Raw genomic sequence first — 144,179 nt, forward strand, 5'->3', positions numbered from 1 at the left:
GCTGTGTGGTGTGTGATCTGGTGTAGTAGAGTCACTGTCATCCACTGTAGCTGTGTCACCATCCTGTGCAGTGATTTCTTCCCGTTCCAAATCACTGTTTGTGTGCGGGGTCACCTCTAATTTGTCCTCCTCAGGATCAGGTGGTAGGCTATCTTCAGTTCTTTGGTAAGGGAAAAGCACAAAATTAGTTTGTGTAATAGTGCCCATTGATGTAAAAGCAAATATAAAATCACAATGCTATAGATGTTTCCTTGCCAAACAATAGCAGCTGCCTGTCTATTTCTGATAGATTTTTTGGACATAGCTTTTAGGCACAGCCCCTGAACAAGCATGGAGAAAAGCTGCACTGAGTAAACTTGGAATGGCTTAGCTAGATGTGTTTCAGGTGTGTGATGCAGACACTACTGCCGCCAAACATATCAACAGGACTGTCAGGCAACTGGTATGTTGGGTAATGAACAGTCCATATTCCTGTCATTTAAGATTCAGTTTAAAAAGTCCCTATTCCTTTAGAGGGTGTGGAATGGAGGGAACGATATTGCATGTCTTTTGGGACTGCCCCAGAGCACAGCGGTTCTGGGACTCATGGAAAACCATGATTCGGGAGGTGTTTGGCTTTCCGGTTTCGTTATCCGCCTCCCAGGCCCTGTTATATACCTTCAATGATGATGTGCCAGGTAGATTTAGGCCTTTATATAGATATATGCTACTAGCCGCTCAGTGGTCAATAGCCTTCAAATGGAAATCCACAGATCTAGAGTTATCACTAGTTACCCAACGTCTAGACCTAATGATGATAATTTTTATAGTATTGAGAATATGACAAGATTTGATCTCATTTGGGAACCCTGGAAAACATTTAGGAGTTCTTAACCTCCCTTGGACATATGTAATCATTTATTATAGAATGATATACAGGATTGGAATTATTCAGGACTCCGGTAACCAGATACCATATGCAGGAATGTATCTCGATAGCTTGTTCTTTCCTTTTTCTGTTTTCTGTCTCTTGTTTTTATGTATGTTTTTTTTAGTTCTATGTATGTGTCAGAGGGAGCAATATAATCATACATCAAGGGCGGATAGGACGGACTGACCCTTGGGATCTCAGAAGGAGGTACTAGATACCCCATTTCCCAGGCCGGACGGCCCAACTATCCCAGCTATGTCCTTCATATGCTCCCCCTTAATTTCTTGATGTTTAGTTGGTATGTTAATACCTTGTGTTTTATTTGTTCTGCTTTCAAAAGCTTTGTACATCTGTTGATCTGCTCAATAAAGCTGTTTAATACAAAAAAAAGTCCCTATTCCATTGTCAAATTAAGCTATGTCCTCCAATACATTCGCTTGTCTGATTGCAGATTATGCGTGACACACTAATTCAATGCATTGTGGGGCTAGTACTTCCTTCACTGTTGTCAAGGACAATTTTGACAACAGTGCAATAGGTTCACATTTGCGCCATACTTACTCAGCAGGTTCATGATGTTTTCGTAGAAATTCTAAGATGCCACAATATTTATATCTGGTCCTTTGTGAACTTCCAGACCCACTCTTGGATTCATTATATTGCTTTTCAAGCTCCTTTTTGTAACTATCTCTCACCGACTTCCATCTTATCCGCAGGAGGCCAACTAGGAATACAAATAAACATACATATTTTTTCTATTGTTTTGCAGATTTCTGGCAACATTGCATTCATATGCAGCACTTCATTACCAATTCCTCATGGGAAGAACTACAATCAGATACATAGTTTTGGACACCTGCAAATTGATCTGGAAAGTACTGCAGCCAGGATTTATGCCAAATCCTGATGTACTTATGTGGGAGGCTAACATGCAGCTTTTTTTGGCAGAAACATGATTTCCCTAACTGCCTTGGAGCAGTGGATGGGAAACATGTTCGACTGGTTATGCCTGCATTCACTGGCAGTCTGTATTACAATTATAAGAAATTTTTCTCACTTGTGCTCATGGCTGTGGTGGATCCCAATTTGAAATTTATATATGTGGATGTTGGCGCTTACGGTAGTTCCCATGATTCGTCAGTATTCCAGCACAGTCAATTTGGCTTGAAGCTTCGCACGGGCCAGATGACTTTACCACCACCATGCCCCTGGCCTGACACCTAAGAACCACCTTACCCGTGTGTTTTGTGGCTGATGAGGTTTTTGCACTGTCTGAACATGTAATGAGACCTTATGCACAAAGAGATCTGTCTGATAAAAAAAACTTGTCTTTAATAACCGCCTGACCAAAGCCAGACAAGTAGTAGAATGTGCTTTTGGAATTCTGGCTAACAAATGGCAGATTTATCACACTGCCCTAAAAATGCAACCACAGTATGCTATAACAGTTGTGAAGGCAACATGTATGTTGCATAATTATGTGAGAACACTAGATGGCATGACCATGGAGGAGGAGGAGATTACAAACAGTGCTCTGCAAAATTTACCACCTGCTACTTTACGTGGTCCGATTTCTGCCATTCAAAACAGAGACAAACTAGCAGATTATTTTGTGCCATAACATTATTCAATGACAAACCTGCAGGGTGCTATTTACTTTCATTACCTGATGATCATTATTGTAAAAATAAACATTAGTTGAACCTGGTTGTATGTCTATATCATTGATTCGACTCTTAACTTTAATATAGCACCCTATTTCATAATACATGTGCATACATACACACACATGTACCTGCTATTTCTAATGAGAGATAGCTATAGAGAGAACAACATTGCAACAGAGGCCTCAATTCACGGAGCATTATCAAACGTTTATCAAACACTTTATCAAACGTTTGATAATTTACCTCATGGGTAAAATCTCATTTTGAATTCACTAAGGTGTTATATATTTGTTGAACGTTTTATCGGTAAAACATTCGATAAATATATAACACCTTAGTGAATTTAAAATGAGATTTTACCCATGAGGTAAATTATCAAACGTTTGATAAAGTGTTTGATAAACGTTTGATAATGTTCCGTGAATTGAGGCCAGACATGTGATAATGACACTTCTAATTGGCAAATTAGTCATTTAGGGGAGAGGTGCTCACATACTGGCTATCATTAATGAAAGTGCTGTCGGTATGGAGCATCAGTGTGGGAAAAAAACGCTGGCGGTGTTTTAGACTTCTGGGTGGGCCTTTATAAAAAAGTATCCATGTGCGGTAGCAGTGCGGAGATTCCCTGAACTAGGCTGGCGGTAGGCTTGCGGAGACACGGAAGCTGCTGAGTTGATACATTTCTCCGTGTTCTGCTCTGCTGCAGCTGCCTGGGAGGTCTGAGTGTCTCCATTCACTTACATTGGTATTGCCACATCAGAGGGAGCGGTACTTCCTGACCTCACACCGCTTGCGGTGATCTTTTTGAATTAACATTTTGCTACATTTGTTCCGATAATCACCGCACAAGGCGTTGATTTATCACTGCTCGGTAGTGTCATTTTTTCATGCGGAGCCTTTATGAATGCTGACTTTGCTAAGTGGTCGGTAAAGTCAGCTGTTTTAAGCATTTCCGCATGCGGAAATGCTTTATGAATGATAGCCATTGTAGGCAGAGTGCAGGAATACAGAACTTAAAACACATACCATACAAATATACTTACTTTTTGAATCCTTGCCCTTTTGGCTCAAACTATTCAATTTTTCCCCCAGAAATTCTTTGGCAATGTTGTTCCAGATTTCATGAAGCCTTTGGTGGTCTTTATATCCAGGCAAAGTCTTGTCATAAAGTTCTGGGTTGTTTTGTATCTTAATTAAGTTTTCTGTGGTAAACCACCTTGCTGCCATCTTCCACCAGCGCTCTCTGCAATCCCTCATGCAAATCTGCCACACAGGAAGTACACTTTGACCTGGAAGTGCGCATTACTCTAAAAAAAATGCATCCACCTCAAAAACCGCTATATCAAGCGGTTTTACAGGCGTTTTGCATTTTTCCTATACTTAACGCATCCGAAATCCAAAAAATGCCTCACCCCGGGAGTATGCGTTTCAGCAAAACGCCTCCCGCTCTGGTGTGAACCACCCTATTGAGATACATTGACCAAACCGATCCGCAGCCGCAAGCGGATCTGAAAACGCTCAAAAAGCCGCTCGGTGTGCACCAGCCCTGAATAATCGCAAATACCTTGTTTTAAGAAGGCAATATTCTGTATATGTGCTGGCAGTGACCTGTGAGTCTGAGCAGCGGGTGACTACAGGTTACTAGAAAAGCGTTTAACCACTTGAGGACCCACCCTTTACCCCCCCTTAAGGACCAGCGCTGTTTGTTTGGATCTGTGCTGGGTGGGCTCTGCAGCCCCCAGCACAGATCCGCGGCCACACAGAGCGATCAGATCGCCCCCCTTTTTTCCCCCCTATGGGGATGATGTGCAGGGGGGGTCTGATCGCTCCTACTTGCAGGCATTTTGCGGGGGGGGCACCTCAAAGCCCCCCTCCGCGGCGACATTCTCCCCCCTCCCTCTCCTACCTTCTCCCCCGGGAGATCTGGGCTGCACAGGACGCTATCCGTCCTGTGCAGCCAGTGACAGGACGTCCCCTGTCACATGGCGGCGATCCCCGGCCGCTGATTGGCCGGGGATCGCCGATCTGCCTTACGGCGCTGCTGCGCAGCAGCGCCGTACAAATGTAAACAAAGCGGATTATTTCCGCTTGTGTTTACATTTAGCTTGCGAGCCGCCATCGGCGGCCCGCAGGCTATTCACGGAGCCCCCCGCCGTGATTTGACAGGAAGCAGCCGCTCGCACGAGCGGCTGCTTCCTGATTAATCAGCCTGCAGCTGGCGACGCAGTACTGCGTCGCTGGTCCTGCAGCTGCCACTTTGCCGACGCACGGTATAAGCGTGCGGTCGGCAAGTGGTTAAAGTAAACCCGATTTGAGAGTGATATGGAGGCTGACACATTGATTTCTTTTTAAGGCTAAACCCATGGCACACGGGAACAAGCATGCAGCAGATCAGGCATTTTTGATAATATTGTCAGAACTGACAAGATTAGCTGCATGCTTCTTTCTCGTTTCTGGTGTTATTCAGACACTACTGCAGCCAAATAGATCAGCAGGATTGCCAGGCAACTAGTGTTGTTAAATACGGGAGCCTCCATATCACTCTCCCCTCAGTTTCAATTTAAAGATAGAAAGCGCTGAGGAATTGCTGAACTGTGCACATGTGGAATTGAGATCCTCTGGCAGCAACTTTTTTTTTATTTATTTTTTTATGAATACCAGATTCACTTTGCTGAATAGGCCTAAGTTTCAGATTGTTACACAAAATGGCTGCTCCTGCTGTGTGGTAAAGGCTGCACGGGGCTCTTGTTCATTTCAGGCTTGCAAAATACAAAGAAGGAAGGGAGTGACAAATCCTGACATTGCTGCCTTCCAGAAAAGAACTGTAGTTTGCTTTGCCTCACCATCGACCTTTACACTGCCACCATCCAGGATATTTACCTACTCAGAATGTGGTATTTTTATAACAAGAAAAAGAATACCACCTTTAACACGTGAGCAATGAAAGCAGCCATCTTGGTTATGAAATAATGTATATCCCTTCACTTATGGTCATGGTGGTACGAAGGTTCTGCAGTGAACTACATGCTAATAATTGTTATTCATTTATATAGCACCATCATCTTCCATAGCACTGTACAATAGTATTACAAGTCAGGCTGCATGAGACAAAGGGAATACCAATTACAATCCAAAATGTTCTACAATATAAAAACAGCATATACAATAAACAGTAGGGGATAGAACCCTGCCCTTCCAAGCTTGCATTTCCCCTCTACATTTTTTGCACTGTATACACAGGGCCTGGTGAAAATCTGCCCTGCTTTTGGCAGATTGGATTCTGACACATAGGAGTCAGCACAACAGAGTTTGGGGTAATCTTCCCAATGGGGACACACACGATAAGTTGTCAGACCCTTTCCTACTTTATCCAAAAGTACTATTTTACTAAGAATGCATTCCTCCACAAACATTACTCCAGATATTTCTACTAGAATCTAGCTGTATTAAAGGGAATCTTAATTGAGGGCGGGGGGTTGGGGGAAAAGAGTTAAGCTGGGAATACACGGTACGTTTTTGAGCCATTAAGATGGCTTGATTGATAATTTCTGACATGTCTGATCTCCCAGAAACAACAAGTAGATTCCCAATTTAGAGAATATAGATATATAAAATATAACTTTTATTAGTTTGTCCTAAAAACACATTTAGTATATTTCCTATATGTACTCAATGAGGTAGGTGTATTTATATTAGTAATCAATGGATGACCTGCAGGTCCATATACTGTTTGATTCCACCTAGTCCTCAACAAAGATTGCTTAAAGTGCTATTTACAATTCCCCCCACCACAATCCAACATGTTTCAACCCCCTCTAATGGGGCCGTCGTCAGGGACAAAAGTGCTAAGTGCTAGGGTATAAGGTGCATAAGAATATCACATTGCAATCATTATATACAGAAAATAAAAAATGAGAGCTGTGCTCCCAAGCTCAGTCAAGCATCATGCTCTTCCTTGTTCACGCTCCCGTCAACTCCCTGCGCAGTACTAGATTTCTTGTACTGCGCATGCACAGGACGGTGATGGAAGCGTGAACAAGGATGCCTGCGGACAGGGCCACCAACTGGCCAGAAACTAAACTAGCTTGCTGTGGGGGACTGGAGGATAAGTATGCTCCGGCATGGAATTCCCAGGTATGTTAAGCCCCCCCCCCCAGTTAAATGGGAACTTCAGCCTAAACAAACATACTGTCATTAAGTTACATTAGTTATGTTAATTAGAATAAATAGGTAATATAATCTCTTACCCACCCTGTTTTAAAAGAACAGGCAAATGTTTATGATTCATGGGGGCTGCCATCTTTGTCATGGGGCAGCCATCTTTTTGGTTGAAAGGAGGTGACAGGGAGCAGGAGACACAGTTCCAACTGACCTGTGTCCTGATCACCCCTCCCAGCTGCACACGCTAGGCTTCAAATGTCAAATTCAAAATGTAAAAAAAAAAAAAAAAATTGCACCAAAACAGCAGAACGAGAACAACATCATCAGAAATCCCATCATGCTTTGCACAGCATTAGGGGAAAAATGCCTGGGCATTTTTTTTTGTGCAGCTAAAAATGAGGCTTGTATAAGAGAAAAAAAAGGTCTGATGCTGTGAAACAGTTAAAGAAACACCAGGCCTTTCCAGTGCTGCTGAGTCAATTTTTAGTCTGGAGGTTCACTTTAAGGTTCCCTTTAATAAGCTAGGCTCTTAGCAACACACACTATGCATAGAAAATGTCTGACATTGTTTAACTTATACTACAAAGTGCTGCCTAGCATAATCACTATACAAAAGATCTATCATACCCGATATACCTGCAAAATAACTGCCACCACTGCTTTCATCATGTTACAAATAGGTCACTGCACTCTGCTAAATCCCTCTTGTACTCATTAAATATCTAAAATAACTGTAATCAAACAGATCTACCACAAATAATCCGGTTTACTCAGGCTTGGTTCACACATTAAAAAAAAAAAGTGTCTGGTCCAGCCCTGTCAGTTTGTATGCGTATACTCAGTATGGCCTGCTGCACACCAGAGGAGTTTTTCTGAGCGTTTTGAGTTTTTGAAACCTCCTGCTAATGTTATTGTCACAGGAGCCCTAGTGGTCAGACCGCGAAATGCCTTCCAAACGGTGCCAGCGCACGGATCGTGCGAACTCTGGTCGCAGTCAATGTGTAGGAACCGTTGGGAATTGGCCGCAAACAAACCAGAAGGGAGCCTGTGAGGTACGGTAATAACAACTTTACACAGGGTTTTTCAGGGTATCTGCCACCACCTCTGTTTTCTGAGACAGGGGAACTCACTAACTGGCTATTTCTCGACCTGCAAATAAAACGGTTAAAACACGCTGTATTCTGTCTAGCTAGCAACAATACAATAGTAGCGTCTCTTCAGAGATCTGAGTTCAGTTCCTGTGTATGCTGAATAATAGGGCAGCTGGAACAACAACTGACTATAGCGTCGGTTCATCGAAAGCAATATAAATAATTAATATATACAGAAAATTATTAAAATCAACAATTATTGAGACATGAGATAACACAGTATGAAAATAAAGGGGAGAAAAAAATACTTAGTTTCATGGAAAATGTCCTTTTGTGGGAAAATCATCAAGTCCTTGAGTTCAAGTTCCGCAGAGTTCTTTGTTTCAGCTAAGTTCAATCAAAATGGCCACCACTTGTTCCTCACGGTGGCCGTGTGTTCATGAAGGTGGAAAAATGGAGGAATAATTAGCCCGGGCAGCTCATGTACTTTTAATGGAGCTGCTTTCAGAGGCGGGCTTCCAGAGTCGGCCCCCGGGCCAGACTATGGTAATCACATCTGGGCAGGGGCTTTCACAAGCCCCATAAACCTGACATTTCCTTAGACTGACCTACGCGGCCGGCACACAAATAATAATTACATATTCTCGATCCCCAAAACCTACCGATTAATATGATACCTTGGATGCGGGTGTTAGGGCGTATGGTTACCGAGGGGTCCATAATTCCTTAACCGAACGAGGTATGATCATGATTTGTATACCGAGACGTTGGTCCAATTTCAACGAATCCGAATACACTCCTCCCACCTCTGGGTGATACTCGGTTTTTCTTTAATAAGCAGAAACCATACATCACATGCATCACCATTTTAAACCATGGAGACAGTTTGGCTGGGTAGTCTGATCTCCTGCTGTGAGCTCATCCTGTCTTTTCCCAAAAGGCAGAGTGAGCTCTTTGCTGGCTCCTGGGGGAAGCTTCCTTCTAGCTGAAAAAACTTTTGGTGTTTTACACCTCTGGCTAATTAACATCTAGGTGTCACCTGGTTCCCAGAACAGAAAAGGGAATTCATGCCTCCATGTTATTCTGCCTTCCACAGGGAATATAAAAGAGAGATACCGAGAGCCCGATATGGTGTAGTACGTATTGGAAACAAGGAGGAATAGTGATAGTAAGTAATATACTCACAAACATGGGTTACCACTCAGGCAACCACTGTATATGCAGGTGGGGAGATTAGACCTGTCCCCACTCAGGAATAAGATGTCGCTCTCTGAAGAAGGAAAGGAGGGTGTATCACCCTTCCACCAGGGGTGGATATCTTGACGAATGGATGTACAGAGGCGCCAAAAGGATAAAAGTATGCTAAACAGTTTAAAATATTCGGGTGGCGGTGGTGGGCCGACCACTCCCAAATAAACACGATGCCATCGTTTGAATTAAAGACAATTTATTCACATACTCCCAGAACAATGTCGCAACGCGTTTCACAGGCACAATCCCGCTTCATCAGGCATTAAACAAACGGAGTATCACAGCTAGTGGTCCAGTATACGCTTGGCACCTCTGTGTATGTGAATAAATTGTCTTTAATTCAAACGACAGCATTGTGTTTATTTGGGAGTGGTCGGCCCACCACCGCCACCCGAATATTTTAAACTGTTTAGCATACTTTTATCCTTTTGGCGCCTCTGTACATCCATTCGTCCACAGGGAATATGTCCAAGCTAATTAACACCTCCCCCCAGGCTTTTACAGGGATTCTCTCTGCTGAGAAAAGACTGTAGATGCTCCTACACAATCAATCCAGATTCTATTGATCTGAAGCGCAATCGATGCAGAGAATCGAGTGCGATCACTTTTTCTTCACGGGCGGTTCCAGGACGCGTCTGCGGCCTTGCAACCGTCCGTGACAGTTATACTATGTGTCTATGCACACTGGATCGATGAGGTTTTGTTAAAAAAAAAAAACAAAAAAAAATACCATAACATTACATTGGGAAGAGCTTTTGAAACCTCTAGCGTTTGGGGAGCTTTTCTGGTGCGTCTCAGCCCTATATGAGCATTCCACAACCTGTGATACATTTCAGAATGTGAATCGGAGTGAGGAAATTTTTTGCAATGGGCAAACACTAACTAAATAATTTATACTTTAATAATAAAATGGCTTTCTTCCCATTGCCTTTATATAAAAAGAAAGCTATCATTATGAAGCAAAATCCTTTGCCCTTGGGGAATGTCATTGTGTCTCATAAGCTGAGTGCCAGTTTCAGTGCCTCTTAAAGAGATTCTGAAGCGAGAATAAAACTCGCTTCAGAGCTTATATTCAGAGCTTATATTCAGCAGGAGCATGTGTGCCCCTGCTAAAACGCCGCTATCCCGCGGCTGAACTGGGGTCCTTTACATCCCAAATCCCCCCTTGCATAAACTACGACCAACTTGGTCATAGATTTTGCTGCTGCTGGAGGCAGGGCTAACGGCTGCAGCCCTGCCTCTCAATGCGTCTATCAGCGGCGCATCGCCGCCTCTCCCCCACCCCACTCAGCGAAGGAAGACAGAGGGGCGGGCGAGAGGCGGAGATACGCGCTGACAGACGCGTGTAAGGCAGGGCTGCGGCTGTTAGCCCTGCCTCACCAGGAAGACATCCCCGCAAAGAACGGAGGGGATTTGGGAGGTAAGGGACCCCCGTTCAGCCGCAGGATAGCGGCGTTTTAGCAGGGGCACACATGGTCCTGCTGAATATAAGAGCTGAAGCGAGTTTTATTCTCACTTCAGACTCTCTTTAAAAGGAATCATCAGGGAAAAATAAAGGAAATCTGATTTACTTACCTGGGGCTTTCTCCAGCCCCTCGCAGCTGTCTGTCCGTCACAGAAAGCTCCGCTCTCCGCCGCCGGCCCAGGGTCCCCGCACGGTGCAGAGGATGACCTTGAGGTCGTCCTTACTGCGCCTGCGTGAATCGCCGCTGTCAATCAAGCCCACATTGTCCGTGCCTGCAAACAATGTGGGCTTGATTGACAGCGGTGCTTCACGCAGCCGCAGTAAAGACGTGCTCTGCACCGTGCGGGAACCCTGGGCCAGAGGCTGCGAACAGAGCTGTCAGCGTGGGACAGACAGCTGCGAGGGGCTGAAGAAAGCCCCAGGTAAGTAATTCAGATTTCCCTTATTTTTTTTCCTGATCATTCCTTTAAGCATTACTGTAGATTGACTGACTTGGAACAATTGTGCAGTTTATAAGTAGGCCAAGCTATCTCATCAACAGACTATTACCTTAAAGTGGACCCAAATTAAAAATACCTGATTTCAGAAATAAAATCTATTTTCTAACTTATTATAATAAATAGCAGCCTTTTTTCAGCTGCATGATGACAAATATAAAATATTTTACATTTATTGGAGGAACCCCTCCCTTCCTTTCATATTGCCGGGACAGATTCCGGCAGACTGGTGGAGGAGATAAAAACAAAAACACAGGCTGCTACTGATGGTGTCACAGGGGAGGTGATCTCAGCTTGCGTGAGATTTCACATAGACGACGCCCCTGTGAGGGAGGGTAGCTGATGACAAACACACCCATGATCTAAAACCTCCTACTAAGCTCAGAAGTAATCGCCTGTATAACCCTAGTTATGAAAAAGAGAAGGGTGAAAAGCATGCACTGAAATGCTCATAGGCTTAAAGGAGTGTTTATCTTTGTATGCGACAGAGTGGTGCAACTAAATATTTTGAATTAAAAAAAAAAAAAAAAAAGTTTGGTTTGGGTCCGCTTTAACCCAGGTTCACAGTGGTGAGTTGCAGCATAACAGCCGCATCCCAACCCACTGCATGCAGTGCATTACCGCAAATTGCACATGTTAAAGAGACACTGAAGCGAAAAAACAATGATGATATTATGATTTGTATGTGTAGTACAGCTAAGAAAAAAAACATTAAGATCAGATACATCAGTCTAATTGTTTCCAGTGCAGGAAGAGTTGAGAAACTCCAGTTGTTATCTCTATGCAAAAAAGCTATTAAGCTCTCCGACCAGTGGAGAGGGCTGTTATCTGACTTTTATTATCTGAACTGTAATTGAACTGTTTACTTTTCCTCTAGCAGAGAAGAGTTTATTACTTCACAGACTGCTCTGAAAGACTCATTTTGAATGCTGAGTGTTGTGTAATCTGGACATATTATAGAGTGATGCAATGTTAGAAAAAACACTATATACCTTAAAATAAAAATATGAGAATATTTTCTTTGCTGCTAATCTTCTAGTAATTATTCATAGTACACAACCAATTCATTATATCATATATTTTTTTTCGCTTCAGTGTCTCTTTAACTGACAGTAAAGCATACTTTTCATTGACTGTGTGCTTCACTGTATGCAACACAACACATGGATAATGTGCAGCCCTGCTTTCCCATTCCGTGGCATGCCTGCTGTTACAGGGAATGCAATGACTACTGCGGACCTAGCTTCAGGCTACATTCAGTGGTGCACTGCACACACTGCATTTAGTATGTTACCACAAAACACGCATGGTAACAGCATACTTTTCATTGACTACATGCTTCACTGCACCTGAAGCAACACGTGGATAACGTAGGGTGCCACTTTTCCATTCCCGCTTTTAAAGGGAACACAATGCAACTCACACTTTGACCCTAGCCTTAGATTGCAACCAACTTCTGCCTGTCAAAAACTTTGTTCGCCTGCCACAAGAATCTTTAGGCATTTCAGGCATTAGGCAAATTCACATCCATACGTCGCGGACAGGCATATCTTCCAAAGTTGTTTTGTCTGCAATGTATGTAGGTGAACATTTCTAAACGTTTCAAGACTAGTATGCAAAAAGAAAAAAAAATCTGGCACATGCATAAAGCTATTATACAATGAGTTGCAGTGTACAGGTTAATAAGCGTGAAAAAAATAAGGAAGTAATTGTCTGAATGAGTGTACTAAGCAATGCATACTCAAAAAGCAACAGCTGTACAATAGACTTTGTGACAGACTTCCTTAAAGAGAATCTGTATTGTTAAAATCGCACAAAAGTAAACATACCAGTGCATTAGGGGACATCTATTACCCTCTGTCACAATTTCGCTGCTTCCTGCCGCATTAAAAGTGGTTAAAACAGTTTTAAAAAGTTTGTTTATAAACAAACAAAATGGCCACCAAAACAGGAAGTAGGTTGATGTACAGTATGTCCACACATAGAAAATACATCCATACACAAGCAGCCTGTATACAGCCTTCCTTTTTAATCTCAAGAGATTATTTGTGTGTTTCTTTCCCCCTGCAGCTATCATCCACTGAAGTGTCAGGCTGTTTCTTCCTACAAAGTGCAGACAGCTCTGCCTGTATGTAATTCATCAGTATGTGAAAGCCCAGCCAGCTCAGAGGAGGATTTATCCAGCTTGTAAAAGATAATAGAGCAGAGAGAATATGCCATAATCTAAATAATACACAGGCAGTGTGCAGAGAGGGGCCTGGAGGGGGGAGATGCATCACAGAACCACAACACTGAAGAACTTGGCAGCCTTCCAGACACAGGCCGACAAGTCTGACAGGGGAAAGATACATTGATTTATTACAGAGACTGTGATAGTGGAAAGTGCTGCAGTAAGCCAGAACACATTAGAATAGCTTTTGGAACTTGTAGGATGATAAAAAACAGGATGCAATTTTTGTTACGGAGTCTCTTTAAATGAGGCAATAACTTTTCCAGTGAGAAGCCACAGCATGAAAATAGTTATAGTCCATAGAAACCAACTACAACTCCTTTGTTGTAATAAGAACAATAGTTGGTGTAGACTTGTGTAGTTGTTTTGGGGGTACAGTGCCCTCATTAAGCCATTATTTAGTTGATACATGAGGGAAAAATACATTTCAAATAGGTTTTGTAGTTAATTTATTGCATAGAAAATGAACACAGTAAACCATTCTTAATATTTCATTTTTTTTTCTTCCGGTGGTTGATTTTAAGGGATTTTGGCAGTATGCATTTGACCTACATATATACACCTTTCACATCTGAAGTCACTAAATCTCTAGATGTTATGCTTGTCCATGCTTTTCCCCAGTTAACCCCGTCATAGCAGGCATACACTGTGCATGGTGTGCAAACTTTCATAGAAAATCATATTGAAGTTATTTTCCTAGACAAGAGAAGAACAAGTGAAATTCAGACTTCTGCATGAAAAACAGAAATAATTTACAGCGATAGGTTGCCTGTAATGCAGGACCAACAGATTGGTAGAAGCAAAAATGACAACACTGTATGCGCAGACAGGAACCACCACAGTCCTTCATGTTTCAGCTGTGCAACATAGCCCCAGCGGACTTCACACACAGATACTACAAGCCTTTCTGTTCTTAAGATGCAGACACTTGGTTCAGAGGCTCCTCCAGGTAATTGACTAAGGCTTGGGCCTAGCAAGGGAGAAAAGAGGAATACACTTACAAATCACATCTAACATCTGGCTACATGTATATAAAAATGTTTTGCTTAATATCTTGTAAATCGGATGCAAAAATTATTTTACATACTTAAAAGCACATTTTCAGGATTTGTTTTTATAACGCCGTTCTAAATAAACTACGTTAAATGAAAATCACTAAAAAAATCAGTGCTCAGCAAAACTTTCTGTAATTAAATATCTTGTGGTTTCAGGTGTTAGCCAGCTGTACATTTTCTAAAATGGACAGAAGCTGAAACTACTGTTCTGCAAGCCTGGAATCTGTAAGCTCTATGTGGCGTATGGACTACCTAGAAACTCCCCATCTTGCTGCATGAATTAGCTCATAGCTATGGGAGTTGTTAGTAATTTTCCATGCCTGGAGTAATCCCCTCAGTGGCTGCAGACGTAAAGGGGCACTATGGCGAAAAAATTGTAAAATTTAAAAATTAGACTAATTAGTACGTTTTTTCCAGAGTAAAATGTGCCATAAATTACTTTTCTCCTATGTTGCTGTCACAGTAGGGAGTAGAAATCTGACAGAAGCCACAGGTTTTGGACTAGTCCATCTCTTCATAGGGGATTCTCAGCAAGGCTTTTCAATGAATTTGATGCCTGGAACCCACTACAAATCGCTATCGTTAGCGTTTTTAATGAGCGTTTTGTAAGTGATTTCATGAGTGTTTTCTGGTGATTTTGGTAGCGATTTTAAAAAGTGTAAGCGTTTTGCCAGCGATTGTGTAGCTATTAGCGTTCTTAATTCTAATTGGCTCTTTCAATTAATTTTTTTTGTTTGCAGCAATTTAAAACCGCTAGCAAAATCGCTTTGTATAGCGATTATGCATGCCAACATTTATATACTTTACATTGCAGAAACGCTAATACTCAAGTGCTGCATGTTCTGCGTTTGCAATTTTGCTAATCGCAATCGCTCCAGTGGAATTTGGCCTATTCATTAACATTGGCTGAGCATTTAGGGAAATCGCTAGCGTTTTTAATCGCTCCCTAAATGCTCAAAAAAACAAAACAACAAAAAAAAAAACTGGTGGGTTCCATCCCTAATCCATTTTGGAAAAAGGCTGTAGCATATCAAAATGTGGAAAAAGAATGCGCTGTGAATACTTAAAGGAGCACTATGCCGAAAAATTTAAAATATGTACAAACATATACAAAGAAGTAAAAAAATTTTCCAGAGTAAAATGAGCCATAAATTATTTTTCTCCTATGTTGCTGTCACTTACAGTAGGTAGTAGATATCTTGACAGAAGTGACACGTTTTGGACTAGTTCATCTCTTCATAGGGGATTCTCAGGGATTTATTTATTTTCAAAAGCACTTAGTGAATGGCAGTGAATGGCAGTTGCTCTGTCCAACTGCCAAAAAAACTGTAGCGAGCAGGGAAGCTGGCCAGCATCATTGTTTAAATCCTTTTAAAGGTAATGTCTTTATAAAGAATAAAAGTCTTGCTGAGAATCCCCTATGAAGAGATGGACTAGTCCAAAATCTGTCACTTCACTACGTAAGTGACAGCAACATAGGCGAAAAATAATTTATGTCTCATTTTACTCTGGAAAAAAAAAAACGTACTTCTTATTTGTCTACGTTTGCACATATTTAACATTTTTCGCCATAGTACCCCTTTAATAATTTGTGCTCTCCATTAATGTATGCAAAAGGTGAATATACAGTACATCACATGTGAACTGTAATTTAAATAACATTTAATAGGCCAATTAGGAGTAAAAATTACCAGTAGAGGAGTTAAAATTACCAGTGTCATCCATGATCATGGTGCAACAGCGACATCTACTGGACCAGCATTTCAATAAGGTTGATATTGTGTACTAGTGAGGACCGTAATTTGCCATGTATGATTACGCAAAATTTCACGTAAATTTCCGCAATTACAGCCATACTTAATTACATTTGGAAAATTCAATTGTTTTCGTGTAATCCATTCGTAATTTTCAAGTTATTTCATGCCGACTAACAGTTAAAGGGAACCTTAACAGAGGGATATGGGTATTTCCTTTTAAACGATACCAGTTGTCTGGCAGTCCTGCTGATGTCTTTGGCTGCAATAGTGGCTGAATCACAGACCTGAAACAAGCATGCAGCTAATCCAGTCTGACTTCAGTCAGAGCACCTGATCTGCATGCTTGTTCAGGGGCTGTGGCTAAAAGTATTAGAGGCACAGGATCAGCAGGAGAGTCAGGCAACTGGTATTATTTTAAAAGGAAAAAATTTTAAGGAGAATAGTGGGAATAAGTCAAATAAGAATTTTTCAAAAACTACAAAAAGGAAAAGTTTTTTTTAAACTGTCATTTTTGATTTTGCATTTTTTAAAATAGTTTCTCAAAAACTACAAGGTCTTTTTGAGAAATTCTTTTGACTTGTTCCCAGGCTGGGAACACACTAGGCAGCGTGGGAAATGTAGTGTTTTGCTGCATACGCGTTTGTTTTTCCCCTGCACATGCATTTTAATGCGTATGCGGTACACATATATAAAAATCACATATGCTTTTTTTTTTATTTATGCGCTTTATGAAAATCACTATGAAGTCAACAGGAAGTGGAAATACATCAAACTTGTTTTGAAAAAACACAAAAAAACAAACTCATAAAAACGCATGCAGAACGCATACAAAAATGAATGCGGCCCATTGACTTACATTATGTGTGTTTTCCAAAACGCCAACGTTTCTGCCTAGTGTGTTCCCTGCCCAACTCTTCTACATTCATAGCAATTTTGGTGACAATAGCAGGCTATTAACCGCTAAAGTCAGCGCCAAAATTACGGTTCCTTGAATAAGTTTACAAACAAAATAGGCTTTTTTGCCCAAAATTTTGCATCATAATTGCAAATTACAATGCATAATTACAATTATGCCAAATTTGTGCTCATCACTAGTTATTGGTCGACTCAACTGAATGTTATCTAGCGTGTGCACAAGACTTATGCTGCGTACACACTGGCGACTATGGTCGTTTGAAACAGCTAATTAACGATCGTTCCGCCGACAATCGGGGAAAAAAAAAAACTTTACCCAACGATCATTAACACGAACGACAAAAGAACGACATCGGGAAGATGGAAATATCCAACCTGACGGATCGTATCTACCGACAATCGTTACAAAACTATAGTGTGTACAGACATCGGCCGAGAACGATCGTTACAAGGGCCAATGCGCCTGCGTTGAATTCTGCCCAGCTTCCGTACTTCCTTTGTAGCGTGGCCGTAAAGATTGTTACATTGCTCATTTCAATTAAACTTTGTTTTCAAGATAACAATCATATTTGTATGTATTGTAACTCCCATGTTAGTGTTTTTTTTTTTTTTATTTTAAATAAATATGTATGCAACATTTCCTTCTGATCGTTCTTTTCTGCGAGAACAATCGTTAAAATGTGTAGGACGATCGCTGCATCCCATTGTTGCACTCCAATCGTTGCCGTATCGTTCGTCTTTCAATTATCGTTCTTTGCGAACGATCATTATCGCAAGTGTGTACGTAGAATTAGTATGTCAATTTACATAACATACCCGATTAGCCCAAGGTTGTATTTCTCAGTATTCAACTGAATTAACGCCCATATGTGTGTTATGCCGTGCATCTCCGCTCGTCCGCACGGATCGATTGCCGCTCGTCCCCGCCGGCGCTTCCTTATCACCGCTCGATTCCCTGCCATTGTCCGCCAGCGGGAATCGAGCGGGCACGGGTCGAGTGGCATGATCGGGCCAGCTGAATATTATCAGCTGGCCGGATCAGCTGGTCGATACACTGTACAGAAACGTAATGTGTATCCCCAGCATTACACCCAGAACCCAGTCTTGCCACTTTGGTCTATGGCTGGCCAATGTGCGAGTGGCTTGGCAATACACAAAGAACTTAAAGCGGACCTAAACTCAGAACTTCCTTTTTGCTCTAAAAAGATACACAACAGCAGAATAACCTTTAAACAAAAAGATTTGTTACAGCCGATACAAATCCTGCAATAAATCTGCAGTGTTTCTACTTCCTGATTCATGGAAACAGACATATTGTTAACAATCCTGTGCTTTCAAATGGGCTTATCTGCCATCTCTGCCGTGGCAGTCATCTGAGAAAGGGGAAAGATCAAATTACATCTCAAATTACATCTCGTGATTAGAGGGGGAATTAAACAGGCTAAACTCTCTAAATGCATACAGGGTGCATTTCTCCATATTTTCCTTCTGTCCTGTGCTAGAGTTCAGATCCACTTTAAGTTTGACTCTTTTTTTGCACTTTGGCCAGCCAGAATGCAAAAATGACAGGACCTGACCAGCCAAGTCCAGAAGAAGGCTTTTCCAGGGCCCAGCTTATGGTGAGAGTGACAGCAAGTGGAAGCCCCACCCTAAACCTTTCTTGGAGCAGCAGGCAAACAGAAAGCAAGCCAACTGTGAGAAGACCCAAAGAAGTAATAGCAAGCAGACTGCGGAGGGGAACAGAGACACCCAGAGCAGAGGGAAACGCATGACATGGGGAGCTGGAGGGGGAGAATGATTGAGGCTTTGTTCACATCTAAAATTGAAATCGCTGTTGGCAGCGATTTTCAATTTGATCTCCCCCCCCCTTCCGGCGCTCCACTGTGCGGTACCATTTTGTGCAGAGCACTTTTGCAAGCGTTTTTGCAGAGCGATTCCGTTTTTTCACTTCATGACGTGAGTCAGGAAGTGAAAGCTTTGACCCGGAAAAAATACATACAATGTAAACGCTGGATAAAAAGAAAATTAAAAAAAAAAAAAAAAAAAAAAGCGTTGTGTTTTTCCTATACCTTCCATTGTAGCAAAATTGCCCCGAAAATAGTACATGTAGCGCTTTTGTTAACGGAAAGCACACGAAACGCGCTGATATGACCTATCCCATAAAGATTCATTGCACAAGGTATTTTAGGGCGTTTTTCAAAGTCGCTGGCGCTCCAAAAAAGCGCAAAAACGTCCCAGGTGTGAACAAGCCCTAAACCTGTCGCTCCAGGAAAGCCTTCTTTCGGCTGACTAAAGTCTGAAAAAGTCATCATCGTTGACAAATTGGCCACTCAGCTACTTCATACATTGGTCATCCAAATTCTGAAGTGGCCAACTGGGCCTTAAGAATGGAATTTTTTATTCACCATGAAACCTGTTGCTTCCTAATATGAACTGTTATATACCTACTAAATGACTAAGTAAGATTCCATGACGATACACCCTTAAAGGATACCCGAAGTGACATGTGACATGATGAGATAGACATGGGTATGTACAGTGCCTAGCACACAAATAACTATGCTGTGTTCCTTTTCTTTCTCTGTCTGAAAGAGTTAAATATCAGGTATGTAAGTGGCTGACTCAGACAGGAAGTGACTACAGTGTGACCCTCACTGATAACAAATTCCAACTATAAAACACTTAACTAGCAGAAAATGGCTTCTGAGAGAAAGAAAAAGATAAAAAGGAGAATTTCTTATCAGTGAGGGTAACAAGCAGCCTGAGCAGTGAAGAAAAACAGAGCAGGGTAGGCATTTTCTCTAATGTTCCCACTGGGTAAATGGTATGGTAAAATACATGAGGGTGCTTCATCTCTGGTTCACTTTAACTCTGCCTGCTCCCTTCCATTCTGATTTTGATTCTCTGGTGCTCACTCCTAAAATTAGATCCACATTTTCAGTACATAAGACTGGAAAGAGATATTCCCACTGCCGCAGTCCTGGGCTGACTGAAATTTTGTTATTTAAAATGGAGAACAAAGATGTGGCAATCTTCATACACAGGCCCAAAACTATAATTTTACAAAACATACCTGAATACCTCTGTGCGGTGTATCTATTGCTAAAAAACAACAACAACAACAAAAAACAAAAAAAAAAAAAGTATTCTTTTGTAACTAAGAGCCCAACTTAGTTGTAGGGAAAGCAGTTGTTCCTGTATGATTTATTTTTATTAAAGCATTTGCATGTGAGTGTGCAAAGAGTGTGCCGCTATAGCCATAGTTCCTATTACGGTCTATGGTGGCGCCGCCCAAATCTCCTGCGCGGTTATTACATCGCTCGCTATTTGACAACCTTTTTTTCTAATCAAAGGCTGTCCTGGATTTAAAGAGAGTCTGAAGCGAGAATAAATCTCGCTTCAGACCTCATGGATAGCAGGGGCATGTGTGCCCCTGCTAAACCGCTGCCATCGCGCGGCTAAACGGGGGTCCCTTCACCCCCAAATCCCCTCGGTGCAGCGCTTCCTGGTTGGGGCAGGGCTAACCGCCGCAGCCCTGCCCCACACGCGTCTGTCAGCGCGTATCTCCGCCTCTCCACCGCCCCTCTCAGTCTTCCTTCACTGAGAGGGGCGGGGGAGAGGCGGCGATGCGCCGCTGATAGACGCGATTGGAGGCAGGGCTGCAGCCGTTAGCCCTGCCTCCAGGAAAAGAAAACTCACGACCAAGTTTGCGACCAATGCTTGCAGGGGTGGGTTTGGGGGTGAAGGGACCCCCGTTTAGCCGCGCGATAGCAGCGTTTTAGCAGGGGCACACATGCCCCTGCTAACTATGAGCTCTGAAGCGAGATTTAAATCTCGCTTCAGAGTCTCTTTAATAAAGCAAAGTTCTTGCTGTGGGAGCGAGCATATGACTGAAAGTATATAAACTCATAGCTCACTAATCTTTACCTAATCCTCACTAAATTCTAATATGAAACGGCAAACATTTGCTACCCAACATTCATAATTTATACCTTCAAAACAGTCCAGGTTAACTTTTACATTTTTCCCTCCAACCTTAGTGAATTACAAATATTGTTTTTTCGTTGTTGTGGAACCTCAGTGTTCGCATAACATTATTCTGGTTTGGCAGTGTGTAGCTGTTCAAAAAACTGCCCATACAATAACACTTTATACAGATGAGTCATGTGTTAGCAGTGGCCTACCTTTGCCTTCAGCATGCCAAATCCAACAGTCTCTTTGGCATACATGCACAGCAACAAGTTGGACACTCTTGTAATCGCAACACGGCCTTCCTGCAGAGGGCAGCAACACACAGCTTATTAAAGAAGAATAATTAACTTCCAACTAACATGGTCTTAGTGATGCTCAAGGGAAATAAATTAATATTAGACAGGAATTCTTAACACCTACATTGTACCAGCTTCCTTTACAAAAAAGAACTTTCAACTGAAAAACCTAAAGCTCATTGTTGATATAAATTAAAAGCAAAACAAAAAAGTGTGCCCCCTGTAAGCTAGCCACACCCCCAGAACCACTGGAATGCAATGATGTGTCAGCTTGTTAATTGTACAGAGCCACAATAACAAAACATGCATACAGACTGTTTCGAATTAATTGATCCTCATCAGTGCATGACATAGATTAATTTGGCTCTATGAAGAAAGACTTGAAACACCCAGAGTTACAGACTACCCAGCAAGCTCATGGTGAACCAGAACTCATCAGAGTGCTTAACATTTTAGTAAGAGGGCTTTTTGGCTCTTTGTAGCTCCTTACACACTCCAATGAGTTCAGGTTTACGAAAGTAAAAGGCTTCTGACATTAAAGTGGATCTGATATAAACTTTTACTCAACGCATAATTGTGTTTCTTTCATATAGTTTATAGGGCATTCCTCAAGCCAAATACTTTTTTTGTTTTGTTTTAATACTCTAATTCCCTATAAACTAAACAAGCCCCACCCACAGCTTTTTCAGAGAGTCTTGGCATTGTAGCAAGGGCTTATGGGAGATCAGTCTGGGCAGGAGGAGGAGGAGGAGTTTACTAGCCAGAGATTTCAGAGGCAGAGGGGAGTAGGAGGAAGGAAGAGAGCAGAGTGAATTTGTCACAGGCAGAGAGCTGGAGATGCTATCAGCTTTGCCTGTGTGTAATGTTTACAAACAACATGGCTGCTCTCATATCACAGGAAGAAATAACCATATTCTGTTGAAGCTGTTTGCAGCTAGATTTGCTGTGTAAACTATCTAAACTTTAGATAAGATATATAGACAAGTTACTTGTTATAGTTAGTTTTCCATCTCGGATACGCTTTAAATATAACCAAAATACAGTATAATCTTGATATAGTAAACTCGAAGGGACCAGGAAAACTGGTTTACTATATCAGAAATTGTCCTAGAAATTACCCAGCATGCCCTGGTACATTTTCTGCTGCAAAGGATAACTTTGTCCTCCCATTGGAGGTACAGCACAAGCACTAGCATATTTGGTGGACTACAAGGTTAAGTATACCTTAGGGCTGCATAGCCAGGCTGGACAAATCACTGGTACAGTATCCAGGGCTCAAAAATTGCAACTGTCACTGACTAGAGGCAACCACTCGCTTCCGGTGAGTGGCTTTAATACCTCTGTGGGTGAGACTTGCAGTACGTGTCCTGCAAAACTTTCTCCTCACCCTTGAGCCAATCATGCAGCCTCTCTTCAAAATGCATCCAATCATGATAACCACTTGCATCAGTATTGTGAGTGGCTCCGATACCTCCGCGGGCGGGACAAAGCACTCTCCTCTACACTCTCCTTAGTTTTGCACATAGTAGCCCCACTCTGATCTGCATTAAGTGAAAGTAGCCTGTACTGTGCTCCACATGCTACCAGAAGTGTCATCGCTAACAAGGGAAGAGATACCCAGGAGTGCGTACAATCCCATGGGAGGACTGTGACGATACTTTAATCGGCGATTGCAAAGTGGAAGTGGTAAAGCTGCATCCTCTTGTTTATGTTCATGTTATTCCTCACTTTCCCTAGGCTGCTTATTTGTACAGTACTGTATATCAAGCACATGGAGCTTTGGGTGATAGTTTTCCAATAAGGCAGCACATGGTGGTACAGGGAGGAAGGTGATAGAGAGGACCAATAAAACGTATGTGGTACGTGTGTTTAAAGGGGAACTGAAGAGAGAGGTATATGGAGACTGCCATGTTTATTTCCTTTTATTCAATACCAGTTGCCTGGCAGCCCTGCTGATCCTCTGCCTCTAACACTATTAGCCATAGCCCCTGAACAAGCATGCAGTAGATCAGGTGTTTCAGACTTTAAAGTCATATCTGACAAGACTAGCTGCATGCTTGTTTCTGGTGTTATTCCGATACTACTGCAGAGAAACAGACCAGCAGGGCTGCCAGGCAACTGGTATTGATTAAAAGGAAATAAATATGGAAGCCTCCGTATACCTCTTACTTCAGTTCCCCTGTAAGTATAAGTGAGTGAGTGTGTGTATGAGCTGGTAACTGTCCCAAGGTGCTCCTGGACACCTCTCTAGCATTTAGCCCCATAATGGTGGCGGCCAGGAAAAAGATCAAAATCGGTATGCCAGTCATTACGGGCATGCCGCCCAGGAGATTTCCTGACCTATAGGTGCACCTAGTATAGGTTATCAAGGTATAGGTGCCTTAGAATATATGTCCCCCACCCCCTGATCCTTCCCCCAATCTCCGAAGCTGTTACTTACTGTGCCTCTCTCCAGCAATCGCAGCACAGCTCAGGTCTTCTCCGTGCGGAGGATCATGACCCGGCTTCAAGAAGTCACCAACGTCGGGTCCTGATCCTCTATGTAGAGATGACCTGAGCTATGTGGCGGAGTGCACAACACATATACTAAGGTACCTATACCTTGTTAGCCTATACTGGGTGCAGCACTCCTGTACCTGGCTTCCTACACTGGGGAACACCTAAACCTGGCTACCTATACTGGCCACGCCTGTACCTGGCTTCCTATACTGAGGAACACCTATACCTGGCTTCATCAGCATCAACAACTGGTGGCAAACTAATTTATTTTCTGTACTGAATTCAACACAATAACCTGCGGGGGATTCCGAAGACAGATGGGCAACGCACAGTGGGTGACACAGGACAGGTAATATATAAATGCACACACGGGGGAGAGATTTGTCTCTTGGTCGAATCTGCCCATCATCACTAGATGTATGGCTACTTTTACATTTGTATTAGTGCAGGTTGAGCAGCTGCACCTCCGAAGTGTAAATGTTCAGAGATGTATTTTAGGGAGTGACAGTCATTTTGAAATTTAGTTTTGATTTGATTTTATGTTCAAGCTTTAATTATACTCAAAATGTATATTAGACCCTTACTTGACACGGTTTGGTAAGTTACAGGAAAAATGGTTATGAAAATATCTAAAACACTTTTTGCACAGAAATACAGGGAAAAAAACGTAAGCCAAGGAGGTTAACTCAGGGTCTCACAACAGCGGCGAGTTTACCCCTGTGAAAGGCCGAGCTACTTACTGGTAGTAGTGTTTCGGCGAATCCTCCAGGACAGCTCCTCCTGAGATTATCATTGATCCCCTCCCCTATGGAAACACATGCAAATGTCAATTAAACAAATTAGCTCCCACTACATAGCCAGTTACCTCCTGTGCTTCCCCAGTTCTAAAAAGAGTACTTAGCTCATCCCTTATTCTCATAGCATGTTATTATATTCATTTAAACATATACAACTCTTAAGTGGAAATAGGGCTGGGAACTAAGGCAGCTGTCCTGGAGGATTCGCCGAAACACTACTACCAGTAAGTAGCTCGGCCTTTCTCTCATCATCCTCCAGGACAGCTCACCTGAGACCAGCGAGAAACCGTTACCTTAGGGTGGGATAACTTCCTGGAGCACTTTGTGACCAAATGCCTGATCCTGGCTGGAGAGTAATTCGACTCAGTAATGCTTCACAAATGTTGAGTGTCCTGACCATGTTGCCACTTTACATATCTGGTCTAGTGAAGCTCCCGATCTCTCTGCCCAAGAGGTTGCCAAGGATCTAGTCGAGTGTGCTCTAATATCTGAGGATGTATTACTGCCTACTGAGTTCTTTTAACGTAATCACCTCCCTAATCCATCTAGCTATTAAGTTCTTGGAAGCATGTAGGCCCTTCCAACTCCCTGCAAAATAGCTGAAAAAGATGGCTTGACCTTCTCCAGTGTCGAGTGCTCTCTAGATGTGTGATAACTGCTTGTCTTACATCTAGTCTGGCCAATCTTTTCTCTCCCTCGTTCTTAGGGTTAGTGGAAAAGAATGGTAGAATGATTTCCTGAGACCTATGGAAAGCTGTATACCTTGAGTAATATGTGGGATCAGGTTTGAAGACTATTCAATCTGGATGGATGATCATATAGGGGTCCTCCATGGACAGTGCCTGTATATCCCCCACCCTTCTAGCCGTTGTAATGGCTAACAGGAAAGCTACCTTTAGGCTGGTTTCACAGTGGGACGTTACAGGCGCACGTTAGAGCAGCCTGTAACGCAGCCCACCGCACAGTAATGAAAAATCAATGGCGCTGTTCACAGTGCGGACGTTGCGTTACATTGTAACGCTGCGTCACAAGACAACGTACTGCATGCAGTACTTTGGACGCGGCTGAGCCGCGTTAGACTGCTTGCACATGCTCAGTAATGTTGGGGAGGAGCGGAGAGCGGCCAGGCACATGGCTAATTAATATGCACTGCACGTTATGACATGCAGTGTTTACTTCCTGGAGCAGCCGCTCTGTGCGGCGATTGGCCGGCGGGACCACGTGATGCCGCATGCGCACAAGAGTGCGCATCACGGCATCACTGACACCAGAGTGAGCTGCACAACGTGGCTCACTCTGACGTCCAGATCCAGCACCACCAGGCGTTCCGTTAGGGGGACGTTATGCGACCTTAACGCCCCCTCTAACGCAACGTCCTGGTGTGAAATTAGCCTTAAGGTCAAAAAGCTTAATCAGCATTTCCTCTGCTGGTTCAAAAAAAAAAAAAAATAAAAAAATGTGACATCAGAACATCTAGGACTAGTGACAAATCCCACGGTGGAGCAACCCTGCTGGAAACCGGCTGGGATCTGGCCATAGATTTAATTTTTTATTCTTTTTTACCCATGCAGTTCAGTAGATAATTGTCTATTCAAAAAACTGATGATGCTGAACCCTGCATGCGCAGGGTGCTGACTGCTAAACCTAGAACTACGCCATCCTACAAAAATTCCAAAATAAATTGAATATCATTTGAAACAATATTCTCCCTTTCTTTCCATAAGCAAAAAGTTTTCCCGACCTGGTTATAAATCTTTCTAGTATTCTCCTTTCTACATTTCAGCAAGGTAGCTATGACTGTCTGGAAATCCTATATTACTTAACCACCTTAGCGGCATTACCGCCAGAGGGTGCCGCTCAGGCCCTGCTGGGCCGATTTGGATCAAATAAAGAGCAGCACACACAGCCGGCACTTTGCCAGCCGCGTGTGCTGCCCGATCGCCGCCGCTCTGCGGCGATCCGCCGCGAGCAGCGGCGAAAGAGGGTCCCCCAGCCGCCTGAGCCCTGCGCAGCCGGAACAAATAGTTCCGGCCAGCGCTAAGGGCTGGATCGGAGGCGGCTGACGTCAGGACGTCGGCTGACGTCCATGACGTCACTCCGCTCGTAGCCATGGCTACAGGAGAAGCTGCTCATTGCGGCCTTCCGTGTTACTTTTGGCCGCCGGAGGCGATCAGAAGAACGCCTCCGGAGCACCATCTAGTGGGCTTTCATGCAGCCAACTTTCAGTTGGCTGCATGAAATAGTTCTTTTTTTATTTACAAAAAACCCTCATGCAGCCGCCCTGGCGATCTTAATAGAACGCCAGGGTGGTTAAGGGTTGCCCCTCAGGATCTAGGCTGTAAGATTGAGAAAGCCTGGGTCTGGATGGACCAGGTCGCCCTGCGTTAGTAGGTCGGTTCCCATATTTGCATGAGCAATGCCTCGTGATCAGCCAATTAGGTCAAACCCGCAAAGCCAGACATGACAGGTTTAACTTGGTGTTTGATGCACACACTGTAGAAAATACTCTGTATATTGCCCAAGCTACAGTTGGGATACAGGATGAACATCTTCCCAGGAGCCACATATCTTGTCTTACCGTGACAGATTTTACTCCCAGCAGTGTATGTGTACCTTCGATTTGAGAATCCATATTCTTTATCGGCAACAAGAGATCTGTCGAGTCACAACTAGTGACCTACCCAGAAAACTATTTCAGATATCTGCAGATTCAGAATCTTCCTTAACCAGCTGAGCGGTTTGGACGAGCTCAGCTCGTCCAACACCGCCAGCGGCTGCCGCTCAGGCCCTGCTGGGCCGATTTTAATGAAATAAAAAGCAGCACACGCAGCCGGCACTTTGCCAGCCGCGTGTGCTGCCTGATCGCCGCCGCTCTGCGGCGATTCGCCGCGAGCAGCGGCGAAAGAGGGTCCCCCCAGCCGCCTGAGCCCAGCGTAGCCGGAACAAAAAGTTCCGGCCAGCGCTAAGGGCTGGATCGGAGGCGGCTGACGTCAGGACGTCGGCTGACGTCGATGACGTCACTCCGCTCGTCGCTATGGCGACGATATAAGCAAAACAAGGAAGGCCGCTCATTGCGGCCTTCCTTGTTTATTCTGGGCGCCGGAGGCGATCGGAAGATCGCCTCCGGAGCGCCCTCTAGTGGGCTTTCATGCAGCCAACTTTCAGTTGGCTGCATGAAATAGTTTTTTTTTTATTTAAAAAAAAACCTCCCGCAGCCACCCTGGCGATTTAATCAGAACGCCAGGGTGGTTAAAGTGCTTCAGCGTTGTAAGACAAACTGAATATGATCTTAGGAGCTTCCTTCCTTTTTGCAGCTTATCAAAAGATTGTCTAGAAAATAGCTAGAAAAATACAAAAAATAAATAAAATCTTCGGTATTGATAGAAAAGGCTGCTATTTTTATCATGAACTTTCATACAGATCCTGGGAACACTAGGTAACCCATAAGGGCTCCTTCACAGTGCGACGCTAAGGTTGCACGTTATAAAAAGTAATAACGCAGACTAAGGCCCATTCACACTGCCCGCGTTTCCAGCTGCGTTTTGGAAACGCATGCAGGAGGCAGACACGCACGACAGACAGTGCATAGAGTGCACTGTCTGATGTTCACACTGCATGCGTTCCGGACCTGTGCGGTCTGGGAACGCCTGCTGCACACGGTCTTGGCAAAAAATGCGCGGCTGTCCCATTCCCTTTTCAGTGCTGGGATCAGCCATGCAACGCCTACAAACGTGGATGGCGTGCGTTCGCATGTGTTGCGCTCCGTATGCGTGGCCGTCCGCGTTTGTAATGTGAACGGCCCCAACGTATGTGTGACATTCACAGTGCTCATGTTGCGTTGTTTGTAACGTGCAGCAACATTTAGAAAGTGCTACATGATGTGCGTTCTTTTGGTTACTAGTTCCACTGGACTATTTGCACATGCTCAGTAATGTTTCTTAATTTTTTTATTTTTTTTTTATTTTTTTCTATTTATATAAATGTGATGCATGCGCCATTTTCGTTCTACCAGTATGCAACGAAAACGGCTCACCGCAAGACACATAACGCAGTGCAATATAACGCATCAAACGCAAAGTCCTCGTGTGGAAGAGCCCTAAAGGAAATGCTTTAGACTGCAGCTAAAGCTGCTTAAACTTTTTTAATGCGCTCTTGTCCAGCCAGATTCAAGGCATCCGAGCTGCAACCATTAGGGCATGCTCATTAGGCAGTAGCAACCTTAGGGAGTCTTGCCCTAAGAACTACTTCTACAATAGGTGCAGGCTCTCTGAACAGGAAGAGCTGAGGTGTAAACCCTAGTTACCAACATCAGAGGCAAAGCCTTTATCACCATACTAGCTACAGCCCCTTTTCCGGAAAAGCAAACTTGCTATTAGAAATGCCTATGCATAAGCTTTGCATATAAGTATCTGAAAAAGCAGTATTGCAATCAATGTGCATAATCACTGCACCTAATCTTATCTGTGATGCACTCCTGTGTCAGAAAATCTATGCATATAATCATTGCATACGATTAGCATTGCAAACAAATTATGCGTATAAAACTGAAAAGCAAACTAGCTGACCGACCTGCCAGGAATACAGGATTAATAAAGCCTTGTACTGTGACCAGTACTTCAGTAGGAAACTCTGTAGTCAAAGTTGAAATACATTGAGTAATAATTTCCATTGAGGAACCACTTACCTGCTATAAAGGTTCCTGTATCCTCCAAGGGATACCTCATTTTAGAAAAGATTTAAAGACATTGGCCTCAATTCACTAAGATCATGCTAGAGATACTAAGGCAAGAGAAAACTTACCTCCACACGTGAGAGAGTTATCTTACCTCTTCATTCCTTAAAGGATACCACAACTGACATGTGGCATAATGAGATAGACATGGGTATGTACAGTGCCAAGCACACAAATAACTATGCTGTGTTCCTTTTTTTCTTCCTCTGCCTGAAAGAGGTAAATATCAGGTATGTAAGTGGCTGACTCAGTCCTGATTCAGACAGGAAGTGACTACAGTGTGACCTTCACTGATAAGAAATTCCAACTATAAAACACTTTCCTAGAAGAAAATGGCTTCTGAGAGCAAGAAAGAGATAAAAAAAGGGGGGAAATTCTTATCAGTGAGGGTCACACTGTAGTCACTTCCTGTCTGAGTCAGGACTGAGTCAGCCACTTACATACCTGATATTTACCTCTTTCAGGCAGAGAAAGAAAAAAAGGAACACAGCATAGTTATTTGTGTGCTTGGCACTGTACATACCCATGTCTATCTCATTATGCCACATGTCAGTTGTGGTATCCTTTAAGTTACCTCTCCTGTAGTTAATTTACCTCCTCTGTAGTTAATTTACCTCTTCTGTAGTTATTTTCACATGCAGCTAATTAACAGCCTGTCTTTAACTCTGGAGTTATTTTAAGGATTGGAGAGTTAATTTAAAGACAGAAGAGTTAACTTTAGGCTTGCCTAAGGTAAAATGTTTCCTGAATACTACATGCTTTATCACCATGGTAACAACTCTAGAAGAGTTATTAAAGACAGGAGATAAGTTTAGTGAATTGAGGCCATTATCTGGTAAAGTACTTTATACTCATTTCCAATGAAGTTAATCATGTATTTATGGTCCATGCAACCCAATAAATCGAATCAAACTGCATCGCACAAAAAAAAACAAAAAAACAAAAAACTGTGCAGCGCAGATGGGGCCCAAACCAGCAATCTCAAAATTGACTGTTTGTTCCAAATGCATTACATGCAATCCTTTAGCAAAGCTATAGGGAGTGCCCATCCCCCAGCCTCTGTTTCCCCTCAAGGAGGAATCTGAAACCATTGGATGATGAAACACCTGAGGTCTCTCAGCCCGATTAGACTGGATTACCTCTAATGGACGCTTTTTAACAAAATAAATACTTCCCAGAAAGTGGTCATTGAAAATTGGACAAACATTGAACTGGTTATCACCTTCATGCTTTACCCCTGACAAGTATAAGCATTACATCAAGGTTTCAGATAGGGTACTGCAAAGCAAATCCCACCAGTCTAGACTCAGATCTATCAGGATAGAAGGCCTGTAGCTCTGGCTTGTACTGGCTTGTGCGGCTGGGCTCACACCCTGAGAGGAGGAAAGCTCCATGATGGCAGAGGGAGCAGCAGATCCTGGAGCAGTGTCAGCCTGGGGCTGCTAGTAGCTGCTGCTGCCTCTCGGTATGTCTATTGGAATAGACGCCGCACAGCCAGCGGAAGTTACAGAGTAGCGACTTCCACCGGGAGCTCCCATGGAACGCACGCCCCCATGAGTTTGCATCAGTGCAATCATTTCAAGGCGGATGAACTTCCGCAACCACCGAGGTGGAGTGGAGCTCCGCCAGGAGACCTGCTGCCTGACAGCTGAGACGGTCGCCTGGGATCCCCCCTGAGAGGGATGCTCCTGATCTTACTGTTTAAAAGGGAACCTTCTTTTAAAAGCTACGCTGCATAACACATAGTGCAGCTTAGAAATCCTGTTCATCACAACCATAATACACATCTGTGTAAGAGACAGGAGATAAAGAGGTACCTGTAGCTGAGTGCTTGCTTACTCAGGGTCTGCAGCCTGTACCTTATCGCTGTCCGCAGTAGAGGAATCAGACTGCTTCATCTCCATCTGCTTCTGACAGCCTCTGGTGCCCCACATGTGCTCAACGGCTTAAAATGCCGTCCTCGTGTGCTCAGCGCCGCCCCTACGGTCAAAGGAACCCTTCCTGCTGGCACCACCAATATACTGGACTGGACTGGCGGAGCTTCCGTCTGCCGACCCTAGGCAGCCATGTGGAGAAGCTGTCAGCCGCTTACATGTGTTCAGAGGACACCATATCAGGGGCAGCCATGAGGGAGGATAGAACACACTCACTCCAGAGCATGTTAGATCGACCGGGAGTGAATGAAAAACACCTGTCATATCACATTCTCTGTCCGCTCCGCATACCAAGCAGGAACTGCCCCCACATGAGGAAAATATATCCTATCTTTCCACTATAGGTGCAAACAAGCTCCCCTATAGTCAAAACAACAAACAAACTGCAGTGAGCCATGGGTGAGCTGGAAACAATGAAGAACTGGGGAAGCACAGGAGGTAACTGGCTATGTAGTGGGAGCTAATTTGTTTAATTAATTGACATTTGCATGTGTTTCCATAGGGGAGGGGATCAATGATAATCTCAGGAGGAGCTGTCCTGGAGGATGATGAGAGAAATGTTGGTGGCCGCTTTCCCCATGTACAGTATTACAAGTCTGTGGACCATTCTTAGACGCTGTGCACAGACTGAAGCATCTTTTTAATAAATTGATTTTTCCTGTAAAAAAAAATCTTTTCATTTTACTATGGACTTTGGGCAGAAGTATCTTCACATCAGTCTTCAACAGCCGCAGCATCTTTCACCCACATGCACATCCCAATACAATAGGATAAGAGCCAGAATGCAATCTAGCTACAAAAAAGCAGCTGTCCAAGCAGTAGATTGCTCCACTACAAGGAGATTTCCATGAGAAAACAAGACTAGTAAGATTCATAGTTAAGACAGCTAAGACCTGTTTCAATGTTAAGTTTCTGGGGGCAAACCATGGCAGTGATTTTATAGCCAGGATATAGTTGATCTTGAAACTAGGTGTCATCAGATGTCATCAGTAGTCACTGTACACATTACTCACCATACAGTCCATAAGGATGAATTTAAGGTTGTCCTCATTGAAGGCTTGGTGTCCATTTTTATCATAGGCAGCCCAAATGTTGCTAGCAATAGCAGCTGTAACTCTGGCATCTGTGTCACCATAACCAGAATATGCAAGTAAAGACCCTTCATTGTTCAGGAGCCTGGAAGAGAATCACACAGGTCAAGAAGCAGGCCCACAAAAGTTATGGTTCTTTTACGGAAGGAGCTTCATGGTCTTTTACACCTCTGGCTATGTAGAACTTTAAACATATGCAACAACAGTCATTTGCATCAATGGTCTGCTGCTGATGCATAGTGCACAACAAATGCCACTTGTGTGTAGTCCTGCTGTTCTTACTCTATTTATGTGATAATGAGAAATGCAATGCATCTGCAGGAACAAACAGAACATGTTGCAAAACCACTGTTCCAACAGTGCATATTTAGAAGATATTTCTGCCCCTGAAACACTGTTTGAAGGGAATAATGTACGACTAGTAGAGTCTCCGCTTAAATATCAGTCCCTATGCCACCACCTACCTCCGCAATCTTTACCCTGTGTGGGAAGGAAGAAAAGTATGGTCTTCCCATCTTCAGTTACACCCAGGCCTTAATGCACAAGGTATAGGGACTGAAGGCCGTAAGGAAATGGTACTACCAGTTCTCACTAAACAACAATTAAAGCAATAAGTGTAGTTAAACAGTTCTGAGTGGTACACATATCAGATGTAAGTAATCTTAAGTCAGCAAGCCAGGGGTCATACACATATCAGACAAGAACAGGATAAGACAAAAAAGTGGTCAGGTAGGCGAGGGTCAGTCCAGGCAGAAGGAAATAGAATAGTCAGACTACAGGCAAAGGTTCATACAAGGTATCAGTTAAGTAACGGGGCAACAGCAAGGAAGCCCAGCAGCTACCTCTAGCGACTTATCGCTATCACAAGCAAATAGGTTTGCCATCCTCACTTAAAGTAGATCGGAGATGAGAAACTAACTATAACAAGTAACTGTCTATATATCTTATCTAAAGTTTAGATCGTTTACACAGCAAATCTAGCTGCAAACAGCTTCAACAGTTTCATGTTTATTTATTCCTGTGATACAATGAGGGTAGCCATGTTTGGTTTGTCACATTACACACAGGCAAGCTGCAACTGCATATCCAGTCCTCAGCTCACTCCCCTCTCCTGCTCCCTCCTCCCCTCTGCCTCTGAAATCTCTGGCTAGTAACCTCCTCCTGCCGAGACTGAGCTCCCATAAGCCCTTGCTACATGGAGTGCCAAGGTACTTTGAGCTGTGGGCGAGGCTTGTTTAGTTTATAGGGAATTAAAGTATTAGAAAAAAAAAGTATTTGGCTTGAGGAATGCTCTATAAACTATATGTAAGGAGCACAATTATGCAATGAGTAAAAGTTTATCTTGGATCCACTTTAAATACAAGTAACAGCCAATCAGGACGTCTACTAACTGCTGCAAGCAAATGGAAATCAGACCTGACTCTAGGGACTGACTTATGACTTAACCACTTTCTAGATCAGAGATGGTGTCTGAGAGCGTATGCCGAGCGTCCTTGTCGCCCAGCAACGCCAAAGGCAGTCTGTCTGCAAGAACCTGCAGGAGACGCTGAACCCACGTGGTGAGCCGTGTCCCCTCCATGCTGAACCCCACTCTGTTGCTGGTCTCTGACTAGGGTGAGAGTGTGACAAGTATATACTTCAGTAGTAAATCTCTGACACTTGATGGGGACAATAAAACATTAATGGATTCTAATGACTGTTCTAACCCTTTGTGTTACCCAGTCCTGCAAGAGACAATAGTTAAACCATTGACAAAAGAAAATAAAAATGTAGCAAAATCAAAATAAAACTCAAAAACAACATTGCCTTAGATAAACATTGCTCAGTGTTCTCCCCAGAATTTTTTTCCAGCCGGGTGGCATGAAATAGTAGCCGGGTGGGGCGAGTTGAAAATGCAGGGCAACTGTGCCTACAGCATAGGAGGAGGTGAGCCGATGACAGCCGGGTGGTCACGAAATCTAGCCGGGTGGAGCACCCGGCCAAAAGAGCCTGGGGAGAACACAGATTGCTGCAAATGAATCAGCTACTTTAAAGGACATTTGAACTGAGAGGGATATGGAGGCTGCCATATTTATCTTTTTTTAAACAATGCAAATTGCCTGGTTGACCTCTGCTCCACTACCTCTAATACTTTTAGCTATAGACCCTGAGAAAGCATGCAGATCAGAGGTTTTAAACTGCCCCCCCCCCCCCCAAAAAAAAAAACATAAGATCCAGGCTCCACACCTCAAGCTAGGACATTTACTTTCAGATGTAATAGGGAGGGGCTGGAAGGGGTGTGGCAAGCAAAACAGGAAAGTCAAAATGAACTTCCGCACACTTATGCAAATCCTCATACAAATCCAATCACAAAAATCATGCAGCAATTAATGCTGTCCCTACAGCTAAGTTAAAAGCTGGGATCTTCGTTACAAGAATAAAGTATCTTGCATGTCACAAACACCGTGCAGAGCCAGTATCTACCGGTAGATCATGTCCGCAAATTCTGCATCTGGCAGCTTTTCCTGATCGCGTGGAAGGGAGGGTGGAGAGGCCAGGGGCGGTTCTGCCATGACGCATCATGGCTGGGTGCAACGCCACCACAACACTTCCGCCCACATGCACGTCTCCTAGATTGAACACCCGCTTGAACGCTCCCTTAGCCACCGGCTCTCTCATCTGCCCTCAGCCAACCACGCCTGAAGGAGGGGAGACCAGGACCAGCTCGGCAACTTTTAAAGTAGCTCGCACTCCTGGTGTAGAGGTAGCCCAGTGTCTTATGTGTCCTGACTCTGGTCCTGTAACATGCATAGCACAAACATGCACACATTCAGCGCATCAAAACCTAGGTAAGGAATAGGAGCACATATCCTTATCGTCCTCCCTGGGACAGATAGTGCATCTAACTAATCCTGCAAGAATTTGCATGAGTGTGCAGAAGTTCATTTTTCATGTTGCTGTTTCTAACTGAAGACTGAATGGATTAGCCACATGATTTTATCAGGTGTGCAATTCAGACATTACTGCTGCCAAAGAGATCAGCAGGACTGACAGGGAACTGGGTTTTGCAGCACAGTTTGAATCTCAGCCAGGGCACTATCTGCAAGGAGTTTGTATGTTCTCCACGCCTGTGCAAGTTTCCTGGGGGCACTCTAGTTTCCTCCCACATACAGATAGGTTAATTGGCTTCCTCCTAAAATTGGCCCTATACTACAATGGACGTATGAATATGGGAGGGATAAGACTGAGCTCCTCTGAGGGACAGTTATTGACAAGACGATATACGTATATATGCAAAGCGCTGCTCAAGATGTCAGCACTATATAAAATAATAATATTGCTTAATAAATATGGCAGCCTCCATATCCAGAGCCGTGCCGAGGCAGAGAGGCTCCAGCCTCAGGGCGCAGTGTAGGAGGGGTGTGCGCACAATTCCCTCAGCCATCATTCCCATATTATGTTTGAAACGAGAAAAGTAAGTAAAGGGTATACATGGCAGTGACTGCAAGACAGATAACTAGAGAATAAGGTGCGTGCGTGTGGGGGAGCCCTGGGGTGCCTCTTGGTCTAATAGCAATCATTGTGTAATGGCTGGGGAGAGAGGGATGGAGGGGTGCACTTTGGTGTCTCAGCCTTGGATGCTGGAGAACCGTGTCCCGGCTCTGTCCATATCCCTCTCACTTTAGACGTACTTTTAAGTCATAATATGTATTGTGCCATTTCGCATTATAATCCAGTTGCAGAGCACCATTTGTGTCTGGAGGAACACATCTACCACTCACTCCTAAAACTGTAAGTAAAGAGGAAGGCTTTCGGTCATCATAACTGTTGTAAATGAGTTTCCCTTTGATGAATCGAGTTCCATTCTAATGCATTCATTCCCAGTGGAAGAAGTTACACTGCATACTCACAGAGTGCTCTGCACACCTCCAGTATTGGCCTGGCTGAGCACTTGGGTCAGAGCTTTAGGCCTCAACATAATAATCCAACTAGAGCTTCAGCAAAATGAGTTCCAAATGCTTTGCCTCTCCTTCTTCCTGCAGTCACGGGATACATCACATGACCTGACCGCGCCTGCTTCCAACATCACTTCCCCTTCCTCCAACTATATTATTATTTTTAACAAGCCTCTTCGCGCCAACCGGAGTCAAAGAATAATAACACCTCTACGGAAATAACTGATAAATTGTATCGGTCAATTACAAATAAATATAAAATATGTTTTCCACGTAATCTGGTCATGCCTGAGTTGCCATAGTGACGACCCAGGCCCCGGAAGGCACAGTGCGTTTCACGCCTCGCGATGAAAGCCCTTTGGTTTGTTGTCATGGTGACAGAGCGACAAGAGCGTTCTACTCTCGGGGTGCGGAATAGAGATAGGTGATTGGTTCGTTCTAAAGCCACGAGGCCGACGCACTTCGCCGCGCCAAGCCTCTATTTGGAGCGCGTTTCTAATTGGTGCAAAGAAGTCAGCTGATCGGTGGCATGACGCAGCAGAGAAGAGTGCCACAAGTTCCTCCGGTCCACTGGGGGCGCTATAGAGCCTCAGACAAAGCGCGGCAGGCTTATTCTCGCGCGCTCCTCCTTTTGGTGGGCGGGTGCAGAGAAGATGGCGGAGAGTGGCGCTGACGGTGCGCCCGGCCAAGGCCTTATTCGGGTCACGGTGAAGACCCCAAAAGACAAAGAGGAGATATTTATAGGGGAAACGGCGAGCGTCAAAGAGGTGAGGGGGCGGGGCGCCGGGGGGAGTGGCCAGGTGGGTGAGAGCAGAGCTAGTGATGGTGCTCATGTGCTGCTGTTGCCTATAGCGTCTAGCTTCCTCTGTCTATGGCTAGGGTGACCGAGACGGCAAATCTGATTGGTTACTAAGGGTATCAGATCCACGTGGGTTATTCTGTCCACGAGAAACTGCCTAGAGTAACCATTCGGGTTTCTTATTGCATGTTTTTTTTCAGATACGAAGCATCAGTCTGGCTGGTTGCTATGGTGATATGCTTTAATGTTTGTCCAGGGCTGCTAAATCATTGTACAGTGGTTAAAATGATTAGGGTACCATATGGGTCGCCCGGGAGGGATGGGTCAGAACCCTACGAGGGTCACTGGGTGCTCAGGATGGAGTGGTCTGGGATGAATCCCAAATTGTATCTCCTCATGGACTAAAAGGACTCATCCTGTTTAACCCATATTCTAATGCAATTATGTGTGTTACGTCATGGATCTATACCTCTGTTATCAGAGTGCTAGGTGGCTTCTCTGGGACACTAATGATTGGGTGCATCAGGTCACCATACGGGTCTGCTTTCTCTGCAGTGTATCTAAGGTCTCCAAATATGTTCACTTGATTATTGTGAATAGCTTGGGGACATTCGTGGATCAGATTTGTATGAATAATTATTTAAATGTTCCCAATCCAAATCAAATGAACACTTGGATCATAAATCAACATTGTCAGGGCTGGGCAAATCTCAGGATCCAGGTAGTCAAAGCTCCTATAAAAAAAAAAAAAATTTTTACAGCGGGCACCTGACTTTCCGGTGTTTCTGTAACTGCTGTCAATAGAGCTAGCTCCTGGATTGAACAGACTTACTTCTGAGTTACATGTTAATGTCAATATTTTTTTTACCTGTTTAGACCATCTTGTGTCATCTAGTCTTCTAGGATTCAGTTCTGTATCTGGATATATAGGGTAGCTCAGGCTTTAGTTCTAGTTATGTGATTTCTGTAGTGTAGGTTCCTCTTAGCTGAAAAACTGGTGTTTTTTGAACTTATCAGTTTTTTCATAGCAGTGCATTAACACTCATATAATGTGAACTGATTTATAGGGAAACATGGAAATAAGCTTGTCCTTTTATTTCTATTTGACAGCAACTGATTCAGTGTGAAAGGACCCTCAGTCTGTTCCTTTCACACTAAATCAGTTGCTGTCAGTTACTTTCACACTAAATCGGTTGTTGTCAGTTATAACTGAACGGACAACTTATGTGCAGCCCATCGTCACAATGCACTGCTATGGAACAACTGATTAGTTAAAACGCATTCACTTTTCAGTGGTCATTGTGAGAGGCCTTACACTACGTCCAGTTACTTTCAAATATAACTGAATGGACAACTGATATGCAAGGTAATGTCCTTGTTTCCCTATGGCCTCTATCACACACACATTATGCTGAAAAACTGAAGATTTTTCACAATGCATGTCCATGGAACAACTGATCAGTTAAAACACATCAGTTCTTCAGCATTTATTGTAAGGGCTATGGCCCACTAGAGTGATTTTAACACCGTTTTTGGATTGCTGGTGTTCTGTGCTTGTGCAGTTAAAGGGATACTGTAGGGGGGTCGGGGGAAAATGAGCTGAACTTACCCGGGGCTTCTAATGGTCCCCCGCAGACATCCTGTGTTGGCGCAGCCACTCACCGATGCTCCGGCCCCGCCTCCAGTTCACTTCTGGAATTTCTGACTTTAAAGTCAGAAAACCACTGCGCCTGCGTTGCCGTGTCCTCGCTCCCGCTGATGGCACCAGGAGCGTACTGCGCAGGCCCAGTATGGTCTGTGTCTGCGCAGTACACTCCTGGTGACATCAGCGGGAGCGAGGACACGGCTACGCAGGCACAGTGGTTTTCTGACTTTAAAGTCAGAAATTCCAGAAGTGAACTGGAGGCGGGGCCGGAGCATCGGTGAGTGGCTGCGCCAACACAGGATGTCTGCGGGGGACCATTAGAAGCCCTGTGTAAGTTCAGCTCATTTTCCCCCGACCCCCCCCCCCCCTACAGTATCCCTTTAAGGCTTGTAACAGTGCAGAATGCTCCCGGCTATGGGATCACTGCTTAGTAGTGCCTGACTGGCCTCAGGACTTTACCTGGACCTGCGGGAGAATGGATGGGCTGGTGCACTCCGGAGCGGTTCTGGAGCGTTTTTTAAAAAGCTTGCAGGGGAAAACCGCTTGGCTAATGAAAGTGAATGGGATGGTGCACACCAGAGCGGTTCGTTTTTTCCACAAATGCAAACTTGGGGCTGCAGCATTTTTTAGATTTCTGAGGCGTTTCTACCTCAATGTTAAAGTATAGAAAAGTGGAAAACTGCTCTGAAAATGCTAGATCAGAGCGGTTTACCAGGCGTTTTTGTTACAGAAGCTGTTTAGTAACGGCTTTTACGTCTAAACATGCCTAGAATTGCTCTGAAATCTGCTTTAAAAACCTCTAGCGTTTTGCAGATCTGCTAGAGGTTTTTGGTGTGCACTGGGCCGATGGGACTGGACAGACACCAGGGGAGCCGACAGACTACAGGGGGCTGGAGGACGGAGCAGTGCTTTCCAGCGCTGCTAGATTTGGGCGCATCCGGCACCTCCAGAGACTACAATAGGAATCGCTCTTATTGCAGCGCTCGGTGAGTAACGTCGGCTCCGTAAGAAGACAGAGCCGAGGTTGCTTAAAAAACACAATAATTCGGCTTCCAGAGATTGTTTCAATTATTTCATTCCCCCACTATCCATGGCGGCCTGGAGGGGGAATAGTAATTATAACGGCCCGGACTTGTGCAGAAACTGGATCAGCCGTATAACAGCTGTATCCTGCGCCCAAGTCTACCGGCACCGATTTCAAATGTACTCCTGGAGGAAGCCCTAGGTAAGTATAAACCCTTATGCTGTTCTTTTCAAAGGAAACCCAAGATGAGAGGGATGTGGAGGCTGACATGTTTATTTCCTTTTAAATAATGCACATTTCCTGGTTGTCCTGCTTATCCTCTGCATCTAATACTTTAAGCCGTTGACCCTGAACAAACATGCAGATCAGATATCTATGACAAATCTGCCAAGATTGGCTTCATGCTTGTTTCAGGTCTGTGATTAAAGGCTCATACACACGCTTGATAGTCTGGAACGACGGGTCCGTTGGACCCTCCCGCTGGGTGGGCGTTCCAGCAACAGTACAGCGTGTGTACAGTGTGTCTGCAGACTGATAAGGCTGTTTCTAAGCATTCCGCTCGGTGGATCGTTCAGAAACAGCCATATCGGTCTGCTGACAGACTGTACACAAGCTCTACTATTGCTGGAACGCCCGCCCAGCGGGAGGGTCCGACGGACCCGTCCCAGACTATCAAGCGTGTGTATGAGCCTTTAGACCCTTCTGACCAGAAAGATCAGCAGGACTGCCAGGCATCTGGTATTGTTTCAGATAGATCCTTTTCAGATCAAATCTGAGAGGGGATATATCTGATCAATTCAGTCCACACACTGCACATATATTTTTAATAGATTTCAGTATGAAACTGTTGGATGCAGTGCAATCCATTGTTGGAAGCAGTGGAGCGATATGGATTGTCACTGCAGATCCACATCTTTTGCCTGGTACAATCAATCAATTAATTTGATTTTGTCTGAGAATTGATCTCGTTATAAGTTGGCCCGCCATGTTGGAGCATCGATTTTTTTTTTTTTTTTTTTTTTTTTTTTTTTTTTTTTTTAGCAGATACGATCGAATTGTTCAGAAATAGACAGGAAAAATAGATTTGTACATGGCCACCTTAAAAGGGAGCCTAAGGTAAACTTAAAAAAAAAAAAAAGTTTCACTTACCTGGGGCTTCTACTGGCCCCCTGCAGCCGCCCTGTCAGCCAGTCGATGGCCCAATGCTGTGCAGGCACAGTGGAGCGCACAGCAGAGTCATCAGGAAAGAAAATCAGCCACTGGGGGCACCAGTGGATCGTTCCAGGACGGACAGGCACAGGGGGGGCTGGTAGAAGCCCCAGGTAAGTTAAACTCTTATTTAGTTTTAGTTTTGTTTTCGTTTTTTTTACGAAGTTTGCTTTAGGTTCTTTTTAAGGGATAGCTTGAACTCTACTGCAGATGACTTGAGGCCTTGTTCACATCTGAGGAGCGCAGATGGCTGTGCGATCCGAACGCAGCGCATCCGATCGCACGCCATCTGCGCCGCTGCGCTGCTGATCCCATCCATTGACAGTGATGTTATCAGCTCTGCGCTTCCAGGCAAAATGCAGGCAGCAGTACGCAAGCGATTCCCAGCGCATCATACTGCTGAGCAGCGCAGTAGATGTGAACGGTAGAAGGGCTGTGTATGCCCTTCTGCCGTTGCTGCGTTTCAGCACATCATACGCGCTTCCATATCCGCGCGGAAGCGCGTATGATGTGAACGAGGCCTTAGACATATTTTGTTAGAGTATAGCTGAGTGCATTAGTCTGTAGCAGCCATTCACTAGTCCGCTTCAGCTGGTCTAACTTTAAGTAAAGTGATTACTAGGGGTTACAGCAGTTTGCACACTCCTGTTTTGTTCTCTTCTTGAATTGCCAAGCTTTTTGTGGTACAGGACAGAGTATTTTATTAAAAGAACAAAAAATATTTCATTTTTGTAATTTTTGTGTGTGTAATGTAAGAAACTCTTTCATGAGTGTTTTGGCTTTCATGTAGGGATGGTCAGGGATGAGTTGATGTAGAATTATGCAAACTTATGGAGCTTGAGAATGGACAAGTTGAATTCCACCCTTGCATGCTGCTTTTTGGGAATGATCTCGATTCGATGAGCTTATGGCCGGTAATTATTTATATTTTTGCCACGATTTGCATTTTGATTCCCATTCAACATTTGCATTCCCATTCAACAAAACTAGAATCACAATGCAATTGCCCCCAAAGTGCTGCAAGCATTGCGTTTGCAATTTATATAAATGACAATCGCTGCAGTGAGAATGACCCCATAGGAATACATTAGCAGCAGCGGTTTGTCGATCAGCAAAGCGCTCAAGTGTTAATTAACCTTTACTTCTAAACTGCAGTTTTTGTAATTTTCCCTTTTTTACTCCCCAAGGGTTTGTGATACTTTCCACTGGTCTAGGGTGCCCTGGTGCCCACAGCAGTGAGTACCTAGTTTGTTTACATATCATGCTGCTGCTCCTGTTGACTGCTAAATGAAATGGTAATGCAGAACCATACAGTAACTTCCCTGGCTGCTGTAAGGAGCTAAGGTCCCCCCTCTTTATACATGCCATTGCAGATACTGGGACATTTTAAGTGAAGTATGGAGGCTGACCGACGTAGGCATTTTGGGTAGATCTAGTGTCTAAATACAGTTGTCCTTTAAGCTACATGCAGAAATTAAATAAGTGTTGGCTTTTTTCCCCTTGTGCAGTGATTTATATGTCAATACCATTTGCGATCATTTTGGGGCATAAACAGTTGGATATCTTGCAAAACCATTGTCCATTTGCTGTTATCTAAGCTGGATGTGTCTACACTTTATCTGTCTCCTTGTATCTTCATAAAGGAAATAGGAACAGCTGGCCAAGTCAAGTGATGTACTATTAGCACAGTGGTTGCTGTTGTGCCAGGAGCATGCATGCAGCTTTATTATCATTTTTTTGTCATGGCATCTGCAACATCAAAAAGTTACCGTACGTGATCCTCTTTTGTTAAAACCTAGCATTGTTACAGGATTTGTAATATGTCGATCAGTGATCCACCACTGAATCACTAAATGAACTGGCACAAACAGCTGCTACAATTTGGGTTCTTTCACTTATCCATAAGTAATAAAATAGCATCTTGTCTTTTTAGGTTTCAAAACTGACACTTGACACCAATAATCGCTTCAGGGGGCAGTTATTGCGTGTCTGTATGCAGCCCTAGCAAGTATACCTTTTGAACAGTTTTATTCACAAAGATAGTGAATACAAAACCATCACCCAATGATGGAATCAAGTGTAAGTATAGCTCTCAGATGTTCACAGCGCTGTAGGATACACATGGAATCTGGGCAAATACACATTGCAGCTGGGCAAAATAGCACCATGGACAGTCACCGTTTTGAGCGGTCTCCAACTCTTTGTCAAGTGCAGTGGCATGCCACTTCCATGTGTATCATACAGCATTGTGAGCATCAGAGAGCTTTATACATCTGAGAGCTATACTTACACCTGATTCCATCATTGGGTGATGGCTTTATATTCACTATCTTTGTGAATAAAACTACGATTTGAAAATTTTCACTGCTGGTCGAACTTGCTTCATTGTATGCAGCCCTAGGACATGAGCTCATATATTTACTTTTGAATAAACAATTTAGCAAGTCAAATGTTAGCATTTTTCAAGACTTGGAAGTGAATATTGTCTGCGGACAATATAATTTTGATAAGGACCCCATGAGAATTTTTGTTGGGGGGAAAAAATAGGTTCACAATCGTATACGTGTATGTTGATTTGACATCTCTGTTGAACAAGTGAGTTCTCAAAAATTTGGTTGCAGATCTGTTTACTGTACCCAATCTAAAGTCTTATGCACGTTTTGAATTCTGCCGTCCTTCAGGAACGAACATTGTACAGACACATTGTTCGGCTATAGCCATGTAGCATGTGCTGTTCTGTGGAGGGGGGGGGGGGGGGGTGATTGACGGAGAAGGAGCACAGCATCCTGTGGTGTTGGTGAGAAAAGGACACAATGAGCTCATTTGTCATTTAAGATTTGTCTGTCTCTAAAAGACATCATGGGGCAACTGTACGCATGCAACGTTTTCAGTTGAGATGGCCCAAAATATTGTTTGAGGCTTTAAGCACAACTGAAGTGAGAGGTATATGGAGGCTGCCATATTTATTTCCTTTTAAACAATGTATATTGCCTGGCTGTCCTGATGATCCTCTGCCCCCTAAGTGATAATTTCCACTAGATGCCGCATGGCACCCATGCTGCTGCGAAGCCGCAGCCCAGATTGCTTAGCTGTGCATGCTATGGGAAACTGCAGCATCCCCTCCAGAATGGCACCATTGCACCATTGTGTGATTCGGACAGCAAGTCATTAACCCGAATAGGCAGCGTTTCCCCATGCAGCTTGCTTTCGGGGATATGCTGCAGATTCTGAAATAGTAGACACGGGCCCTAATACTTTTAGCCATAGATCCTAAATAAGCACGCAAATCAGATGTTTCTGACTGAAGTCTTAAGGTGCGTACACACATGCGAGTATAGTCGTTTGTAACGATCGTTCCCCGATCTTTACCAACGACGATCGTTACAAAAAACGAACCAACGACTATTAAGGCAAATGACGAACGAGGCAAATCGCTACAAAACAAAGTTCTGTCTTGGCGGATTTTTACCACCGACGATCGTTAGCAAAAGTGGTACATCGTTGGAAACGATCGTTCGTACCAGGCTGGACATGCGTATTTCACTTTTTCTCCAAGGAACTTTACAATTTTATGCGCAGGCGCATTAAGTGCTTTTACGTGGTGTAACGTTCGTTCTAACGATGTGATCGTTACACCCTTTTTACAACTAACTTTACTTCGGTCGTTCTTTCGTCAATTAAAAGATCGTTCGTCGTTGACAACGAACGATCGTTGTCGCATGTGTGTACGTAGCATTACTATATTAGCTACATACTCGTTTTCTGAGGTGTGTATTTATTTCAGATACTATTGCATCCAAAGACAACAGCGAGACTCCCAGGAAACTGGTATTGTTTAAAAGGAAATAATGGGCACACTGACTGCTTGCAATGCTGGGAATACACGGAGCGATCCGGCGGCTCGATTAGCCGCCATATCGACTCCCGCGGCCATTCGGATCGATTCCCGCTCGTCCCCACGGGCGCTTCCTTATCTTTCGCTCAATTCCCCGCTATTGTCCGCCTGCGGGTATCGAGCGGGGAATCGATCCGCGCGGTCATCGGACCTGTCTGATATTATCAATCGAGCCATCAGCGGCTCGATTGATAAGGGACTATCGCTCCGTGTATTCCCACCTTTACACTTTCCTCTCTTGAGGATCATTTTGAATTGGTCATAGTGCATGTTATCTTAGAAAGGATCTGTAAAGCAAACTATATCGGGAGTATATGGGGACAATGGGGTCCTGGCTCAGAAGTAATGGTGGAGCTCATTTAGCTCCCTGGGCAGAGTTTGGCCACCAAAGACAACAGATGATGTTAATAGTACATTTTCCAATACACTTGTGCTGAGTTTTGCTTCCTATATTTTTTTTCCTTTGTTTTTCCTATTCAGTCTTTCCATTTTGATTACATTTGCTAAACAGTTGAAAGTAATTCTTGAGCTGTGTCGCCTTCTTGTGACTTGCATGCCCTTTACCACACTGCATAAACAGTCTGAACAAGAGACCTATTCACATAGATTTGATTGAGGAGATGACCAGGCAAGTACAATCCCAAAAGGCATGTTTTGTATTTTGACACCATCACAGATGAAGCTTGTAAATGAAACTCTAGGATGCCTTAAATAAAATTATACCCCTTGTTATATTGTTTACTGAAAACGAATTTGTTTTTTTATTTTTTTTATTTTATAATAGCTCATGTGATCCATGGTTCAAGTTTAAAATGTGTTTCTGGTCATAGGACTAATACTGTACTCCTTTTCATGTGGCCAGACTGAAGTAAAAAAGTCAGTTGCTTTTTCAGAAAGTTTTCATTATTATAAAATTTGACTTGTCAATTATTGTACAAGTGTCCTGTCTCCTGATGCCTAACGTCAGTTGTGGTCAAAGTTCTGCCTGAAAACAGCCATGTGAGAGGCATGCTATCTCTTGTCTAAACAACTGTGCCTATGAGTTCTTTAAAGTGTAACTGTCGGCATAAAATCAATTCTTTAAATTTATCTGGTAAACAAGTAATAAGGATGCTAACCAGGCATTCCAAAAGTTAAAATCACTATTACTTTTCTTGTTGATAAATAATCATTCCCCAGTTTACCTGACTCTTATTTGGTACACACAAAATTTGGTACACAAAAAGGAAGTTGCAGTACATGCCCCCAACCCCCCCCCAGACTTAACTAATGCAGCCTGATTTGCTGAAACCTCTTTCCCTCCTGTTTTCCCCTCCCACACCTCTGTTCCTCTCTGATTGGCCAATATTTCTGCCTTGGCTGATACACACCAATAATACAGAGGGCTCACCTCAAACCTGCTGGGGGGGGGGGGGGGGGGGTTAAAGTGAATTTGAGGGTTTTTGGGACACGTCATGGTAGGTTTAAGGGGATTATGTAAGTATGGGGGATTTGGTATCTTCTTCGAGGGGAGAGGGGAAAGTACTGATGGGAAAGCAGTGTTCTCCCCAGGCTCTTTTAGCTGGGTGCTTTTACTATAAAGTTATAACAACCTGCTAGGTGTTTTGCCTGAGCCTTGTTTCAGGGGCGGAGCTACATGTCGGTAGCTGGCAGACATGGGAAGGGATTTGGAAGAAAAAGACCCGGCATGATATAACTTTATAGTAGAATATGAACAATTAAATATGTTCTTTAGGCTGAATTTGCTCTTTACGCTGGCCACTTAATATTCAGTTAGTGGTGGATCAGGCAAAAGATCAATCTCTTCAAATTATTTCCTGCCCCCTCCCCTTTGTTCAACCACTTTGCCATGTTAGATATTAAACAAGATTTCAGCATCTGCTATCTGTCTGAATCTCTCATCTGGTAATCGTATGTTGACAAAAGCTATATTTCATCATAGGCTGCTTCTCCTGGTTTCCCGACCCCACCTTTACTCAGCTGCATGTCTCAGTGTAAGGCATTGCCACACGCATTCAAGCAGCTGGCATTGGGTCATTCCAGATAATGTTGCAATCCTCACATCCATTGAAACAGCTGAGTTTTCCCAGAGCTGTACAGTTCATGATCACATACTGAGAAATTATTGCCTAATTAGTCTCTTGATAGTTGCGAGACACCTGATGGCTTGTAATTGGAGTAAAGGTCTCTTAAAAGCAACAGTCAAAAAATGTGGTTTTACAGCGTGGGTAATCTGTATTTGCACCTTTGTTCTCCATCACCACATCCCTGTCATATCCTCCGTGGTGTGGTAGAATAATGGGGAATCTATCAGCCCCATTAGATACTTGCTACTCCACTATCACTGTTTTGTTCCCCTAAAATACGGTGTCAGGTCTATTGATCCTGTACTTATACTCCTTGTGTGGCAGATAATCCACTGACATTTATTTTTGTGCATAGCTAAATAATTACCTGCTTATCAGGCAAGTTGGAGTGATTGAAGACTGTCGCTGTTCTTTAATGGCCCTGAACTCTTGCACAGGACAGAAGGAAAACAAAGAAATGCACCATTTACTTATTGTATTTATGAAGCGCCAACATATTACTGACACCATGCATATATTTAGAGAGTATAGCCTCTGTAATCCCCCCCCCCCCCCATCTGTGTCTAATAACAACTTGCAATTTGATCTCTCCCCGTCAGCTCACTACCACGGCAGATAAGCTCGTTTAAAAGCACAGGATGCTAACAATATGTTTGCTTCCATGAAAGCAGGAAGTAGAAACACTGGAGATTTATTTTAGGATTTGTATCCGCTGTAACAAATGTTTTTCTTTAAAGGTTATTATGCTGTTTCATAACTTTTAGAGCAGAGAGTATGGTCTGAGTTCAGGTCTGCTTTAAAAGGTACCTGTAGTCCCCAAAAAAAGTTAGATACTTACCTCACATTCAAGAAGGGTCTGGATGGTCCAGAAGCTTCCCCGATCTTCCTGCGCCTCCGTTCCTCCTGGGTTATATTTGACATTAATGTTGAGTGTAGCTCACAGCCGTGCTCCCCTCCATGTGTGGCTCACGCAGTAGCATGGAGCCGCTCGTGCACGTCTTTTTCTATGTGCATCTGCATGTGGAGAGTAGGGCAACTGTGAAGATGAAAGGGGTCCTGGGCACCAGCGGAGGTGTTCAGGAGGATCAGCCTCTGGAGATAAGTATCTACTTTTCTGCCTCCCCTTACTACAGGTTCGCTTTAACGCAAAGTGCCAGAATCTTTATTATTATTAAAAAGGGTCAGCTTTACCAACCTCAACTTTCATAGTGGACCTTCAGTGTTTTCACCCGTGGAGATGGGATGGCTAATGATGCCATAACATCAAGTGGAATCTGAATCATTCTCTCTGAAATATTGATGGAAAATCTTCCTAGGCTTCATTCACACTAAATAGGTTGCTGTGCCCATTTCAGCAACACATGTGTGATAAACAAGGCCATCAGAAGTGTGTGGACTAAACCGTCTGATGTTCTCACTAATGTGCTGCATATTGTACAAGAGCAGCGCTGACTCATTCACTGTCAGTGAAGGGAATCAGCACTGCAACAGAGGGCAAGGAAGATGCCATGCATTGCGATGTAGATGCATGGCCACCTGCATTGCATAATGTGAATGAGATCTTAGCCATCTGACATATGGGTCTACTTGTATGTATCGTAATTGCAAAGCATCCCTAAACTGTTCATAGTTACATAGTTATTTGGGTTGAAAAAAAAGACATACATCCACTGAGTTCAACCAGAAAATAAAGTACAACACCATCCCGCACCCTCGCATATCCCTGTTGATCCAGTGGAAGGCAAAAAACCCTTACAAGGCATGGTCCAATTAGTCCCAAAGGGGAAAAATTCCTTCACGACTCCAGATGGCAATCAGATAAAATCCCTGGATCAACACCACTGGTAATTACCTAGTAATTTATATCCATGGATGGCTTTTAAATGCAAGGAATGGTTCTAAGCCCCCTTAAATGCAGATACAGAATTTGTCATAACTACTTCCTGTAGCAATGTATTCCACATTTTAATCAATATTACTGTTAAAGAGTAACTGTCAGGCTGCAGAAGCTAATTTAAACCTCTATTCTCCTGTGTTAAACAGTTTAGACAGAAGCCAAAAAGGCATTACTAAAGATAAAAATCTCTCTTACATTTGATGTGTGCTTATCAACAAAGCTAAGCTCCTAAGGAGGACGCAAGCCGCATTCCATACTGCAAAGCATTCTGGGGCCCTCCCCTCGGCTGCTAAGGAGAAGACGGGATCAAGTTTCAGCAGCTTCTAACTCAGTCCAGCCACAGCACAGATAAATCTCCGGGCAGAGTACACTGCAGGAGTCCGCTATTGTTCCTAGCCACATGGCTCATTAATATTCACTGCACACTGTGTTATTCTGTACGAGCTCCTCTGTGATCAGGAAGCAGGCAGGACATGACGACACATTTGGCTTCACAAACATGGAACCTGCCATGGGCTGTCAGGAGCATCATTCTCTGCATATACTATATAAAAATTCTGTGAAATCCAAACGTGGACAGTGAAATGCATATGTAATGTAAGTACAGCCAATCTTTAGCTACTGATATATGTGTTTATTTTCTCTGAGACCTTATACCTAACAGCTCCTCTTTAAGAACTATTTCCGAAATAAATGGCTAAAATGTTTTCCCACTATGCGCAGATCATGTCCCATAGTCCTTTGTGAAAGCCAAGGGTCAAAAAGCTCATCTGCCAATATTTTATATTGCCCTCTGATGTATTTACACAATGATAACTATGTTTATTTACAATGAAGAATGTTTTCTAGATACAAATATTTCCAGTCAAACAAGGAGGTGTAGCTCCCAAAAATTAAAGAACCATTTTAAATATTAAAATGTTTTGATTAATAAAAACAGATTAGTACTAATACTGACAAATACAAAGTGGAAACAAATAGAAAAATCACTTGAGCTCAAACTGGAAAGTCTTTTGTCTATAGCTGTGTCATATTGCAGGACTTAAATAGCTCAGCTAAACCAACACTGAACAAGGCAAATTCTCAAAGCAAGCCTGTTGATTAGCATTGCCTTTGGAGCTAAATATTTTAAATTGAAAATCCCATTGTTCAGCTCTGCTTACCCTGCAGCAATTCAGACAATTTTAAAGCTGTCAGCCATACTATCTCAGAAAAAGACACACATAAGTAGATATACTTGCTCTACTTATATAACATATGTATTGCACTGTCCACATTTTGATTTTAGTGACTTTTCTATAGTAAAAAAAAGAGAATCCTTCTTAGGATTCTCCATTTTACATTTTAACTGTCTATTTTAAAGCCAATCCTGATGTCATTTCCTTCCTTACTCTCTGCTGCCTGATGGTGTATGTATTGCCCGCCCTTGTCCCAGTCTTCAGACACTCCTACTCAGCTCTGCAATAGAAAGTGCATTGTCTCACCATGAGAAATATTGGCCAATCAGAGAACAGAGGTGTGGGAGGGGAAAACAGGAGATAGAGGCTTCAGCCAATCAGGTTGCATTAGTTACGGTTGAAGGGAAAGTAGAGAAGAAAAACAGGACAACCCAGCATGCCCTGCAACTTTGTTTGGGCAGCAATGTACCAATTAAGAGTCAGGTAAACTGGAATGGTCCTGTATCGACAAGAGAAGTGATAGTGATTTTTAACTTTTGGATTGCCTGGTTAGCATTCTTATTACTTATTTACTGGATAAAAAAAAAGATTTTATTTTATGCCTGACAGTTACACTTTAAGACATCTCCTACTTCTAGACTCCTGTTGCCAAACTGAGATCCTACTATTGCTCACCCTTCACTTAGTGTGACTACAGCTCCCACTTCCTCATGTGGCTATGTTGTTTCTGCTGGAATGCTGAGAAATACTCTGACATCTATTGTTCTTCCTACTTTGGGTGTAACATGGTCATACCAGAGGAGAGGGAACTTACTGTACTGCACTGGGAGGTACATGATAAAGGTATACTGTCTTCCAGTTTTCTTTCATACACTGTTGATAGTCACTTAACCTAATTGCTAATAAAGTCTGCCTCATTCAATTTTGGAAATATTGAAGCTTAAAAAAGTTTTGTTTTTTCTTCTAAATGTTGACCCATGGATTCCTGAGCCAAAGCAGCATGTCTGCACTCTGATAACAAGACAGTCTTTGGTGCACCCTGCAGCTCAGTTCTGCATTTCAAAATCTCTGCAGTTCCATCCCATGTGACTGGTCTTCACCTGTAGTCATTCCTAACAAGTATATGTAGGGCACAATCAGTGTGGCCAGTTTAGAGCCAGGCAGCTGTGTAGTGTGTAACTTTTCTGGGATAATGATCCTTTCAGCTTAAGGTGGCTATATACTTCATTTTCCCATTGCTGGCCGGTAGATTCAATCATTTTGGTTGAAACTGCTTGAAACAAACTATGCTAGATCAATTTCTGGGCAAAATCAGTCTAATCGGCTGTGGGTCAGGAGCAGTAGCGGCAATCAATTGTGGGACAACCTGCGTGCATAGTGTTGTTGGCAGACACTTGCTGGTGGACAGGTGAGTGTGAGCTCCGCTACCAATACTCTCCACAGCCCGTGGGCGTGCACATAGATTAGAGAAACCTGGGGGGCCCAGCAGGCAGTGCGAGGCTCCACAAATTAGATTGTGAAAGGATTTCATCACTCTCAGATTAGATTTGATCTGAGAGCGATCGATCTGATGGTCAAATCTTTGGCCATCTATTACTGGGTGGCGATGTTTACTCAGCCTCTACAAGATAATACATTCTATAATGATAATCAATATAAAGAAGCTCTTTTAAGTCGCTTCAGCTTCCTGATCTCCCCTGCTTATTAACGAGAGGACATACGGTAGTCTGGAGCAATATTTTATTCACCGCTGCTAATGTTTTGCTCGGTTTGGGGCTGGCAAATATTGACATCTGCCCTTTTGATTTTTGTATGTGTAATTTGATGTGTAGGCCTGCTTGCCTAATGCAGGCATTTTACACACTGTGTTAACATTTTCTCTCCCTCCATTCCATTTTCTGTTTCATATATGCATAATTTAAATTCTAGACAGTTGTCCTTCATGTTGTTCTTTTAAGGTGCCCCCTCACACCTCTATTTTCCCCTTCGATTCCCTGTAGATTCAATCCAATAAATCAATGGAAAGTACCGTATCAGTCAAACGGAGCAGAAAATCTAGGTCAATTAGGGGTAGTGCGGAAACGGCGGATGATCAATAGGCCATAGCGTTTTTTTTTTAAATTGAACAGTGCAACGCTGCAGTTCGATCGATCTTCAATAGATTCCTTGCTGGATTCTGTTAAAATAGCTATGCTGTGTGTTGTAGGAATTGATTCCTTCTGAATCTATTTCTAGCTGAAAGGAATTGATCTTAAGGATTGAAGAGTTACCGTAACTTAAAGACAGAAGAGTTAACTTTAGGTTTGCCTGAGGTAAAATGTTTCCTGAATACTACATGCCTCATCACCATGGTGATGACTCTAGAAAGGTTATTAAAGACAGGAGATAAGTTTAGTGAATTGAGGCCATTGTCTTGACCAGGACCACGCCCCTAAATGCATTAACCACTTGCCGACCAGGGGATTTTACACTGATCGGTGCTGCGTGGGCTCTACAGCCCGCAGCACCGATCAGGAGTGCAGCAGGGCGATCAGACTACCCCCCCCTTTTTTCCCCACTAGGGGAATGTCCTGCTGGGGGGGGTCTGATCGCCGCCGGCTGCAGTTGCTTAGCGGGGGGGGGGCTCTTCAAAGCCCCCCTCCGCAGCGCTTTCCGCCCTCTCGCCAGCTCCCTCCCTCTCCCTTCCCCTGTGTGCTGCGCAGGACGGATTTCCGTCCTGCGCATTGAAGGATAGGCTTCAGCCTATCATATGCCGGCGATCCCCGGCCAATCAGAGGCCGGGGATCGCCGATCTGCCTTACGGCGCTGCTGCGCAGCAGCTCCGTATGATGTAAACAGCGGGAATTTCTTCCCCGCCTGTTTACATTTTGCCGGCGAGCCGCCATCGGCGGCTCTCCGGCTGTTCACGGAGACACCCTCCGTGAACTGACATGGAAAGGCCGCTCGATCGAGCGGCCGTTTCCATGGTAACCCGCAGACGACCAGTTTACGCCAGTCGGCGTTAGCTGGTCGTCAAGAGGTTAAAGCAACTGCCATGTGATTGGTTGATTAGATTATTGCATTAATGAGAAATTGAACAGGTGTTCCTAATAATCCTTTAGGTGAGTGTATGTTATTTATAATGACTACTATCTGAACATTTTATCATATTTTCTCTTTTAATCAGTTTACATTTATTAGGAGTCGGTGCATTTTTTTCCCAACTTTGACTCCGGGTACCCAAAAATAGCTACGACTCCACAGCCCTGCATGCACTGCTGCAAGCAGTTTTACAGATAGAGGATGCTTTACCATCCATTATAATGAAATTATGTCTGCTCTGCCCTGCAATGGAAAAGATGCTTGTTGCATGAAGATAAGAAGCACATATGTCTAGTTAGCATAGGCCCTATGCAAATTATAGGAATGATGAATGATTTACAGTGTGAATTATCCCTAATACAGCTCTAACAAAAGTCTCAGCTGCTTTCTCCCTAGTACAGGTAGAGTCACACTTGTTTGTGCAGAAAACTTGCATGTACTTTTGCCTGTGTTTTTTTTTTTTCACACATCTTTTGTGGTTCACCACAGTAGCTATGGTAATATAAAAATAAAGTAAAAAAAATGCAACAGTCTGTCACTTTTTACCCTGTATGTAATAATTTCCAGAATGAGGCCATTGATTTACGTGGGCTGTCAGATCTAATGTGAATTCGCATTGTGGTAATCTGCATGCAATCCTGTCAAGGGTGCACCTTGCCTACATGACAAGTATGCAGAGTCTAGCTCCACCCTAAATGCTGCAGGAAAAATCACTACCGTACTTTATGAATTAAATGCATCATTAGGCCAGAAACCCACTGGGAGCGCTTTGTAAGCGTGAGTGATTTGAAAAAGCTCTTGGTAATGCAATGCTATGGGGGATTTTTATAAAATCACATCACTCAAGTGGGATCACACCAATAGCATTACATTAGCTAGAGCTTTTCAAATCACAAAGCGCTCAGAAAAGCTCTCCTAGTGGGTTTCTAGCCTTAAAGGGAAGGTCCAAGCAAAAAAAAAGAGTTTCACTTACCTGGGGCTTCTACCAGCCCCATGCAGCCATCCTGTGCTCTCGTAGTCACTCACTGCTGCTCCAGTCCCCCACTGGCAGCTTTCTGACCTCGGAGGTCAGGGCCGAATTGTGTACATTTTTACACATTCCCGCTAGTGCAGGAACATTAACACATACATTTTTACGCGTTAGTGGTGCAACGCGTACATTTTTGTTCCTGCACTAGCTGGAATGCGTAAAAATGTATGCAATGTGGCCCTGAACTCCGAGGTCAGAAAGCTGCCAGCGGGGGACTGGAGCAGCAGTGAGTGACTACGAGGGCACAGGATGGCTGCATGGGGCTGGTAGAAGCCCCAGGTAAGTGAAACTTTTTTTTTTTTTTAGCTTGGACCTTCCCTTTAAGCTGGCCATACACTGGCCCGATTTGCGCCCGTTTCGACAGCAGATTTGATCACTGGGATTGAATCTGCTGCCAATCGTTCGCGCTAAACGCACCGCCGATCCAATTTCCTCCCGAATAGGATCGGTCCGTCGATCGCGCCGTGCGGGAAATTACCCTCGATCGCCCACGGGTAGGCAGCGCATCGTTGGCGGCGGCGGATCCGATCAAGTATACATTACCTGACGCTGGCTCCCGGGCATCTTCTCCGCGCTGCACCGCTCTGTTCCTGCTTCCATCCCAGCGTACATTAACTTCCTGTGTCACTCCAGTGACCAGGAAGTTCATATAGAGGGCGCTCTATTTTAACTTCCTGGTCACGGAGTGACACAGTGTTCGCTGGGATGCGGTGCGGGATGTGGTGCAGCACGGAGAAGAGGACCCGGAGCCAGCTTCAGGTAATGTGTAGGGGGGGGGGGGGGCAGGCGGCAGGAGCAGCTCAACAGATTGTGATCGGTTTCAGCCTGAAACCGATTCACAATCTGTTTGCAGTAAGGCAGCCATACGATCCCTCTCTGATCAGATTAGATCAGATAGGGATCTGTCAGTTGGACGATCTAATGGCAAATCGACCAGTGTATGGCTACCTTTAGTATTTAGCATTTAAGCAAGACATTATTTCTCTTAGGTTACTGAATCTAGTTCAAGGAGAATCCCTAAGGGTGTCTGCCAAGGTTGCGGTTGTAAAGGCAGCCTTTACATTCTTGTCTTTCTCCTGGACCAATGCAAACCTACACTGCTTTCCTTACCACAGTTAAGGCTCGGTTCCCACTTGTGCCGGATCAGTAGGAGGGACAGTGTAATATCCACTCCGATGGTCCGACTGGAGCCAGGGCAGGTGCACTCCCCCATAGGCTATATATGGGGGAACGCATCTGCCTGCCTGGGATTATTGCAGTCCACTTACCTCCACAGATCCCGCGGATCCGTTGCAGAGTGCCAATTATGAGCAGTTCCTATTTATAAAATGGGAGCTGTTTATTGTCCATTTAGAAGTAAGTGGGGAACAGACAAAAAAATGTTCGTTCTCCGCTCAAGCGGGAACAGAGCCTAAATAAGGAGGAAGGCAAGCAAGCGGAGATTTATCTACATGTGGGCTGCATCCATGTGGAAACACTGTCAGTGAGATTTGGAAGCTATACTGCCAGGCTAGGTTATTATTTGCAAAGTTGGCTATGGCCAATGCAACCAGAGCTTGGCTGCTTCTGAGGATACTGGAGTACCTGCTATTCTTCGCCGGAGAGCCCCCTCTGTGTGGAGGTAGCTGAGATGCTATCTGCTGAACATAGAGTTGATGCGGCCGGGCCGTGGGATTGTTGGGACTGGTTTGTTCAGCTTTGTCCCCACACCTTCCGGCTTGATGAGTAGATTATTCAAATAACAAGGACGGAAAAGAGGCAGATACGGCTTTCACTTTTTGTCAGAAAAGCAATTGAATGCAGCCACATTTATTGATTAAAGTATTTATATAGCGCTGACATATTAGGTAGTGCTGTACAGAGTATATGGTCTTGTCGCTAACTGTCCCTCAGAGGGACTCACAATCTAGTACCTATCATAGTCCTATGTCTATGTATTTATCATGTAGTATATGTATCGTAGCCTAGAGCCAATTTAGGGGGAAGCCAATTAACTTATTTGGATGGTTTTTTTTGGGGGGAGGGGAGGGGATATGTGAGAGGAAACTGGAGTGCCCGGAGGAAACCCACGCAGACATGGGGAGAACATACAAACTCTCTGCAGATAGTGCCTTGGCTGGGATTCAAACCGGGGACCCAGCGCTGCAAGGCGAGATTGCTAACCACTACGCCACCGTGCTGCCCTGAACATTTCTAACGCTTACATTATTGTAGAGCCATGTGATTTCAGAACAGATGAGAAATAACCGGAACAACATTTCGGTGTATATACAGTTTTTTAACAGACCCTCTCATAATCAGCAAAAAATGCCGGTCTCTAGTATATTTGTCCTACCGATTTAGTATGTAGTAATGTAGACATTGGGCATTTTTAATATCCTGCTTTGCATTATTTGAATAAGTTGGGCTAGTGATGCTTTTCTTCATCTTACATGTGTAGATATTGTAACTGGCCCGCTATTTCACTATTAAATGTGATCATTGATTCTTTGCAGTTCAAAGAGGAGATTTCTAGGAAGTTTAAAGCCAAAAAGGATCAGCTGGTACTGATCTTTGCCGGGAAGATCTTGAAAGACGGAGACACACTGAACCAGCACAGCATCAAAGATGGCCTCACTGTACACTTAGTGATCAAGACCGCACAAAAGTAAGTGATTACTTCTATGCAGGAATATCACCGGGAGGGGGGGAGGTTGGGCTGCACGATTTTAGGGAAAAATCGAAATTGCGATTTTTCTCTCAGAAATTTTTTTTTCAAATGCTGGGGGGGTCCGCTGTCTGCCCGGTCCGCTGTCTGTAATACTTTGCTGCTGGCCCCGCTGTGCGCGGATTGGCCAGAAGCAGTGAATATGTATGAGTGTTAATGAGGGGGGCGGGGCGGATCCACTCCAGCGAGCGGCCGGGCACATACAGCATTACCAATCAGTAGCTAGCGATGGAATGACGGCAGCGGTAGGCGGAGCTGTATGCTCTGTACAGCTCCGCCTACCACTGCCGTCATTCCATAGCTAGCCAGTGATTGGTAATGCTGCTGTATGTGCCCGGCCGCTCGCTCGAGTGGATCCGCCCCCCGCTCATTAACACTCATACATATTCACTGCTTTTGGCCAATCCGCGCACAGCGGGGCCAGAAGCAAAGTATTACAGACAGCGAACCGGGCAGTGCGGACCGGATTGGTCAGAAGCAGTGAATATGTATGAGCGGGGGGCGGATCCACTCGAGCGGCCGGGCAGATACAGCATTACCAATCACTGGCTAGCGATGGAATGACGGCAGTGGTAGGCAGAGCTGTACAGAGCATACAGCTCCGCCTACCGCTGCTGTCATTCCATCGCTAGCCAGTGATTGGTAATGCTGTATGTGCCCGGCCGCTCGCTGGAGTGGATCCGCCCCCCCAGCCCCGCTCATTAACACTCATACATATTCACTGCTTCTGGCCAATCCGCGCACAGCGGGGCCACAAGCAAAGTATTAAACAGCGGACCGAAAAACCGATGGTACTGACGATCAGCAGATCGTCTTGCCACTAACCGCGGTTTCGGTTTTAAACCGAAAAACCGTGCAGCCCTCGGGGGGGGGGGGGGGGGGGGCGGTGTTGGGGTTGCAGGGAGTATGTGAGAGTATTACTCTTATAAGGGGTCTGTAGTGAAAATAACAGAATTAATTGAATTGCTTATTTTTTACAATATTTATAGATTTAGCCAGTGTTTCCCCACTGTAAAATCTTACCTCATGCTGATTTGCCTTCTGAAATTTATCACTGGTGGCAACATCTTTAGTTCTGCCAGGTGATCTGTATGGAATGTTTTTTACTGAGAGTTCTATGCACGGGGGGAGGTATTGCTTGCCTGGCAGTTGGAAAAAGCTGTTATTTCCTACAATGCAACAAGGTTTACAGACAGCAAACTGTCAGGACCATGGTCATGACCTCACACTGCCATACAAACCCCGATGATCTATTCGAGAAAAGGTAAAGATTTATTGTGGGAAAGGTGGTATCAGCAGCTGATTGGAATGAAGTTCAATTCTAGGTTAAAGTTTCTATTTAGGTTTTAACTGAGGATGAAATATTTATTTGCTATAGTGAGTCTGTTTACATTTTTCACATGGAATCAGCTATACAGCACATGGACACCCAAGATGTGTCACAAGCCAAGTACACAAGGTTATTTGCCCCCTCCTAATATACTTTACCCGTTACCAGAGGCCTGAAGCTCCGTATTCGCAGTAGATAATGGCCACCTCTGCTGAGAATCTAGTGTTAGTCCATTGGTCTCGACGCCATGGCTAGTGATCAGCCCAATGGATCGACTTGGCCGATAGCATTGTTCTCTTCACTCACCCCACCCGCTTCATGATGCTCCTTGTAGACACCCTCCACCCACATAGGAACAGAACACATGGCTAGCCTGAAGTCTAGTGACACGTCTGTAAAGCGCTGGCCCTGTACTGTCACCTGAAGGATCCAGTCCTGAATCCCACTGGGCAACTTGTCATGTGTGTGTACAGGAGGATTAAGTGTATTAGGTGTCCCTCCCCACCTAACAAAATTGACCGATTACATCAATTTTGGTTAGATGAATGTTTATACATGAACTGGCCGCATGACAGTGAACTTGGAGCACTAGTGGCCAGTTTGGAAACTGCCAGAAAGACGCAGGGACTGGAACGAGCAGACAAAAATATACTCCAACGCCTGCTTTGTGCATTGGGGGGGAGAATTGGATTATTGCAGCTTCTGACCTATTTTTGTTGCCAAAAGTGGGGGGTGGGCTTATGCAAGTGTTTACCTATGTGCGAGTATATACAGTAAGTTCTCGAACATAAAAATCAAGCTGCATTCCATAGATGCAGTCATTTCTTGCTGCTGGTCACACACTTGCAGAAAGACCTGGCCTATATGTCCTATCAACAGTATAAGCATACACTCAATTAAATGTGCAGTACAGTGCTGCAAAGTGTCGTTCTAATTTAGAGCATGCTGTCACATGCAATGGATATTTTTATTTCCCACCTGTTTGGTTATAGAAATTCGGCACATTCAGGCCTTCTTGCACATTTTCTCCAGTAAACCATCTGCACTATTAATCTACTAAAAATGTGCAAGGTCAGTCTGGCCAGCATGACAGATGGAATCTGATTGCTAGCACTACACCCATGTTTTTGTCTCAATATAAAAAGCTATTCTATTAAAAAAAAAAACCCTAATCGCTGGGCCAGTGCTGACTTATTCTGTAACTGACAGAGCAGTGCCCAATCATAGGCCATGAGAGCTCAGGACTGGAAGCAGTGTTGTAGTCCTATAGTTACATAGTTATTTGGGTTGAAAAGACATACGTCCATCGAGTTCAACCAGAGAAAAAAGTACAACACCAGCCTGCTCCCTCACATAGCCCTGTTGATCCAGAGGAAGGCTAATAACCCTTACAAAGCACGGTCCAATTAGCCCCAAAAGGGAAAAAAATCCTTCCCGACTCCAGATGGCAATCAGATAAAATCCCTGGATCAGCATCATTAGGCATTACCTAGTAATTGTAGCCATGGATGTCTTTCAACGCAAAGAAAGCATCTAAGCCCCCTTTAAATGCAGGTATAGAGTTTGCCATATCTACTTCCTGTGGCAATGCATTTCACATCTTAATCACTCTTACTGTAAAGAACCCTTTCCTAAATAAATGGATAAAATGTTTTCCTCCATGCGCAGATCGCTCAAAAAACAGCCTTATCAGTCCACCGACAGACTGTACACACGCTGTACTGTCTGCTACAAACCCGCCCAGCGGGAGGTGACGACGGACCCGTCGTTGCCTTTGATCAGACGTGTGTACAAGCCTTTAGGCGTCTTTTTTCTCTAGACTAAATAAACCCAGTTTATCTAACCTTTCTTGGTAAGCGAGACCTTCCATCCCACGTATCAATTTTGTTGCTCATCTCTGCACCTGCTCTAAAACTGCAATATCTTTCCTGTAATTCCATATTCCAGATGTGGCCTTACTAGAAAGTTAAACAGGGGCAATATTATGCTAGCATCTCGAGTTTTTATTTCCCTTTTAATGCATTCCAAAATGTTGTTAGCTTTAGCTGCAGCGGCTTGGCATTGAGTGTGATTATTTAACTTGTTGTCGATGAGTACTCCTAAGCCCTTCTCCAAGTTTGATGTCCCCAACTGTATCCCATTTATTTTTTATGGTGCTAGACCATTGGTACGTTCAAAATGCATGACTTTACATTTTTCAACATTGAATTTCATCTGCCATTTATGTGCCCATATAGCCATCCTATCCAGATCCTGTTGCAATATGTCTCTATCTTTCTGAGAGTTGATGATTCTGCACAATTTTGTATCTGCAAAAATAGCAACATTGCTCACTACTGAATCTACTAGGTCATTAATAAATAAATTGAAGAGCACTGGATCCAGTACAGACCGCTGTGGGACCCCACTTTGTTTTCTGTCCATTAGCCAGTTCCCTATCCATGCACACAGACTCTTCCCCAGTCCTTGCATCCTCAACTTTTGCACCAGACTTTTGTGGAGAACAGTGTCGAAGGCCTTTGCAAAGTCCAAGTATATCACATCTACAGCATTCCCAATATCCACATTAGCGTTCACGACCTCATAAAAGCTGAGCATGTTAGTCAAACAGGACCTGTCTTTAGTAAACCCATGTTGATGCTGAGAAATAAGATTTTCTACTATGAAGTCATGTATAGTATCTCTTAGTAACCCCTCAAATAGTTTGCATACAACTGATAAGCTTACAGGTCTATAATTTCCTGGATCTGATTTTTTTGCCCTTCTTAACCTCCTTGCCGGTTATCCTGAGCTGAGCTCGGGGTAACCCGCGCAGGAGGATTGCTCAGGCCCCCGTTGGGCTGATTTTCACAATTTTTCTTTTTATTGCACGCAGCTAGCACTTTGCTAGCTGCGTGCATAACTCGCTCGCCGCTACCCGCCGCGCCAATCAGTGCCAGGCAGCGCTGAGGGGTGGATCGGGACTCCCTCTGACTTCATAACGTCGGTGACGTCATCGCAATCGTCGCCATGCAGGAAATCCCGTTCTGAACGGGATTTCCTGCTTGCGCAGATCGCCGGAGGTGATCGGAGTGGGTGGGGGGAATGCTGCTGCTCAGCGGCTATCATGTAGCTAGCGCTAGGCTAGCTACATGATTTTAAAAAAATAAGTACTGCGCTGCCCCCTTGCCGCAATAATTGGAACGGCAAGGGGGTTAAATAATGGAAAAAACGTGGGCTGTACGCCAATCCACTTGGACTCTGCCAGTTGAGAGTCACAAAAGATAAGATAAAGGGGTTTATCTATAACTGCACTTCATTCCCTTAGGACCCGAGGATGCATGCCATCCGGGCCAGGTGCCTTGTCTATTTTTAATTTATTTAGTCTTGCCTTCACTTCTTCCTGCGTTAAGTATTTAATATTACAGTTGGAAGATTGAGACTCTTCTGCCTCTGTAGTTTGCAACAGGGATGTTTCCCTTGTGAAGACAGAAGCAAAGAAAGCATTTAATAACTCTGCCTTACCGTGGGCATCCACCATTGAGTCGTCCAACCCCCACCCCCCCTCATCCTTTAGGAGTCCAATACAGTCAACCTTTCTTTTATTTTTTCTTATCCAGATTTTGTGATCTCAATTTTAGTTAAATACTGACTTTCATTCTCCTTTTGGTCTATGACAGTTCCATATGTGACTTGCCAGTGACATATCACAATTGTATAGGCAGTACAATGGGCAAGGAGTGGCTTGTCTGTAAAACAATGAATTTTAACAAAACTGGAAGTAGACGGAAAATATTGTAAACTAGCCGTCAGGCCTGTTGCATTAATGGGTGCTAGTTTGATGTGTGGGGTCGTATTGCATGCACCCGCTACCCCTGCGTGTCATTGGAAGCAAACTCTGCACGCTCACCCACAGCCGCAACCTCTGTTCACCCATGGCCTCGGCCCTGCACATGCGCACCACAGTGACACACGTTGACGCAGACACCTGACATTTTACTAGGTAAGATTGTGTTATATGTTAAAAAAATAGTATTTCTAACCAAAGCGATAATTTTATTTGCAGGTCTCAGGACCCTTCGACTGCAGCTGCCACCACTGCCGCAGTTGCTGCCTCCACCGCCGACTCCTCTCCACCAACACCAGATGACCCTACCCCTTCGCAACCTGCTGCCTCTGCATCTGATGGAGCTGCCACTAGAGGGAGCTCTGGGAGCACCGCCCCTGCAGACAGAACAGACCCTCCCACTATCTTATGTAAGTGTGACTTCTTTGCCAGAAATGAGCCCTAAAACAGTGTGAAAAGCTACTCGAAGTGATACATATAATCAAATTTCTTGCTAATGTAATAGTGTGGGGCCAATCAAACCTACAAAAGTGTATGTGTTGAAGCAAGCAGAGCATGGAGATGTGCAGCAGGGTGTAAGAAAACTTTATCTGCATTGGGGAAACTTCACCTAAAACAAAAAGCCAGTTGATGGTGAATGCAACCAGTGTGATTTGCTTAGGAGCTCACACAGCACAAGGTGGCAAATGCAAGGAATCCAGAAACCTTGCAAGTATGACACCTGGACTAGGATGATCCATACAGCTGTGGCGATTCCAGTATGTTTTTTCCAGGTCTAGCAGTCTGTCATAGCACTACAAAAGGAGCCTGAAGAAACTTATCCTCTATAATAAAACCCCTGTGTCCCTGCGTGTGCTGTCTGTGTAGCTGGTCCGTACTCTTTGCTACTGCGCATGTGCTCAGCACGGACCAAGCCTCACAGAGTGCACAGTAAAATACAGAGGTGATAAACAGACCCTAGAGCCTGTTTTTAAACAGGCTTGGGTCTACTAGTTGTTGTATAAAGAGCAGCTGGCGTCTGCTGCATTGAGCTGCAGTGGAAGTACAAACTTTATCAAATGTAAATCTTAGTATTGAGCCAACAGTCCATAGCCGTGTTTCTTAGCCCTATGCTCAAAGCCCACCAACAGTAGATGTTTTGCAGGAAACTGATCATATTTACAGGTGGGGTAATTAGTGTCTCTGCAGTGCTGATTAACTCCCTCTGAGGATTTCCCCAAAACATGCACTGTTCGTGGGCCCTGGGGACTGGGTTGGGAAACGCTGGTTAACAGCATCCAGCCTCCTTGAACATGAAGATCAAGAACTGAGCTCTAGTTTGAGGGAATGTTGCCCAAAAGGAATGATCTCTTATAAGACTTAAGGTGCCCATACACTCGTCAGATTGGCAGCAGATAGATAAGAAATGCATCTGATGATCTATCTGATGCGTTTTTAGAACATTTTTTTACCAGGATAGAATTCCAATAGATTTCAGTTTGAAATCTATTGAAATTCGATCTGATGGCATTTTTTTGCCATCAGATTTCCATTAAGGCCAATGCAAACTGATAAGCAATCTCATCAGATCGACCTAAATTTTCCACCCTGCAAGTTCGATGGAAATCCATCGAAATCGGCCGTCGATCGGTCGATTGGCCAACCGATTTGCAATCGATTGATCGATCGGGATCGATCGGTCGGCCAGAAAATCGGCTGAGTGTATGGGCTGCTTTAGAGCCTTGAGGGCTGCTTTATCTCCTTGTGAATGATAGGATGAATGACCATACCAGCCTGCAGGAGAGTAGATATGGTTGATTACATATCTTTCATTCTTGCAGGAATAAGGTTGAGGTGCACTTAGCAACACCTGTGCCGCGGAGTCCTTTTTTTATTTTTCCTCCTCCCCCGTACTGGTGGAAAAGCCACTGCATTATGCGCCACTCTTTGTCCCTCTGTCCCCCTCCATAGCAACAAATTTTGTTTTCAGTTTTGAGCTGCCTTTTTTTTTTTTTTCTTCAATTTTTTTGCTGTAATGATCCTTTAAGGAAACCTGTCAGTATAGTGGCAGTGTCCCATGATGCCATTGTGTAAATCGCCAGGTGTTCTGCTAGTTCTGGAGCATGCAGGGGTGTTTCTGCTCCAGAACTGGCACCATTTTTTGGATGCTTGGCAATACCACCCTCAGCTTGGCAGACACTCGATATACATTGTTCCTTTATAGGTGCCACTGTCTTCATTACAATGAAGTAAACTTCCACTGATGAGAACATTTTGCGATGTATCATTTTTTTTGTTTTTCAGCTGGCTTTGGAGGCCTAGCTGGATTGGGCAACCTGGGCATGGGTTCTGCCAACTTTATGGAGCTCCAGCAGCAGATGCAGCGCCAACTCATGTCCAACCCAGAAATGCTTTCTCAAATAATGGAGAACCCACTAGTGCAGAATATGATGTCTAACCCAGATCTCATGAGACAGATGATCATGGCTAACCCTCAGATGCAGCAATTGATGGAGAGGAACCCTGAAATCAGTCACATGCTAAACAACCCTGAGCTCATGAGACAGGTAAGTGGACATATAGTTTATTTGCTCCTTTCTTTCCAGTTGTACTGACCTAATCTCAGTTGCTGACAGTAGTAGAACCTCTTGTTTTTAGCAGTTTTATTTCATGGTGATCTGGTTTTGTTTGTAAAGCAGAGAAAACAGTTAAAGGACTTCCGAGGTGACTACTTGAATCTATTTTACTCACCTGGGGTGTCTCCCAGCCCCTAGAAGCCATTTCAATCCGTCGCCGCAGCTCTGGTTGTCCTCCGTGTCCCACTGGCCAACCGTAAAGATTGCCAGCGGGTCAGCTCTAATGTGTGGGTGGTCATGCAGACGCAGTACGTGCCCGGTGATGTGGATGCGCAGGAGCGCCAATCCGCAGGTTGGCAATCTTTACGGGGGTCCAGCGAGACACAGAGGAGGACCGGAGCTGCGGCGAGGTACAGAAATGGCTTTTAGGGTCTGGAAGAAGCCCAAGGTGAGTAAAGTCCTTTAAAGAGGAACTCCAGTGAAAATAATGTAATAAAGTGCTTCATTTTTACAATAATTATGTATAAATGATTTAGTCAGTGTTTGCCCATTGTAAAATATTTTAAATCCCTGATTTACATTCTGACATTTATTACATGGTGACATTTTTACTGTTGGCAGGTGAGGTAGCTGCTGCATACTTTTTCTGGCAGTTGGAAACAGCTGTAAACAGCTATTTCCCACAATGCAGCAAGGTTCCCAGACAGGAAACTGCCAGGAGTAAATACTCGAGAGTTTCTTGTGGGAGGGGTTTCACCACAATATCAGTCATACAGCGCCCCCTGATGGTCTGTGTTTGAAAAGGAATAGATTTCTCATGTAAAAGGGGGTATCAGCTACTGATTGGGATAAAGTTCAATTCTTGGTCTGAGTTTCTCTTGAAGTAATTTAACCTGTTCCATCACTGAGTAATAGTTGGTCTGAAAAAGGTTTTAGATAGTCTAATGGTTGACTCCTCTTTTGTCAAATGTAGTAATGTAGCTCAGTGTGTGACTCTCAAAAGACCTGTGTGGTAACACTCTCAAATTGGGCCCACCGTAGTAATTCAAAAGGCTCATCAAATCGTTAGGGGCCCAGACTATAGAGCCCTATAATCCATGGAGTTCTCCTTTATCTAGCACTATCCCTTACTCTGACTTCATCCATACATAGTGGTATACCATCGGGCATTAATATAAAAGAACAGGGTCTCAGTGTCTACCGTCTATAGATTCCTTTTATTTCCACCAGGTACATAAAACACGTACTGACATTGCGGGTCTGTACAACAGAACCCACATGTATCAAAGTGTTTCAACACATCAAGGTACAAATAGATAGGCTGCCTCCTCTCCTTCCAAAAGGTTTCACTTTACACTTCATTAAGCACAAGGTGAAACCAATTGGGTGGAGAGGAGACACCTTCTCTTTTATTTGTACCTTGATGTTTTTTGTTTTGTTTTCGGGTTAAACTTGATGGAGTTGTCTTAAAAAAGAATGCTTTGGTTGCCTCACATTTTTATGCAATCCTTTTGTTCATCCCACTGAATTAAAGCTGATTTGTTTCATTTAAAGGACAACTGTAATGAGTGATATGTAGGCTGCCATATTTATTTCCTTTTAAGCAATACCAGTTGTCTGGCAGGACTGCTGATCCTCTACCTCTAATACGTTCAGCCATAGACCCTGAACAAGCATATGTAGATCAGCTGTTTCTGACATTGTCAGATATCACAAGATTAGCTGCCTGCTTGTTTCTGGTGTGATTCAGTCACTACTGCAGCCTAATAGATCAGCAGGGCTGCCACTTGTTTAAAAGGAAATAAATATGGCAGCCTCTATAGACCTCTCACTTCAGTTGTCCTTCAAAATTAAGGCTAGTTACACACCAGGACGTTGCGTTTAGGGGACGTTATAGGGCACATAACGTGCCCCTAACGCCTGGTGCTCTCTGGTGTGGACGTCGGAGTGAGCCGCATTGTGCAGCTCACTCTGGCGTCCGTGATACATACTCTTGGACACATGCGGCATCACGTGGTCCCGCCTGGCCTAGCGCCGCACAGAGCGGCCGCTCCAGGAAGTAAACACTGCACGTCACTGAGTGCAGTGAATATTAATTAGCCATGTGCCCGGCCGCTCTCCCCTCCTCCCCAACATGACTGAGCATGTGCAAACAGTCTAACGCGGCTTAGCCGCGTAGAACGCACAGCATGCAGCACTTTGCTGCGTTACAATGCAACGCAACGTGGGCAGTGTGAACAGCCCACTTGTGTTACATTGCTGTGCGTTGGGGGAGTGTTACAGGCTGCACTAACATGCGCCTGTAACTTCCCTGTGTGCAAGAAGCCTAAAGGGCAACTGAAGTGAGAGGGATATGGAGGCTGCCATATTTATTATTTATTTATTTACAGTGGTGTGAAAAACTATTTGCCCCTTCCTGATTTTTTATTCTTTTGCATGTTTGTCACACTTAAATGTTTCTGCTCATCAAAAACCGTTAACTATTAGTCAAAGATAACATAATTGAACTCAAAATGCAGTTTTAAATGATGTTTTTTATTATTTAGTGAGAAAAAAAACTCCAAATCTACATGGCCCTGTGTGAAAAAGTGATTGCCCCCCTTGTTAAAAAATAACTTAACTGTGGTTTATCACACCTGAGTTCAATTTCTGTAGTCACCTCCAGGCCTGATTGCTGCCACACCTGATTCAATCAAGAAATCACTTAAATAGGAGCTATCTGACACAGAGAAGTAGACCAAAAGCACCTCAAAAGCTAGACACCATGTCAAGATCCAAAGAAATTCAGGAACAAATGAAAACAAAAGTACTGTAATTGAGATCGATCAGTCTGGTAAAGGTTATAAAGCCATTTCTAAAGCTTTGGGACTCCAGCGAACCACAGTGAGAGCCATTATCCACAAATGGCAAAAACAAGGAACAGTGATGAACCTTCACAGGAGTGGCCGGCCGACCAAAATTACTCCCAAGAGTGCAGAGAAAACTCATCCGAGAGGCCACGAAAGACCCCAGGACAACATCTAAAGAACTGCAGGCCTCACTTGCCTCAATTGAGGTCAGTGTTCACGACTCCACCATAAGAAAGAGACTGGGCAAAAACGGCCTGCATGGCAGATATCCAAGGCGCAAACCACTTTTAAGTAAAAAGAACATTAAGGCTCGTCTCAATTTTGCTAAAAAAAACATCTCCATGATTGCAAAGACTTTTGGCAAAATACCTTGTGGACCGACGAGTCAAAAGTTGAACTTTTTGGAAGGTACGTGTCCCGTTACATCTGGCGTAGAAGTAACGCAGCATTTCAGCAAAAGAACATCATACCAACAGTAAAATATAGTGGTGTTAGTGTGATGGTCTGGGGTTATTTTGCTGCTTCAGGACCTGGAAGACTTGCTGTGATAGATGGAACCATGAATTCTACTGTCTACCAAAAAATCCTGAAGGAGAATGTCCGGCCACCTGTTCGTCAACTCAAGCTGAAGCAATTTTGGGTGCTGCTGCAGGACAATGACCCAAAACACACCAGCAAATCCACCTCTGACTGGCTGAAGAAAAACAAAATGAAGACTTTGGAGTGCCCTAGTCAAAGTCCTGACCTGAATCCTATTGAGATGGTGTGGCATGACCTTAAAAAGGCGTTTCATGCTAGAAAACCCTCAAATAAAGCTGAATTACAACAATTCTGCAAAGATGAGTTGGCCAAAATTCCTCCAGAGCGCTGTAAAAGACTTATTGCAAGTTATCGCAAACGCTTGATTGCAGTTATTGCTGCTAAGGGTGGCCCAAACAGTTATTAGGTTCAGGGGGCAATTTCTTTTTCACACAGGGCCATGTAGGTTTTGAGTTTTTTTTCTCACTAAATAATAAAAACCATCATTTAAAACTGCATTTTGTGTTCAGTTATGTTATCTTTGACTAATGGTTAACGGTTTTTGATGAGCAGAAACATTTAAGTGTGACAAACATGCAAAAGAATAAGAAATCAGGAAGTGGGCAAATAGTTTTTCACACCACTGTATTTATTTTTTAAGCAATGCCAGTTGCTTGGCAGCCCTGCTGATTTTCTGCCTCTAATACATTTAGCCATAGACCCTGAACAAGCATGCACCACATCATGCGTTTCTGCAGGCAGCTTCCATATACCTTTCACTTCAGTTGTCTGTTACTTGTGGTAAAGTACAGAACCAAAGTTAGAAAAATGTTGTCTCTGTTGAAATATTTATGGACCTAACAGCATGTGGCTCCTGTTGTATGGACCCTGGAGTGTAAGTATTGTGTTTTGTGTACCTGGTGGAAATAAAAGGCTATCTGTTGCCAACAGATAGATCCCTCTCAGATCATTATCTGATCAGAGAATCCCACCACACACTGTACAGTTTTTCAATAGAATCCAGCATGAAATTGAAGATCTGTGGGCACTGCCTGCCAGGTTTCACCATCTGTGTACTCAGCTGCAATTGGCAGAAATTAATTGGAAATTATTTGCAGCATCTATTTCTAGCCAATTTGATCAAATGATAGAATGAATCAGCTATTGATAAGAAAAATCGACCAGTGTATGGCCACCTTTTTAGTGTTCTATAAATCTTGTAGAGTGGGAAAAGTTAAAATCTCTACCCAGCACAAATGTCCGGCTGTAATCGCAGGCCAAATTCTGTGCTTAGAGTGGGTTCCATGGCTCCCCTAAGGTTAATATAATTACAGTTACTGTATGTACATAGTGGAGTATAGTACCATTTTTAACATCGAGTCTCAAGCAACCAGAAGGCACATCTGGCATTAGCCGATCCCCGTCGGTAACAGACACTCTACAGCAGGGGTGCCTCCACTTTTTCAGCTCGCAATCTAATTATGAAGTTGTAGAGATCTACCAACACAACCCTTTCCCCAAACCTCCCAACCCACCACCACATTATCAAACTTTGTATTCTACACGCCCCCCCCCCCCCCCCCACCCCCTCCAACAAAAAGTTGGGCCCCGCATTGATATAAAGTTCCCACACAGTGCCCACCTAGAAACAAAATGGCAGGTACTCCCCTGCAACCTCCTGGTTTTCTCTCCTCTTTTCACCTTGCTTTATTCAGGCACTTTCCGGTGCAGCTGACTGTAGACTGGCCAATGTGGGACATGATTTGCCGCTGAATTACTGAGGGGGCATGGCCACATCGCTCCTTGTGTACAGCCTGGAGGGGAGGGGCCATGGACACTGTCTCTCACTTGCCTTGCCTCTCACCTCAATGCCTCTGGCTGGCCGTGTGCTGCTCTGCATGGGGCAGATCCCCCACCCCCTTGCATGACTGTCTGTTTGCCATAAGTGCCTGTGCAAAAGGTCTCAACCAATTTAAAGTGGATTTAAGAAACCAGCCTGTCCATTTCAGGAGCCAAGACATTTTTGGGAGCTAGTGTCATTGACAGGAAACTGATAAGTGTAAAGTGGTGTCAGCTCTAATTAGTATGCTGTTCTGCACTGCTTTACAGTGTCCACAAATACTCTTCTGCTCCGCCAGTACTCAGTGTCTCTTCCTGCTCTCTGCAAACTTCCGTGTCCTCTACTGTTCCATATGTGATCTGTAGATCCGTTTTGCTTTTTACTGCTTTTGTGGATGTGCACCCTGGATGTTAGCAGGATCGGCAATAGATCTACAGAGAATGAATCTCGTATGTGATTTAGATACATGAATAAAGCTAAAAGTTTTGAATTAGGATAATGCCATTTACTAGGATGGTCAGTTTCCCTGATATGTAATAACTGCATTGTATGGAAGTTTGAGGATCATGTAATAAAACCACGACTTCACTTATTTTCTAGGACATTTACAGTCTGGCACATGTAAACTGAAAATACATTATAAGCCGTATAGTTCTGTATGCATTTTTCCTAAATCAGTGTCTGTGTAATTTCCCCACGTAGTAGTAGTAGTAATTACTATTTTCTGTCCTGTTCATTTGCAATAAGCAAACAAGCCTCATCTTCTGTACTGGAGATCAAAGGGCAACATATATGCTTTTAGAATATATGATAGTTTATATTAGAGTAGAGGTGATATTTTGACTTTAATTACAATGTATCTTACAGAGAGAATCTGTTTTAATGACCACATCAGGTGTAAAGACCTGGGAACTGATTCCTACCTCATGAGTTTAAAAAAAAAATCTTCTGGTGGTTTAATTCCTTTCAAGCAGAGATAACCATTCTAAAACGTGACATTCGACAGACCTTGAGTTAAAATCTATGATGCTAACTTTATAATTATCTATTGCTTCTTCAAGACCATGGAGTTGGCTCGCAACCCCGCCATGATGCAAGAGATGATGAGGAACCAGGACCGAGCGCTGAGCAACCTGGAGAGCATCCCTGGTGGCTACAATGCCTTGCGCCGCATGTACACTGATATACAGGAGCCCATGTTCAGCGCAGCCAGAGAACAGGTAACCACTGGCTGCTTGTCTGCCTGTCAACCATCAGAGGGCGCACACGTGCCTGTCTTTACTACAGTGTACAGCATTTGTAGCCTTCAGCAAGCTGTGTAATGAATATTTTATGTGTATCCTGGGTCTTAAAGATACTTCATTTATTACATGTAATTACTAGTTAGCAGGTTTAACTGAAGCGTACATAAATAACCATCATGAGACCTCTACAAATTATGTGTGCATAATTATACATAACACAGACTACAGTGCTTTGAAGAATACATATAGGTCTAGATTGTTGCTGTATACTACATCATTTCTTGCATATATTATTGTTAATTAGAACATACTGTCAAAGCTAATAGACAAGAATGAATTTGACTGATTTGGCTTATATTTAGTAATTATTAGTAAATTATTTTTGTTGGAAGTCATAGATTGTTTATACATATTATGGTAACTCCTTAAAGGGAACCAGAGATGAACAGTCTTTAAAAAAATGGAAAAAGATGTTATACATACCTTGGGGCTTCCTCCAGCACTATAAGCCTGGATTGCTCCCACGCCGCCGTCCTCCGTTGCCTCTATCTTCCGGCAGGCACGGCCAATTGTACGCAAGCGCAGGGACTCCCTCCATATCTTTACGCATGCGCCTGCGCAGTATGGAGGGAGCGCACTGCATTTGTGTCGACTGGCCGAAATGATGGGACCCGCTACCGGTGGATAGAGGCAGCAGAGGACGGCGGCGTGGGAGCGATCCAGGCTGATGGGGCTGGAGGAAGCCCCAGGTATGTATAACATCTTTTTTCTGTCGTCTCTGGTTCTCCTTAACAGCCAGAAGATGTTTTGCTGTTTTTTAGTGCTGCATCAGTTTTAAGAGTGATAACCTTGGAATTCTGCATTCAAGCTGGAAATGAGCGGTGTAAACTTTTTCTGCTCTGATATCGAGCACAAGCTTGGTGGGAGTTAATTATGAGGAGTGTCAAAACTGCATATATTTGCATCCAACGTTATAAACTGCTGTAATTATGATTAGTAATTCTTGGGGCAATGTCACATGCAGAGTCACCAGGGGAGCCTCAGGCACTGTACTTCAAATTGTGGTCTTGCAAAGGATGTGTATAAGAGCAGTGCCATACTAATGACTTGTTTCTGCCTCACTTTCTTTTAATCCAGAGTTGTACTTACTTTTGGAGTCACTTGGCATTTTAATTGTAAACATTTTAGAATAACAGAATTTAGATGGACTTGATTCGTATTGATTGCAACAGTTGCTGTATCTTCTCATTTTCTTACTCTAATCTTTATTCTTTCAGTTCGGCAGTAATCCCTTTTCTTCTGCTGGTGGCTCAGAGGGTTCAGCCTCTCAACCTCAGCGCACAGAGAACCGTGAGCCTCTCCCCAACCCCTGGAACCCTAATGCATCACCTTCCAGTCAGACGTCTAACAGTGAGGGAAACACTAGTTCCACCACTGCCACCACCACCACTAGCCAGTCCAATTCTACCGTATCTAACCCTTTCGGCATCAACGCTACCAGCCTGGGGTCAGGTATGTTCTGGTTTTGTGTGTTCAGTCACTTGAATGATATCTGAGGGGCAGTGTTGGAATTTCCCAGATTTGTATTTGTCTTCCTCCTCAATAAGGCGCCATGGGACATTTTTTTTTTTTTTTATAATCTTCTTTACCTCCAGTGCCAAAACAAATAACATGTTTGCATGGCTGAAACAAAATTAACCAGGCAAGCCTAACTGCAGGGCTTCAGCTGCAGTAAAGTTACTTAAAGGATCCGATATAGCAGACCCAACACTCTACGGTCTAGTCTCCAATCTATCATTTAATAAGGGTAATTTACTTCATAATCCATGTATGGAAGCTAGGTAGGGGGCAGGATGTATCATGTGCGGCCTGGTATTGTCTGTGGCCGTGTGGGGGCAAAGGTTCAACTGTACTGCTTACAGGCTACTGGAAGGGAAGCAAAATATATACGTACCAACATGATGTATAGGCTCTCCTGTCATCTCCTGGCTTAATACTGGGATAAAGTGAACCCGTGGTGAAAATAAACTGATAAGATAAACAATTACATTTATTCTCCTACTCCTAAAAATGACTTTTTAAAGGAGTTATCAGGCTAACGAAAACGAGGTTTACTCACCTGGGGCTTTCTCCAGCCCCTTGCAGCAGACTTCCCACGCCGACCGCTCTGCTCCCCGCCGCTGTCCCTGCCCTGCCTTACTGCGCCTGCGTAAACCGCTGCTGTCAATCATCGCCACGTGGTCCTCGGCGAGCTGTGCAGGCGCAGAACTACTGCGTATACGCAGTTCGCCGCGGACCACGTAGCGATGATTGACAGTGGCGGCTCGCGCAGGCGCAGTAAGGCCGGCGTGGGACAATCAGCTGGAGAAAGCCCCAGGTGAGTAAAACCTTGTTTTCGTTAGTTAGCCTGATAACTCCTTTAAAGTGAACCGAGCATCATTTTTAACACCCAGTGCAGCTCTATAGCAAATTAAAAATGCATTCTAAAAATGTGGTTTATTATTAAAAAAACCTTTTTCGTTTTACCTCATCGTTTTACATTTAAGGGTTAAAATACACACTTCTTGTGGGACAGAGATCAACAGATAATGGAAGGCTGATAAGAAATCACCTCATTAGACTTAATTGACCACAAACAAATCCTGAGCCTTCCCCATTGTACTTTAAACAGAAAACATAAGACACACTTGAAGAATTTCACACCTAGCCTGAATAAGACATTGTAAAAGCAGCAGGAGTTTTTGAACTCCTGAAACATGGCAGCCCTTTCAGCTATTTGAAGCCAGGAGCTGCTTAGATCACTTTAAGTATCCCAGGGCTTTCTTTTATTTAATTTTTCTTATTTAAACGTGTACAAAGTAAGTTGAATGTTTTATGGTCTCTAATCAGTGGCAGCCTATTAAGTGTCCCAGAGTTACAAAAAGGTCAATAGTTCATGCATTTTATCTCTCCTTGCCCTCAGAATTTGTATTCTGCCAGGAAAACTTGTATGGCTGTAATTTGCTTATCAGTGATGCCTACTATATTCCTGACAAGGTATCGACAAGACAGAAGCTTGTCACTTCCATGCCTAGAAATTAACTCTTTCAGGCAGCAAAATAAAGCAAGTAAAACAGCCTGGTTATTATGTTTTGTACTGTACATACACACGTTTATCTCATCATGTCACATATCACCTCATGTACACTTTAAGCCTCTCTTCGGTTTTGCTGCTGTAACTAAACTGTATTTTTTTAAACTGTACCCCAGAAAAAGCAGCTACATGATCAGAACATGCATTTTTCTGTAGGACAAGGAGGAGTGGGAAAGTGGCTTTCTGAACTCAAAGGGCTTATCACAGGCAGTAGATAAGAGGCAGAGATGCCATCCCAAAGGCAGAAACTGATGTCACTCAGGCAAGAGTAGATAGGATCTTCACATAGCAATTTAAAGATCAAAATTTTAAGAATATAAAGGCCCATACACACGTTGGATTTTTCCGAACGACGGGTCATTTGAACGTCCCGTCGTTCAGTCGTCCGCACGCTAAATCGAGCGTGTGTACAGACTGTCGTTCGGGTGATAAGACTGGTCTTGAGCGATCCGCCCGGCGGACGACTGAACGACGGGACGTTCAAACGACCCGTAGTTCGGGAAAATCCGTCGTGTGTATGGGCCTTAAAGATAATTATTTAAAGGGAGCCTTACTGAACGGAGGGTAAAGAGTTTCACTTACCTGGGGCTATTACCAGCCCCCTGCAGCAGTTCTGTGCTCTCGGAGCCGCTCTGGAATCCTCCGGTCCCCCGCTGTCACTTAGTTTTGATTTTGACAACTCACCAGTTGGCCGGCCGCCATGCGTATTATTGGACGCATTCCCTACTGCAATTAGCGCTGTTGCGTACCGCAACACGTGTGTGTGTGTGTATGTATATATATATATATATATATATATCTATATCGCACATGTAGATATGCAGCAACGCGTATTGTACGCGTTGCGGCTCGCAACAGCGCTAATTGCAGTAGGTAATGCGTCCAATAATACGCATGGCGGGCGGCCGGCCGACTGGTGAGTCGTCAAAAACGAATTCAAAACTCTTTGCCCCCCGTTCAGTTAAGGTTCCCTTTAATAAAGGCTATTGGATTTCAGTCTGGCCACAAGAAAAGCAATAGTGTTCTACTTCTGTAAACAGGGATATACTTTCATTTTGAGGCTGGATGGACACAGTAAGCAAATAAAATGATAATCATTTTGTCATTACCCCTTATGGTGCCTTCATTTTATTTTCTCTCATCAGGTATGTTCAATAGCCCGGAAATGCAGGGTCTGCTGCAGCAGATCTCTGAGAACCCCCAGCTAATGCAGAGTATGATCTCCGCCCCCTATATGCGCAGCATGATGCAGACTCTTGCCCAGAATCCTGACTTTGCTGCACAGGTTGGTCTCTGTCATTTGTCTTCCACTGGCTTACTGGTAGTTAATAGTATCATAAATGAAGTCCAATATTTTTTTCTTCTTCATAATTTTAAAGAAAACCCCAGTGTTTTCATATAGTACATTTTTAAAAAGCTGGTTGCTCGAAATTTGCTAATTATTCCAACAGAGCTACAACCTTCAGCCAGACTACAGACCACAGTGGCTGCTAAAACATACACACAAGAAAAGGGGAGCTTTGCGCATCTTGCTTGAGGACCAAGAAAAAAAGGAAAGAGCAGGTGCTGAGGGGGAGTGGTCAATTTACATACAGTCATTAACCCTCTGCACTCACAACGCTCACAGCATCACTATCTAGTTTTTCCGCTTTCTTTGAGTGCAGAGGGTTAATGATTGATTGTATGTAAATTGACTGTTTTCCCAATTAAAATGTTGGGCCCTTAGCAGCATGAGCACCCTTTCTTGTGTGTATGTTTTAGCAGCCATTGTAGCTGAATGCTGTAGTGCTATTTATCCCTATGCCAGTACAGCCCATTTATTTATTGGTGTAAGTAGTGCAGTTTGTTGCTCCCTGGAGCTTTTAGACTGATTTATGTCCATGCATGTGTTCCCTGTAAGGCTGCTTACACACTAAGACGTTACAGGCGCACGTTAGTGCAGCCTGTAACGCTTCCCCAATGCACAGCAATGTAACACAAGTGGGCTGTTCATACAGCCCACGTTGCGTTACATGTAACGCCGCACGTTCTGCCGAAAGTGCAGCATGCTACGGCGTTACAGCGGCTTAAGCCGCGTTAGACTGTTTGCACATGCTCAGTCATGTTGGGGAGGAGCGGAGAGCGGCCAGGCACATGACTAATTAATATTCACTGCACGTTGTGACGTGCAGTGTTTACTTCCTGGTGCGACCACTCTGTGCAGCGATTGGCCGGCGGGACCACGTGATCCCGCATGCGTCCAAGAGTACGCATCACGGACGCCAGAGTGAGCTGCACAACGTGGCTCACTCTGACGTCCACATCGAAGAGCACCAGGCCTTGCGTTAGGTGCACGTTATGCGAAGTTAACGTAGCACCTAACGCAACGTCTTGGTTCGCAAGTAGCCTAATGGCAGAAACCTGACAGGCCTCAGCGTGAATCTCAGGTTTAAAAGCATGAAATGTTTCCTTCCTTGCTGACTGGTATAGGTAGAGTAGGGACTCTTTTTCTACAGCAGAAACCTCAACACTGGGGAAAGGGTCTAGTACAGAATGCTTTTACATGCAATCCATTTTAGAAGCTAATAGCTTCTATTTCTGCAACAGAGTACAATATGCAACCGAGTACAATATGCAACCTAGTTGTTTTTAGTGTTTCAGCGTGCTGTGATTGTTTTAAAGTGTAACTCCAGCGAAAATTATGTAATAAAAAAGTGCTTCATTTTTACAATAATTATGTATAAATTATTTAGTCAGTGTTTGCCAATTGTAAAAGCTTTCCTCTCCTTGATTTACATTCTGACATTTATCACATGGTGACATTTTTACCGCTGGCAGGTGATGTAAGTCGAAGTACCTGCTACTTGCTTTTTTTGGCAGTTGGAAACAGCTGTAAACAGTTATTTCCCACAATGCAATGAGGTTCACAGACAGGAAAATGGTCCTTACAGTACAGTCTCCTGTGGGAGAGGCTTCACCACAATATCAGACATACAGAGCCCCCTGATGATCCATTTGTGAAAAGGAATAGATTTCTCATGTAAAATGGGGTATTGGCTACTGATTGGGATGAAGTTCAACTCTTGGTCATGGTTTCTCTTTAACCACTTGCTACCCGCCCACTACCTATGGGCGTCGGCAAGGTGGCTCCCCCAGGACCGCGTAATGCCGATCGGCGGCACCTGCGGGACTAATTAGCCGAGGTTTGCGCGTAGGGATGCGTGCGCATCCGCCGGCATTAGGCTTCGCCCACCCGCGACGTCAACCCACTGGCCAGTTGGCAGCACCGGCGGGTTGTTAACACTCCGATCTCTGTTACTAAAGTATAATATACTTTCATACACTTTGATCGAGCGACCACCAGGGGAGGAGGCAGCTGTGTATGTAAAAACACACTCCCTGATCCTGCCCCCCTGTTCGCCGCCCACAGCACCCCTCAGACCCCCCCCCCCCCCCCCAATCACCCGTCAATCACCCCTTGTCACTGTCAACTCCATATTTTAGATTAGGTCCCCCCCCCCCCCCCCCCCGGGGGCTCCTAATCACGACCCCCCCCCCCCCTCTACTGTATTCATCTACTCTCCCCTGTAATCACCCACTGGTCACCTGTCAATCATCCCCTGTTACTGCCACCCATCAGATCAAACCTGATTTTCAGGTGCTTATACCCCTGAACAGTCATTTTGAGGCATTTGGTTTCCAGACTACTCCTCACAGTTTTGGGCCCCTAAAATGCCAGGTTTTTTTTTTTGTCACAAAAAAATGACACTTTGTGAAAAAAAAAAAACAATAAAAATCAATTTCCGCTAAGTTGTGACAAAAAATAAAATCTTCTATGAACTCACCATACTCCTAACGGAATACCTTGGGGTGTCGTCTTGGGGTCACTTGTGGGGTTCCTATACTGCCCTTGATTTTAGGGGCCCTTAACCGTGAGGAGAAGTCTGGAAATCAAATGCCTCAAAATGACCTGTGCAATCCTAAAGGTGCTCATAGGACTTTGGGCCCCTTAGCGCACCTCGGCTGCAAAAAAGTCACACATGTGGTATCGCCGTACTCAAGAGAAGTAGTATAATGTGTTTTGGGGTGTATTTTTACACATACCCATGCTGGGTGGGAGAAATATCTCTGTAAATGGACAATTGTGTGTAAACAAAATAAATAAAAAAAAATTATCATTTACAGAGATATTTCTCCCAGCATGGGTATGTGTAAAAATACACCACAAAACACACTATACTACTTCTCCTGAGTACGGCGATATCACATGTGTGACACTTTTTTGCAGCCTAGGGCCCATATGCAATTCCAGTTTTCTCCTATGTTTTCTTCTAGGAGATAATTTTTCATCTTCTATTTTAAATTTTCCAGCACTTTTCAGCTGAAAAAGTACTGAGAAGTAAGTACAAAAGTATTATCAAAATTATTCTGAGTATTTTCTTGTTTGCTGCTGGCTTAAATGGCATTTTATGGACAAATTTAAAAATATCACCTAGGATAAAACTCAGGTGAAAAAGTTAATTGCATATGGCCCTAGGTGCGCTAAGGGGCCCAAAGTCCAATGAGCACCTTTAGGCTTTACAGGGGTGCTTACAATTTAGCACCCCCCAAAATGCCAGGACCGTAAACACACCCCACAAATGACCCCATTTTGGAAAGTAGACACCCCAAAGTATTCAGAGAAGGGGCATGGTGAGTCCGTGGCAGATTTCATTTTTTTTTTTTTTTTTGGTCACAAGTTAGCAGAAATGGAAACTTTTTTTTTATTTATTTTTTTTGTCTGTGTCCTTTTCTGCTAACTCGTGACAAAAAACAATCTTCTATGAACTCACCATGCCTCTTAGTGAATACTTTGGGATGTCTTCTTTCCAAAATGGGGTCATTTAGGGGGTATTTATACTATCCTGGAATTCTAGCACCTCATGAAACATGACAAGTGCTCAGAAAAGTCAGAGATGCTTCAAACTGGGGAAATTCACTTTTTGCACCACAGTTTGTAAACACTATAACTTTTACCCAAACAAAAAAAAATCCAATAAGTGTCTATTGATCAGACATGTAGCACAATAAATTTAGACAAAAATTTATATAGAAATTTTACTTTATTTGAAAAATGTCAGCACAAAAAGTAAAAAAAAAATCATCTTTTTGACAAGTCATTTCTTTTTTGATGAATATAATAAAACTAAAAATCACAGCAGCAATCAAATAGCACCAAAAGAAAGCTGTATTCGTGACAAGAAAAGGAGGTAAAATTCATTTAGGTGGTAGTTTGTATGACCGAGCAATAAACCGTTAAAGCTCCCATTCACTTTCATTAAAATCACGATAAAAATTGCATAAAAATAACTGCGATTTTTGCGTACACGATTATGAAATTGCCACGATTTTTCCACTTCTTTTTTTTTACTGCAGTTTTAATGAAAGTCAATGGGAGCATTTTAAAAACCAGCTTAGAAAAGCGCTTCTAGTGTGAATGAGCCCTAAAAGCTGACAAATGTTTATTTTTCCACAATAATGGCTTTTGTACATCTTCTTCTTATTATCTTTTGGAAGACACTTATGTAATTTCCCGTCAAAAAATTGCTTGTTGAATAAAAGTAACTTTTAAGTGAAAATTTGCCAGCGGTATGAATAATTATGGGTAGCACTGTAGTATGAACATGCAGCCAATGATATGCCAAAGCTTGTATTTACCGCTCACTGACATATTTCCTCTTGCATTTATTTAGATGATTGGTAACATTCCAATTTTGTCTGGAAATCCCCAACTCCAGGAACAGCTTCGGCATCAGCTGCCAGTTTTTCTACAACAGGTAAACATTATGGTGTCTTAAAGGAAACCTGAAGCGAGAGGTATATGGAGGCTGCCATACTTGTTTTCCTTTAACAATAGCAGTTGCCTGGCAGTCCTGCTAATTATTCTGGCTTCAATCGTGTCTGAGTCACACATTTGGAACAAGAATGCAGCTAATCTAGTCAGAAATATCTGATCTACATGCTTGTTGTTGGTCCATGGCTAAGGGTGGGTTTTGACTTACCTGCAGGACGCATTCCAGCACTTGCATGGATTTGGATGGCAAAGCTTTGGAGTAATAGGCATGGCCAAGTTGCCTTCAGGGAAATGCTGCAGATTTGGACCGGATTAGGCCTTAGTGTAAACAGGCCCTAAAGTTATTATAGGCAGATTATCAGCAAGACTGCCAGGCCTCTGCTTGGAGCCATTGTGAAAAGTGGTAAAGTGGTATTTAGGTTGCCATGTTTTTTTGGTTAGTATTTTTTACCCCATGTTTTGTGTATTTTATATGTACACAATATAGGTACACATTGATCCCCCCCCCCTGCATATTTGCCTCTTTCTCCAAGACCTTTAACCCAAATGTGATGCTTTTACAACAGCAGATATAGTAATGCACCGTGTGAAGAATAGTCAGAGTTCTTGACTAAAGAAAGATGTACTGCTGCTAGCAGCCACAAAAGGCTCAGAAGCATGTTTGGTGAGGTGTCAGTTGATGAAAGCAATTTTTAGAAAAGATAGAAAGGTTTAAAATCCTGCCCCTGGGGGGTACTTGCCTAAGGAGGAGGAAGCCTATGGATCCTAATAAGGCATCCCCCTTCCTCTGCAGCAGAGGGGATCCAGTCCTGGGACCCCCCGAAGATCTCCTTGTGTGCAGGCGCAGTAGAGGGTCTCCGCTCGGGCTCCGGCGGAAATAATCCAAGCACAATTGGGTCCATTCTACTGTGCAGGTGCAAGCTTTTTCCACTGGAAAAGAGCTGCTACTGCACCTGCAGGCATAAGTAAATATTGTCGGCTTCTGCTCCGGTCTGCCAGTGCTGGATCCGACTGGCAGAAGGAGCCTGGGGAATGCTTTATTAGGATCCAGAGGCTTCCCTTTCCTGAGGTAAGTGCCCCCCAGGGACACTATTTTTCCTTACAGATTTACTTTAAAGAAGACCTAACCAATACTGAGGACAAACTAGTGGAAGGCCATTTCTTTGTTTCTGCTACCAGGATGTATAGGGGTTATATTTCTCATCCTAGTATCTCAACTAAATCATTGCACACAATCTCACAAAAACTTTGCGCATCTTTACTTTTTGCATTTGGTGTCCTTTCTGTTACTAACCCCCTTCTCCCAGCTTGCTAGGATGAGAGACTGCACTAGCCATTGAAGCTCGTGCGTAGCTGCTCAAAGCTAGTACTCAAATGGATAGATTTTAATTTTTAATCACATATTCATAGTCAGTCATGGTCATGTCTAGGAGAACTCAAAGGCATTTTGAACACTTCTTAATTTGGTTGCATGACGTTACAGGTTCAAATTAACGCCACATTCTCCTCACATCACTTATATTCTTGTCCTGATCCACAGATGCAGAATCCAGACTCTCTCTCTGTCATTTCCAATCCCCGGGCCATGCAGGCACTTCTCCAGATCCAGCAAGGTCTGCAAATGCTACAGTCAGAGGCCCCCGGTCTGCTATCCAGGTAAGCATAATTACGTACAAGCGTAGATGGACATTACAGCAGAAGCAGCCATATTAAGTACTGGAGGTACTTTTCAATCAATGACATCACATCTCCAAGACAGACATTTGTCATCTGGTGATGGGCTGTAATAATAATATTTAGAATAATAGTTTCTCTGAAATGCTGCTCTTTGCTTCACTTGTGTACCAGGCCTAAGTGCTGTTAAAGAGGAACTGTAACGACAAAACGGCCCCTGGGGGTACTCACCTCGGGTGGGGGAAGCCTCAGGATCCTAATGAGGCTTCCCACGCCGTCCTGCGTCCCTCGGGGGTCTCGCTGTAGCCCTCCGTACAGCCGTGACGCAATATTTACCTTCCTGGCTCCTGCACAGGCGCTCTGATGCCTCTCGGCGCCGAAGTAGGCGGAAATACCCAATCGCCGTCGGGTCTGCTCTACTGCGCAGGCGCAAGTTTCCGGCGCCTGCGCAGTAGAGCGGACCCGACGGAGATCGGGTATTTCCGTCTATTTCCGTGCCGAAAGTCGCCACAGCGCCCCCGCTGGAGCCAGCAAAAGTAAATATTGAACTGACAGTCGGCACAGTCGCCGGCTGTTCGGAGGGCTGCGGCGAGACCCCCGTGGGACAGAGGACGGCGTGGAAAGCCTCATTAGGATCCGGAGGCTTCCCCCACCCGAGGTGAGTACCCCCCAGGGGAGGTTTTTGTTGTTACAGAGTCTCTTTAAGAGGGCCTGATCAGCGATACAATATACTTGCACTACTGCCTTTAGCTCTGTTTTGCTAAAAACAGACTCTTTGTTACCCTTCCATATTCTGCCATCACCAGGCGAGTGGAGCAGGAACATTTATTAAAGGGAGCTGAGCACTTCATATATAAAAATGCTTAAAATGAACCTCCCCTAAGGGGGTTCATAATAATGTCTAATTTGTGGAGGGCAGCGTTCAATTAACTTACCTACGGGGCTGCTCCATAGCCCTGTTTCCATGATGGCGTCCATCTTGCAACTGTCATCGCCGCAGATTAAATTGCCCACGGGTCCTGTCTCCCATTTGGGAGATGTAAAGACTACATCTCCCAGCATGCAACAGCGGTCAGGCATGCTAAATCTGGCATGCACCAGCAAATACTTTCCAGATGGTGTTTCGGAATCTATCTTTACTTTGGGGGTAATATGTATTGTAACTATTTTGAAAACCCAGTGGGTATACAGTGCATCCGAAAAGTATTCAGAGTGTCAGGTTTTCCATTTTTTGTTATAGCCTTATTCCAGAATGCATTAAAGGGAACCTAAACTGAGAGAGGGATATGGATGTTTCCTTTTAAATTATACTAGTTCCCTGACTCTCCTGCTGATCAATTTGCTGCAGTAGTATCTGGATCTCACACCTGAAACAAGCATGCAGCTAATCCAGTCTGACTTCAGTCAGAGCACCTGATCTGCATGCTTTTTCAGGGGCTGTGGCTAAAAGTATTAGAAAGACAGGATTAGCAGGAAAGTCAGGCAACTGGTATTATTTTAATAGGAAAAATCCATATCCTTCTCAGTTTAGGTTCCCTTTAAATTCTTTTTTTTTTCCTCGAATTGTAAAAACAAGACACCATAATGACTATGTGGGAAAAAAAAGTTTACTTGAGGTTTTGGCAAATTACAAATAAAAAAAGAGAAATCACATGAACATAAGTATTCACAGCCTTTGCCAGGAAGCTCAAAATTGAGCTCAGGTGCATCCTGTTTCCCCTAACCATCCTTGAGAGCTCAATTGGAGTCCACTTGTGGTAAAATCAGTTGATTGGACGTGATTTGGAAAGGCACACTTCTGTGTATATAAGGTCCCACAGTTGACAGTTCATGTCAGAGTTAAAACCAAGCATGAAGTCAAAGGAATTACCTGTAGACCTCTGAGACAGGATTATCTTGAGGCGCATATCTGGGGACGTTTACCAAAAATTTTAGTGGCTTTGAGGACAGTGGCCTCCATCATCCGTAAGTGGAAGCGGTATTAAACCCCAAGGACTCTTTCTAAGGCCTCTTGCACACTGCAAGTGATTCCGATTCAGATTCCGCTTTTTAATCAGTTTTTACATCCGATTCAGATTCCGATTTGCACTTTTCTCCCTGCACACTGCAAATCGGAATCTGAATCGGATGTAAAAACTGATTAAAAAGCGGAATCTGAATCGGAATCACTTGCAGTGTGCAAGAGGCCTTAAGCTAGCTGGCAATCTAAGTTGAGCGATTGGGGGAGGAGGGGCTTAGCCAGGGAGGTGACCAAGAACTCGATGGTCACTCAGTCAGAGCTCCATTGGTCCTCTGTGGAGAGAAGAGTACCTTCCAGAAGGACAATCATCTCTGCAGCAATCCATCAATCAGGCCTGTATCGTATAGTGGCCATACAACAGCCACTCCTTTGTAAAATGCACATGGCAGCCCGTCTGGAGTTTGCCAAAAGGCACCTGAAGGAGTTTATGATAAACAAAACTCTCTGGTCTGGTGCATGGTAGTGGCAGCATCATGCCGTGGGGATGTTTTTTTATCAGCAGGAACTGGGAGCTGCAGTCATCTTTTCCTTTATCCTGAGTAAGGTACAGAGACATCCTGGATGAAAACCTGCTCAGGAGCGCTCTTGAACTCAGACAGTTCATGTTTCAGCAGGACAACGACCCTTAGCACACAGCCAAAATATGAAAGGATTGGCTTCAGGACAACCTGCCCTTGAGTGGCCCAGCCAGAGCCCAAATGGCTGTGCACTGATGCTTCCCATACAACCTGATGGGAGCAAACTGCCCAAGGACAGGTGTGCCAAGCTTGTAGCATCCTATTCAAAAAGACTTGCATGGAAGATCCAGGTACAGAAGATGGCGAACTGGCGGATAAGTAGATTTTCTTTATTATTATTATTTTCCCTCGTTTCTTCCATTTAAGGCTGTAATTGCTGCCAATGGTGCTTCGACAATGTATTGAGCAATTGCTGTGAATACTTAAATGATTTCACAGGTTTTTTTTTTTTTTTTTTTTTTTTTTATACATTTGCCAGAACCTCAAGTAAACTTTTTTTCATGTTGTCATTATGGAGTGTTGAGTGTAGAATTCTGAGAGAAAAAAATGGAATTTAATCCATTTTGGAATAAGGCAGTAACATAAGAAAATGTGGAAAGAATTATGCAGGGAACCCAAGGTGAGAGGGATATGGAAGCTGGCATGTTTATTTCCTTTTAATTAATGCACATTGTCTGGCTGTCCCGCAGATCCTCTGCCTCTAATACTTTAAGTCATAAACCATGAACAAGCATGCAGATCAGATGTCTGACAAATCTTCCACTAGGCGTCATCATGGTGGCCCGTGTGACAGGTCTGCGCATGCGCAGCTTAGAGTTAGAAAAACGTTGCATGCGCAGACCTGTCTCATGGGCCACCGTGATGACACGTAGCGGCCGGGGTGTTGACGACTAGAGTCAGAATTCAGGAAGAGTCGGTCCGACACCCGCCCCGGGTGACTCCGGTAATGGGAGCCGCCAGCGGGACACGGAGAGGAGCCAGGACAACGCTGGGGGACCTCGTGGCCTACGGTGGGCTGGAGGAAGCCCCAGGTAAGTGAAATCTTTTAATTTACATTACTGCTCATTGTCCCGTTAAGCTATGCAGCCATAGAATTCAATAGAAAGCAAGGTTGGGTAGTTCACACGGGCATGATTATTACTCATCGCTTTGTTAGTTAAACTGTGGCCTACATTTTGATTGTTTATCAATTTTCACTAACACTCATTAACTAACACTTTCACTGATTTGTCTTGCCAGTCTCGGTGCCTTTGGTCCCCATGGGGTTCCACCTGCATCCAGTGGAAGCACAGCCCCAGATAACAGCAATCCCTCTACACCCAGCAGTGCCTCTCCAGCAGGGGGCAGTAGCAGTGCTCAGCAACAGATGATGCAGCAGATGATTCAGCTTTTAGCAGGAGGGGGCTCTCCGGTAAGATGGAAGGAAATAGGTTTGGTTGCATCATTGTATTTTTATGCTCACACCATCATTGCTTAGGGCCTGAGCCCACTGACACAGTTGTGTCCACTTTTAAGTTTCACATCAATGTTAGAGATGCTGAGTAGGGGACACAACTGCGTCAGTGGGCTCAGGCACTAACTGATTACAGAAATTGCATTCATGGCTGCACATTCCTTAAATTGTTGTTTCATACTTATTTTGATCCCACTCAGCTGATAAGTGAGTTTATGGACTTGCCTCACCACATCACTACTAGCACACACTCGCCCGTAGTTTGTTTGCTGAAACTGTTTTGACACAGTAGTCTGCAGTGTTTATGACCAGGTCCACTGAAAAACAGATTGCAGAAATACAGATTTGGCGGCCGATCAACCATCCACTTTAAAAATACACAGATCTCTCTCTGATCAAATCTGATCAGAGAGATATCTGTTGGCCGCCATAAACCACAGGCTGATTCCCAACCGATTTCACCATGAACTATTTTGGCAATCTGCTTCCTGACGCAGCCCCTGGCCATGTCCATTCTAGTATAAATGTATAGCCCCCCCCCCTTCTCTGCCTCTGTATTAAAACATTACCTCTCCACCTCCCACCGGACTCTACTTCTGGTACTTGCCCCACATGGTTGTCCCGGACTCTTCTTCCGGTTCTTGCCCCATGTAGTTGGCAACTAAGTCGAGCAAGAACCAGAAGAGTAGTCCAGCGGAGAGCTGAGAGGTGATGTATTAATGCAGGAGATGTACATTTATACTAGGGGGGATGTTGCCCGGGACAGTGAGGCGGCATCACGAGACAGATTGCCAAAACATTTCATGCTGAAATTGGTTCAGCAATTGGCCTGCGGTTTATGGCAGTCAACAGATTTCTCCCTGATCAGAGAGAGATCTGTCTATTGGTCAAGTGGCTGCCAAAATCCCTAGATCTATGGCCACCTTAAAGCGGAACTGTAGATACAAATTAAACACATTGTTTCACTTCCCCAAGCCCCCAGCAGCCGTCCTGTCCCGCGCCGCTCGTTGACGAGCCTCCGTTCTCCCGCCGCCAGCTACCTTCGGTTTCGCCCCCGGGCCACTGCGCCTGCGTGGCTCTGGCCACGCGTATCCTTTCTTCGCGTTCCCCGCTATTGCAGAGGGGAACGCGAAGAAAGGATACGCTTGGCAGGGCTGCGCTGGCCTCGCCTTACAAGTCGAGGAACGGAGTGGCGGCGGGGGAACGGAGACTCTGCGCGGGACAGGACAGCTGCTGGGGGCTTGCAGAAGCCCCAGGTAAGTGAAACAATGGCCTCTATTGATAAAGCATTCCCGCATGCGGAAATGCTGAAAACAGCTCACTTTACCGACCACATAGCAAAATCTGTAATATCTTAACAAAAGTAACAAAATGTCAATTCATAAAGATTAGAGGAAGCGGTATGCAGACGGGGATTACCGCTACCTCGGATGTGGCGAGAAGCATGCGGAATACATTGCAGTGAATGGGACAGACCTCCCAAGCAGCAGCAGAGAAAGCAGCGCACTGAGGAACTCAGCCAGCTCCTGTGTTTCCGCAAGGCTCCCGACAGCCTACAGCGGGAAATCTCCGCTCTGTTATCGCAACTGGCAAACTCCTTGCAGATGTTGACCTGGCTGGCATTCGAACTGGGGACCCAGCGCTGCAAGGCAAGAGCGCTAATCACTATGTCACCGTGTTGCCCACTATGCCACCGTAATGCCCACATGGGTCATTCCAGTAAACCTAGAGACAGTGTACAGGATGTTAGAAATCTTTCTTTCTTTGTGCAGACCTGTCTTTAATCAGCAAACCAATGACACAAACAGATGGAAATTCTTGGAAGTCCTCTACACCAAAACCATGTACTTTTGCCATTGTTTCAGCTTCCTAAAGTAAAGTTACAAAATGCCTTCTCTAGGGATAAAATGTTACATTTGTTTTTTATGCAATTATCACAATTTGCTAAGCTGAAGTTATTGCTTAAAGTACTATTATCTGTTTCCAGGGACAGACACCAGAAATTCGTTTCCAGTCCCAGTTGGATCAGTTAAACGCAATGGGTTTCATCAACCGTGAGGCCAACCTTCAAGCGCTCATAGCAACGGGAGGAGACATCAATGCCGCCATAGAGAGACTTTTGGGTTCCCAACCTTCCTAATGACAGACCCATCCCCCTTCCCAGCCGGACACATGCAGGAACATGCAAACATCCCCCCAACACTACCATCCCAGTCCTTGTATTTGCTCCTAACCGCTGAGCACCATTGGAAATGGCCAAGCCAAAAGGATACCATCTCTGCATCTTGACTTCCCTGTTGTTCCTGAAAAGGGCGCTCTGTGCTGCAGCCTGCACACATATCATCTCTTTCTCACCCCGCAGGGTGTGAACTGTCAATAACACGCCTCCTAAACTCAGCTGTGCTTTAACATTGTGGCAGCAGCTTCCTCTTAATAACACAGAACAGTCTGTAAAGCCTGCTACTAGTGCTGATTCCTCATAATAATTATTTAACTCACTAATCTGCAGATGAAAGCTCAGCGGATATTCTGACAAGGTCTCAAACATGTAGGATTTCTTTCAACCCTCCCTTTTTTTTCTTTTCTTTTTTTTTTTTCCTCTCATCTTCTTTTCCTTTTCTTTATTTTTTTCTGTTATTTTTTTTTTTCCTTTTTGTAAACTTTATTGCCCCTAACTACATGGAGTCTTATGTTCATTAGAATATGATTTTAACAGTAAACCAAATGTTTTATTTTTCCCTGAACTTACGCACAGACGACAACTAAGACAGCTCCTCTCAGCGTCATAGAGATGCGATATATGCTTTCCTCCAGGATCCATAGACTCATAGCTGCTGCACTGGTCAGAGATTAGAAAAGATCATCTTCTGTTTTTGTTAACTGCAATGAATTGCATATGGTTTATCTATTTTTCTGAAACTCTGTGCGTAAGATCGTGGTTACTAAAAGCATCTTGGCAAAACTGTGTTCTGTCTATCTGATATGTTAAAAAAAAAAATAATGATCTGCTCAGAACAATTTAGAAGTTGTGGGTGGAACACAAGGGATGAGTCAATAAAACTACAGTAATAGAAACCTCAGGTCAAATCCCACCAGGTCTGCAAAAACCACCTATCCTTAAAGTGGATCCGAGGTGAACTTTTACTCATTGCATAATTGTGTTCCTTTCCTATTGTTTATAGGGTATTCCTCAAGCTAAATATGTTTTTGTTTTTGTGTTAATACTCTAATTCCCTATAAACTAAATAAACCACACCCACAGGTTTTCAGAGAGCCTTGGCAGTAGCAAGGGCAAAAAGAGAACAAATTCTCGGACTGGCACTAGAAGGCTGTAGCAAGGGCTCATGGGAGCTCAGTCTGGGCAGGAGAAGGAGGAGGTGTTACTAGCCATTGATTTCAGAGGCAGAGGGGAGGAGGGGGGATTAGTTTTTTTTTCACAGGCTGAGTGCTTAAGATACAGATAAGCCTGCCTCTGTGCAAACATGGCCGCTGTCATTGTATCACAGGAAAAAATAATCATATTCCGTTGAAGCTGTTTGCAGCTAGATTTGCTGTGTAAACTATCTAAACTTTAGATAAGATATATAGACAAGTTACTTGTTCTAGTTAGTTTTTCATCTCGGATCCGCTTTAAGTGACATGATGAGATAGACGTGTATGTGCAGTGGCAAGCAAACAAAGAACTGTTCGGTGTTCCTTTTCTTCTTTGTCCCTCTGAATGAGTTAACATGTAGCTATGCAACTGAGTTCCTCTCCAGTCGGACTATAGCAGTAAAGGTACGTACACGCATCCAACAAAGTGCGCGGCATGACCGACCCCACGAAAAACAGTTTACACAACTTGTATTTTTCCCCGCATCAACCAACTGAACGACCAACTCGATAACATTCTATGCATGCAAGTGAAATGACAGACTGTACCACATGGCCGCATTCAAAACAAGTATGTAATTTAAATTAATGTTGTACACACGTGGCCAACTTCACAATATCAGCCCAACAGTCCTGTGAGTTGATCCACCGTATGGATTGAGCAAACTGCATGTCATCAGTCGCTTGTCTAGTTATTTGCCACGCGTACACACACTTGATTGTCATCCAACAGAGCAAAATCGGACCACAATCAGGCGGTTTGGTAGAGCATGTGTACAGGCCTCAACACTTATTTAATAAGAAATAACACTCATAAAACACTTTAATGGCAGAGAATGGCTTTTAAGAGCAGGACATACCTAAAGAGGTCAATAATTCATATATTTTAGCTCTCCGGTACACAAACACTGTGTCATTGAGCAGAAACAAAACATTTTTAAGTTTTTAAACAAACTGTGATTTCTAAATAAGTAATTTTAAGTGGATAGATACAATTGTTAATCTCATTAGTTTATTTTTTTTTTTTTTTTGCTAAGGTTCACTTTAACCACTTTTGTACGAGTGTGAAATCTACACTGTTTATGTCCGCCTAAGCCTGCCTGGGAGTATATTTCAAATTCCGCATGCTGCACGGACCCGCCTATCGTGTTTCTCTTTCGCAACTGCAGCTCACTCACCCTGCTGTCAGTATGACAGTCGTACTCAGTGAGTCAGTCAGGAGATTATTTCATTGGCTCCTGACCCTGTGATCATGAGAGCCAATATCACTTGCTCACATTGATCACAGGGTCATGGGCCATGAAATCGGCTCCCGACCAGCTCACAGAGCTCTGTTGTCATAGCGATGGCTGAGCGAGTGAGCTTCAGCGATGGGAGAACAGAACAATTGGTGGGTTGGTGTGGCGTATCGGCGATAAGCTCAGTTTTTGTAGCAGCAGTCTCAACGACTGCGTCATGCTGATGGGCGTGAACGTGGTGGCAGCCCCAGGACTGCCTAACGCCAATTGGCGTCAAGTCCGGGGGCAGGGTTTTGCAGGAGATTGCGCGCATCGCCATCAGTCTCCCAGCGGCGATTGCCACTAGGAGACTGTTAGATGGCGAAATCACTGTCTATTTACACTGTACAGCGCTGCGACCTAAGGCAGTGTTGTACTGGGGACAGCCGTGTGACATGGCTGTCCCCTCTGGAGGCACAGAGAGCGATCGGTTCTCATAGGCATATGTCTGTGAAAGCTGATCGCTGTGATTGGCTGGTGGGGAAATAAAAAAGAAAATAGTAATATTTATTGCAAAATAACCCAAATATTTATTTAAAAAACAAACAAACACAGAAGCGATCACAGCCCACCAACAGAAAGCTCTGTAGAAAAAGGTGTGTGGGGGGGGGGGGGGGGATCACTTGTGTGCTGCAGCGGGGCCTTAAAGGACAACTGAAGTGACGGATATGTGGGCTGCCATATTTATTTCCTTTTAAACAATACCAGTTGTCTGGCTGTCCTGCTGATCCTCTGCCTCTAATACTTTTAGCCATAGACCCTGAACAAGCATGCAGCAGATCAGGTGTTTCTGAAATTTTTGTCAGGTCTGCCTGGATTAGCTGCATACTTGTTTCTGGTGTGATTCAGACACGATTGCATCCAAATAGGTAAGCAGGGCTGCCAGGCAACTGGTATTGTTTAACAGGAAATAAATATGGCAGCCTCACTCTCACTTCAGTTGTCCTTTAAAGCTGCAGTGGCCTAAATTGTGAATAATAGCCTGGTCACTAGGGGGGATGTAAGCCTACAGTCCTCAAGTGGTTAAAGGACTACTATAGTGAAAAGGTTAAAATCTGACAGAACCGACAGGCTTTGGGCCAGTCCATCTCTTCATGGGGATTCTCAGGGTTTTGTTTGTTTTTCAACAGCATTTCCTGAACAGCAGTTTCATAGTCTACACAATTAGGCAGGCTCCATATACAGCAACAGTATCTCCCTGGTCAGAAATTGATCTGGAAGTAGCAATAGCAATTAGTCCAATTTTATATACAAAAGTTAGTGGACTCATTCTAAACGGTATAACTTTCAAAAATGTATTGACTTAATAATAATCAATTATAATACCCCTTTTCCTTGTACATGACATGCGTGTCATTCTACATTACTTATAGCCCTGTCTCCTACAGCAGGTAGTAAAATTCTTACTAATCTGACAGGTTTTGGTCTATTACAGCTCACTGAGGATTCACACTTTTCTTTATTTTCTAAAGCACTTACTGAATGGCTCAGTCCCACTGTCAAAACAATGTTCAAACAAGTAGGGGTTCTGGCTAGTATCCTTGTATAGATCCTTCCCAGGGAGTGCTTTTGGAAAGAATTAAGGACATCTTGAGAATCTACCATCTGTAGATGGACTAGTCCAAAATGTATAGTGCATTTTACTGTGGGAGAAATGTATGTCTCATATATGTGTTTACATGTATTTTAAATTTCCTATGGTAGTGGTGCATTACATGTTTTGTTTTTTTGAAATTTTATTTAGGGGGCTGGATTAGTTCTGCACTTCTTATAGTTGACATGGGTTATAATGCAATTTTATACATCACACATATGGAAACTGATCCATAGGGAAACATGAATTTCTTCACCTGCTCTGTGCATTGCATTAAAGGGGACCCTGAAGTGAGAGGAATGTATATGGTGGCTGCCATCTTCATTCTCTAATGCCAATTGCCTGACTTCTGTGTGACCGACTGACACTGCGGTTGTCCTTGGCAGGTTTTTGTGTGCCATATCCATTATGTATAGAGTGCTTGGGGGCCCATAGCTATTTAGCTATGCCACTGTTTGTATAATCTGCAAAAATAGCAACATAACTTTCTACTTCATCTACTAGCTCATTAATAAATAAACATGAAGAGCACTGGACCGAGTACTGACCCCTGTGGAACTCCACTGCTAACAGTCATCCAGTTTTAATATGATCCATTCACCACAACTCTGTTTTCTGTCCATTAGCCAGTTCTCTCTACATATGCACAGATTCTTCCCTAGTGCTTAGTGGGTGAGGGAGGAGGTGCTCCAATAGGGTGTATGCAATAAAGCAGATAACAGTTAACCTCCCTAGCGGTTTGATTATTTCCAGATTTACAGGGAACCTAAACTGAGAAGGATCTGGAATTTTCCTTTTAAAATAAAACCAGTTTCCCGACTCTCCTGCTGATCCTGTGTCTCTAATACTTTTAGCCACAGCCCCTGAACAAGCATGCAGATCAGGTGCTCTGACTGAAGTCAGACAGCCACTTCTACAACCAAAGAGATCAGCAGGAAGCCAGGCAACTGGTATTGTTTAAAAGGAAACATCCATACCCCTCTCAGTTTATGTTCCGTTTTAAGGGTCTAAAAGCGGTGCAATTTTTTTTAGCATGTTTTTAGATTCAAAAAGGGGGGGGGGGGGGGTACTACTCTGCAGAAAGATTTGTGGCAGCCCAGCATTTGCTCAATTTTCCCTCCATCCTCCGGGTGGCACTGCAACCGTGTAGCAAGATTGCTGTCTGTTGTCATGATGACAGACTATGTTCTCACCAGGGGGATGCAGAGCCCCTGAAGACAGGATGGAGAATGGCTGCCGGTGTCTGGATCCTGGAGGAGGTGAGTTAAGACGCCTGCTCCACTCTCGCGTGCGGCTACCACGAGTCAGGCTTGGGGTTGCCAGTATAACCGCCGGGGAGCTTAATAAGAAAGGCTTACCTCAAAAAATGGCTACACCACTGAATTAAATAAAAAGGAAAAAGACAGCTTTTAATAGAACTTGTATGATGATAACATGTTTCACAGAACACAGTTTGCTTCCTTGAATGATAACACATTTTACAGAACCTAGTCCACTTCCTCAAATCAAGTAACTTTAGGTCACTTTTTGTTACTCGATCTGAGGACTGGGAAACGCATTATCATCATTCAAGTGTCTGGGTGTAATAAAAGCTTTTTTATTTAATTCAGTGGCGTGGCCTGCTTTTTGAGGTAAGCCATTTGTATTTACTTTTACTGGCTTTATTGCATACAACCTATTGATGAGCCTCCCCCCCCTCTTACCCCTGGTGATGAAAAATATTGGATCATTAGTAGCCACCATAACCCATACTTCCTGTGAACTACAAACTTGTACCCCCTCACATAGGCCAAGGGGTCCTAATTGGTTTTCAGGAGATACTAGCTGCACACACAAATTAATGTCAGATTCAATTCTTTAAAAAAAAATGTTAAAAAAGTTAGTGTCCCAAAATGAGTGTAAACCACATTTACTTATTTGCTCTGAGAGGGACAGCAAGCTGTGGCAGTAGGAAAGGAAAATTAACACTGAGAAAGAAAAGGACAGAAGTGGTGTCAGCGTACGAGAGGAATGGGCGCAAGATAGAGCCGGTATATGGCTGATCCTGCTGCTGCACAAGTCCCGGTCGTATTAAATACTATTCCCCCTCCAGGCCACCATGGATAGTGGGGAATTAAATAATTCAGCTTCCAGCGATTGCTGGAAGCCGAATTATTGTGTTTTAAAAGTTACTTCAGCCCCGTCTTCTGACGGCGCCGAAGTTACTCCCTGTGCGCCCAAGTCTCCTGCACTGGATACACCATGTTTGCCATCACAAATAAACATTAAAGATGGAAACCAGCAGAAATATTTTATTTTTCATATCACATTTCTTCTAGATCTAACAGTGAGCGCTAAAAACAATGGGATAGGTAAGCTAAATAAGTAAAAAAAATTTTATTGGATGATTTTTTTTTGTTAATATTGCGTTTCCTCCCACTTTAACACTCCTGGGGCGCTATCCTATTATAGGTGAGCTACTTATCACCCTGCCATTGTGCAATTACGGCAATTCCTGTTGCCGGTTTCCTTTCCGTGATGGGCGATCATTTGGGAGCATTACTGAAAGCCTGAATGATGCTCCCTTTACCCAGCTGATGGTGAGCGAGGTTTTACGCTGTGATGTTGTCCTCCAGCACCACGGCACTGCTCCCTTGCTTCCCTGGAGATGTGCGCACACATCCGCTGAAACATCCTCTGGCATCTTCCGCCTCTGCATCTTTAGCCCCTTCCCTAACGCTGATAGGTGTCGGGAAGGTGGCAGCCCCAGGACTGCGTAATGCTGAAAGGCGTCGAGCGGTGGGTGGAGATTAGCAGGGATTGCGCGCATCCCCGCTTGAATGACAGAACGGAGAGCTCCGGCAACAGTCTGCCATCAGTTTTGCCGTCAATTTACACTGTATAGCGCTGCAATCTACGGTAGTGCTGTACAGGGGACACATGTCACTCGCCTGTCCCCTGGAGTGGCCCACAGAGTGATCGCTCTCATAGGCTAATGCCTATGAGAGACGATTGTGGGGATTGGCTGGTGGGGGAGGGGAGGAGGATGAAAAAAAATTGTAAATTTTAATTAATAAAAGAAAAAGTGCAGCAGCGATCAGAGCCCAACAGAAAGCTCTGTTGGTGGGCAGAAAAGGGGTGGGATTCATTTGTGTGCTCAATTGTATGGCTTTGCAGTGAGCTATTAAAGCTGCTGGGCATTAATTTGTAAAAAATAGCCTGGTCATTAAAGAGAAACTCCAACCTAGAATTGAACTTTATCCCAATCAGTAGCTGATACCCCCTTTTACATGAGAAATATAATGCTTTTCAGAGGGGGAGTCAGAGAGGAGTAGGAGGAGACGAGTTCCTGAAAGAAGCAGGGGGAGCTTGTCGTCAGAAACAGCTGGTGGCAGTGTCCGGCGCCATGTATCGCCACCTATGTACAGACAGCCAACATGCACTTCAACGTCAGCTGCTGATGCCACCATTGTGCCATCACCCCAGGGGGGCTCAGCGGTTTGGAAATTTTTTAATGTGTGCCACAGATTGGAGCAATGCCATCTGTTCTCTCTGCCTCCAAAAATTGAGCCGTGGAAAGGCCAACACCCACGTAGGGACAAGTGCCTTACGAAGGCACATGGAGAAAAGGCACACACTGCAATGGGAAGAGCACTTGACCAAAAGCAGCACACAAAAGAAAAGCCACCCTCCTACTCTTCCTCCTTCAGGTGCATCATCTTCAGCCTCTTTCTCCCTTGCACCTTCACAATCACAGCCAACCTCCTCCACTCCGCCTCTCACCTTGAGCGGTTCCTGCTCCTCTGCCCACAGCAGCCAGGTGACTGTGAAGGAAATCTTTGAGCGGAAGAAGCCAATTTCTGCCAGTCACCCCCTTGCCCGGCGTCTGACAGCTGGCTTGGCGGAACTGTTAGCTCGCCAGCTGTTACCATACAAGCTGGTGGACTCTGAGGCCTTCCATAAATTTGTGGCCATTGGGACAGATGCCAGGCTGCAATTATTTCTCTAAAAAGGCGATACCCAATGCACCGTGAATTGGAGAGGCAAGTGGTGTCATCTCTGGAACACAGCGTTGGGTCAAGGGTCCACCTGACCACGGATGCCTGGTCTGCCAAGCACGGTCAGGGCCGCTACATTACTTACACAGCCCATTGGGTCAACCTGGTGACCGCTGACAAGCAGCGGACCAACTTGTGACACCTCCACGGCTTGCAGGCAGGCCTCCTGCCACCTCCTCTCCGCCTGCTACATCCTCTTTGCTGTCGTCATCCTCCTCCTCCTTGGCTGAGTGTCAGTTCAACTCTACTGGTGCTGCAATCTCCTCTCCAGCTACACAGCCCCAGCTCCCCAGGGCCTATGCTGCATGCCAGGTACGACGGTGCCACGCCATCTTAGACAGGTCTTGCCTCAAAGCGTAGAGTCACACTGGAGCAGCTCTCCTGGCTGCTCTTAACAAACCGGTGGATCAGTGGCTGACCCCGCACAAAGCTAAAGATCGGCAACGTGCTGTGTGACAATGGCAGCAATCTCATTTCCGCTTTGAATTTGGGAAAGCTGACACATGTACCCTGCATGGCACATGTACCGAATCTAGTCATTCAAAGATTTGTGTCAAAGTACCCAGGCTTAGAGGACGTCCGGAAGCAGGCCAGGAAGTTGTGTGGGCATTTCAGGCGGTCTTACACGGCCATGGCACACTTTGCCAAGATTCAGCGGAGAAACAAGTTGCCGGTGAGACGCCTCATTTGCAATAGCCCGACTCGCTGGAATTTGACCCTCCTTATGTTCTCTCGCCTGCTAGAACAGGAGAAAGCCGTCACCCAGTACCTCTACAATTTCTGTAGAAGGACACAATCTGGGGAGATGGGGATGTTCTGGCCCAACAACTAGACACTCATGCGAAATGCATGCAGGCTCATGCGGCCGTTTGAGGAGGTGACCAACCTGGTGTGTCGCAGTGAAGGCACTATCAGCGACTTGATCCTGTACGCTTACTTCCTGGAGCGTGCCGTGCGTAGAGTGGTGGATCAAGCTGTAGAGGAGCTGAAGAGGAACAGTTACAGGAGGAAGCGTTGTGGGATCAATTCCCATCAGAACCTGATGTTTCCTCAACACCTGCGGCAGCACAGAGGGGGGAGGAGGAGTCAGACTCGGATGATGAGGAAGGTGTTTCGTTGGAGGAGGAGGCGGCGGCAGAAGAACAACCGCAGCAGGCGTCGCAGGGGGCTTGGGCTGCTCAACGTTCCCGTGGTATTGTTCGTGGCTGGGGGGGGGGGGGAGGAGGAGGACTTAGCTGACATCACAGAGAAAGAGCAAGAGGAGATGGATAGTACGTCTGCATCCAACTTTGTGCAGATGGCGTCTTTCATGCTGTCCAGCCTGTTGAGGGACCCCCGTATAAAAAAACTCAAGGGGAATGAGCTGTACTGGGTGGCCATGCTACTAGACCCTCGGTATAGGCACAAAGTGGCGGAGATGTTGCCAACTCACCTGAAGGCAGAAAGGATGCAGCTGTGAGAAAACGCGGAAAAGCCGCCGCGTGTACTCAGAACAAGGCGGCTGATTCTGCATCCTACGCGGCGGTCTGCACGCGTAGGCCTACATCCAGTAGTATGGCCGAATGCGGAGAAACCACCGCATGCCTTGATAGCGGTGCGGCGGATTTTCGCATCCAGCGCGGCGAGTGCTTTGCAACACGTCTGGTGTGGCTGGGACATGATAGTTCACACAGGTTCAGAAGGACGCTTGCGCGCTGAGAGGCAGAGCTTTTATGACAGCCAGAAGGGAGTCAGCTGACCAAGCCGGTCAGCTGACAATTCCACCACTTCTCATTCGTCCAGCACTTAGGGGAGGCGCTGGAGAGTGCCTTGCTATATATACTGGGTGCTGGTCATTCTCTGGTTGTCTGCCGTTGTGATCACTACGTGGTAGCACTCAGACCTGTTTGTCAGTATCTGTGTTATTCTCTAGACTAGTTCCAGGGTGTTGATGACTACGGAGCTCACACCCAAGACTAGGAATACTGTGTATTATCTGTGTTATTATTCAGACTAGTTCCAGGGTGTTGATGACTACGGAGCTCACACCCAAGACTAGGAATTAGCTTTACCATCCTTTTATACTTCAGACTAGTTCCAGGGTGTTGATGATCAAGGAGCTCACACCTATAGACTAGATATTGTTGATTATTTGTTATGACCTTCTGCTTTCCTGACCTCTCTTCTGTTTTCTGATTTGGTACTTCGCTATATCTGTTACTCCGTTGCCAAACCTTGCTTGCCTTAGGATTCCGAGTCTGTCTCCTTCCTCTGTACCTAATCTGTCTGTCTGTTGCCGACCTGGCTTGTCCGACCTCGAGAACTATCTCCTCTGTTTAGAGATACTTCACAGATCTGTCAGTGACACTCCACCATTGGTGTCACTCACACTCTGGTCCTTCCCATTCTCAGCCTGACTCCTCCCCTTGGGGAGCCTCAGGCTTTTGGAAGGAGCCTGTTCTTTGGGCAGTATCTCTACGGCCGTGCACCCTCTATACGGGTGCTCTCCTCAAAGTATTACTGTTGCACCAAACACTCATATTACTCAGGTGTCCAGAGGTTAGAGATATATCTGATTATCGGTGATACTGCAGATCATCAATAATCGGGTATATATCTGTATTCTCGGTGATACTGCAGATCACCGATAATCAGATCCTCTCTATGTTACACCGATCGTTACAGCAGCACTTGCAGAACAAGCTGGCAACTATGCTTTGCAGTGCGTTTAAGGGTGATGTCACAGCACAACGCAATAAAGGTACCACTGCCAGGTTTGTCTAATAGGAGGGAAATAGTAAGATCTATAACCTCTTTTCACAATCAAAAAATTTTTAAGATTTTGTTACATGCAGTGCACATCTACATATGTAGTCTACCTACTATGGTGTAACTGCGGGGCCCAATATGTGGGCAGGACTACTAGGGATTTAAAGACCCGCATCAGAGAGCATATTTATAAATTTCAAAAGGGGCATGAGGACCTCTGCCCAATGGTCTCTGCCCATTTCAGACAAAAACACTCCCGCAACCCGGATGGCTTGAGGTTCTGTGTGTTAGAGAAATTGGTCCCAAGTTGGAGGGGCTGTAACCGACTCGGGGAACTATCTAAGTTGGAAACCAGATGGAACTAAATATCGAGGTTGATATCAATTGCTTTATTTCTAATGACTAATAGTTCTCTGTTATGAGTTTTTGGCACTTTGAATGACCTTGTGTGATCAACTCATGGCAGACCTCGATTGATGGATGAGCTCTCTTTTCTAGATACCTTGTTTGCATTTTCACCTTTTTATGAATACGTATTTGGGCCTGGGGTGAGGGGAGGGCAGAGGGATGGGCTAATATGCATTAGATTTTATGGTCAGACTCAAAGACTATCGAAGACATGCGGGCTGTGCAATGGTGTTTCTTAAAAATGACCTTTCCCTGTGAGAGACTGACAGGGTGTAGCTTTGTCTCATTAGCTGTTTATGGTAAAGCGAATTGGAACTTGGTCCTATGATGGTTTCTATGGTGGGGTGGGTCTGTGCAGTGTGTATGTGGGTGGGATAAAAGGTGGGATATAAGATGTCAAAATTTATCATTTATGACTCCTTGATGCATAGATACGCGCTGGAGTATGGAGGGTAGTGGCTATACTGCGTGCTATACAACTGCGTCTGGTGGAAATGGAGGATGGGACTGTTATGTTATGTTTTGTCGGTAATTGACATAGTGTTTTGTTTTGTTTTTAACCTTATTCGTATGCTTTTAATGTTTGAAGTTACGCTCCGCCAGGTTTCCGCCCCCACCGCTGGCTAGACCAATAGACGTGCACCCTAGTCAGGGCTTACAGTGAGTGAGTGAGTGGGTGGCGCCGTGGCGGCAAGGGCGGACACTCGCATACATTAACCTTCTAGCGTGCGAGAGTGTCCAGCTCCCCTGATGAGTCACGCCCCTTTAGTGATGAAACGCGTAGGGAGGAGCCTTGGACACGCACGCTGAACACTTTACACGGAGAGGACGGATGTTGCCAGCATTACGGCGGGGAAGCCTGGATGACGTACAAGCCGATCAGCTGGATATGTGAGATGTGTATTTGACCCTTTTATATTTGGTACACATACACTTTTTATGGGGCTTGAGCCATATTAAAAAGAAGTTTTTACGCTATGAAAGGCGGATGTTTTATGCTTGCTTTCAGCGACATGTTGCAGCAACTTTGATGCGCCTGCTTTAAAGCAGACATTTGGCGAGCAGGGAACTGAGGGGGGGGGGGGGGTGTGTGACCCCCATCCTGCATGCAGTGATAGATTATCCCTCTGCACAGTGTGTGTGGTGTACACAGGGTGTACTAGTCTTAGAGGATTACCCGCTATGTGCCTGCTCTTTCCAGTTTAGGTCTATGAACACAGGAGGGAGTACCAGGATCGCTGCTGTGATTATTTCAACTGACTTAATAATGGCAGTGTTTGTATAGCGCCTTTCTCCTGTCGGACTCAAAGCGCTTGCGAGGCAGCCACTAGAGCGCACTCAGTAGGCAGTAGCAGTGTTAAGGAGACTTGCCCAAGAAACTCCTTACTGAATAGGTGCAGGCTTACTGAACAGGCAGAGCCGAGATTTGAACCTGACGAGAACTACCTGTTCCTGCTCTTTGGCAGTTAGCTGCACACTGGATGAGCTGTGACTAGGGGTGGTGAGCGCTGTATCAACTTGAATTTTAATTAAATATCACACTGAGTAGGTAGGTGGGTGCACTGAACAACAGGTAGGTATATGCAGCGATGGGTATTACAAATGACATGCACGCACACACGCACGCACACACGGTGGTATTAAATATCACACTGCGTGCGCTCACGTAGGTAGGTGGGCGCACTGAACAACAGGTAGGTATATGCAGTGATGGGTATTACAAATATGCAGCTGTCACACACATACACAAGTGCCGTGAACAGGTATAGTGACACTGCGTGCAGTCACGTAGGTAGGTGGGTGCACTGAACAACAGGTATATGCAGTGATGGGTATTACAAATGTGCAGCTGTCGCACACACAGGTAGTCACTGAATGTGCTGGGCCTGGCAGTGGCACAGTAGGAATTACCAAGGGGCCGAGGTCCAGCAGCTAAAACTGACTGATAGGGCTGTATATGCACCGTTCTGCCCATCTCTATTGGTGATGGCTTTGACCCTGTGATTCAGATGGTTGAGATGGCCACAGTACATTAATCCAGGCATCCATAAAGTCTTGCCTTGCCGAAGAGTGGCTAATGTGAGTAACCTGGTGCTAGAGCTGTAAGTAGAGGAGGAGGTGGTGGTTGTTTGATATCCCTATACGGAGTAGAGTGGGGGAAATCCGCACACACGTTTAGAGTACTCTGCTTGCTTGGGTGAGTGAGCTGTTTTTTTATGAGATGTATCCTGTATAAAATGGGCGATAAGTGATTAATCCTTATTGTCTTTATCCTTGCGGGTTGCCTCTTCATCTTCTCTCATAACAATCTACACCCAGCAGAGAGGTTTAAAAGTCTGCTGCAGATTAACAAGTGTCCTTCCATGCTGATCCATCCCATCACAGATCCATCTGCTAGCCGATTGAACCTGGCTTAACTCGTTTATACTTTGGACTACTAACAATGAACTATCTACCAACATTCTTGGACTTACAATTTCCGAAAGAACATGATAATTCTATAGACTGCTCAGACTTTATCAAGTTAATATTTCAAATTTGTATTGCTATTATTTTACTATATAAAATCTCATTCATCTGATACATAATTCTTTGTAATTTTTCTGTATTTTTATGCACTTTTTTTTTTTTTGATTAAGAAAACAAATGAGTAAAAGTAATTTAACCTTTTGGGGACCACCGATAGGAAATCCTACGCCGCACTTGTGGCTGTTCTAGTCTGATGCGGCATAGGATTTACGCCACCTGCTGTTCTGCTCCCGATGCGATCGTGCGCACCTGAGAGGAGAGATTAAGTTGTCATATGACAGCTGACATTTCTCCTCAGTGATAAGGAGCTATCGCGCTTGGCTCCTGATCACTATGATCGCCAGCGGATCATAGTGATCACCTTTAGAGCTGGGGAAAGAAGAGGATCCACTCACCTTCCTTACGTTCCCCCGGCGATCTGTGCTCCCCTCCACTCTGACCGGCATCCTCACTCGCTCTGACGTAAGTCCCGGGTCGCGGCTTGATGCTGTCATCAAGCCGTGACCTGGGACTTAGCGGCAGAGCGAGCAGGGATTCTGGTGACAGCGGAAGGGTCCACAGCTGCTCATCACTGGAGCCTGGGAGATGAGTAAAGGCTGCTGCATACAGGGGGGACACCATGCCCACCTAAGCCCTAGCAGAAATCCAGCTGCCTGACCCCCCCCCCCCCCTGCAAAATCGACCGGTCCTTAAGGGGGGTTAGGCAGCCGGTGCCAGAAGGGTTAAGCACTTGTTCTGAATATCCCCTGCGAAGAATACTGCCTTTTGGGGAAAACTTTACCATAACTGTTATGAATATATACTTTTATATCTAGTGAGGTTGTTGAAAATAACCCTTTTTCACCCTTTTTCCTACAGGACTAGCTAGAGTTAGAATTGCGTCTTCACACGCTAGAGCGAAGTGGTAGCAGGTTATCTACACGAGATTGCAGATTGTATCAAATTGTATTGTGTGTGTGTGTGTGTGGACTCACCAACAAGTCCAAAAGGTTACTTTATCTGTGCTGTTTAACCTCCTTGCCGGTTATCCCGAACTCAGTTCGGGGTAACCTGCGCAGGAGGATTTCTCAGGCCCCGCTGGGCCGATTTGCATAATTTTTTTTTTGTTACAAGCAGCTAGCACTTTGCTAGCTGCTTGTAACTTCCGCTCACCGCCGCTCGCCGCCGATCCGCCGCGCCGAGTCGCTCCCCCCCGCCCCAGACCCCTGCACTGCCTGGCCAATCAGTGCCAGGCAGCGTTGAGGGGCGGATCGGGAATCCCTATGACGTCCCGACGTCCATGACGTCGGTGACGTCATCCCGCCATGGCGACCGGGGAAGCCCTGCAGGAAATCCCGTTCTGAACGGGATTTCCTGCTTACTCTGATCGCCGAAGGCGATCGGAGTGGGTGAGGGGTAGGCCGCCGCTCAGCGGCTATCATGTAGCGAGCCCTAGGCTCGCTACATGATTTAAAACAAAACAAAAAAAAAAAAACCTCCTGCACTGCCTCCTTGAACCGGCAAGGAGGTTAATACCTTTAGAATACCATCAGCATCTGAGGGCTGAATGGTAATCTGCTGATCTATTTGACCGCAGTAGTGCCTGAATAACACCAGAAACAAACATGCAGCTAACCTAGATCTGACAAAAATGTCAGAAACACCTGATCTGCATTTGCTTGGTCAAGGTCTATGGCTAAATGTGTTAGAGGCAGAGGATCAGAAAGATAGTCAGGTAACTGGTATTGCTTAAAAGGAAATAAATCTGGAAGCCTCCATATACCTTTTGTTACAGTTGTCCTTTAAAATGGAGGATGGGTGGTCACTGGTCACTTACCTCCCCAAGGATCACAAGCAAAATAGCATTAATTCAGACATACAAAACTATGTTTGGCAGAATTATCTCGCTCAGGGACAGACTGACAACTCATGGGGCCCCCGGGCAATAGGAGATTATGGGGCCCCCATACCAGTGTTTCCCATGTTTCACGTTTTTATTTTTTTACAGACTAAGATATAATAATTTACTGACAACAGATATTTTATACTGATAAAAACCCCTGAAAAATGGATGTGGTCACGAAACAGAATGGGGTCATGGGTGGGGCAAAATATACATGGCTTTAGCAGTGGTGTAAAAAGTTTGAACTCTGCCATAGTGTTTCCCCTCAAAATAGTATCTGACAGCATTTCACCAAAAATCCATGCAATTTGGCAGAGGTTCCTCCAAAATTCCACTGTTCTTCCAGCCGCCAGAGGGAGCTCTTATCTGTGCGCCGCTAGTCTGGTCTTGAGTAGACCAGACTAGCGGCACACAGATCAAAGCTCCCTCCGGTGGCTGTAACAGCGGTAAGTCCCTACCCCCCCTTCTCCGATGTGTGCCCATCGCTCCCTTTCACTGGCTGCCTACCCTCCTGCTCAGGGTGCTCTGGTGGCCCCCCCCCCCCTGACCACGGGCCCTCGGTCCGTGCCCGAGTGCCTGAATGGTCAGTCCGCCCCTGATCTCGCTTTATCACATCAATTAACATTGATAAAAAATGCTCTATTTTACACTTAAGGTTACTGTATTTATATCTATTGTTCGTGCGCCCTACTTTTGTCTGTATTTGCCACAGATACAGATTAAAGAGCTCTAGACTAGTGTAATATGCAGGTGCTAAAGAATACAATCTTCCACACGTTCTCTCTTCTCACAGGTGGATTTATTTATTAATCCTAACAGTTCACAATTGTTTATTAAAGCAGTTTTATAAAAGAGACATTTGCTCCTAAGGTCACACCAGTACATGTGATCATTGCCATTATGTCAGGTGCAGATAGATCTTCCTCAAACATTGCAGGCATCTTCAGGGATCTTCATTGTCTTCCACGCTCAGGATGCCATCATCATTAGAAATATATCACAGATGCAAGAAGAAGAAACAACCAAAATGCATTGTGTCACCAAAAACTAGTCCATGCAACATCCAATATGTCCTTATAAGCCAGGTGTACGCCAAGAAATGCTGCTTTATGGCGCACCTCGATTTATGAAGCCATATAATCAAACTAACAAACACCTGTTTCAGAAATCATGTGCATTAACTTACATTGAAAACTTTATTTTTATTAACATAGGATGTCCTGAGTATACTAAACAAAACAAACACTTTTTGCTGTGGATGCTGCATACAACTGCAATAACCCACCTCTCCACAACATTCACCATGACCTGATATAACCCAGATGAGGGTAGCAAATCCTAACTCCTAAAAGGGACATGAGCACCATTATATGAAAATATATAAAATGAACCTTCCCGTGATGGAGGTTTATAATAGAGTGTGCCATTGAGTGATGTGCATTATTTACCTATGGGGGTTGCTCCTCTAGCACCCTGTCCATATGAGATCTGCCACCTTCCCCAGGGCAACTGCAGCTGTAGGATTTTGAAGCACCTGGCGATGTCACATTCTCCTAACCGCTGCCAGGAAATGTGGTACTTCGATGTGAGTAAATCCTCCGGCGAGGAATTGTACTCATATAGGCAACTACATTTCCCAGGGTGCAGTGCTGGAGCAGATCCCATACAGATATGGGGCTAGGGGAGCAGCCCCCAATATGTAAATAATGCCAAATACCCCAAATGGAGGCTGCCATATTTATTTCCTTTTAAGCAATACCAGTTGCCTGGCTATCCTGCTGATCATTTGCCTGTAATACTTTAGCCATAGACCCTGAACAAGCATGCAGCAGATCAGGTGTTTCTGACATTTTTGTCAGATCCGCCTGGATTAGCTGCATGCTTGTTTCTGGTGTGATTCAGACACTACTGCATCCAAATAGACCAGCAGGGCTGCCAGGCAACTGGTATTGTTTAACAGGAAATAAATATGGCAACCTCCATATCCCTCTCACTTCGGTTGTCCTTTAAAGCATCAGTGGCCTAAATTGTGAAAAATAGCCTAGTCACTGGGGAGGGAGGGGGTGGGGGGGGGGGAATGGTGTAAGTCTACAGTCCTCAAGTGGTTAAAGGACCACTATCGTGTAAAAAAAGTAGGCAGTTAACATCTGACAGAACCGGCCAGTCCATCTCTTCATGGGGGATTCTCAAGGCTTTGTTTTTTTTTCAACAGCATTTCCAGCAGTTGCAAAGTCTACACTATGAGGCAGGCACCATAGCAGCAGATCAGGCGTTTCTGACATGATTGTCAGATCTGAAAGGATTAGCTGCACGCTTGTTTCAGGGGTTATTCAGACACTACTGCAGCCAAATAGAGAAGCAGGGCTACCAGACAACTAGTATTTTTTGAAAGGAAATAAATATGGCACCCTCCATATTCTTCTCACTACAGTTGTCCTTTGAAATAGTTGACAATCTTCTGAGTGGATGTTTCAGCAAATTCACCCCAAGATCTGGCCGTGCAACGCTCTTACACATTGCAAAAACTGAAGAGCTACATTTCAAACTCTATAGACTTTAGTTAGCATGTCAAATGTTAATGACAGAATAATTTAAAAGAAAACTTAAGCCAAGGAGAAAGCATCTAGGTTTGCAGAGTTGCATCTAAATAAACAACAAGATGTCTTGGACCATGTTTTTTCGACAAACAAGACCAAAATGGAGATGTATGGCCATAATGCAGAGGGGCCACATTTGTTAAAAAACACAGCATACCGGATATGCATAAACACATTATACCACTGAAGATGCTAGTGCTATATCAGGGCTCAGGAACCTTTTTGGCTGAGAGAGCCATAAACGCCACATATTTTAAAATGTAATTCTGTAAGAGCCATACAATATGTTTCAAACTGGGACAGTGCGCATATGCAGCAGAGGGCTCAAGCCCCTGTTGCCATGGTGATGTGTATACAGTTAATCTGCCGGGCAGCGGAAGCGTCAAACACGTGTTCAGCTTCTCTTGGGTTTCAGTAACATCAGCAATTTCCCTGAGAGCCAGACAGGAGATATACAGACTAATAGCTTGTACAATTAGCTAGCTGACTTGGGGGTTGATTCACTTTGTAGGACGAGATCCCAGCACTTTGGCCCAATCGGCTGCCTGTCAAGTGACAGGCAGCCTATTGGGCCAATCCAAGTGCGGGGATCTCGTCCTACAAAGTGACTGGACCTGACAGGGGCCAGTGTGGGACAATTGGAACAGCCGTTCATTTTGGGGGAGCGAGAGTAAGTTAGTAGTGCATGCAACAGCAGTAGCATGCCTACTTTGAAAATGTTATTTGCGCTGCCACACTAAGCTGCGCTGCTTGAGTAGTGTAGCTTAGTGAATCAACCCCTACTGATTTGTGTGTGAGCCAAAAGAGCCACATCTGGCTCCCGACCTATAGGTTCCCTACCCCTGCGCTATATAAATCAATAATAATAATTATACCAACTGCTAAGCACAGTAGTGGAAAGGTCATGATTTTAGCCTGTTTTGCAGCTACAGCACCCAGACATGGTGCCTTCATTGAATTAACTATTGAACTCTTCTGTACATCAGAACATTCTAGAGTTGCATGCAAGTCTCTGTGTGACAGTCAGATAAGACTTGGCCAAATTTGGGTCATGCAACAGGACAATGATCCCAAGCACACCAGAAAATCTACAACAGATTGGCTGATAAAGAAAAGAAGGTGTTCAAATGACCAAGTAAAAGTCCAGACCTTAATTCAACTGAAATGCAGTGGAGTGTCCGTAAGAGAGCTGTGTATAAGCAAAGGTATGCATTCCTCAATGGACTGCATCATTGTTGTGAAGGAGAGTGGGCCAGAATTCCTCCACAAAGTTGTTAGAGACTGATAAAGTAATCCAAAAATTTTTTAGATAAAGTAATTGCTGCTAAAGGTGATTCTGCAAGCTGCTGAATCATGGGCTATACTTGATTTTTCACACATGGCTTCTCAATTTTGACTTCATTTTTGCTGGACAAATAATGAAGGGGATTTTTAGTTTGTTGTTTTACACCCGGGGTTAAATTTAAATAATTTTAAAATCTGCTGACAGGACCGGGTCTTAGACTTTTTGCTGCCTGAGGCAAATTTGTCAGGATGTCTCCCCCATCCACAGATTTGGAATGATTGCACAGCACCCAACAATTTACTCCAGCTCAATACAATAGTACTCTGGCTGGCTAGGAGTCCTTGACAAACAAACTGCTCACCCTCAGCCACTCCATTCCTCCTCAGTCAGGACAGCAGTGCCACCTCCTCCCTTCTGCTGTGCAAGTAAAATGAAACTCTGCTGCTCTCTTGCCTCCCCCCTCCTCACTCACTATCAGACCTCTGACACAGCACAACAAGCTGCTTTTCCCCAATGATGACTTATTCACCTTGCTCACTCTCCTCTTGCTTCTCCTCCTATTCTGATTGCATGCTATTAGTGTAAACACAGTAGAAACATGCTTCCCTGTAATCTCTGCGCCTGATGCAAATGTTTCAACTTGCTTCATGCTCTGCCTGTTGAGGACAAGATGATTTTTTATTTTGCTCTGATACGTAAGAACTGAAAGAGGGTATACCGGCACTTTCTTTTCCTATGAGTGTATGCTCACAGCCCTGCGTTAGGAAGGGAAGAAAAAAGCTTCACTGTGATAAAGACCTTATTATTATTATTATTATTATTATTGAGTATTTATATAGCGCCAACATGTTCCGCAGCGCTGTACAGATTATATTGTCTTGGCACTAACTGTTCCTCAGAGGGGCTCACAATCTAGTCCCTACCATAGTCATATGTCTATATCATGTAGTGTATGTATCATAGTGTAGGGCCAATTGTTAGGGGGAAGCCAATTAATTTATCTGTATGTTTTGGGATGTAGGAGGAAACCAGAGTGCCCGGAAGAAACCCACGCGATACCGGAAGAAGATACAAACTCTTTGTAGATGTTGACCTTGCTAGGATTTGAACCGGGGACCCATCGCTGCAAGGCAAGAGCGCTAACCACCAGGCTCCCGTGCTGCCCGTACTGTAACATAACAAGTTCACAAGGTGTGAAGATATTGATGCTTCATCAGTCTGTTTTTCTTCACCAGTAAGAGTTAGATTTCTGGGCAGTACGGAGACTAAGATTTGCTGTTCGCCTGTTTACATCAGAAACAACAAAATCTCTAGTCTTCCACACCGACCAAGAAAAGTACCAAGGTAGCTTTGGGGGGAAAGAAAACAAGAGGTTATGCAGTTATCATGTTTTACCATATTACTAAAACAAATCACTATATTTAGAAGAGCAAATACTGTTGATAGTTTAAGGGATGGTTCAGACAGACATCTGAACCAATCGCCTGCGGCAGCCTGGCGTCTCTTTCCAAATGCTTTTCTGCAAGCTTACAGAAAATATTTTGTTGGCTTTTGGCAGTGCTCCCCAGTGTATGAAATTTTGCATCCCCACAGGGGGGCACAAAAGCGTGGCGGCGATCCTGGATTCCAGGATTGGCTAAGCACTAGTCAGAAGATGGCGAAAATCTGAATCGAAACGTGTCGGCTGCGCAAACTGTGGTAAGCAATAATGCCAACAGCTGTCCATTCATCTGAATGGACAGCTGTCGTTTACCGTTGCAGAAACGTCCATCGGAACTATCCAAGGGCTATCCATGAGTAACAGAAAAATGATTACATCATCAACCTATTACGTCATCATTTCTATTAGGGATCGTAAATGGGCTGCAAATAAATCTATGTCTATGCAGGATTATGGAATTGTATGCAAATTTATGCAGCTTGCAATGGACCAATGGAATGAAGCTGAAGTTGGATTTAATTGGTTCACTATCCAACTGCATATGTTTGCATATAAAATTTGCAAAATCCTGCATCAATACAGAATTATTTGCATCTTGTTGACCAGTTTTTCCTCTATAATCAAGTCCAGTAAGATACTTTTTAGCCCCAGCAGCACAGTGGCTACTCTTATGTTGTTAGGTTAGGGACTTCAGTTTGATCGCGGATCAAATATTAGCCCTAGATTGTGGTAGGGGCATTAAACTGGGAGCCTGTTTGATTTAAATCTCCTACACCAATGTACAAAACATGCCTAAGACAACTATTCCCTGTTCCTAATGCTGAGCATAAGGACACGAACTGCGTACATGAAAAAGGGTGCCCGTAAATTTGGGCAAACAGAAAAACTGATAGTAGAATATTAGTACATTAACATTTCCCAATATTCTACTATTACAGTAAAAACAAGTAAAATATGGGTAATAAATACTGATATTTTACTACAGCTAAACCCTGTTCTTACACTGAATTCTCCATTACAAAGGGAATAAAAAAAAGATAATTATTTGTGAAATTCCATGAAAGTTTGAATGTAATGTGCTTGGTGATTCACTTGTGTGCACAATGCTATGATTTTCAGTAAGAAGGTTCACATCATGTTTGACATGTCCATGTTTTTCATTTGTGTTCCATGGCCAGTCCTAATCATAAGATTTATTTTTTATTTTTTTTACAGCTGACTGCTTTGTGAGTCATCCAATGCATAGAATGCATCCATTCCAGTGTGGCAACAGGTCACAGCATATCTTTGGAGCATTACAGCACATCTGTATAATACAGATAGGGATACGGTAGTGCTCTGGCTGGACCCCATCATAGCATGAACTGAGCCTAAACTAATGGAAGTTAGGACTCGTGGCTATAAAGAGCTGAGATTGATGCCAAGCAGAACAGGAAAAGCATACACCACTACCTATGAACATTAACCTATTGGAGACCGGCTGTCTAACCCCGCATAAGGACCAGGCGAATTTGCATGCAGGGGGGAGGGTGCGTTTGGGGGGGGGGGGGGTTCAGGCAGCTGGATCCCCACTTTTGGTAGCTGGGCTATGATCTCCCTCCTTAAGCCAGCAGCATTTACTCACCTCCCAGGCTTCAGAGATGAGCCGCAGTGGACCCCTCTGCTCCGACTGGCATCCCCGCTCATACTGCCACTCAGTTCTGGGTCGCAGCTTGATGATGTCATCAAGCCGGGACCAGGGACAGAGGTCAGAGCAAGCGGGGATGCTGGCCAGAGTGGAGGGGAGCGCCGATCGCCGTGGGAACGGCAGGAAGGTGAGTGGGTCCTCTTCTTTCCCACCCTACCGCCGCATCAGTAACGGTGATCACTATGATCTGCCAGCAATCGTAGTGATCACGTGATCATATGACAGCTTAATCTCCCCTCTTGGGTGCGCACGGTTGCGTCGGGAGCGGAAACGGGGGGCGACGTAAATCCTATGCCTCATCAGAGTTAGGTGACCACAAGGGCGGCGTAGGATTTACGCCAGTGCCCCCTCACACACACAGATTTCAGATTTATTGTTTTGCCTCAGCTCAATGACATTCTGTCCCTGTGTCTCAGAGTGCTCAAGTATAAGAACTATTGGCTTTTTTTAATCTATCTGTCTTGGTAGAGAACTGGGCTTCTGAGAACAAAGTATTTTATGGCTGTAATTCCTTATCAGTGAGGGGCTTTAGTCTGACTGGGTCCCGACTGGATAAAAACTGCCAGTTGAATTGCTGAATATTAAGGCAGAGAAAGAAAGCTAAAAAGCATCACAGCGTATTTATTGGTGTGCTTGGCATTGTACATACATGTCTATCTCATCATGTCACATGTCACTTAATTTTCCCTTTAAAGTGGACCTGAACTCTTGCACAGGACAAAAGGAATACAGAGAAATGCACTCTGTATCTATTTAGAGAGTTTAGCCTGTTTAATTCCCCTTCATTTGTGTCTAATGACAACTATGGTTCTGATCCAGTTCTGAAAGATGCCTGAAGAAGAAACATTTAGTTTTGAAAGCTTGCAAAGGAATCTTGTACAGTTAGTCATTAAAGGTATCACCTAAACAACTTTTGTTGTTATGGCAGATACGCAAATAAGCTAATTTGAAAGCACAGGCTGTTAACAATATGTCTGCTTCCATGAATTATGAATTAGTAATTAGGAAGTAGAAACAGTGCAGATTTATTGCAGGATTTGTATCAGCTGTAACAAAGAAATGTTTTTTGTTTAAAGGTTATTATGCTGTTGTGTATCTTTTAGAGTAGAGATGACGTTCTGAGTTCAGGTCCGCATTAAGAATTGAGGGCTGCAAGTGGTGCAGAGAAGTGCAAAACTAGTCAGGACTAGCCCTTCTGTTTTTCTTTTAGATTTAGTAGGATTTTAATGTTAAAGGGAACCTGAGTTGAGAAACTTATGGAAGCTGCCATATTTATTTCTTTTTAAACAATGCGCAATTGCGCATTGCTTGGCTGTCCTGCTGATCTGCTGCCTCTAATACTTTTAGCCATAGACTCTGAACAAGCATGCAGATCAGAGGTTTCTGACAAAAATCTGACAAGATTAGCTGCATGCTTGTTTTAGGTGTGTGATTAATGCTGGGCATACACTATTCGTTTTATGCGCCGGATCAAGCCAGCGGCTCGATGCCGGCGCATCCCCGCTCGTCCATGCGTGCGCGCGGATTGATTGCCGCTCGTCCCCGCCGGCGCTTCCTTATCACCGCTCGATTCCCTGCCATTGTCCGCCGGCGGGAATCGAGCGGGCACGGGTCGAGCGGCATGATCGGGCCAGCTGAATATTATCAGCTGGCCGGATCAGCTGGTCGATACACGGTACAGAAACGTACCGTGTATCCCCAGCATTAGACACTACTGAACAGAAAGATCAGCAGGCCTGTCAGGCAACTACGTTGTATTGTTTCAAAGCAAATAAATGCTGTATATTCTGGCATAGAAAGGCACGTACACACTCCGGACTCCGCAGAGCGGATCAGTCTCTCACCTCAGGTTCCTTTTAACTCCCGCACTATATACCTATATAAATTATTGTTCTTTCCCTAACACTGTTAAAAAGAGACTGAAGTCTCCCAAAATGCCTGTTTTACTTTTAAAATCCTCTTTAATATCAATGCCCTAACTGAAACACCGCATCCCAACACTAGACAAATCACCCCAAACTCCCCGGGGGAAAATTGCGGGGAGCGCTTCCGTATACAGGCAGAGCTTTGAGCTGCAGCTCTGCCTCTACACGCGTCCATCGGCGCGGATCTCCGCCTCCACCCGCCCCTCTCAGTCTGCCTTCACTGAGAAGGGCAGGGAGAGGCGGAGATACGCGCGGATTGACACGCATGGAGGCAGAGCTACAGCCCAAAGCTCTGCCTCCCCGGGCAGCAAAATCCAGGACCAAGAAAGTCGTGTTTTTTTTTGCCTGGGGAGTTTGGGGTGATTTATTTAGTGTTCAACTGCGGGGATGCATCGTTTCAGTTAAGGCATTGATGTTAAAGAGGTTTTTAAAACAAAAACCTGTATTTTGAGAGACTTTAGAGTCTCTTTAAAGCTGAAAGGCAAACTTTTTGCTCAGATTGAAAAACAGTTAAAACTTCCTGTAAGGTTGTTTCTGCTGTTTTGTGTCCCTATTGTTGAGATTTACCTCATTTTCTGTCCCTTGAATCCATCACTATAATATATAGCCTGGTGATCCCGAGAACCGGAAATGAGGAAAAGTAATATAATCTTGACTGATTCTACTGCTCCCTCATCGCACAAAAACACATACTTTATTGCCTTGTAGGAAGTAACACAATGGGCTTGATTCACAAAGCGGTGATAACCCAGTTATCACGCCTAAAAGACTTTAGGCGTGATGACCTTTTCACCACTGAGTTATCACCGCTTTTTCCTGCTCTTCGCGCGAAGTTACCGCGCGTGAGCGCGCGCGCAAAGTCCCATAGGGTTTAATGGGAGCTTCGCGCGAAGCGTCGGGTGCTGCGCGCGCACTTGCGCACTTACGCGCGAGTTTCTTCTTATCATGCCTAAAGTGAGTTTAGGCGTGATAAGGGCCTTTTCACCAGCGTGCAAACACTTTGCACCGCTTGGTGAATCAAGCCCAATGTCTCCTAAATGGTAAGGAGGGCAAAAAGGGGTTTGACCCATTCCAGAACTATGGCGCATCAAAATAAAAAGGCATAATGTGATAATAATTAGTTGTATAATAACACCAGCAATGCTGTTGCTTTTTAAGAAATAATATAATCTTGATTAAAAGATCTCTCACAGTGCATTCTAATTTTGTATACAACCTGGTCCTGTTATCACACCCATACCTCACAACTTTTTGAGATGAGAAAGAAGGACACTTAAGCTACACCCCTGCCACGCCCCTGTCACACCCCTAGTCTTGCATACCATCAAGATTTCATAAGAAAAATATGTTGTTTTATAATTCAAACCACACTGGTCCATTCTAGCCTGGTTAATTTTCCTTCATATCAACATTTTAAAATTAGTAATACAGTGGGCCTGATTCACAAAGCGGTGCAAACTTTTTCGCGGACTTTTGCGCGCGCAATTTGCCGCGATTCGCACGATTGTGGACTTTTGCGCGCGTAATTTGCCGCAAATTGCGCGCGCAAAAGTCTGCGAAAAAGTTTGCACCGCTTTGTGAATCAGGTCCAGTATATCAATTTGAAGGATGGGAATAAAGCTTAGAGTCAAACGCATTTTTTAGTAGGGAAATATATATATTTACATAGAAAGAGGGACAAATGAGAAGGAAAGAGGGACAGAGGGACCGGGCTCCCAAAGAGGGACAGTTGGGAGCTATGCATACCCCCTTCTCTTTAGTGTGCAGTGCTAATTGACAAGAATAAACTGAATATTGCACAAACTCATTGCAGAACACACAATAGTAATCATTATTTGATCCAAAAGCATTGTGATTGGCTTATCCTATCCTAGCCTCAGGCTCCTGGTCTTTGCCAAGACTGTCATGCGTTCCAAAATCTCTCGCAGTCCAGAAAATGATAATGTAAAATGACTGAAAATAAGATATTGTGAGGAAAAACATGGTAAAACATCATACAAGGCTATGGTATGAATCAACGCTAGATTGCCCTGGGCTGCCATTCAAAGATTAGAGGCACAGCCTGAGGCTGGTAGCATGGTGTGTGTCATGGAGGGCGAGGGTATTCCTGAATGTCTGGGCCTAATTGGATATTTACATAACACAAGAGAAATACATTGTATTATCAGCTGCTTACATAGCTCTTTAGGTGGAAAATTGGGACAAATCTTATGTGCAAAGATAAACAATTGGGCCTCATTCACACTGGAGTGTTTTACTAGCAATTTCAGTTTGTCTGCAAATCGCTAGTGCTTAAAGCGGTATCGTCACCATAAAAATCAAATTTCAACAGCAACTGGTCTGAGGGTATTAAGTAATAAAGATGCTAATCCTGCATTCAAAACTTTCAAAACTTTTTCTGCTGTTATGATTTAGAGTTATCACATACTTAAGGAAACACTGGCCCTTTAGTAGTCGTGCCAAATAATTGCATGCTGGGGGTTCTTTTTATCTATAATCTATTCCTTCTCTTCCCTTTATTTCCCTACCAGCTTCTTATCTGAAACCTAATCCCCTACTCACTTGTGTTTACAAGCAAGGCTGAGGCGACTCAGCGATTGGAGGAGACAAGAAAAAAACGAAAGGGCAGAAATGACATCAGGATTTAGCCTTAACTGTGGGCAAAAGACATGGCCCCCACTAGGAACAGAATTCTCGTCATTTACTATATAACATTCACTGAAATCAAAACGTGGACAGTATAATACATGTGTTATGTAAGTAGATCAAGTATTTATCTACTTATATATTTGTTTTTTTCCCTGGCATAGTATGGCTTATCCTACTGCTTTAAAGAGAACCTGAACTGAAAATAAAAAGTCAAAATAATCATACACAGGTATACCACACATACTTACCTCCTGTGTGGTCTACTCCTCAATCTCTTTCTCCTCTCCTGTGTCCTGTTTGTCCACTGTGATCGAAGGAATTCTCAATCCTCCATTTTAAAAATGGCCATCACCCCATAACAGCTTCCTTGTCAGCACACTGTTTAACTGTAATATCACCCACTTGAGCCACAGGGAAACATGGACATTACCTTGCACATTCAGTTGTAACTAGCAGCTGCTTATATATAACTGACAGCAACTGGTATATTTTAGTTCTGACAAAATATCAATGGTAATGTTCACACTGTAGCAATCGCCAACGATTAGCAGTTTGCTGAAATTGCTAGCAATTTTAGAGCAATTGCATTTCAAAAGAGAATCACAAAATGCAATCACTCCAAAATCACCTTCCTGTACAGTGAAAAATCACAGGAAAATCACAGGAAAATCACCTTGAAAAACGTTAGTGATTTCGCCAGCATTTTGCGATTGCCAGTGTGAATGAGGCCTTAGTTATACAGCTACAAAAGAGTATACATGATAGAGGCTTGCCAATGCAGTCAAATACAATTAAATGTGATACCACAGAACCTGTTCAGATCTAATTTTTCATGTTGTGTGTATGTCTGTTAGCATAAGGGCTGATTCGCGGCTTCTGGCAGCGTCTCGTTCGGCGGGGTCTAGGCGGTGTGGCGTTTGGGCTTTCAGTGGCTTCCCGTCATGGTTGGGGTGTTTCGTCCTCATAGGGGAACACTAGACGCGGCAGTTAATCACACATGCAGTGTCCAGGGTCACCTCAAACGACAGGAAAAATCGGGATCGGAACGCCGCGTTCGCCGGTAAAAGCCTGGTACAAACGCTTCCATTCACTTTAATTGGAGCATATAGCAATGAGTCCCGGACAGTAAACACCTGCCAAGTGTCCGTGTGAACCAGCACTAAATGACACGCAGGAGCCTAGAGGTAATATGCACGATTGGTAGTGAGACACTAACCTGTCTCCCTTGGCAGCTGGCCAAGTGGACTCTGTGTCTCCAGTTTAGCTACGCTAAGGCTGTAAGTATCAGCAGGCTAGGCTGATAGGACAAGCATAATACTTTTTCTACCCCAGGCCAAGTTTATTGTTGCTTTCTACCCATGTGTAACAGCCCCCCTCCTGTTCCATGTGCAGCCTTCTATTATGTAACATTCATGTACAGCAGTTCCTCGGTTTCATGTACAGCTTCCTTGAACAGAGTATCTCCTCATCCATATGTTGCTCTCAATCAACCTCCCTTTTCTATTTGCGGCTTCCATACCATATTCAGCAACTCCTTTTCCATGTCAGCTGCCCATGACCCAGGCATTTGTGGCTTTTCCAGAATCTGGCCCTGAGCACAGACACAGAACTGTCGTGGACACAGCTGAAGATTCTTGATCATGTAGACAGTAATCTGTCAGGACTGGAAAAGGTTAATGCATACAGGATACAGATCGCAATCTGGGAATGCAAAGGGCGCAGGAATATACGGAGCACTGCATGAGATTGTCGTGCCCTGACTGGGGGGGGTGATTAATTACCTTGCTGCAAGTGTCTTCTCTCCTCTTCCCCAGAGGTAGATTCTCTCCCCCAGTATCTGGGGAGAGATTTGCAGCTGGAGGCGGTGATTGGGCGAGCAGGCTGGTGGGCAGTTTGAAGCAGCCAGTCACCTCGGAGCAGGAGGTATAAAAGGAGGGAACAGGTGGATGGCGTCATGCAAAATCCCCATCTGAAGAGGAGCTGCCCCGCCCCCCCTTCCTGTTGCTGGCCGTTACATTTATTGGGGTCAATTGCCTATCCAGTTAGGCAAAGCAACATGGGAAATGGCACCCAGGTATGGGTGGTACTTTTGGAGTTACCAGGCAGTAAGGCGTACTGGTTGTTATTTCTATTTTCCAGTTTTGTTTAAATTTGTATTCCTGAATAAAGATATTTTGGTTCTTGTGTACAATAAAAGAAAACAAAGACTTGGAAATTAAAACCCCAATCAAATTGGCCGCTGCCTTAATCCAATAATGGTGTTGTAGTTATTGTACTGTTAAGCAGGTATTATGGGCAAGTGCAGTTCCATGATTCATTCAAGGTCAGGAGGACTAGCAGAGTAGCCTAGACATCAGCAGAGTGGCTAGAGTCCTTCTCATCTCCACTGGCTGCAATCCCCTCAGTGGTGCTTTAGACCATATGATGATGTAAATATCCTGTGCCGTAGCAGACAACTTAAAGAGAGCAGAAGACTATGGGGCTCTATTCAAAAAATGTCTCACACATGAGTTATTTATCACCTAATTGATAAAAATAACCTTTCAGCACATTTACAAGCAGGGGCGTAACTAGGCCCCACCGGGCCCCCCTGCAGATTTTCAGAGCGGGCCCCCCCCCCCCCCTCACCTCGGGGCTCTCCCCTCTGTGCTCCCCTCCAGCTCGTAAGTGTGTGGGGCTGTGGTGGGCAGCGAGCAGCTGGCAGATACATACCTGCTTCCATGCGTTCCATCGCAGACTTCTCGCTCTAGCGGCTGACGTCACTTCCGGAAGTGACGTCAGCCGCTAGAGCGAGAAGTCTCCGAGTATCTGCCCGCCGCTGCCCACCACAGCCCCACACACTTACGAGCTGGAGGGGAGCACAGAGGGGAGAGCCCCGAGGTGAGGGAGAGGGGGGAACTACCCTACCGCGGGCGCAGGGGCTGCAGGGCCTATTGCTACGCACCTGTTTACAAGCAAAGTAATCAAAGTGAGTTATTCCTGATTAACTTCATTTCAATCTTTCTTATCTTTCTTTTCTTACCATAATTATATTATATTTTTGCTCTTTGGAAGCTTACAAATGTAACAGAAAAGGTGAAAACAGAGGAAAACAGGTGAAGAAGCTTTGTGAATCATGCCCAATCCATAGATGATTCCCATTTTTAGCACTTTTGTGTATGTAGGCCCCATAATTCCAGCTGCTGTTTTGTGCTGTTCCACAGGAGAGTACAGATTACTATTTGAATCATTTCTGGCAAACAATTTTCTCAGTTTATATGACCACAATAATTGAATTTAGTAGAAACATTTTGGTTTTTTTTTATGTGTTTTTTTTTGTTTAGTTTTTTTTGACTGAAGTTCTGTTTAATTGAAAGTTTTGGTGGTCACCTGGCTGGCAAGGCGTAGATTTCAATTAGTCGCTGCTGCACGCATCCGCCGTTTCCGTCGCTCCCGCCGTTTCCGTCGCTCCCGCTGATTAATCCCCGCTGATCTCGCCGCTTAATCTCTGCTGTCTGTTACCGCAGCTCACTGACTCTGCCTGTCTCTATGACGGCAGAGCCCTGTGAGCGGGTCAGGAGACAATTTCATTGGCTCCTGGCTCTGTCTTTCAATGTAACCCGCTCTCATTGGCTTACATTGAAAGACAGGGTCAGGAGGGTCAACCGATGAAACCGGCTCCTGACCGGTTCACAGGAACTCTGCCGTCATAGTGACAGCAGAGTGGGTGGCCCAGGATCCCGACGTGCGTCGGTGACGGCGGTTGCGGCGAGTATGTGCAGCGATTCGTTGGTATTCCGTCGGGATTCCGCTGTTTCTGAACCAGCGGTCTCTGGTCCTTAAGGGGGCAGAAACCACTGGTAGTTAAGTGGTTAAACTGCTGTTCCTCCTAAACATTGCTGAGCATTGCAGGCTATAAGGATGGGCTCAGGCCAACCCCAGCCTTTTCAGAACGTAAGAGTGAATATGCAACAGGAAAGAATGCAGGGGTGGAGGGGTTGCACTTTGCTTTAGATCAGCTTTGAAAATCAGACCACTTACTGTAGGACCTACCAACTCGTTTGAATGCTTGGGGGTGCAACTTTCAGCTGAGAAAAACATTAACTAATTGCTGATCTACCGCCCACCAGAAAAATACTCAGACTTCCTTAAGGAACTTGTAGATCTCCTATGCAACCTAACACTGGAACACCCCCGATGGATTGTTCTTGGAGATTTCAATACATGGGTGGATGACTCCTTTTCACAATTTGAAATAGAGCTACCTCGTGCCTTATATGAACTGGGCTTCTTCCAATCAATCAGCTCTGCTACTCACAGGAAAGGTCACACTCTGGACCTTATATTCCATACTGGGCTGTCAATATCCAATGTGGAAATTAATCCTGTTGCCTGGTCAGACCATCACACTATCCACTTCTCCCTCTCAGTACCAGCTGTCAAACACCAGGTCAAGAATCAAATAAAATATCGCCGCTTAAAAGGGTTAACACCTCAACATATCCGAGATAACCTTAGCTTAGATGAATTGACTGAATCCAGCTTGGACCCTGATACTCTGGTGTTTAAATACAACAAATGTGTGTCCTCCACCTTTGAGACCATTGCTCCTCTGTGCACCAAATATCTTACTCCACACCATCATGCACAGTGGTTTAATAACGCCATAAAAGAGCTGAAAAGACAAGGCTGAAAACTTGAGAGACTGTGGCGCAAATCTCAGTCCCCAGAAGACAAACATGCCTTAATCCTCCACTTGAAGAACTACCAAAAGGTAATCACGGGGAAAAAAATCATCCTTTCTATCACAAGAGATTACAAATGCAGTTAACAAACCAGCCCAACTGTTCCGCACAGTGGAAAAACTCTGCAACCCGGCATGTCAAAAACTTATAATCGAGTCTTCAAAGGACCTCTGTGACCAATTTGCCTATTTCTTCACAGACAAAGTCTCCGCTATAAGGTCCGCCATCCAACTTACAGCATCTGAGCCTAATATAGCACCGAAGACCATTAGCAGAGACAACGTAACACCTTGGTCAAACTTCAAAGAAATTGATGAAGAAGTCACATCAAGCATCCTCCTTCACCTCCGCCTAACTACCTGTGACCTGAATCCTGGCCCAACACAGTGCCCCGACCTGTTCGTACCGGTATTCCTAAAAATTGTTAACTGTTCCTTACAATCAGGGATATTTCCTGCTTTACTGAAGGAAGCAATCATCAGGCCTCTCCTCAAAAAACCCTCCATGGACCCAGATGCAATGACCAGCTACAGACCTGTCTCTAACCTCCCCTTTCTGGGCAAGCAAATTGAAAAAGCTGTTTACCTCCAGCTAGAAGCCAGAATCCTACAAAACAGTTATGACCCATTCCAGTCTGGCTTCAGGAAACACCACAGCACTGAAACTGCCCTCATCCAAATATGCAACCACCTGCTCATGGCAAGAAACAGAGGAGAGTGCTCGATCCTCATACTACTAGACCTTTCTGCAGCCTTTGATACAGTTGACCATGACATCTTGATAAGCAGGCTACAGGAATACTGCGGCATTGATGGCATAGTTCTTCAGTGGTTCCAATCCTTCTTGAGTGGCAGAACCCACAAAGTGTCTATGGGGCCCTTCCTGTCCACCCCGTATCACTTAAATATGGGGTGCCCTAGGGCTCAATCCTCTCTCCCCTGCTTTTCACGATTTACATGATACCACTTGGAAAACTAATCCAAAAACGGGCCTGACATACCACTGATATGCAGACAATACCCAACTATATCTTTCCTTCAAGCCTGGTGTGACAGACCCAACTCTAACTATGAACGCCTGCTTACCTGAACTACAGCAATGGATGAATGACAACTGCTGAAACTAAATGCAGACAAAACTGAAGTCCTTCTGATTGGAGGGCAGAGTATGATAACAAAACGACTTAACTTGCAGTCTTCACCACTGGGAATAGGAGGCACGGAACTACGCAGCTCTGATCATGTGCGTAGCCTGGGAGTTCTAATTGATTGGGATTTAAACTTCAGAACTCAAATCTCTGCTGTGGTGAAATCTTCCAATTTTCACCTAAAGAACATTGCAAAAATCAAGCACCTCATCCCCCCAGAAGATCTGCCAACCTTAGTCCATGCCTTCATCACATCCCGACTGGACTACTCTAATGCTCTCTACACTGGCCTTCCAAAAAAGGTCTTGTACCGCCTACAGCTGATACAGAATACTGCTGCCAGACTGCTAACCAACCAACCCCGTCACTGCCACATAACGCCAGTCCTGCACTCTCTTCACTGGCTACCTATAGAATGGAGGGTCCTATTCAAGATCGGCCTACTGACATTTAAATCCCTGAATAATCTAGGCCATGGATACATGAAAGATATGTTGCAGCTGCATAGCAATCCCCGCATTCTCAGATCCACAGGTTCTAATAATCTAGTCATACCCAGAGTCTACCTGGAAACTTTTGGTCCCAGAGCCTTCTGTCATGCTGCCCCTACGTTTTGGAACTCCTTACCTCAACAGATCAGGACAGCTCCATCCCTGGACGTGTTTAAATCCAGACTGAAACCCCACCTGTTCAGTTTGGCATTTGCAGAAATATAACTTTTGTTGTGTGTATAATTCATCCTACTACCAATTACTGAATCTGAGAGAGCCTAAGCGCTTTGAGTCCTATGGGAGAAAAGCGCTATAGAAATGTTATTGTATTGTATTGTATTGCTTTCCAAGGAAATCCACAGTGTGATGGGGTAATATGGTGAAGGAAGCAGTGTTACTTAAAACAGAAATAGAGGTGATCATGACCACTACAGCACCAATAAAGAGCTAAATCAGTGGAGGAAGAAGGGTCGTAGGTGGGCTTTCAGAACCAGGTGCCTAGATACGCTTGCAACCTGTGCATCTCTATTGACTGACTGCATTCCTGATTTGGGGGTAACATAAAATAGAAATTATTTAGATAAATAACACATCAGTATAATGCCAGAGGCTCAACACTACAGGCACAGTGGCACCTTATCTTTAGCGTTCTGTCTCTATGTGTTTGTCATGTGATCGATTCAGCCAGATATTGACGGAAAAAATAGACCATTTTTACACTAAATGTAGTATTCATTTTTTTTAGTAATGCACATCTACATTTCTAAGAGCATGCAACTTTTAAAATGGTTTCTACGGCTTTTCCCTAAAGTAGCATTTTTTTCTCTATCAGCCAAATCCAGCATTCCTGTTGTTCTGATAATGGTTCAGAAACACTTCTTTCTCACAGCTGTGAGAGTTAAAATGCATTTAAGTGACATTCATATATATGTAGAAAAAAGAAAAAGTAAGAATAAGAAATTTGCTGAATAGAGAAAAAGAGGCATTAATTAGACTTCTCCTTTTGTTTCTGTCAGAAAAAAAGAGCTAAATAGATACCCAGAATGCCTCATAATCTTGTTGTTTTTTTTCCAATTACATGACCCAAGGCCTACCTCTCCAATTCATGCTTCATTTTTGTGCTCACGAGCCTTTTCAATTCAGCAAACGAAGCAGCCGTTGTCAGGACAGGAAAATTGAGGCTTTTGTTATCCTGCTGCTAATAAAAAACACCTTTTTGTAATGTGAAATACTGAAATAAAAAAACCAAAAAAAAAACAGACAATAAGCATGCAGCAGCCCAGCTGAATCCACTTAAACAGGCAATTCATTCACAGTAAATGGGTGAATTTGTGTAGAAAAAAATAATAATTATATATTATATATAATTTAGTATTTATATAGCGCCGACATCTTCTGCAGCGCTGTACATAGTATATTGTCTTGTTACTAACTGTCCCTCAGAGGAGCTCACAATCTAGTCCCTACCATAGTCATATGTCTGTGTATTGTATGTATCTTGTAGTGTATGTATTGTAGTCTAGGGACAATTTTAGGGGGAAGCCAATTAACTTATCTGTATGTTTTTGGGGATGTGGGAGGAAACCAGAGTGCCCGGAGGAAACCCACGCAGACACGTGAAGAACATACAAACTCCTTGCAGATGTTGACCTGGCTGGGATTTGAACCGGGGACACCAACTTTACAGATGGCGGCAGAGGAAACACCCATTTATGCTGCCAAATATTGTTTGAGTTGTTTTCTATGACGTGACAAAATAGGAAGTTAAAAGACATCACTGATCTGACAGGTTATTATTTTTAGTATATATAGGATCAGCGCAATTTTTGAAGCACATTGAACGATTAATGTCATTAACTGTCCCTCAGCAATAGCCCAACCTAATGTCTGTACCTCAGCATAGGACATATAATGGGGAACGCCAATTTAACTCACCAGTGTGTTTTGGGGTTGTGTGGTAAAAAAAAAAAGCACTTGGGAAATCCCACATAAATACAGGGAAGATTATACACTCTCCATGCAGATATTATTCTGACCAGGGTTTAAACCTGCGATTCCCATGCTGCAAGGTGAGCATACCAGCCACTTAGCCCGAGAGCCACCTAAATAACAAATGCAGGTGCTCTGCTCAAAGATTAATTCCCAACTCATGTTCCAATGACAAACTCAAAAATGTTGGAATTAACCTCACTTTCTTATCTGGGGCCAGCTGAAACAGAGACGTGAGGGGAAAATGTAAGGGGACACAGACAGTACTTCTTTTACACTCTGGCTAAAAAGTAGAGCAAATGTTTTAACTTAATGTACTTCTAAAGACCATTTTTTAAGTTCAGATTCAGAGAGTCAGAGTAAGGGAGCCTAGACTTATGCATGGGTTTATTAGATGGAAAATGCTATATCAAGCCCTAGCAGCAACAATACAACTGTTCCATCATGAAATTGTAATTAAACTACTACATTTTAGTCTTTGTAGGCATCATCTTTTGTTATTTCATGTACACATTTCATTTAGCTGTTTTTGTTTGTTTGTTTTGTTTTTAAACACGTGTGTTTTTTAATCTTTTTTTTTTACAAGAAGTCAGGATTCACACTTGTCGTAATCGCATGCATTTTCCCAACATGGGGAATCATGGGATCATTTTATTATTATTATTATAGATGTATAAAGCGCCAACATATTCCATGGTGCTGTACATCATGTGCGTTTTCTCACTGACAATCAGTAAAACCTGAGAAGATTTAACTTTTCTCAGTTCAACAGAAAAATATTTTGCTATTGAAACCCAAGTTTGGGGGATTTTTCATCATTTTGGCTACTGCCACATGATTTGTGCCCATTTTTGTACCTCTGTAAGCAGAGTCAGAGGCAGACATGGGTCGGTGCAGGCCATGCAGCCATACAGGGGCCCCATGCCCTCTAGGGCCCATGCAGCTGCACCACAGTTCCGGCATGGCTATTCTGTAGGCTCTTCTCTGTGTATTTCTCTCTGAAACGCAGGAGGAACAGTGATATTTGCTTGTGGCCCAGTCATACACAAGTATGAAATAATGTTGCTTGTGGCCCAGTTATACACAAGTATGAAATATGTGCTACATTAAAGGGAATCTGAAGTGAAAATAAACTTCTGAAATAATGAATTGTATGTGTAGTACAGCTAACAAATAGAACATTAATAGCAAAGGAACAAGTCATATATTGTTTCCAGTACATGAAGAGTTAAAGCAAACCTGAACTGAAAATAAAAAGTTAAAATAAGCATACACAGGTCATACTTACATCCTGTGTAGTCTCCTCCTCAATCGCTTTCTCCTCTCCTGCATCCCGTTTTTCCACTGTGATGAATGAAATTCTCCCTCGTCCATTTTGAAAATGGCCATTACCCCATAACTAGAGAAGGGCCGAAAGGTTCGCCCGCGAACGGTTCCAGGCGAATTTTGGGTGGTTCGTGTTTGCTGGCGAAGGTGAACTTTTGCGGAAGTTCGATTCACCCCCATAATGCTCCATTACGGTCAACTTTGACCCTCTACATCACAGTCAGCAGGCACATTATCGCCAATCAGCCTACACTCACTCCTGGAGCCCCACACCCCCTTATAAAAGGCAGGCAGCGCTGGCCATTACAGTCACTCATCTGCCTACAGTAATTAGTGAAGGAACAGCTGCTAACAGACTCTGCTAGGGAAAGCTTAGTTAGGCTCTTGTAGACTTGTTACTGGCTGATTGTTATTCCTCAAATAGCACCCCACAACAGCCTCCTTCCCTCCTCCCTCCTTCCCTCCTCCCCTCTTCCCTCCGCCTTCCCTCCTCCCCTCCTTCCCTCCTCCCTCCCTCTTCCCTCCTCCCCTCCTTCCCTCCTCCCTCCTTCCTTCCCTCCTCCCTCCTCCCTCCTTCCCTCTTCCCTCCTCCCTCCTCCTTCCCTCTTCCCTCCTCCCCTCCTTCCCTCCTCCCCTCTTCCCTCCTCCTTCCCTCCTCCCTCTTCCCTCCTCCCCTCCTTTCCTCCTCCCCCCTCCTCCCCCTCCCTCCTTCCCTCCTCCCTCCTTCCTTCTCCCTCCTTCCCTCCTTCCTCCTCCCTCCTTTCCTCCTCCCCTCTTCCCTCCTTCCCTCCTCCCTCCTTCCCTCCTCCCTCTTTTCCTCTTCCCTCCTCCCTCCTTCCCTCTTCCCTCCTTCCCTCTTTCCCTCCTTCCCTCCTTCCCTCTAGCTAGCTTCCCTAGTTTCCCAGCTAGGCTGGCTTCAGCCTGTAGTGTTGGTGGTATAGTGGTGAGCATAGCTGCCCTCCAAGCAGTTGACCTGGGTTCGATTCCTGGCCAATGTATGTAAGCTGGCTTTTGACATCCTACAAATCCCTGGAAGACAAGATCCTCCTCCTCCGGAGAGGAGGAGAGTAGATTACACTTCCTGATTGATGTATACACATGCAAGATGTTGTAAAGCAGTTTAGGCCTGCAATTCAACATTCAATGTGATATTTGACCTTAAAAAAGTGGTTTGCGACAAATCTAGGTTTTTTACAGAGACTTTTGACGTGTATCCCACTCAACCATGTCTCCGTCCAGATATTAGATCCCTTGAAACATCTTTTTCATCATTTTTCTGGCCAGCATAATTTTTTCTAAATTTACAAGTTCGCCTCTCCATTGAAGCCTATTGTGGTTTGCGAAAGTTCGCAAAACCGAACTTTCGCGGTAGGTTCCTGAACCGGGTTCGCGAACCAAAAATCGGAGGTTCGGCCCATCTTTACCCATAACAGCTTCCTGGTCAGCACACTTTTATACTGTAATATCGCCCACTTGACCCATAAGGAAACATGGACATTACCTTGCTCAACAGTTGTCCTTTCAGTTATAACTGACAGCAACTGATATATTTCAGTTCTGACAAAATCTTGTCAGAACTAGAAGGAATCATTGTAAGAAGAAAATGGTAAGCTTCTAAGAGGAACTGACAGTGAGGTAAATATGTAATATTCATTTGCAGGTACATCATGTGTTTATTTTAAATAATTTTACTAGGTTCAGGTTCCCTTTAAGAAACTTCAGTTGTTACCTATGCAAAGGACAAATTGGTCACTGATTTCTGGAGCACTATACATCAAAGAAACAGTGACAGACAGCTTCTGATAAGGTTCAGTGAGAATAGAAGTTCAAAGGGTCATTAGCTCTACAAACCACACTCTGTATTTTAAAGTATAAGACAGAGCAAACTGCAAATATGACAATATGATGCAATGCTATAAAAACGCTATATAACTGAAAATAAAAATATGAGACTCTGTTCTTTGCTAGTAATGTTCTATTCCTTATCCGTACTGCACATACAATTCATTATATCATAAGGTTTTTTCGCTTCAGTGTCACTTTAACACAGTGCTTACAGAATGTAGCCTAGATTCATGTACTTTTATGTTCTGGACATTGTTTGGATCCAACCGTAATCTGCTATGATTATGGCCACTCACATGGGGCCCCCCTTATTAATTCTGCACACAGGCCCATTGTTGAATTTGTCCACCACTGAGCAGAGTAAAGCTCTGGGAGCTGACGAACGACAAGACCTCTGGCTGGGCCTTCATATATAACTGCTTCTCTTCATTTTACAGCATCCTCGATAAACCTGCATAACTTGTATAAATCACTAAAATTAGCTTGTGTGATTTCAAGCTTCTCCGGTTATCTGAGCTATCAGCCAAACTGATGTCATGAATTGGGTGAGGCTTAGATGACGTATTTTTTGGGCTGTCAGGTACTGGAATGCATAGTAGCTGTCTTACTACTGTTAGGTAAAGAGATGGAAATGATAATTGTATTATATAATTTCAACATTGCTTTTTTTTAAACGATATTCTGGTTTTCTGGCAAATTACTTTTCCCTTGGTGAAGGTGCCATGCCATCCCTATAAAGGAACACAGAGGGGGCAGATATGGAAATCAACAGCCACATCTAAATACTCTCCTATTTAATTAGGAGTCAATTTTAGTTCATTTTTGGGCTGGCAACAATCCACACATACACAGTCTGAGCTCAAGGTAGGGATGATCAATTAGCAACCCTGTCCTCAGACACAACTACCCCTGTGCCTCAATGCGCCCAGCCGATGCCACCTTCCTTTCAATTCCATACAAAGACATCTGATAATTGGCCATGATCCAGCCTGGCCTCTCTGGAGCCTGAAATCAATGACAATGTGGCCAGGAATTAAAACGCAGATATTCCGTGCGAGGGGCAGAAAGGGATGTGAGACATGAAAAAGCGTCGGAACAAAAGGACAACGTATCAACTGGGAACCTTTGTGAAAGCTGGAACAAAGAGCTGGGACAGCAGTTGCCAGCTTCTCATGTCTCTCCGATAGAGCTCAGGCCAAGCAGACTACTCAGGTCATGTGACTAAAAAGGGTGGGGGGAAGAATATAAATAAATATATACAAATTTTAGACATGAAAAGTATCGGTTTCTGGACTCATATTTTAAAGCCTCTTTTGAGCCTGGTGCAGGATTTGTGAAGCAACAGACGACTGGTGGAGATCTCTGGGGCAGACAGAAATGAGAGGCTATCAAGAGTGTTTTTTGAATGCATAATACTGGTTTGGGAATTCAAAAGGCTGAGTTGATTCTCCTCTTTAAAATGCATTGGAGTATGGCTTGCCTGCCTACGGTCAGCTGCTCACTGCATTTATGTAGGGTCATGATTACCATAAACCATTTCCTGTTTTGTTTTGTTTTACTAAGGTGGTAAAATGACCCATATTATGCTGCAGTGTTACCAGCAACCAGAGTGAGGTTCCCCCATTGCTAGCTGCAATAATGACAATGTTTGCTTGCTAGTGATTTTGTTGCTGGTATGGAAATTACGGAAATTACCCAATCTGAATCTGCCATTGAAAACTTCCTGTGCCTTCTTCAGTCAAGACATTTAATGGTTTACAACGGCTGGATTGTTGCATTATCAACAAAGATCATGATAGTTAACCACTTCTGCACCACAGGTTTTTCCCATGGCGTTTAAACGTCAGGGTTTAGATGCTAGCTTTTGAAGGCTTTTGGGAAGTGTTCAAGGCTAGCAGTTCTGGTCTCTGCTATTGTTTCCTGGTGTTTCATGTTGCTTTCAAGACTAGAGATGTTAGCGAACCGTTCGCCAGCGAATCTCTATGTGCAAATACTACTTTTGGGTCGCTATGACCCGGAGTAGTACGGCTGCGCTGGGCCAGCGGTGTGCGTCTTTGATCGCTTGCCTGTTGCCGGACACTCTCTGCGCATGAGCGTGACGTCACTCATGACGTCATGCACATGTGCAGAAAGTGCCCGGAAACAGGTGCCCGATCAAGGACGCACACCGCCAGCCCAGCGCAGCCATACTACTCTGGGTCATAGTGACCCGGAAGTAGTACAGGGAGAGGGGTTCGCCAGCGAACAGTTCCCGAACCATTCGCTGACATCTCTATTCAAGACTAGACGCAACGCCGGGATCTACCGCCAAGCTTTCATGAAAGTCTGCAAAAGCCAGCTCTAAACGCTCCCATTCACTTGAATGGGACGGCGGTAGATCCCAAAAAACGCCGCGTTAAACACCACAAAAATGCCCGTGTGAACCAGCCCTTAAAAGGAAATTAATATGGCAGCCTCCATATACCTCTCACTTCAGCTGTCCTTTAACCTCCTTAGCGGTAACCCCGTGCTGGACACGGGGTCTGCCGGAGGGTGCCGCTCAGGCCCTGCTGGGCCGATTTACATAATTTTTTTTTTGCTACACGCAGCTAGCACTCTGCTAGCTGCGCATGCATAACGATCGCCGCCGCTACCCGCCGATTTGCCGCCCCCCCTCCCCCCCAGACCCCTTTCGCTGCCTGGGCAATCAGTGCCAGGCAGCGCTGAGGGGTGGATCGGAATGCCCGCTGACGTCGATGACGTCTGTGACATCATCGCGATCGTCGCCATGGCGACGGGGAAGCCCATACAGGGAATCCCGTTCAGAACGGAATTCCCTGCAGGGTAAACGCGCCGGCGGCGATCGGATGGGTGGGAGGGATAGCGAAGGGAGGGAGGAAGCATGGAGCTAGCGCTAGGCTAGCTACATGCTTTAAAAAAATTTTTTTAAAAAGTGCTGCGCTGCCCCCTGGCGGATTTATTGTACCGCCAGGGAGGTTAACCTCCTTGCCGGTTATCCCGAGCTCAGCTCGGGGTAACCTGCGCAGGAGGATATCTCAGGCCCCGCTGGGCCGATTTGCATAATTTTTTTTTTGTTACAAGCAGCTAGCACTTTGCTAGCTGCTTGTAACTTCCGATCGCCGCCGCTCGCCGCCGATCCGCCGCAATCCGCCGATCCGCCGCAATCCGCCGCGGCGAGTCGCTCCCCCCCGCCCCAGAGCCCTGCGCTGCCTGGCCAATCAGTGCCAGGCAGCGTTGAGGGGCGGATCGGGATTCCCTATGACGTACCGACGTCCATGACGTCGGTGACGTCATCCCGCCCCGTCGCCATGGCGACCGGGGAAGCCCTGCAGGAAATCCCGTTCTCAACGGGATTCCCTGCATACTCTGATCGCCGAAGGCGATCGGAGTGGGTGGGGGATGCCGCCGCTTAGCGGCTATCATGTAGCGAGCCATTGGCTCGCTACATGATTTTAAAAAAAAAAAATTTAAAAAAATGTGCGGCGCTGCCTCCTTGCCGGATTTTTTAGACCGGCAAGGAGGTTAAAGAAGAACTTTAACCCAGGATTGAACGTCATTCCAATCAGTAGTAGCTAATACTCCCTTCCCACAAGATAATTTCTTAAAGAGATCATTAGGGACATTTGTATGGCTGATATTGTGATGACAGGGGTGGCAGCGGTCAGCGGACATGTCCCCCTCCCTCCCTCACCTGGGTCCCCCGTCCCTAATACCCCCTCCAGCTACATGCCGCAAAACTTGTTAAAATGTATAGCATCGGCGAGCGCGGAGCTTAACTTCTCCTCCTACTACCTCCGCTCGCCGTGTCACTGCCTGCAATGCTGCCCTCCGAATTATAAAGTGCGGCATTGCAGGCATTGACGCGGCGAGCAGAGGAAGTGGAGAGAAGGTAAGCTCCCCGCTCGCCGCTGCTATACACTGTAACGCCTCCACCCCGTCCTGCCTGCTATACCCCTTCAGCATGGTGGCTGCCTCTCCCCTCACGGCTGGGCATACGTTTCCACGATTTGGAAACATATGCTACAAAAATGCATTTCTGGAAAAACGGGGGAGGAAAAAAAAAGTTTAGAAAAACTGATCCATTTGAAACGGATCCGATCTGCAATGGACCAGTGTGGACCTAGTCTTACTGGCAGCCAGTGAAGGGACAGACAGAGGGGGATTGGGCTGGAGAAGCAGGAAGAGAGGTGGATGAGTCGTGCAGCAGGGTTCATGATGGACTGTAACGAGGCTAAGCAGTTGGCAGGGAGGCCATTGTTGCCTGTGATAAATTTCAGAATGTAAATCAGGGAGAGGAACGAATTTACAATTGGCGAGCACTGAGTAAATAATTTATAAATGAGCACTGTAAAAAATACACTATTTTATCCATTATGTTATTTTCACTACAGTTCCTCTTTAAGCCTTAAATTTACTAACTATACTAACAGATGAAAGTTTAGGATCAATCCCTGTACAGGCTTCCTGCTCAGCTCTCTGCCAAAAATCCTGCACAGCTGTATGCAGAGGAAAGGAATAAGATGAGTAGAAGTTCCTGCAAGAATAAAGGATGTTGGTTAATAGACTTGGATCAGGAGATCTGATAACACACTAGATTTTCACCAGAGAAGATCACAAGTGATTGTTTCAGGTAGCACAAAATGAAGGTATGTATGTAGTTTAAGGGCCCTTTCACACTGTGGTAGTGAGGTGCGGCAAATTGACACACTGCTACCGCAGCCTAATGAAAGTCTATGGGGGAGTTCACACCCCCACGTTGCGGTACGCTGCACCGGAAGTGCCCTATCTAACGTGCTTCCAAACTTACGTTATCATGCATCTCCTGTGGCGGCTTTTGGCGATCTGCGTTGGGTTGGAAGTCATGTAAGTCTATGGTAACACATGTATTTTTAAAAACTATGGCCGCGGCGGTGCGGAGTGCATGTCCAGAAGCGTATTTTTACAATACGCTTCCGTCCACTACCGTATTTCCAAAACAGGAGGTGACCACAAGCGCGTCACTTCCTGTTTGACCGGATGTCGGAAGGGGAATACCGTGTAGTAAAGTGAAGGCCTGTTTTGAGCTGTGCAATGCAGCGGACGCTCCGCACCCCAACGCTGACACCAGTTTGTAATATGAAACCAGCCTTAGGCAATCTAGTAGTAACATAATGCTTTAACTGCAAGATTATAAACAAGGTTAAAAATAAGAAAAAAAAGTATCTTTCAAATTTGTAGTGTTGCCGAAAATTAATAATTCCCTGAACAGCAAGAAGAGCCCTTCAGTTAAAGTAAATCTGAAGTGAAAATAAACTTATGAGATAATGAATTGTATGTGTAGTGCTGCTAAGAAATAGAGCATTAATAGCATAGAAACAAGTCATATATTGTTTCCAGTACAGAAAGAGTTAAGAAACTTCAGTTGTTATCTATGCAAAAGAGCTTCTCTCAGCTCTGCCACCCAACTTCCAACTTGGATGGCTACAATGCTTTTTTCTGGAGCACTTATAAAAGAAAAAGTGACAGACAGCTTCAGATAAAGTTTTTACTGCTCAAAGTTCAAGGATCATTAGCTCTGCAAACCACACTCTGTATTTTAAACTATAAAACAAAGCAAACTGGAAATATGACAATATAATGCAATGCTATAAAAAAGCTATATAACTGAAAATACAAATATGACACTCTTTTCCTTGCTACCAACGTTGTATTCCTTATCCGTACTACACATACAATTCATTATATCATATGTTGTTGTTTTTTGCCTTAGTGTCACTTTAAGCACTCACAAAAAAAATGAATCACAATTTCTCACAGTATCAACAATTCCCAAATGAGCAAAAATATACAGGCTCCGTGAAACTGCCCCCCCCCCCCCTCAATCGCCACAATTAAAAAATGTAATCATATTTGGTTAGTGCTACATTTGTGCCCATTTGTGCGGCAAAAATGAGGATTTGTGCTGCTTTTGTTTTGAAGGTAATAGCACTTATTTTTTTTTTTCCAGACAATATCAACGCCGAGCCACCCTATAAAGGCCTACAGATACAAAACTGCCCAACTGAAACAGCTACCTTTCACGGTACTGCAGAAGATTTCTGATTGAACATGTCCACCGGGCCTGCTCTCTTTTGAGAAATCTGTTTGGGAGGCGGGATTCAGAGTCCTGTGACCCTCCTAATGCATGCTGGCATTTTGGAAGGGGAAAAGTTTGTCAAAAATGAATTTTGTCCATATAAAAGGCATTCCTCTTTACCTACATACAATAATAGTATATTTATGACCCGTGAAAACTCTACAACATTCTGAGACCAAACAGCATTTGTCTAGCATTAATTATTAATCTGATATTTCATAACCGGGAGGTGGATTTCATTGGCTCCTGACCCTCTGAGCCAATGTGATTGGCTCACAGTGATCACAGGGTCAGAAGAAAATGAAATTGGCTCCTGACCGGCCCACGGAGCTCTGCTGTCATAGCGATTACAAAGCAGGTGGGCTGCAGCGGCAGGAGAGCGGTGCAATCAATGGTAGCTGTAGTAGCGGCGGGAGCGTGCGGTGCTGAAATCTATGCCCTGGCCGGGATAACTGGTCCCAAACGAGCGTTGATTTTAATTACCAACATCCGGAAGTGGTTAAAATGTACCCAATGTACGCCATGCGACGTGATGAGATAAACATGTGTCTGTACAGTGCAAAACATTTCAATAAACAGGCTGTTTTATGTTGCTACCTGCAAGAGGTGATTTTCAGGCATGCAAGTGAGAGCTTTTGTCTTGTGGATACCTTGTTGGGAATATAGTAAATCTCACTGATAATCAAATTACAGCCATAAAAGATTTCCTGGCTGAATACAACTTCTGAGAGATAGAAAAAAATAGTTCATGTATTTTAACTCTGTGACATATACTAGACTGCCATTGAACAGAGACAATAAGACATTCAATCTACTTTGTAAATGTTTTAATATAAAATAAAACCATGGGATAACAAAAATATATATATATATATATATATATATATATATATATATATATATTTTAGTAGGAGGATAAATACAGTTGTTTATCTTATGAGTTTATTTTCACCTCAGATTCACTTACAGCTCAAGTACAGCTGAACTGAGTGGGATATGGAGGCTGACATATTTATTCCTTTTAAACATTACCAGTTGTGTGACAGTCACGATAATCTATTTGGCTTCAGTAGTGTCTAAAATATACTGGAAACAAGTAAATTAGCAAGTATGTTGCTAATGCAGTCAGACTTCAGTCAGAAACATATGATTGGTATTCTTGTTCAGGGTCTATGGCTAAGAGTATCATGTCTGGTACACACGCTGCAATTATCTGTCAGATTGACGATCAAATTAATTATTTCTGAGAGGTCCGATCTGATTTTTCGATCATTTTTGTGATTGATTTTGTATAGAAGGTTTGACGTAAAATTCAAGGGAACTGGGGGTTTGGAGGGCATGTGCAGAAAATTACCACAATAGGATTTTGAAAAAATAGAAAATATCTTTATTAATCAAAAAAATCTTTTTTTAAATAAGCACATAATTAAAAAACAAAAATACACCCGTACAGTACTGCCGGTAATACAACACTCGCTCGCCGATCACATCCACAACCATCCACACCTGGCTAAGATCACCTAGTGTGAACAGGGATCCCGCAAATTTTTATGAATATGCTAAGCAAACCATAAGAAGCAATAAGGATCAGTCCAGCTGGGGATTGGCGGTTAGTGAGCTGCAGCAGCCGCAAAGAAGCAAAGCATCATAGATTGCATTTAGTTCAATAGGCCAGATCGTGCCCATAGGGGAACATAAAGTTCAGGCAACAACAGTGAAAACCATACTGTACCTGTTCCTGGAGTAACCGGGTTCAATTCAGTGCAATTCAGTGCAATTCAATACAGTCCTACAACCCACCGCCGGAGCTCACGGCTAGGGGAGGATATGTGTGAAGAGATGAAACCCGTCTGGGCAGATGGATTTACTTGTCAGTGAGTTGGCGCTTGAATAGACGCAATGTCAGGCCAGCCAACCATACAGCAGCATCCAGCAGCGTCCAGCAGCATGCGGCCGTGTCAGATCCCACAGCAGAATGTCCGGTCCTGGCAGTGCAAAGTGGCTGCTTAGCGTCCAGCAGCATGCGGCTGTGTCAAGTCCCGCAGCAAAATGTCCGGTCCTGGCAGTGCAGCTTAGCGGAGTCCAGTAGGAGCGCAATCAGTTGGGAGCAGCAGAGGGCTGATGCCGGCAGCACACAGGGTGTCAGAGCCACGCCGACCACCCTAACATGTTTCGCCGGCTCTTCCGGCTTTCTCAAAGAGAGGCGTGGCTGCACTAGCGTCATTGCCTTACCTAAATACGCAACACGCAATCAACCAGTCAGGCCGGCGTGTGCGTCACCTGCCCTCAGGAGGAAGCCCCGACCAATCAAAAAAGGAGGAAGGAAAGCTCCACAGGGAAAACAAAAAACAAGAAAAAAACAAAACAAAAGCATGTGAAGCTGATCCCCGTACAAAAAGCCGCAGATTTATAGACCGGTAAGGGGCTAGCTCCATGGGGGCAGAGCGGGCAACACGCACGCACATAGATAGAATAACATCTTGCAAAATATATCATATTCACAATAAAAGGGAGGAAGGGGAAGAGAGGAGAAAAAAAAACATTTTTATTGTATGTATATTTAAATTGTTCGGAAAGATACTGTGAACTAATAGCCAATCAGTGTAAAATAATATGATAACCTATTGGACATCAAACAACCTGGCCAACCAGTATAGCCAGATGTCCAAAATGACATGAGCGTAACACCAACTCAAAAGTAATTCGTGTAAAAATCTCAAAGACGAGATTCATATCAACAATTGGCATCTCAGTGTACAATTGCAGCCGCAGGGGGAGGACCAGGCCGGTAGCAGACAGGGGCAACCTGCCCACAAACACAGGGCGGCATTGGGACACCAAGGTGGAGGACAAAAGGAGGGGAAGAGGGAACGCAGATGTCAGGGGTAGGGGGGGAGGGGGGAAAGGGGGGGGAGAGAACCAGGGTCGAACCGGCCCATAGCGAGCTAATTGGGTAAAAATGCTGCAAAGCCAATCGACTCATTCAGACCCGGAGGATCTGTTGCTCCAAGTTCAAAAATCCAACGGGATTCTTTCTGAAGGAGCAGGCGATCATAATTGCCTCCTCTAATGGTCGTGTGTATGCGATCGAGGCCGATGACCCGCAAACCGCGGTAGTCACCGCCATGTACTGATTTAAAGTGTCGCGCAACAGGTGTGGTGGATGTAACACTCTTGATATTAGTAAGATGCTCACCAATCCTACTCTTTAAATCACGTCCTGTCTTGCCAACATAGAACGCCCCACATTGGCAAGAGAGGAGGTACACCACAAAGGTGGTGTTGCAGTTGACAAAATGTTGCAATTTCCATTGGTGCCCATTAGGGAGCAGCACCTGTCTGCCCACAGATAGAAATCGACAGATAGTACAACCACCACAGCTGTATGTGCCAGTAACGACACAATGCGGACGCACATTTTCCACGCCGCGAAAATGACTCTTTACAACAAGGTCCCGGAGGGATGGCACTCTCCTGAAGGCAATACTGGGCTGTGATGTAACCAAAGTACTAATCTTAGGGTCATTGGTTAAAATATACCAATGGCGTTCAAAAATACGTTTGATCTCTTTATGCTGAACAGAAAATTTCGTACACAGCCGTATGCCCCCATCGCCATCCCTACGGGACCCGCCTCCTGACACCAAATGACTACGACTGGCAGAGCTAGCACGATGATAGGCCCTCCTAAGTAAATGGTCCGGATAGCCGTGCTCCCTAAATCGAGACCGCAGCTCGGCAGCCTCGACCTCAAAATTGGAATCCTCAGAGCAATTCCGTCTAGCACGGAGGTACTGGCCCACAGGGATGCCCCTGACAGTATGTTCAGGGTGAAAGCTATCTGCTCGAAGAAGTGCATTGGTGGCAGTGTCCTTCCTGTATAACCCTGTCGACAGACGGCCCTGATCATCCACCATGATCCAAATGTCCAAAAAGGAAATTTTTCTTAAATCATAACACAATGTAAAGCGTAAGTTCCGAGTATTACGATTAATAACATTCACAAAAAGATGTAAATCGTCCAGTGTACCCGTCCAAACGATAAAGATGTCATCGATGTACCTGTGCCACATTAATATATGGCACAGGTACATCGAGAGACCATCGTCGGAAAAAATCGAACGCTCCCACTCCCCCAGGTACAGGTTTGCGTACGACGGAGCTTAAGTAGTGCCCATCGCCGCACCCTGCACCTGGAGGTAGTGTGACCCGTCAAACACAAAAACGTTATTCAATAACAAGAATCTCAGTAGATCAAGTAGGAAGATATTATGGGCCGTCTGTCGTATATCGAGTTCACCCAAGAAGGTGCCCACCGCTGCCACTCCCAGATCGTGAGGGATGCTAGAGTATAATGCCTCAACGTCCAGAGCCACCAGGATTGTATTTGGTGGGACCTGAACTCCCTCAAGAATTCTCAACAGGTGCAGAGTATCCCTGACATAAGAGGGGAGAGCCTGCACATGCGGCTGAAGATGCCTGTCAATGTACACACTCACCCTCTCAGTCAGAGAGCCACGACCCGAAACAATCGGTCGTCCAGGAGGGCGCTCCTTATGCTTATGAATTTTAGGTAAAGCATAAAATGTAGGTGTAATGGGGTGCAGCACCTTCAGGAACTGCACGACATCCTCACCTATAATGCTGCGACGTTGTGCATCTTCAATAATAGTAAAAAGCTGTTTCTGGCACCTAGTGACCCTGGACGGAGGGACACATACATAGCATTCACGATTCCTCAAAATATCCATACACATATCCCTGTAGGCCAGCACCCCCATAACAACGACATTACCCCCCTTATCCGAGGACTTGATCTCCCACTTGGTCTGCACCCTCAACTCCTCCAAAGCCTCCAACTCCTCGGGTGACAAATTGCAGAGACCAGAGGTCCTGTCTGAAAGGCGCAACAAATCCCTTTCAACCACAGAAATAAATGTCTTAAGACTCGGGCTGACCGAAAAGGGCGGAAACCGACGAGACCTGTTTCTTAACTCTAAATCCATCAATGAGGGCTGGTATCCCACAGGCAAGGTATCAGGCATATCTATCAAATCCGTCTGAGTTTCGTCCACCATAGCCACCCCGCTTTGGAGATCTACTAAATCTGCCAGGGCCTGTCTATCCTGGTCCGACAGGACAATCTGAGGAAATGACCGCATATCATTCTGAGGGGAATTTGTACTCAGTACAATACCTCAAAAATATCAAAATTATACGTCGGACTAAATCCAAGGCCCTTGGCCAGAAGGCTATGTACAGATGTTGAAAGAACCTCGCCCGTGAGATTAACAACCCGTAATTCATCAGAGATGCTAGTGGACATGGTCTCAACGGGCACGCCCTCTCCGCTCAGCCCAATTGCCCCAAAAAAGGCGAGGACGAGGGCCCCGATGATGGCCCATCGCCCTTCTCCTCTCCCGGGGCAGGGTCCACAGTACCACCACATGCTCCACCTACCAGAGCAGTTTTAGGATTTTTATTGTCCTTTTTCTGCTTCTCCTGCTGTTTTTTTCGATTATTTAACCTTGTGTCATACTTTTTGGGGCTCTTCTTAGAAACTGTGGAATCACTGGTTACAACCGAACTACCACTTACCACAGAGGAATCGGACTCGACCACAACCCCTCCCTCAGGTAGAGGTTGTATCGGGGCTGGTTTCCCACCCCTAGGTTTTGTCGGTCTGGGGGGGCGATATCCCCACCTATAGGCAGACCCTGTCCTATATGCCACACGATCTCTCAAGAGTTTCTGATCACGCTGGATCACCAACTCCTTGTTAAATTTCTTAATATGAGCCTCTAGCTCCTGATTGCGCTTTTTATATAGAGGCTCAGCCTCAAATGATTGGATCGATGATGTAGTTTTGACGATTTCCGCCTCTGTGCTGACAAGGTCTGCCTCGTCCAATTCATTCATTAGTACCAGGCAGGCCCTGGCACATCCCTCAAAATTGGATTCCCACTTTTTCTTAAATTCCTCTGAAATGTTCTTACGATGGGGAAAAATCTGAAATCTCAACCACATAGGGTTGAATTTATCCTCAAGATACGTTTTGTTATATTTAATATTCCACCAGAGTCTAGATTTCTTCTCATACAATCTGGTTAGTCTACGGAAGGCCCCATTGATCAATTGATACGAATCCCTAGCACCCTGAGTCTGCGAGCAGTCGCTCTCCACCTGCGAAACAAGATCCTCCCACTGCAGCATGCCCACACCGAGAATTTAGCTCAACAAGAAGTGGTATATGTCGCTATGTCCCGAGCAAAAGCTCCAATTAACCTATTCAAAAGAAGGTATTTATCCCTTGATGGGAACATGCGGCACCACCAAACTGTATAAATGTAAACATATTTCTGCACTGCCCCCCAGAAAACAATTGACGTAAAATTCAAGGGAACTGGGGGTTTGGAGGGCATGTGCAGAAAATTACCACAATAGGATTTTGAAAAAATAGAAAATATCTTCATTAATCAAAAAATTCTTTTTTTAAATAAGCACATAATTAAAAAACAAAAATACACCCGTACAGTACTGCCGGTAATACAACACTCGCTCGCCGATCACATCTACAACCATCCACACCTGGCTAAGATCACCTAGTGTGAACAGGGATCCCGCAAATTTTTTTGAATATGCTAAGCAAACCATAAGAAGCAATAAGGATTAGTCCAGCTGGGGATTGGCGGTTAGTGAGCTGCAGCAGCTGCAAAGAAGCAAAGCATCATAGATTGCATTTAGTTCAATAGGCCAGATCGTGCCCATAGGGGAACATAAAGTTCAGGCAACAACAGTGAAAACCATACTGTACCTGGAGTAACCGGGTTCAATTCAGTGCAATTCAATACAGTCCTACAACCCACCGCCGGAGCTCACGGCACGTATAGAAGGTGTCAGGGAAGAGCGGTGAGAAAAGAGAACGCAATTGCAATCGGTTTCCTGCAATGATTGTCGTTACCAACCACAGATCAAAATCTTATGTTTAGATACAGCAGGCAGTCAGCCTGGGGTCTCTGGCTTTCATAGCTGTTAGAGGAACTCTTTCCATGAAGCCCCTTTTGTCTCTCACTGTCCCAAGGTTTGTTTAATTAGCAAATAACAAAGGGTTTCTTCTCACAGGAAGATCACAGTTAAGGACCCGTTTCCACTTGTGCCGCACGCGTCAGGGAGACGCATGGCAGCACTTCCGGGTGTGCGGGATCGCAGGCGAATCCCATGAGCCGTGCCATGCATGGCCATGGGATTTGCAGCCTCCCAAGCGAATTCTGCGGGCAGTACCGGCCGAATCGCTAGCGCAAGCGATTCGCCCGGCGGCGCCATGATCCCCTATGGCAGACTTTCCCCGTGCGATTTGTGTGCGGGGAAACTGCGGATTCGGAGCGGTTTCCGCTCCAGTGGAAACGGGCCCTAAGTGTGAACCTGCCATTTGAAGGATACCATTTGGGGATTCCAGCAGAACTGAGCCTTCCACACAGCAGGGCTTAGACACATCGGAGCCATGTAGCCAGCCTTAGAAATACATGGAGTATATGATTTTTAGCCTGTTTAAGGAATACCGTGCCCAGGACGAGTTATATCATTGGATTTGTGATGTTTTGATGGGCATTTTGATACCAGTCTTGGGAGGGCAGGGGTAAGCCATGACAAAGTATTAAACCTCTCAGAAACTAAACATAATATGGCAGCCAAGTTTGATGTCATATGAACTGTCATATTCTTAGGAATATGAATCTGTGACTGTTATGTGTGTGCGGGAAGCGTAAGCTGAGATATGGAAAATGTCATATTTGGTGGGCACAAGAAAGCCACCCAGGAGGTTAACCGCACCCTGTCCAGCTCCAGGGCTGAACCTGAGACCCCACCCAAAAATGTGGGTCATTCAAAAGAACTTGCCAGGGACTCCTCCCTAAGTCCTCTGAATTTCATCTTCATGGGAGCATGCCGCTGCTCTGAGGACGAGTAGCAGCCATTTTTGTTTGAACTTTGCTCTGGAAACAAAGAAACTTCACGTGTTTTTCCCTGAAAGGACATATTTTCACCTGACCTTAAGTATACGTATTTTCTTCCCTTTTTATTTTCATACTGCGCAATTATTGTCTTTATAATTGTTGATTTTAATGATTTTCTGTATATATTAATTATTTATATTGCATTTATAATAAAAGACTTCTAAAAGTCGTTTATTTGTTCAGCTACCCCTGCTATTCAGCCACACAAACCGCATCCTAGCTTCTGAAGTCGCTACTACTGTTGATAGCTAGATAAAATAGAGCGTGTTTAACTGTTTTATTTGCAGGTATTAGTATCAGTGCAGTTAGGTCTCCTACCCTTCTGTAGGAGTGATGGCAGTTATACCCTGAAATAGTGTGTAATTTGTGTTACTGTAACTCATAAGCTCCCTTCTAGCCTGTCTGCTGCTAAAATTCCAGCGGTTTCCGTGCACTGATTGCGACCACAGATTGTGTGCTGAAACCGATTGGAATCCATTGTGCGATCCGGCCACTAGGGGGCGTGTGACAGAAGGGATCGGAAATTAGATCAGAAAAACTATCAGAAAGCAGATTGGACCTGTTGGAAATAATCGATTCATCCATCAATCTGAAGGAAAATTGCATTGTGTGTATTAGGCATTAGAGATAGAGGCTCAGCAGTACATCCAGGCATTATGCATTGTAAGGAAATAAAATAAATATGGCAGCCTCCATATCCCTCTCAGTTCAGGCGTACTTTAATAACTTCTACCAATTGTTATATTATACATACTAAATACTTTCTGTACAACTAATGGAAATACTGTAAGTGATAGAGAGGGAGGTGTAAGTAAAAGGGAACCTACAAGTGCTCTCTAGCGAATATATGCTGAAGCAGTCTGCTCTGTAATTTCTTAAAGAATCTCTTCACTTTAGCATTGGCCTGCATGATGACGACCTCCACCACTGGATGACCCCATACTGTATGTCCACTTACTGATTTAAGACCTTGTGAAAATCCTGGGAAAGGAATTCAGTACAAAGGAGTTTTCATTACTTTTTTTGCTTTTTTTTGTGTTCCATTCACCGCCGCTGCTGTCGCCGTCCACCGCGTCTAGTCTCCGCCTAATCGATTTCGTCACTGTCTCGTGAGTCGTGACTCATCAGGGGCACAGAGACTAGATGCTATAGGGTAGTTCTTATTCTCTTTCATGAGCAGTTATTCGCCGCTGCCGGCTTCCACCCGCTTCCGCCTATCAGCACTTCACGCCTCCATCTACCCGATGTCTGCACTCCACGCTCCCATAGGTTAGCCGTACAGGCTCTCATGATTGGTTCCATCGCCTCCAGCTCCTCCCACCTACATCGTTATAGGCTTTCTGCGAGTGCACTTCGCATACCCATTGGATGTAACCTATTTACCTCCCATTCAGCCTAACGCCGAAAGGTGTCAAGCCCTGGGGCAGGGTTTAACAGGGGATCGTACGTATGTGCGTGCATCCCTGCTGAGTGACGGAGCGGAGCTCCGTGATCAGCCTGCCAACCCGCAGCTTGCAGACTGTTAAATGTAAAAATAAAGGAAAAAAAATGTTTGTTTACATTTGTACAGCACTGCGATCTAGCACAGCGCTATACAGGGGACACTTAGCTGTCCCTCTGAGCGTCCCTCCGAGCTGTCCCTCTCATAGGCTGATGCCTATGAGAGGAGGGGAAACTTCCGATTGCCGCCTGGGGACAAATTAGGGGGAGAAGGGGGAGGGAGAGTTAACTGTTTTTTTTAAAAAAAGGCTTTAAAGAGAACCCGAGGTGTGTTTAAAGAATGTTATCTGCATACAGAGGCTGGATCTGCCTATACAGCCCAGCCTCTGTTGCTATCCCAAACCCCACTAAGGTCCCCCCTGCACTCTGCAATCCCTCATAAATCACAGCTGTGCTGTGAGGCTGTGTTTACATCTGTAGTGTCAGTCTCAGCTGCTCCCCCGCCTCCTGCATAGCTCCGGTCCCTGCCCCCGTCCCTTCCCTCCAATCAGCAGGGAGGGAAGGGATGCAGGCGGGGACTGGAGTTCTGCAGGAGGCGGGGAGAGCAGCAGACTGACACTATAGAGATAAACACAGCCAGCTCTGACAAGCTGTTTGTCAGCAGCGTGGCTGTGATTTATGAGGGATTGCAGAGTGCAGGGGGACCTTAGGGGGGTTTGGGATAGCAACAGAGGCTGGGCTGTATAGGCAGATCCAGCCTCTGTATGCAGATAATATTCTTCAAACCCACCTCGGGTTCTCTTTAAAAAAATGATCGCAGCACCGATCACAGCGCACCAACAGAAAGCTCTGTTGGTGAGCAGAAGGGGAGGAGATTGATTTGTGTGCTCAGTTGTGTGGCCCTAATTTGTAAAAAATCGCCTGGTCACTAGAGGGGTGTAAGCCTGTGGTCCTTGAGGCCCCATTCACATTTACAAAACGCAAAACGCCGGCAAATTTTGTAGGCGTTTTGCAGGAGTGATTTTTCTGCCATTTCACGCAGAAAAATTACTGAACACTGCATCGATTTTGCCACGATTGCGTTTAGCGCTTCTATAGCACTGAAAAGCGATCGCCAGGAAATCGCCTGAAAATGGTGCAGGCGACTCGTTTGCGTTTCGCATTTTTGCCCATTTGGGGCGATTTGTTAGAACGGGCCAATAGGGTTTCGTTAAGCTAGCGCTTTTAAAAAGCGCTAGCGTTTGAGCGTTTTGACGAAATCGCGGCAAAACGCTGTAGTGTGAATGGGGCCTAAGTGGTTAAGATAGCCCAACAGTGTTTAATTTTCCAACACACTTGCAGTTGAGTCATCTCTTTGCTGGGAAGGAACTTGTTAGAAATTGGAAAGCTTGTTACTAATTAGCAGCCGGCCATATTTATATGAAAATCGTTCGCCGTGAGAGTTACTTATAAATAAATAATTGGCAAACAGATTCTGGTGTTCCTTGCTAATTAGCCATCAGAAGCAGTGGAGAGGAGACTCGTCACTGGCACATAGGTGCGTTCTGCCTGTTAATGTGTGCCTGGAAACCATAGCTGACCCTCAGCGACGTAATTCCGATTATCGTTATAGTGCAGCTTTTTAAGATGACGCTTGAAAAGGAGTGAAAGGTGTATAACAATAGAGCAATAACTGGGAATCAAGGATGAAGGAGATGACTAACTGTTTTTTATGCTGGATAGTCTTTTATTGCTGTATCCGCATTACCGTGGTAGTCTCTCACATCCTACCCTCTGATACCATAGACGGTGAGGAAAAATGACCCCACAAGGTAACAGATGGCAAAATAAATACTTGCAGACAGCAGTGTACCTAGGGTATTTGACATCCGATTATTTGCAGACACTCGTCTAACACTAAAGGTGTCCACACACCATACAATTAAAAGATCCAATTTTACACCAATTAGATAATTACGATTGTTGTCTCAAAAAATGTGAACTTTTTTTCATTCGTTCAAGAAATCTGATTGAATTTACCATTTTTATTCAATAAATGAGATCAGGAGTGTTCGATTTTTCCGATCAATTTTTACCAAA

General features: G+C 44.4%; 2 protein-coding genes across 2 annotated transcripts; one reads left to right on the forward strand and one right to left on the reverse strand.

Moving 5' to 3' along the window:
* Positions 1 to 13,704: 13,704 nt before the first annotated feature.
* On the reverse strand, positions 13,705 to 36,606 carry LAMTOR2 (late endosomal/lysosomal adaptor, MAPK and MTOR activator 2). The gene is made up of 4 exons (XM_068253529.1): positions 36,211 to 36,606; positions 32,243 to 32,405; positions 21,184 to 21,273; positions 13,705 to 14,242 (listed from the first exon to the last, which is right to left on the reverse strand). The coding sequence occupies exons 1-4, from the start codon at positions 36,276 to 36,278 to the stop codon at positions 14,186 to 14,188; spliced, it is 378 nt and encodes a 125-aa protein (XP_068109630.1). The 5' UTR covers positions 36,279 to 36,606; the 3' UTR covers positions 13,705 to 14,185.
* Positions 36,607 to 36,755: 149 nt separating this feature from the next.
* UBQLN4 (ubiquilin 4) lies at positions 36,756 to 88,542 on the forward strand. Its single transcript, XM_068253527.1, has 11 exons — positions 36,756 to 37,022; positions 56,596 to 56,747; positions 62,183 to 62,373; positions 64,247 to 64,509; positions 70,788 to 70,946; positions 72,248 to 72,482; positions 75,249 to 75,388; positions 79,815 to 79,898; positions 81,456 to 81,571; positions 85,367 to 85,538; positions 87,568 to 88,542. The coding sequence occupies exons 1-11, from the start codon at positions 36,909 to 36,911 to the stop codon at positions 87,718 to 87,720; spliced, it is 1,779 nt and encodes a 592-aa protein (XP_068109628.1). The 5' UTR covers positions 36,756 to 36,908; the 3' UTR covers positions 87,721 to 88,542.
* The last annotated feature ends 55,637 nt before the right edge of the window (positions 88,543 to 144,179 follow it).

This window comes from Hyperolius riggenbachi, chromosome 9 (assembly GCF_040937935.1).
Source record: "Hyperolius riggenbachi isolate aHypRig1 chromosome 9, aHypRig1.pri, whole genome shotgun sequence".
Lineage (NCBI taxonomy): Eukaryota > Metazoa > Chordata > Amphibia > Anura > Hyperoliidae > Hyperolius > Hyperolius riggenbachi.

Bases quoted from the DNA above. Each gene is read 5' to 3' on its own strand.
- LAMTOR2 (XM_068253529.1), bottom strand. From the start codon at position 36,278: ATGTTGAGGCCTAAAGCTCTGACCCAAGTGCTCAGCCAGGCCAATACT. The intron at 21,274-32,242 runs GTGAGTAATGTG...TGCCCTCTGCAG, and splicing joins TCATCCTTATGGACTGTATG to GAAGGCCGTGTTGCGATTAC. The intron at 14,243-21,183 runs GTAGGCCACTGC...CTCCCTTGCTAG, and splicing joins TTGGCATGCTGAAGGCAAAG to GCCCAAGCCTTAGTCAATTA.
- UBQLN4 (XM_068253527.1), top strand. From the start codon at position 36,909: ATGGCGGAGAGTGGCGCTGACGGTGCGCCCGGCCAAGGCCTTATTCGG. The intron at 37,023-56,595 runs GTGAGGGGGCGG...GATTCTTTGCAG, and splicing joins AAACGGCGAGCGTCAAAGAG to TTCAAAGAGGAGATTTCTAG. The intron at 56,748-62,182 runs GTAAGTGATTAC...TTTTATTTGCAG, and splicing joins GTGATCAAGACCGCACAAAA to GTCTCAGGACCCTTCGACTG.